Source organism: Rhododendron vialii, chromosome 9a, assembly GCF_030253575.1.
Source record: "Rhododendron vialii isolate Sample 1 chromosome 9a, ASM3025357v1".
Classification (NCBI taxonomy): Eukaryota; Viridiplantae; Streptophyta; class Magnoliopsida; order Ericales; family Ericaceae; genus Rhododendron; species Rhododendron vialii.
Genome location: NC_080565.1, coordinates 13,842,375 through 13,986,553, shown reverse-complemented (window position 1 = coordinate 13,986,553; position 144,179 = coordinate 13,842,375). Strand labels below are relative to the sequence as shown.

At 37.8% G+C, this 144,179-nt stretch overlaps 7 protein-coding genes and 1 long non-coding RNA gene across 12 annotated transcripts; 3 read left to right on the top strand and 5 right to left on the bottom strand.

Moving 5' to 3' along the window:
- Positions 1-38,267: 38,267 nt before the first annotated feature.
- On the bottom strand, positions 38,268-40,492 carry LOC131301292 (uncharacterized). The gene is made up of 2 exons (XR_009191238.1): positions 39,172-40,492; positions 38,268-39,018 (listed from the first exon to the last, which is right to left on the bottom strand). It is a non-coding gene; the product is annotated as an uncharacterized LOC131301292 (long non-coding RNA).
- A 5,947-nt stretch (positions 40,493-46,439) lies between these two features.
- On the top strand, positions 46,440-59,535 carry LOC131301291 (uncharacterized). Of its 2 annotated transcripts, none has more exons than XM_058327489.1 (12): positions 46,440-47,213; positions 51,094-51,210; positions 51,321-51,513; positions 51,933-52,099; positions 52,245-52,419; positions 53,299-53,360; positions 55,245-55,326; positions 56,722-56,779; positions 57,013-57,158; positions 57,644-57,727; positions 57,819-57,889; positions 59,086-59,535. In XM_058327489.1, the coding sequence occupies exons 1-12, from the start codon at positions 46,723-46,725 to the stop codon at positions 59,210-59,212; spliced, it is 1,773 nt and encodes a 590-aa protein (XP_058183472.1). In that variant the 5' UTR covers positions 46,440-46,722; the 3' UTR covers positions 59,213-59,535. The 2 variants fall into 2 exon arrangements, with proteins under 2 accessions (XP_058183472.1, XP_058183474.1); XM_058327491.1 differs by having other exon boundaries at positions 46,444-47,213; positions 57,013-57,137.
- A 2,418-nt stretch (positions 59,536-61,953) lies between these two features.
- Positions 61,954-62,994, bottom strand: LOC131299640 (uncharacterized). The gene has a single exon (XM_058325225.1). It carries the CDS (start codon positions 62,992-62,994, stop codon positions 61,954-61,956), a length of 1,041 nt encoding a protein of 346 aa, XP_058181208.1.
- A 7,618-nt stretch (positions 62,995-70,612) lies between these two features.
- Positions 70,613-76,126, bottom strand: LOC131301290 (BTB/POZ domain-containing protein At3g19850). Its single transcript, XM_058327488.1, is given in 4 exon segments — positions 70,613-70,907; positions 70,910-71,273; positions 74,704-75,855; positions 75,957-76,126. Coding segments are annotated over 4 exon segments (1,692 nt in total). The 5' UTR covers positions 76,020-76,126; the 3' UTR covers positions 70,613-70,794.
- Positions 76,127-81,701: 5,575 nt separating this feature from the next.
- On the bottom strand, positions 81,702-89,474 carry LOC131301286 (transcription initiation factor TFIID subunit 15). 3 transcript variants are annotated; one of them, XM_058327486.1, is made up of 9 exons: positions 89,379-89,474; positions 88,511-88,643; positions 88,023-88,387; positions 87,703-87,897; positions 84,915-84,998; positions 84,307-84,388; positions 84,105-84,231; positions 82,184-82,240; positions 81,962-82,101 (listed from the first exon to the last, which is right to left on the bottom strand). In XM_058327486.1, exons 1-8 carry the CDS (start codon positions 89,471-89,473, stop codon positions 82,212-82,214), a joined length of 1,110 nt encoding a protein of 369 aa, XP_058183469.1. In that variant the 5' UTR covers position 89,474; the 3' UTR covers positions 81,962-82,101; positions 82,184-82,211. The 3 variants fall into 3 exon arrangements, with proteins under 3 accessions (XP_058183468.1, XP_058183469.1, XP_058183470.1); XM_058327487.1 differs by having other exon boundaries at positions 82,028-82,101; positions 82,192-82,240; XM_058327485.1 differs by lacking the exon at positions 82,184-82,240 and having other exon boundaries at positions 81,702-82,101.
- A 9,856-nt stretch (positions 89,475-99,330) lies between these two features.
- LOC131301284 (uncharacterized) lies at positions 99,331-106,314 on the top strand. The gene is made up of 3 exons (XM_058327482.1): positions 99,331-100,955; positions 103,566-104,005; positions 104,575-106,314. Exons 1-3 carry the CDS (start codon positions 99,456-99,458, stop codon positions 106,052-106,054), a joined length of 3,420 nt encoding a protein of 1,139 aa, XP_058183465.1. The 5' UTR covers positions 99,331-99,455; the 3' UTR covers positions 106,055-106,314.
- Positions 106,315-106,791: 477 nt separating this feature from the next.
- Positions 106,792-126,335, bottom strand: LOC131301285 (L-ascorbate oxidase-like). 2 transcript variants are annotated; one of them, XM_058327483.1, is made up of 5 exons: positions 125,930-126,335; positions 125,237-125,329; positions 121,140-121,352; positions 111,454-111,648; positions 106,792-107,980 (listed from the first exon to the last, which is right to left on the bottom strand). In XM_058327483.1, exons 1-5 carry the CDS (start codon positions 126,233-126,235, stop codon positions 107,015-107,017), a joined length of 1,773 nt encoding a protein of 590 aa, XP_058183466.1. In that variant the 5' UTR covers positions 126,236-126,335; the 3' UTR covers positions 106,792-107,014. The 2 variants fall into 2 exon arrangements, with proteins under 2 accessions (XP_058183466.1, XP_058183467.1); XM_058327484.1 differs by lacking the exon at positions 121,140-121,352 and having other exon boundaries at positions 125,930-126,305.
- A 5,001-nt stretch (positions 126,336-131,336) lies between these two features.
- Positions 131,337-134,602, top strand: LOC131299639 (uncharacterized). Its single transcript, XM_058325224.1, has 4 exons — positions 131,337-131,441; positions 132,240-132,266; positions 133,212-134,503; positions 134,590-134,602. The coding sequence occupies exons 3-4, from the start codon at positions 133,215-133,217 to the stop codon at positions 134,600-134,602; spliced, it is 1,302 nt and encodes a 433-aa protein (XP_058181207.1). The 5' UTR covers positions 131,337-131,441; positions 132,240-132,266; positions 133,212-133,214.
- Positions 134,603-144,179: the final 9,577 nt, after the last annotated feature.

Here is a 144,179-nt window from a genome sequence, read left to right as displayed (position 1 = left end):
TGTACATCCACCACTTAATTCATTTCCTTGTCATTTTATACAATAGATGTTAAGTACTCCTATGTGCCTCACATGCACATACCCACGTACAAAATCACCCACCAAATAATTTTTTTTTCCCTTTTTGGCTTAAATACAATATTTATACAATATGGGGTGTTACAGCAAGACTTTTCCAAAAAGAACCAACTAATAAGGAATTACGGTCTAAGAGTTATTAATGTATCAAAACTTTGCTAAAATGGCAACAATATAAATTGAAGGCCTAAACGAAGGAATTAGGTTGAAAAACACCATCAATCATGGCTTAGGGTGGAGAGTATTGACCGGAGTATGAAAACAAGTCAGCCCATCAAGTTTGGGACTATTCTGAGCTCATCCAAATTTTGTCAAATTTGGTAATTGGAAATTAAACATTGTTTAGGCTTCTGAGGCTTCGCACGGTATCATGAAATTGGACTTCCATGTGTTCTACGTCAAAATTGAAATGACTCATTCAATTAATTTTTAAAATTTATTAATTTTAAAGGTAGGTATATTATTAACTATACATAAATGGTGTTATATGGGTACAGTCGCATCAGGTAGAAAGGCCACCTTACCTTTCAGAATGTAAAGGAGACCCCAATGCGTACCCTTCATGCACATCTCAACGACCGAGAGTTCGGAGAGTCGGTCTCTACAGTCCAGGCTTACAGCATGCCAACGGTTGATGTAGTCAACCACAGGTTCATCCTTCCACTGCTTTGTGTTGGTTAGCTCCGTCATACTTACAATGCGACGGGTGCTATAGAAACGATTCAAGAACTCTCGCTCCATCTGTTCCCAACTATCAATCGATTCTGGCTCTAAGTCTGTGTACCATTCAAAAGCATTTCCCTTAAGCGAATGAACGAATTGTTTGACAAGTAGATCTCCCTCCGTCCCAGCGTTGTTGCATGTTTCGACGAAGTGGGCAACGTGTTGCTTTGGGTTTCCTTTCCCGTCAAATTGTTGAAACTTAGGCGGCTGATAACCAATAGGCATCCTAAAGCAGTCAATGCGCTTTGTGTAAGGTTTTGAATACGTAAACACACTTTGTGGAGGCCCTCCGTACTGTGCTCTGATCGTGCTTGCTATCATGTCTTGGAGTTGTTGGACAGACAACGAAGCAACAGAAGTTGGTTGAGCACTTTCAATTGCCCTTATGCGATTGACCTTACGACCATCTCCTTGATTTGATGACAAAATATGATTACCATCGTCCGTTTGCTTGAGTTTCCCAGTTTGGTCACCCATCTTGAGCTTTCCAGATTGGTCAGCAATTATGACTCCTTTTGGTGTGAAACCTGGTGGATGTGAAGCATCGTGGCTAGTTCCTCCAATGTTCTGAGTCTCTAACTTGTTCATAAGCGATGCAATCTGGAGGTCTTTATCTTCCACGGTCTTGGTGAGCTTTTCAATGGCGCGCGCCATAGTAGTTAGTTGCTCCTCCACCGTTGCAGCATCAGTGGTCATTGCCTGCATAGCCATGGAGTAAGATGCGTCTGAACGAATTGGCGACTCTGAGCGCTTCGGAGAAGAAGGAGAGGATCCTGAATGCGAACCCGTGCTAGAATCTGCATCAGAAACTGAATGAGTTGGGAGAGGTGAGCTTGCAGACATAGAACTTCCAGAATTGGATGGAAGCTTTTCGGAGCGCTCTTCTTCCTTCTTTGCTGCAAGTGTGGCAACACCTTGGCACTTGCTAGGTGGCACCTTTGCTGGGTTAACTTTTGGAATAGCTCCTTGATTTGCGACGATATCGGTCGCCTTAGCTTTGCTACGCGTCGCAGGGCCAGTAGAAGTGCTACTGCTATTCTTGGCAACGGCGGCATTCTTGTTAGTGTTTTTGTTGATCGGAGCGGTTTGAATCTTCTTAGAAGCCATTTGTGAAGAACTTGACTTTGGAGAAAGAGATGAGAGGTAGAGAGGTCCCACCGGGCGTGCCAAATTTGTAACACACAAATTCGAGTCCTGCAAGAAAGAAGACGAAAAAGATGCACAAAATAATACTTTTTATTAATTTTGAATTGAGAGGGTTACAATTCTCTAATGAATGCTCTTTAAATAAAGAAAAGAACAAAATCTTCTGATTCGATCTCCGGAATTGGTGGCGTTCCAACGGCTTGAATGCTTGTTGTTGAATCGCAGAAACAATAACTTTCTTTGAATCTTCAAGTTGAATGAACTGAAGAACAAAGTTTGAAGATGACTTAAACTTTGGAGTTTGATCTTTAAAATCTCCAAGAGTTTTGGTTTGTTGAATGATTTGATGTGGTGGACTTGCAAAGAAATCGACACGGTTTTTGGTGTTTGATGATTCTCTGCAGGATGTTGAAGAATGCTTGAGTTCTTGAAGAGTGCTTGAGAGCTCTGAAGAATGCCAAGCGAAAGGTGTTCTCTCTCTCATATGAGCCTCTATTTATAGGCTCAATAAGAGAAGAGCTAAGTATGGCAAGACCTTATAATAAGATCTTTGATTGGCTTGATTTAATTTGATTGGCTTGATTGATTGACTTGATTTGATTGGATCTTGATCCCATTTCATTTCCTATGTAAGAAGATTTTATTCTTCTTTTTAAGGAATGATTTTAATTTAAAAGAGAAATAATATATTTATTATTTGACTCTTTTCTTTTATGATTTATTTGAAGCGGGCCTACACTTTTGGGCTTGTATATCTTAACCCATTTGACCAATCAAGCTAGCCCAACTCTTTAATCCGTTAGGCTAATTAAATTAGCCCAACTTACTTTGGTCTTCACTGTATCTCAAATGGATTGAGCTGTAGAAATTTGTTGGGTCCAATATTTATTCGAGTGCTTTGACCAATGTTGACTTTAATTAATTAAGACAATTTATCTCAATTGATCGGACGGCGATTAAGTCATGCCGAAATTTTAGTGTCTACAAATTTGCCCCCACTTCAAGACTCAGGTGGATGCTTGCTTGCCGGCATTTGAGAGTGAGGCTTGAAGTAGCTTGAATATCCTTATTATCTAAGTATTGTTTATGGAAGTTTGCTCATTCCATATAAATCACGGCCCATGAATGTGAAACCAGTCGGTAATGGCATTTTTTTTTTCTCTTCGGATCGAACTTGGCGAGGAGTGAATTTCATTCTCATCTTCGTCCGGCATGTGAATTTCCATAAACATAGGCTGTTCAAGACTAACTTGGGCATGTCTATTGACAGGAAAAGAACGTGATAGGAAAGTTCACTTGATTGTCTTTTGTATTCCAAGCAACAGTTAACAATAGAATGGAATTCGGTGGAATTCTCAATCTTGGGGATTTGGCTTTCAAAAGATGACAACTTTGGGAAGGGTTTGGATACCAAAACGAAAGACGGTGAATTCCTTGATTATATATATATTTTTTCAAATATATGTAAGTATTCAAGTCTCACAAGGAAAGGAATAGACCCATGGTGTATTTCTTAATTGCCAATCAACTGATTTGAGTTTCCAAAGCTGCTTAATTGTATCCAGCCTTTTTCAATAGGAGAGATTGATCCATACACCCAAAAAGGTAAGAACGTAGACCCACCACAGATTTATTTTTCTTGAGCCAAGAAAATCAAATGTTGACTTTCTGTAGCTACCAATTGTTTCTATAATCGAGGTATTCAAACAATTTCCTTAGCAGTTTGATTTCTTAGCTGCTATAAATTGTACCCTTTGGGCATACAAAACTTCACACCTTGCACCGTATTTGCACTACCTTCGCGTTTCCGTAGCCGTGCCCTATTCGTCTTCTTGCTCTTGCTTCTCAGAAGGGCTAGAAAAAAAAAACTTGGTCTTTGAGGGTAAACTCTCCACCACCTCTTCACATGTGTTAATTTATACTCTTTTAGATCATGCATGCCCGGCCAAACTGAAAAATGACTGCAGCTGTCTTTGTCTTCTTTCTCCCTTATTTTAATTTTTTTATGTGAATGTTACCATCAAATTGTCAAAAGGCAGTGAAGGGTTCTCCATGGTTTCCACGTAGAAATCTAGCAACCTCCTTAATTTATTGTTTGCTCCTAACATTTGGTGGAATCCTGTCTTTTTGTGGGAATCTTGACAGCACCATTAACGGTCATGCATGTACTGTACACGTATCTTCCAGCATCGAACCAAAATTGCCACTGAGATATTCGAGATCTGTCTCGAACTTGATTTATTTGAAGCTTGTTCACTTTTTTTTCACGGAGTATTATTATTATTATTATTATTATTATTATTATTTTTTAAAACCTTTCTCTTCTTCTTTTGGGTGAGTAAATTGCTGAATGAATGTTGTTATACCCAATGAATCCTTTTTTTTTTTTTTGTGGATATCTGTCTATTTTTTTTTTCAAGACATTATGCCTGTGCATGTTGCTACAGATTTATTCACGCTTTTGACTTTGATTGCATGAATGAGCAGTTCACGAAGCCATCCCTACATTCCTTGCTTGCTGCCCCCGCTACAAAATAACGAGGTATATTACTTTTAACAAAGTTTGCAAAGTTTGGAGAATTTGTCTTCAATCGCTTCGCTTTCCATAATTCTTTGGCATGCGTAACACTTTGACCGTTGCGGAAAATGTGCATAGTGGGCTAGTCATTGGCTGGTTATCTAAGCACTTTTCCTACCATTTGAACCATAGGTTGCTAGTTTGACTTCACGGAGAATGCACCTAGTGGGCTAGTCCTTGACTAGTTATCTAGACACTTCTCCACACCCACAGACCATAGGTGGTTAGTTTGACTTCACAGAGAATGCGCCTAGTGGGCTAGTCCTCGACTAGTTATCTAGACACTTCTCCACACCCAGAAACCATAAGTGGTTAGTTTGACTTAGCGAAGAATGCGCCTAGTGGGCTAGTCCTTGACTAGTTATCTAGACACTTCTTCATACCCACAGACCATAGGTGGTTAGTTTGACTTAGCGGAGAATGCGCCTAGTGGGCTAGTCCTTGACTAGTTATCTAGACACTTCACCACACCCATGGACCAAAGGTGGTTATGTTTAACCTTGCGGTTCAGAGGATACGCCTAGTGGGCTAGTCATTGACTAGTTATCTAGACACTTCTCCACCCCAATTGGAAAGGGTTGGATGTTTACCATCATGGAGAGTGCGCCCGGTGGGCTAGCTTTTGCCTAGTTATCCGAGCGCCTCAACGCGTCCTGTGATCGTAGGCTAATTATATCTTTCTTATAACATGAACTTTTTCTTGTAAGTTTCTTTAGTCTCTTTTCCTTTTGCACCCTATTTTGCATTATAGGCATGGCTTGCTTCAAGAGTTTCCAAGAAGGCTTCATGACTATTCTTAATGACCCTACTGATAACGCTGAGAATGGGACCACTTTGACTGTTCGTCCTGCTTTTCTTGGTGCATGGGCTCTACAGTATGAGTCTCTAGGTGACGTGCTTCACCCTCTACAGTGGGCTATCGAGACTAATTGCGAGGTTATTGGAAGCAAGTCTAATTCTCAGGCATTGCTCTTGCAGCCAGCTCATCATGATGAAGAGACAGATCAACCTACTCCGTTCTCCCTCCTTCGCCATAGGATCCAGACCGAAGAAGCAGTTTGGGGAAACACTTTTAAAGCGATCGTCGATCCTTCGTATTGCGAAGGGTATTGGGAGTGGCTTGAAGACATATTGAGTCATCATGAGCAAATGTTGAAGAAGGCGAAGATTTATGAGCCCATATATGCTTCTTTGTTTTCATACGATCGACTCGGAAGTGTCATGCGACATTTCTGTGAATTATGGAGTCCATCCACCAACACATTGCATACTGCTGTGGGAGAGATGTCCATTTCTCTTTGGGACTTGCGAGCACTTGGTGGGCTTTCAATTTCTGGTTTAATTTATGATGAGGCTGTTCCAAGTGTAGGTGAGTTAATCGGCGTCGACAAGGATAATACGTACTATCTCCCGGTGAACTGTCGCTACCTTTTCCTTGCCTACCATCGTCTTCTTACAGACTCAAAGAAAGGTGAAGTGAAGATTGATGCCTGGGTAAAGTTTTGGTTCAAAGGGAAGATTTCCTATTCCAAGTCATCGAAGAAGACTTCTCGAAACAAGACCCAGCGACCTGCCAATGTTAACAATCCTTCTGGTACCATTGGCGAAGCTCAAGTGCGAACACCTAAGCAGGAAGAGGTTCAAAGAGACACAAAAGGACGTTGCCCATCTGGCAGCTTTTCTTGCTTGTTGGTTATGCAAATTTGTTTTGCCTGTTGGGAGTTGCGAATTGATCAGACCTGGGGTTTTCAAAGTTGCTGCCATGATGGCTCGTGGTACAAGATTCTGCCTTGTCGTCCCTGTACTAGCGAGTATTTATAGAGGATTAAATGATATTTCTAAATCTTCTAATCCTGGGAAGTGTGATGCTGTTTTTCCTGTCCATTATGTTTATGCATGGCTAGGAGAGTATTTTGGCACCCATTTTAGCAGCGACGCCCAACCATCACTTCAAAAACCAAAGATGATTAGATATGGTGGCGAAAGAGTGGCTAAGCAGCTTGATGAGGCTGAAGCGCTTGACCTATTCCGAAAGTGTGATGGTTTGGTTATAGATCGCTTCGCACAACGAGAGGGCAAAAGCAAAGAATTGGTTGACGACGGTCAGCTTAGTGATTGGGAGATGGAGTACCTCATCAGCATTCGATCTGGATATCTGACATTGCGGAGTGGTTCCACTAAATTCATCGAACCATACAGCCCCCATAGATTCAGCCGACAGTTTGGCTTTACTCAGGATGTACCAGGGAAACTTAACGTTAACCTTCGTATTTGCAGCTTGAAGAATATTGTCAAGCATTTCGAGTCCCTTATTCGCGAAAAGTCTCAGAGCAAGTTGAGGTTGCCGAACCGTGGTGACCGTCGAGCCATTCCCATTACCAAGGCATATCTAGAATGGTGGTCTCATATTTACAGAGATTATTTTCGAAGCTCGGCCGAGCACTCTACGAAGGGTAAGCGTCCTGCCTCTCCCAAGCAACAAGTTGCTAAGGCCAAAAAACTTGCTACCGCTGAACCACGTACTAACCTTCGTACCACCCGAATGAATAGTGGAAACCACGACCTGGTTAGAAGTGTTGTTCCTCTGAACAAAACAACCGATGAAAGGAGCAGTTGTGAGGATCGTAATTGGCGCCACCTTAAGAAGAAATCTGGCTGTGGTATTGCTGAAAGGGCTGATGTTCCATTTAATGATATAGACAGGCTCTTTGAAGGTGTCCCAAGTAGCAGTCAACCAATTCAGGCCAATCAGGTTGAGGTAAGGAATTTTATTTTTTATTCCAACCAATATTTGCTTGTTATATCTCCAAACACCAACATTTTCCTCTTTTTTTTTTTTTTTTAGTTGTTGGAAGGTGATATTATACATAACTCTAAGGACGAAAACTTTATCCTCCTTGATGAGCAGTCAATGAGTGGAGAATCAGTTCGTGGCCCATCTTCCTTTGATTTGGCACTACGACAACGACAAAATCACGCATTTGGGGCAATCCGTCTTCCGCCTTCATCAAACCCTCCTAAGTTAGGTCCAGCTGCACCATCGACTGTTACTGCATTTGATATTGGAAGTACTATTGTTGATGCTCGTCGTGCTGCTTGTTTGATTCTGGATAACAGCATTAAGAGTATCTTACGCAAGACCCCTCTTGAGAAGCTAGCATACTTGAGGCCAAAGTTGCAAAAGATTTATGATGAGTTTTCGAAATTCCAAGTGGATTATTCTCCGCTCCAAATCCAGATAGAGAAGCACATACAGAATGCTGGCAACTATATTTTGATGAGATCCGGTTTTGCTAGTGGGATGACCTTAGAGGTGCAAGTGCAACGATTGGCAGATATAGATCAACGTCTTCTCAATGCTTTGGCTCTCGATGGCCAAAAAATGCAACGCGCTCAAGTACTCAGCTTTGAGTTAGATGGCGTTGGTTCGAAGAGAGTTAAACTGATGAAGGAGCTAGAGCTGTTAGATTTGCAGGCAAATAAGCTCAAGGAATCAATTGATGGGATTAATGTAGAGAGAGCTCAGGATCAGCATGCTATCTCAAATCTGCAAGCAGACCGAGCTACTTTAGAGGCAGCTGAGGTGATCGAGAAGAATGATATGGAAGTGGCTAATAATCTGGAGCAACTTCTGAAGTCCGAGCAAGACGAGATCCAGAATTTGGCATGGCTACCTTAATTCTTATTTTTCTTTCCTTTAGGCTTGTTTACTCTGCTGGATAAGTGTTTCATTTTCACCGCAAATCATGTCTTGCGTTTATGATGCTTAGTATAAGATGATCAATTATTATTTAAATAAAAGCTATTCTCATACTTTAAGCTGTTCATAGTTCACTCTTTTGCGGGCCAAGAGTAACAATTTTTTTTTGTTTTTGGGACTGACTGTACTCGAGAAAAATTCTCAAGTTGCCTACGTACCCTTGGAAGGGATCAAGTCAAAACGTAGTTCAAAGGTAAGATAACAAAATTATTATTATTATTTTTTTGATTGACTGTACTCAAGAAAAATTCTCAAGTTGCCTACGTACTCTTGAAAGGGATCAAGTCAAAACGTAGTTCAAAAATGATGAATCCTTTTTTTTTTTTTTTGGGCCGTACACAGTTTTAGCTCATGCGGGCCAGGAGCATCATGCAGTTTATGCTCGTGCGATTAGGAGTAGGAGGTCTCAGGGATAGTAGCGCTTCAAGAACTTTCCGTTGATTGGCCCAGTTTTGAAACCTTGTTCATTAGCTATCTTGTACGCTCCGCTGTTGTAGACTTCCACCACCACATATGGACCATCCCATTTTGACAAGAATTTGTTGCGGGTTCGACGATTAGTGATAATGGGTCTTCGCAGTGCAAGCACTAAGTCTCCAAATTTAAAGAAGCGAGGCCTAACCTTTTTGTTGAAAGCTTTAGAGATTCGAGCTTGGTAGCATTCCAATTGTTCCTGCGCTTCCAATCTCTTCTCGTCTAGTGCTTCTAACTCAGCGAGGCGGAGCTTTGCATTTTCTTCATCAGTCAAGCCTTCTTGGAGGGTTATCCTTAGTGATGGAATTTGTCGCTCTAGTGGAAGAACAGCTTCAACTCCGTACACAAGAGAGTATGGGGTCGCTTGAGTAGGGGTCCTATACGTTGTTCGGTATGCCCAAAGGGCTTCTTCAATCCTTTCATGCCAATCTCGCCTAGACTTTGCGACCACTTTCTTCAAGAGGTTGCTCAACGTTTTGTTAAATGCTTCTGCGAGCCCATTAGCCGGTGCATTATACATTGAGGAGGTTCTTTGCATGAAGTCAAACTTGTCGCAAAGCTTATCCATTAACTTATTGACGAAAGGTGTTCCATTGTCAGTAATGATGTGACGCGGCACTCCATACCGAAAGATGATATTTGACTTGATGAAATCAACAACGGTTTCCTTCTTGACTTCCTTAACAGGAATAGCTTCAGCCCATTTTGAGAAATAGTCCGTTGCAGCCAGAATGTACAAGTGGGCGGCAGAAGACTTGGTAAGTGGTCCAACTGCATCTAACCCCCATGCATCAAATGGCCACGAGGCAACTGTAGGGTGCAATGGTTCTGGTGGCTGATGGATAAAGTTTGCATGGAATTGGCAGGCTTGGCACCTTTTAGCATAATTCAAACAATCCTTTACCATAGTGGGCCAGTAGTATCCCATCCTTTTTACTCGAAAGTGAAGTTTTGGACCATATTGATGTGCCCCACAGATCCCAGAGTGGGATTCTTCCATTGCTTGTTGGGATTCTTCTTTCCCAAGACAGCGAAGAAAAACACCTTCGAATGAGCGACGAAATAAAGTATCTTTGAAAAAGATGAATCGAGGAGCTCGTCGTCTTATCTCTGCCCTATGTCGACGGTCATTTGGAAGCTTTCCATGTTGGAGGTAGTCAATCAGGGGTTGTCTCCAATCGTTGTCTTCAATGGGTAAGACTGTGATTGCATTTGCTTCTTCGAGGCGGCAGTCCAACAACTGTGGTAATATCCATTGTTCGCACACATGGACATTGACATTCTCACCTTTTTGCACTGCCAAAGTTGTTGCTAGGTTAGCTAGTGCATCTGCCATGCGATTCTCCTCTCGCGGCACATGCTCAAGTGTCACTCCTTCAAGATTTTTCAACAAGTGACTTGCATATTGAAAATATGGGACTAAGTCATCTTTCTTCACTTCATAGTCTCCGCATAGTTGGTTAATTATTAGCTTGGAGTCTCCGAAGATCTCGAGGTCTACAATCTTCATTTCATTAGCTATTTGGAGACCAAGAATCAAGGCTTGATACTCAGCGACATTGTTTGAACATTTTTCGCTAAGTATGAACGCGTAAGGTAGGACTTGCTTTTGTGGAGAGACAAAGATGACACCAGCTCCAGCCCCTTCCAATCTAGCAGCCCCGTCAAAGAACATCGTCCAGGGCTGAAGAACCTCGATAAATAGTACATCTTCATCAGGGAACTCTTCGGATATTTCCCAATCGGCTGGGATAGGATGATCCGCCAAGAAATTTGCTAATGCTTGCCCTTTAAGTGCTTTCTGTGGGACGTATATGATCTCAAATTCATTAAAGAGGAGAGACCACCTTGCTAAGTGTCCTGAGAGGATAGGTTTGGACATGACGTATTTGACCGGGTCCGCTTTGGCCACGAGATGAATTGTGTGTGCTTGAAAATAATGCCTTAACTTTTGCGAGGAGAAGACGAGTGCCAAGCACATCTTTTCAACAGGTGAATACTTGAGCTCGTTTTCAGTCAATCTTCGACTCAGGTAGTAAAGTGCTCGTTCTTTGTTCTCTTCATCATTTTGCACAAGCATTGCCCCCAGTGACTCCTCTTGGGCAGCTATGTAAAGTATTAGTGGTTTTCCAGAAATAGGAGCCCCTAAAACTGGAGCATTGAGCAAGTACGTTTTAATACTTTCAAAGGCATTTTGACAAGCGTGATCCCAAATGAAAGGTGCTTCTTTTTTCATCAGACGACTAAAAGGCTGGCAACGTCCCGCTAAGTTTGAAATGAATCGACGGATGTACGCCAAATGGCCTTGCAAGCTTCGGAGTTCCTTTATGTTTTTCGGCGTTGGCATCTTTTGTATAGCATCAATTTTGGATTGATCAACCTCAATGCCTCGATGTCGGACAATGAAACCAAGAAATTTTCCAGATGTAACTCCAAAGGCACATTTGAGTGGATTCATTTTCAAGTCGTACTTCCTCAGTCGATTGAAAACTGCTCGAAGGTCTTGCAGGTGATCCTTTATTTGTTTGGTCTTGACAACCAAGTCGTCCACATAACACTCCACGATCTTATGGAGCATATCATCAAAAATCTTTTGCATGGCGCGTTGATAAGTGGCTCCAGCATTCTTGAGGCCGAAAGGCATTACTTTGTAACAAAATATTCCTTTCGTGGTGCGAAAGGCTGTTGCTTCTTCATCTTCAGGTGCCATCCTTATTTGGTTGTATCCGGAACATCCATCCATAAAAGACAATGCCTCGTGGCCGGTAGTTGCGTTTATCATCAACTCCATGATGGGAAGAGGAAAGTCGTCTTTGGGGCATGCATCATTCAAATTTCGAAAGTCGACACATATCCGAATCTTTCCATTTTTCTTCACTACTGGGACCATGCTTGAAATCCACCGTGGGTACTTTACTTCACGTATGAACCCAGCTTCGATTAGTTTGTTAACCTCTTCTTCAATAACAGGGATCCGCTCAGGTCGGATATACCGACAAGATTGCTTTACAGGACGGGCACCGTGTCTAATCCCTAAGTGGTGAACAGCTACTCTAGGGCTTAGTCCTGGCATTTCTTTATAAGTCCAAGCAAAGACGTCTCTATACTCGAACAACAGGTCGAAGTATGCTTTTTCCTCTTCTGGGCTTAGAAGTGCACTCACAAAGATTGGTCGAGGCTCGTCGGAAGTTCCAAGGTTGAGTTCTTTGAGGTCGTCAACTGTTGGTTGTCCTCCATCTTCTAGTTCGGGAGGAGCTTCTGGAAAATCGTCATCTTCAGAATCCGATTTTGAGTGTTCCTCAACCGTCACGTGGTAGGATGTAGTGTACTCCATCTCCTCTTCTTTTTCAGCTCTTTCATGACCCTTAGGTTGCCCAGTTAGTACGATGGTGCGTCGTTTAACTTTGAGTGGACCTTCTGCATTGACTTCGAGTGATGTTATCCGCTTCATACGAGAAGGAATAGAGCTTCGAGTCGCCTCATCTTCCTTTGCAGAATCTAGCTCGATGCTTTTTCCCTTTCTCTCGAAATTGTCCTCTCTCGACAATGCGCTTTTATTCCCAAGTCGAGAAAAGATTAACTTTTTTGGCTGCAACGTTGCTCCCTCGCACTTCTCTTTTGTAACACCAAGTCTGTTGAAGACTGAGGTTTGAGATATGGGAGCTTTGATGCGATCGAAAACAGAGACTCGAGGAGCAACTTGTTCATTGTCGTCCTCTTTCACCTCTTCCACTGTGATATGCTGCGAATTTGCTTTCTTACCTTTTCCTTTGGCAGATATGCGGATGGGTTTCGGTGGTGTGAACCTAAGACCGGTCTTTGTTGGACTAACTCTATATCCTTGCTGCCTTAATTCTTCTTGTGCTTTACTAAGGCCGTGGACCTTCTCACCAGTGAGTTCAGGACTTAACTCTCCAAGTGGCGTAGGATTATTGAAGTCATAACCTGAGTTAGCCAAGAGCTTGTAAGCCTTTGGATCAAAACCGTCGGTTCTCTTTTCGGGAAGAGGGGAATGTTGAAGAGGACTTTGTGTAGACTTAACAAACCCTTTCAATGGAGGCTTGGTTGAGCTAGGCTGTCCCAAGGTCAGAAGAGGTGTTGTTAGGTCTCCCTTTAGCATTTGAAGATCTTCCTTGCACAAAGTTTGAGAGCATTTTGCTGGATTCCCTATAGTGGTGATGACCTCTTCAAACGGTGATTGTCCTTCCTTTCGTCGAGACTTTGGAATGTATCTAAAGCTCTTTTCTGCAGCTTGTGTTTCAGAAGATGAAGATCTTCCTCGTGAAGACTCAATTCTTAGTGGTTCTTCACAATTTCTTGCATTTTCTTGTGAATACGTTGTTGTGGCTTGCTTCTCTTTCTTTGAACTTCCTTGTCCCATGGAAGGAACTTCAGCTGGAATAACTTCAAGAATGGCGACGGACTCCATGTAAAACTTTGCATCTGCAAAGTGAGAATCAGCTTCAGTGAATGGCTTGTCATCTGCTACTACAGTCTTTATCCCGTCTTGATAGAACTTAAAGCATTGATGGAGTGTGGATGCAACCACTCCATTTCCATGAACCCATGGTCTCCCCAGTAGTAGATTGTAAGAGGTTTTTGCATCGATGACATGAAATAGTGTACTTGCTACAAGCTCATTGATGGTGAGGCTCAAACGAATCATTCCGATTGCGCGCTGCCCTCCTTGGTTGAAGCCTTGAATGACCAAACGACTACGGGCCAACTCATCGATTGGGATTCCGAGTTTCTTCATGATGAACTTTGGCATGATATTTACTGCGGAGCCTCCATCAATAAGAATACGACCCACCTTTTGTTCTTTGATGTACCCCGACACAAACAATGGTCGATTGTGCGGTTTTGAACCTAATTGCAAGTCTTCATCGGTAAATGTGATCGTCGCACAACAAGAAGCACAAGTAGTGGAGTTCTCCGTGGTACCAATTTTATTGATTATAGACTCGTACTCCATGGGGTCTTCTAAAACTTGAATGAGTGCGAGCCTGGCTGATTGGGAGAGTTGCGATGCTTCGCGAAGACTAAACAGTGGAGGTGCTTCGTTCAAAGTTGTAAAGAGGCCAGCCTCTTTTTTGTTCATTGTTGCTTTTAGGTCGTGGACTTGTTCGACATCGCCATCAATTTCTTCACTTGTTGAAACCATGTAGACATCTTCGACTTCGTCTTCCTTGAAATAACCCTTTGGAAAGAAATCTTGTAAAGTGATTGGGGCAAGAGGATTTTGTTTTATAGGTTCGCGAACTTCTAACACCTCTTTCTTGGCTTTCATCTTCCTTCCTCCCTTTTTCTTTGAATATTGGTGATGATTCTTCTTTTCTTGGCTTTTTGTAGGACAGACTGATTTAGCTTTGGGCTTGTTTTTGCATGACTTCTTTCGTGTCACGACAATCCATCCTTCATCAATTTCTGCACTCGGATTTTTGTCTATGCAAGAAAAAGTTGATATTTCTTGGCTTAGGACTTGAACTATCACAGGTTCTAGTGAGCCAAATTGGAGAGTTCTCGCAATTGCCCCTTTTGTCGATATTTTTATGTGCTCTCCCTTTGCTTCAGAACCAGAAGTTGGAGAATCTTACGACCCCACAACAATGGTGGTGGTATGGTTGGATTCCGCAGCTTCGTCAAGGTCTAGAAGGATTTTATTCTTGCTTGCTAGATCAATAAGCAGTTCCTTCAACACGAAGCACTTTTCAGTAGGGTGGCTTACAATCCGATGATATTGACAATACTTTAGGTCATTCACACGACCTATTTCCTCGGGACGTTTGCACTCAGGTAGTTGAATGACTTTCTTTTCAAGTAAGTCTTCTAGCATGCCAGGCACATCAGAGTCGGGGAACGGGTACTTCTTTTCTTGTAATTCCTTTAGAGTCAGACGTTTGTCTTTCTCTACAGGGCGATATTCTTTTTTGACCTCCTTTTTATTATCCCTTGCTGTGATCTTTACTGGGGTCGTATTTACCACCATCGCATCTTTGGTTGTGTTCTTGGAGGACTTGTCTCCTCTCTTCACATCCTTCTTGTCATTTGGATTTCCCAAAATAGGAGGATTGTTTCCTCCGTGAGTTGCTATGTTGATTTCCATATCGTGTGCACGTGTAGCCAACTCTTCAAAAGTCCGCGGCTTTACCCCTTGAAGAATGTAAAGGAGACCCCAATGCATACCCTTCATGCACATCTCAATGACCGAGAGTTCGGAGAGTCGGTCTCTACAGTCCAGGTTTACAGCACGCCAACGGTTGATGTAGTCAACCACAGGTTCATCCTTCCACTGCTTTGTGTTGGTTAGCTCCGTCATACTTACAATGCGACGGGTGCTATAGAAACAATTCAAGAACTCTCGCTCCATCTGTTCCCAACTATCAATCGATTCTGGCTCTAAGTCTGTGTACCATTCAAAAGCATTTCCCTTAAGCGAACGAACGAATTTTTTGACAAGTAGATCTCCCTCCGTCCAAGCGTTGTTGCATGTTTCGACGAAGTGGGCAACGTGTTGCTTTGGGTTTCCTTTCCCGTCAAATTGTTGAAACTTAGGCGGCTGATAACCAATAGGCATCCTAAAGCAGTCAATGCGCTTTGTGTAAGGTTTTGAATACGTAAACGCACTTTGTGGAGGCCCTCTGTACTGTGCTCTGATCGTGCTTGCTATCATGTCTTGGAGTTGTTGGACAGACAACGAAGCAACAGAAGTTGGTTGAGCACTTTCAATTGCCCTTATGCGATTGACCTTACGACCATCTCCTTGATTTGATGACAAAATATGATTACCATCGTCCGTTTGCTTGAGTTTCCCAGTTTGGTCACCCATCATGAGCTTTCCAGATTGGTCAGCAATTATGACTCCTTTTGGTGTGAAACCTGGTGGATGTGAAGCATCGTGGCTAGTTCCTCCAATGTTCTGAGTCTCTAACTTGTTCATAAGCGATGCAATCTGGAGGTCTTTATCTTCCACGGTCTTGGTGAGCTTTTCAATGGCGCGCGCCATAGTAGTTAGTTGCTCCTCCACCGTTGCAGCATCAATGGTCATTGCCTGCATAGCCATGGAGTAAGATGCGTCTGAACGAATTTGCGACTCTGAGCGCTTCGGAGAAGAAGGAGAGGATCCTGAATGCGAACCCGTGCTAGAATCTGCATCAGAAACTGAATGAGTTGGGAGAGGTGAGCTTGCAGACATAGAACTTCCAGAATTGGATGGAAGCTTTTCGGAGCGCTCTTCTTCCTTCTTTGCTGCAAGTGTGGCAACACCTTGGCGCTTGCTAGGTGGCACCTTTGCTGGGTTAACTTTTGGAATAGCTCCTTGATTTGCGACGATATCGGTCGCCTTAGCTTTGCTACGCGTCGCAGGGCCAGTAGAAGTGCTACTGCTATTCTTGGCAACGGCGGCATTCTTGTTAGTGTTTTTGTTGATCGGAGCGGTTTGAATCTTCTTAGAAGCCATTTGTGAAGAACTTGACTTTGGAGAAAGAGATGAGAGGTAGAGAGGTCCCACCGGGCGTGCCAAATTTGTAACACACAAATTCGAGTCCTGCAAGAAAGAAGACGAAAAAGATGCACAAAATAATACTTTTTATTAATTTTGAATTGAGAGGGTTACAATTCTCTAATGAATGCTCTTTAAATAAAGAAAAGAACAAAATCTTCTGATTCGATCTCCGGAATTGGTGGCGTTCCAACGGCTTGAATGCTTGTTGTTGAATCGCAGAAACAATAACTTTCTTTGAATCTTCAAGTTGAATGAACTGAAGAACAAAGTTTGAAGATGACTTAAACTTTGGAGTTTGATCTTTAAAATCTCCAAGAGTTTTGGTTTGTTGAATGATTTGATGTGGTGGACTTGCAAAGAAATCGACACGGTTTTTGGTGTTTGATGATTCTCTGCAGGATGTTGAAGAATGCTTGAGTTCTTGAAGAGTGCTTGAGAGCTCTGAAGAATGCCAAGTGAAAGGTGTTCTCTCTCTCATATGAGCCTCTATTTATAGGCTCAATAAGAGAAGAGCCAAGTATGGCAAGACCTTATAATAAGATCTTTGATTGGCTTGATTTAATTTGATTGGCTTGATTGATTGACTTGATTTGATTGGATCTTGATCCCATTTCATTTCCTATGTAAGAAGATTTTATTCTTCTTTTTAAGGAATGATTTTAATTTAAAAGAGAAATAATATATTTATTATTTGACTCTTTTCTTTTATGATTTATTTGAAGCGGGCCTGCACTTTTGGGCTTGTATATCTTAACCCATTTGACCAATCAAGCTAGCCCAACTCTTTAATCCGTTAGGCTAATTAAATTAGCCCAACTTACTTTGGTCTTCACTGTATCTCAAATGGATTGAGCTGTAGAAATTTGTTGGGTCCAATATTTATTCGAGTGCTTTGACCAATGTTGACTTTAATTAATTAAGACAATTTATCTCAATTGATCGGACGGCGATTAAGTCATGCCGAAATTTTAGTGTCTACAAATTTGCCCCCACTTCAAGACTCAGGTGGATGCTTGCTTGCCGGCATTTGAGAGTGAGGCTTGAAGTAGCTTGAATATCCTTATTATCTAAGTATTGTTTATGGAAGTTTGCTCATTCCATATAAATCACGGCCCATGAATGTGAAACCAGTCGGTAATGGCATTTTTTTTTTCTCTTCGGATCGAACTTGGCGAGGAGTGAATTTCATTCTCATCTTCGTCCGGCATGTGAATTTCCATAAACATAGGCTGTTCAAGACTAACTTGGGCATGTCTATTGACAGGAAAAGAACGTGATAGGAAAGTTCACTTGATTGTCTTTTGTATTCCAAGCAACAGTTAACAATAGAATGGAATTCGGTGGAATTCTCAATCTTGGGGATTTGGCTTTCAAAAGATGACAACTTTGGGAAGGGTTTGGATACCAAAACGAAAGACGGTGAATTCCTTGATTATATATATATTTTTTCAAATATATGTAAGTATTCAAGTCTCACAAGGAAAGGAATAGACCCATGGTGTATTTCTTAATTGCCAATCAACTGATTTGAGTTTCCAAAGCTGCTTAATTGTATCCAGCCTTTTTCAATAGGAGAGATTGATCCATACACCCAAAAAGGTAAGAACGTAGACCCACCACAGATTTATTTTTCTTGAGCCAAGAAAATCAAATGTTGACTTTCTGTAGCTACCAATTGTTTCTATAATCGAGGTATTCAAACAATTTCCTTAGCAGTTTGATTTCTTAGCTGCTATAAATTGTACCCTTTGGGCATACAAAACTTCACACCTTGCACCGTATTTGCACTACCTTCGCGTTTCCGTAGCCGTGCCCTATTCGTCTTCTTGCTCTTGCTTCTCAGAAGGGCTAGAAAAAAAAAACTTGGTCTTTGAGGGTAAACTCTCCACCACCTCTTCACATGTGTTAATTTATACTCTTTTAGATCATGCATGCCCGGCCAAACTGAAAAATGACTGCAGCTGTCTTTGTCTTCTTTCTCCCTTATTTTAATTTTTTTATGTGAATGTTACCATCAAATTGTCAAAAGGCAGTGAAGGGTTCTCCATGGTTTCCACGTAGAAATCTAGCAACCTCCTTAATTTATTGTTTGCTCCTAACATTTGGTGGAATCCTGTCTTTTTGTGGGAATCTTGACAGCACCATTAACGGTCATGCATGTACTGTACACGTATCTTCCAGCATCGAACCAAAATTGCCACTGAGATATTCGAGATCTGTCTCGAACTTGATTTATTTGAAGCTTGTTCACTTTTTTTTCACGGAGTATTATTATTATTATTATTATTATTATTATTATTTTTTAAAACCTTTCTCTTCTTCTTTTGGGTGAGTAAATTGCTGAATGAATGTTGTTATACCCAATGAATCCTTTTTTTTTTTTTTGTGGATATCTGTCTATTTTTTTTTTCAAGACATTATGCCTGTGCATGTTGCTACAGATTTATTCACGCTTTTGACTTTGATTGCATGAATGAGCAGTTCACGAAGCCATCCCTACATTCCTTGCTTGCTGCCCCCGCTACAAAATAACGAGGTATATTACTTTTAACAAAGTTTGCAAAGTTTGGAGAATTTGTCTTCAATCGCTTCGCTTTCCATAATTCTTTGGCATGCGTAACACTTTGACCGTTGCGGAAAATGTGCATAGTGGGCTAGTCATTGGCTGGTTATCTAAGCACTTTTCCTACCATTTGAACCATAGGTTGCTAGTTTGACTTCACGGAGAATGCACCTAGTGGGCTAGTCCTTGACTAGTTATCTAGACACTTCTCCACACCCACAGACCATAGGTGGTTAGTTTGACTTCACAGAGAATGCGCCTAGTGGGCTAGTCCTCGACTAGTTATCTAGACACTTCTCCACACCCAGAAACCATAAGTGGTTAGTTTGACTTAGCGAAGAATGCGCCTAGTGGGCTAGTCCTTGACTAGTTATCTAGACACTTCTTCATACCCACAGACCATAGGTGGTTAGTTTGACTTAGCGGAGAATGCGCCTAGTGGGCTAGTCCTTGACTAGTTATCTAGACACTTCACCACACCCATGGACCAAAGGTGGTTATGTTTAACCTTGCGGTTCAGAGGATACGCCTAGTGGGCTAGTCATTGACTAGTTATCTAGACACTTCTCCACCCCAATTGGAAAGGGTTGGATGTTTACCATCATGGAGAGTGCGCCCGGTGGGCTAGCTTTTGCCTAGTTATCCGAGCGCCTCAACGCGTCCTGTGATCGTAGGCTAATTATATCTTTCTTATAACATGAACTTTTTCTTGTAAGTTTCTTTAGTCTCTTTTCCTTTTGCACCCTATTTTGCATTATAGGCATGGCTTGCTTCAAGAGTTTCCAAGAAGGCTTCATGACTATTCTTAATGACCCTACTGATAACGCTGAGAATGGGACCACTTTGACTGTTCGTCCTGCTTTTCTTGGTGCATGGGCTCTACAGTATGAGTCTCTAGGTGACGTGCTTCACCCTCTACAGTGGGCTATCGAGACTAATTGCGAGGTTATTGGAAGCAAGTCTAATTCTCAGGCATTGCTCTTGCAGCCAGCTCATCATGATGAAGAGACAGATCAACCTACTCCGTTCTCCCTCCTTCGCCATAGGATCCAGACCGAAGAAGCAGTTTGGGGAAACACTTTTAAAGCGATCGTCGATCCTTCGTATTGCGAAGGGTATTGGGAGTGGCTTGAAGACATATTGAGTCATCATGAGCAAATGTTGAAGAAGGCGAAGATTTATGAGCCCATATATGCTTCTTTGTTTTCATACGATCGACTCGGAAGTGTCATGCGACATTTCTGTGAATTATGGAGTCCATCCACCAACACATTGCATACTGCTGTGGGAGAGATGTCCATTTCTCTTTGGGACTTGCGAGCACTTGGCGGGCTTTCAATTTCTGGTTTAATTTATGATGAGGCTGTTCCAAGTGTAGGTGAGTTAATCGGCGTCGACAAGGATAATACGTACTATCTCCCGGTGAACTGTCGCTACCTTTTCCTTGCCTACCATCGTCTTCTTACAGACTCAAAGAAAGGTGAAGTGAAGATTGATGCCTGGGTAAAGTTTTGGTTCAAAGGGAAGATTTCCTATTCCAAGTCATCGAAGAAGACTTCTCGAAACAAGACCCAGCGACCTGCCAATGTTAACAATCCTTCTGGTACCATTGGCGAAGCTCAAGTGCGAACACCTAAGCAGGAAGAGGTTCAAAGAGACACAAAAGGACGTTGCCCATCTGGCAGCTTTTCTTGCTTGTTGGTTATGCAAATTTGTTTTGCCTGTTGGGAGTTGCGAATTGATCAGACCTGGGGTTTTCAAAGTTGCTGCCATGATGGCTCGTGGTACAAGATTCTGCCTTGTCGTCCCTGTACTAGCGAGTATTTATAGAGGATTAAATGATATTTCTAAATCTTCTAATCCTGGGAAGTGTGATGCTGCTTTTCCTGTCCATTATGTTTATGCATGGCTAGGAGAGTATTTTGGCACCCATTTTAGCAGCGACGCCCAACCATCACTTCAAAAACCAAAGATGATTAGATATGGTGGCGAAAGAGTGGCTAAGCAGCTTGATGAGGCTGAAGCGCTTGACCTATTCCGAAAGTGTGATGGTTTGGTTATAGATCGCTTCGCACAACGAGAGGGCAAAAGCAAAGAATTGGTTGACGACGGTCAGCTTAGTGATTGGGAGATGGAGTACCTCATCAGCATTCGATCTGGATATCTGACATTGCGGAGTGGTTCCACTAAATTCATCGAACCATACAGCCCCCATAGATTCAGCCGACAGTTTGGCTTTACTCAGGATGTACCAGGGAAACTTAACGTTAACCTTCGTATTTGCAGCTTGAAGAATATTGTCAAGCATTTCGAGTCCCTTATTCGCGAAAAGTCTCAGAGCAAGTTGAGGTTGCCGAACCGTGGTGACCGTCGAGCCATTCCCATTACCAAGGCATATCTAGAATGGTGGTCTCATATTTACAGAGATTATTTTCGAAGCTCGGCCGAGCACTCTACGAAGGGTAAGCGTCCTGCCTCTCCCAAGCAACAAGTTGCTAAGGCCAAAAAACTTGCTACCGCTGAACCACGTACTAACCTTCGTACCACCCGAATGAATAGTGGAAACCACGACCTGGTTAGAAGTGTTGTTCCTCTGAACAAAACAACCGATGAAAGGAGCAGTTGTGAGGATCGTAATTGGCGCCACCTTAAGAAGAAATCTGGCTGTGGTATTGCTGAAAGGGCTGATGTTCCATTTAATGATATAGACAGGCTCTTTGAAGGTGTCCCAAGTAGCAGTCAACCAATTCAGGCCAATCAGGTTGAGGTAAGGAATTTTATTTTTTATTCCAACCAATATTTGCTTGTTATATCTCCAAACACCAACATTTTCCTCTTTTTTTTTTTTTTTTAGTTGTTGGAAGGTGATATTATACATAACTCTAAGGACGAAAACTTTATCCTCCTTGATGAGCAGTCAATGAGTGGAGAATCAGTTCGTGGCCCATCTTCCTTTGATTTGGCACTACGACAACGACAAAATCACGCATTTGGGGCAATCCGTCTTCCGCCTTCATCAAACCCTCCTAAGTTAGGTCCAGCTGCACCATCGACTGTTACTGCATTTGATATTGGAAGTACTATTGTTGATGCTCGTCGTGCTGCTTGTTTGATTCTGGATAACAGCATTAAGAGTATCTTACGCAAGACCCCTCTTGAGAAGCTAGCATACTTGAGGCCAAAGTTGCAAAAGATTTATGATGAGTTTTCGAAATTCCAAGTGGATTATTCTCCGCTCCAAATCCAGATAGAGAAGCACATACAGAATGCTGGCAACTATATTTTGATGAGATCCGGTTTTGCTAGTGGGATGACCTTAGAGGTGCAAGTGCAACGATTGGCAGATATAGATCAACGTCTTCTCAATGCTTTGGCTCTCGATGGCCAAAAAATGCAACGCGCTCAAGTACTCAGCTTTGAGTTAGATGGCGTTGGTTCGAAGAGAGTTAAACTGATGAAGGAGCTAGAGCTGTTAGATTTGCAGGCAAATAAGCTCAAGGAATCAATTGATGGGATTAATGTAGAGAGAGCTCAGGATCAGCATGCTATCTCAAATCTGCAAGCAGACCGAGCTACTTTAGAGGCAGCTGAGGTGATCGAGAAGAATGATATGGAAGTGGCTAATAATCTGGAGCAACTTCTGAAGTCCGAGCAAGACGAGATCCAGAATTTGGCATGGCTACCTTAATTCTTATTTTGCTTTCCTTTAGGCTTGTTTACTCTGCTGGATAAGTGTTTCATTTTCACCGCAAATCATGTCTTGCGTTTATGATGCTTAGTATAAGATGATCAATTATTATTTAAATAAAAGCTATTCTCATACTTTAAGCTGTTCATAGTTCACTCTTTTGCGGGCCAAGAGTAACAATTTTTTTTTTGTTTTTGGGACTGACTGTACTCGAGAAAAATTCTCAAGTTGCCTACGTACCCTTGGAAGGGATCAAGTCAAAACGTAGTTCAAAGGTAAGATAACAAAATTATTATTATTATTTTTTTGATTGACTGTACTCAAGAAAAATTCTCAAGTTGCCTACGTACTCTTGAAAGGGATCAAGTCAAAACGTAGTTCAAAAATGATGAATCCTTTTTTTTTTTTTTTTGGGCCGTACACAGTTTTAGCTCATGCGGGCCAGGAGCATCATGCAGTTTATGCTCGTGCGATTAGGAGTAGGAGGTCTCAGGGATAGTAGCGCTTCAAGAACTTTCCGTTGATTGGCCCAGTTTTGAAACCTTGTTCATTAGCTATCTTGTACGCTCCGCTGTTGTAGACTTCCACCACCACATATGGACCATCCCATTTTGACAAGAATTTGTTGCGGGTTCGACGATTAGTGATAATGGGTCTTCGCAGTGCAAGCACTAAGTCTCCAAATTTAAAGAAGCGAGGCCTAACCTTTTTGTCGAAAGCTTTAGAGATTCGAGCTTGGTAGCATTCCAATTGTTCCTGCGCTTCCAATCTCTTCTCGTCTAGTGCTTCTAACTCAGCGAGGCGGAGCTTTGCATTTTCTTCATCAGTCAAGCCTTCTTGGAGGGTTATCCTTAGTGATGGAATTTGTCGCTCTAGTGGAAGAACAGCTTCAACTCCGTACACAAGAGAGTATGGGGTCGCTTGAGTAGGGGTCCTATACGTTGTTCGGTATGCCCAAAGGGCTTCTTCAATCCTTTCATGCCAATCTCGCCTAGACTTTGCGACCACTTTCTTCAAGAGGTTGCTCAACGTTTTGTTAAATGCTTCTGCGAGCCCATTAGCCGGTGCATTATACATTGAGGAGGTTCTTTGCATGAAGTCAAACTTGTCGCAAAGCTTATCCATTAACTTATTGACGAAAGGTGTTCCATTGTCAGTAATGATGTGACGCGGCACTCCATACCGAAAGATGATATTTGACTTGATGAAATCAACAACGGTTTCCTTCTTGACTTCCTTAACAGGAATAGCTTCAGCCCATTTTGAGAAATAGTCCGTTGCAGCCAGAATGTACAAGTGGGCGGCAAAAGACTTGGTAAGTGGTCCAACTGCATCTAACCCCCATGCATCAAATGGCCACGAGGCAACTGTAGGGTGCAATGGTTCTGGTGGCTGATGGATAAAGTTTGCATGGAATTGGCAGGCTTGGCACCTTTTAGCATAATTCAAACAATCCTTTACCATAGTGGGCCAGTAGTATCCCATCCTTTTTACTCGAAAGTGAAGTTTTGGACCATATTGATGTGCCCCACAGATCCCAGAGTGGGATTCTTCCATTGCTTGTTGGGATTCTTCTTTCCCAAGACAGCGAAGAAAAACACCTTCGAATGAGCGACGAAATAAAGTATCTTTGAAAAAGATGAATCGAGGAGCTCGTCGTCTTATCTCTGCCCTATGTCGACGGTCATTTGGAAGCTTTCCATGTTGGAGGTAGTCAATCAGGGGTTGTCTCCAATCGTTGTCTTCAATGGGTAAGACTGTGATTGCATTTGCTTCTTCGAGGCGGCAGTCCAACAACTGTGGTAATATCCATTGTTCGCACACATGGACATTGACATTCTCACCTTTTTGCACTGCCAAAGTTGTTGCTAGGTTAGCTAGTGCATCTGCCATGCGATTCTCCTCTCGCGGCACATGCTCAAGTGTCACTCCTTCAAGATTTTTCAACAAGTGACTTGCATATTGAAAATATGGGACTAAGTCATCTTTCTTCACTTCATAGTCTCCGCATAGTTGGTTAATTATTAGCTTGGAGTCTCCGAAGATCTCGAGGTCTACAATCTTCATTTCATTAGCTATTTGGAGACCAAGAATCAAGGCTTGATACTCAGCGACATTGTTTGAACATTTTTCGCTAAGTATGAACGCGTAAGGTAGGACTTGCTTTTGTGGAGAGACAAAGATGACACCAGCTCCAGCCCCTTCCAATCTAGCAGCCCCGTCAAAGAACATCGTCCAGGGCTGAAGAACCTCGATAAATAGTACATCTTCATCAGGGAACTCTTCGGATATTTCCCAATCGGCTGGGATAGGATGATCCGCCAAGAAATTTGCTAATGCTTGCCCTTTAAGTGCTTTCTGTGGGACGTATATGATCTCAAATTCATTAAAGAGGAGAGACCACCTTGCTAAGTGTCCTGAGAGGATAGGTTTGGACATGACGTATTTGACCGGGTCCGCTTTGGCCACGAGATGAATTGTGTGTGCTTGAAAATAATGCCTTAACTTTTGCGAGGAGAAGACGAGTGCCAAGCACATCTTTTCAACAGGTGAATACTTGAGCTCGTTTTCAGTCAATCTTTGACTCAGGTAGTAAAGTGCTCGTTCTTTGTTCTCTTCATCATTTTGCACAAGCATTGCCCCCAGTGACTCCTCTTGGGCAGCTATGTAAAGTATTAGTGGTTTTCCAGAAATAGGAGCCCCTAAAACTGGAGCATTGAGCAAGTACGTTTTAATACTTTCAAAGGCATTTTGACAAGCGTGATCCCAAATGAAAGGTGCTTCTTTTTTCATCAGACGACTAAAAGGCTGGCAACGTCCCGCTAAGTTTGAAATGAATCGACGGATGTACGCCAAATGGCCTTGCAAGCTTCGGAGTTCCTTTATGTTTTTCGGCGTTGGCATCTTTTGTATAGCATCAATTTTGGATTGATCAACCTCAATGCCTCGATGTCGGACAATGAAACCAAGAAATTTTCCAGATGTAACTCCAAAGGCACATTTGAGTGGATTCATTTTCAAGTCGTACTTCCTCAGTCGATTGAAAACTGCTCGAAGGTCTTGCAGGTGATCCTTTATTTGTTTGGTCTTGACAACCAAGTCGTCCACATAACACTCCACGATCTTATGGAGCATATCATCAAAAATCTTTTGCATGGCGCGTTGATAAGTGGCTCCAGCATTCTTGAGGCCGAAAGGCATTACTTTGTAACAAAATATTCCTTTCGTGGTGCGAAAGGCTGTTGCTTCTTCATCTTCAGGTGCCATCCTTATTTGGTTGTATCCGGAACATCCATCCATAAAAGACAATGCCTCGTGGCCGGTAGTTGCGTTTATCATCAACTCCATGATGGGAAGAGGAAAGTCGTCTTTGGGGCATGCATCATTCAAATTTCGAAAGTCGACACATATCCGAATCTTTCCATTTTTCTTCACTACTGGGACCATGCTTGAAATCCACCGTGGGTACTTTACTTCACGTATGAACCCAGCTTCGATTAGTTTGTTAACCTCTTCTTCAATAACAGGGATCCGCTCAGGTCGGATATACCGACAAGATTGCTTTACAGGACGGGCACCGTGTCTAATCCCTAAGTGGTGAACAGCTACTCTAGGGCTTAGTCCTGGCATTTCTTTATAAGTCCAAGCAAAGACGTCTCTATACTCGAACAACAGGTCGAAGTATGCTTTTTCCTCTTCTGGGCTTAGAAGTGCACTCACAAAGATTGGTCGAGGCTCGTCGGAAGTTCCAAGGTTGAGTTCTTTGAGGTCGTCAACTGTTGGTTGTCCTCCATCTTCTAGTTCGGGAGGAGCTTCTGGAAAATCGTCATCTTCAGAATCCGATTTTGAGTGTTCCTCAACCGTCACGTGGTAGGATGTAGTGTACTCCATCTCCTCTTCTTTTTCAGCTCTTTCATGACCCTTAGGTTGCCCAGTTAGTACGATGGTGCGTCGTTTAACTTTGAGTGGACCTTCTGCATTGACTTCAAGTGATGTTATCCGCTTCATACGAGAAGGAATAGAGCTTCGAGTCGCCTCATCTTCCTTTGCAGAATCTAGCTCGATGCTTTTTCCCTTTCTCTCGAAATTGTCCTCTCTCGACAATGCGCTTTTATTCCCAAGTCGAGAAAAGATTAACTTTTTTGGCTGCAACGTTGCTCCCTCGCACTTCTCTTTTGTAACACCAAGTCTGTTGAAGACTGAGGTTTGAGATATGGGAGCTTTGATGCGATCGAAAACAGAGACTCGAGGAGCAACTTGTTCATTGTCGTCCTCTTTCACCTCTTCCACTGTGATATGCTGCGAATTTGCTTTCTTACCTTTTCCTTTGGCAGATATGCGGATGGGTTTCGGTGGTGTGAACCTAAGACCGGTCTTTGTTGGACTAACTCTATATCCTTGCTGCCTTAATTCTTCTTGTGCTTTACTAAGGCCGTGGACCTTCTCACCAGTGAGTTCAGGACTTAACTCTCCAAGTGGCGTAGGATTATTGAAGTCATAACCTGAGTTAGCCAAGAGCTTGTAAGCCTTTGGATCAAAACCGTCGGTTCTCTTTTCGGGAAGAGGGGAATGTTGAAGAGGACTTTGTGTAGACTTAACAAACCCTTTCAATGGAGGCTTGGTTGAGCTAGGCTGTCCCAAGGTCAGAAGAGGTGTTGTTAGGTCTCCCTTTAGCATTTGAAGATCTTCCTTGCACAAAGTTTGAGAGCATTTTGCTGGATTCCCTATAGTGGTGATGACCTCTTCAAACGGTGATTGTCCTTCCTTTCGTCGAGACTTTGGAATGTATCTAAAGCTCTTTTCTGCAGCTTGTGTTTCAGAAGATGAAGATCTTCCTCGTGAAGACTCAATTCTTAGTGGTTCTTCACAATTTCTTGCATTTTCTTGTGAATACGTTGTTGTGGCTTGCTTCTCTTTCTTTGAACTTCCTTGTCCCATGGAAGGAACTTCAGCTGGAATAACTTCAAGAATGGCGACGGACTCCATGTAAAACTTTGCATCTGCAAAGTGAGAATCAGCTTCAGTGAATGGCTTGTCATCTGCTACTACAGTCTTTATCCCGTCTTGATAGAACTTAAAGCATTGATGGAGTGTGGATGCAACCACTCCATTTCCATGAACCCATGGTCTCCCCAGTAGTAGATTGTAAGAGGTTTTTGCATCGATGACATGAAATAGTGTACTTGCTACAAGCTCATTGATGGTGAGGCTCAAACGAATCATTCCGATTGCGCGCTGCCCTCCTTGGTTGAAGCCTTGAATGACCAAACGACTACGGGCCAACTCATCGATTGGGATTCCGAGTTTCTTCATGATGAACTTTGGCATGATATTTACTGCGGAGCCTCCATCAATAAGAATACGACCCACCTTTTGTTCTTTGATGTACCCCGACACAAACAATGGTCGATTGTGCGGTTTTGAACCTAATTGCAAGTCTTCATCGGTAAATGTGATCGTCGCACAACAAGAAGCACAAGTAGTGGAGTTCTCCGTGGTACCAATTTTATTGATTATAGACTCGTACTCCATGGGGTCTTCTAAAACTTGAATGAGTGCGAGCCTGGCTGATTGGGAGAGTTGCGATGCTTCGCGAAGACTAAACAGTGGAGGTGCTTCGTTCAAAGTTGTAAAGAGGCCAGCCTCTTTTTTGTTCATTGTTGCTTTTAGGTCGTGGACTTGTTCGACATCGCCATCAATTTCTTCACTTGTTGAAACCATGTAGACATCTTCGACTTCGTCTTCCTTGAAATAACCCTTTGGAAAGAAATCTTGTAAAGTGATTGGGGCAAGAGGATTTTGTTTTATAGGTTCGCGAACTTCTAACACCTCTTTCTTGGCTTTCATCTTCCTTCCTCCCTTTTTCTTTGAATATTGGTGATGATTCTTCTTTTCTTGGCTTTTTGTAGGACAGACTGATTTAGCTTTGGGCTTGTTTTTGCATGACTTCTTTCGTGTCACGACAATCCATCCTTCATCAATTTCTGCACTCGGATTTTTGTCTATGCAAGAAAAAGTTGATATTTCTTGGCTTAGGACTTGAACTATCACAGGTTCTAGTGAGCCAAATTGGAGAGTTCTCGCAATTGCCCCTTTTGTCGATATTGTTATGTGCTCTCCCTTTGCTTCAGAACCAGAAGTTGGAGAATCTTGCGACCCCACAACAATGGTGGTGGTATGGTTGGATTCCGCAGCTTCGTCAAGGTCTAGAAGGATTTTATTCTTGCTTGCTAGATCAATAAGCAGTTCCTTCAACACGAAGCACTTTTCAGTAGGGTGGCTTACAATCCGATGATATTGACAATACTTTAGGTCATTCACACGACCTATTTCCTCGGGACGTTTGCACTCAGGTAGTTGAATGACTTTCTTTTCAAGTAAGTCTTCTAGCATGCCAGGCACATCAGAGTCGGGGAACGGGTACTTCTTTTCTTGTAATTCCTTTAGAGTCAGACGTTTGTCTTTCTCTACAGGGCGATATTCTTTTTTGACCTCCTTTTTATTATCCCTTGCTGTGATCTTTACTGGGGTCGTATTTACCACCATCGCATCTTTGGTTGTGTTCTTGGAGGACTTGTCTCCTCTCTTCACATCCTTCTTGTCATTTGGATTTCCCAAAATAGGAGGATTGTTTCCTCCGTGAGTTGCTATGTTGATTTCCATATCGTGTGCACGTGTAGCCAACTCTTCAAAAGTCCGCGGCTTTACCCCTTGAAGAATGTAAAGGAGACCCCAATGCATACCCTTCATGCACATCTCAATGACCGAGAGTTCGGAGAGTCGGTCTCTACAGTCCAGGTTTACAGCACGCCAACGGTTGATGTAGTCAACCACAGGTTCATCCTTCCACTGCTTTGTGTTGGTTAGCTCTGTCATACTTACAATGCGACGGGTGCTATAGAAACAATTCAAGAACTCTCGCTCCATCTGTTCCCAACTATCAATCGATTCTGGCTCTAAGTCTGTGTACCATTCAAAAGCATTTCCCTTAAGCGAACGAACGAATTGTTTGACAAGTAGATCTCCCTCCGTCCAAGCGTTGTTGCATGTTTCGACGAAGTGGGCAACGTGTTGCTTTGGGTTTCCTTTCCCGTCAAATTGTTGAAACTTAGGCGGCTGATAACCAATAGGCATCCTAAAGCAGTCAATGCGCTTTGTGTAAGGTTTTGAATACGTAAACGCACTTTGTGGAGGCCCTCTGTACTGTGCTCTGATCGTGCTTGCTATCATGTCTTGGAGTTGTTGGACAGACAACGAAGCAACAGAAGTTGGTTGAGCACTTTCAATTGCCCTTATGCGATTGACCTTACGACCATCTCCTTGATTTGATGACAAAATATGATTACCATCGTCCGTTTGCTTGAGTTTCCCAGTTTGGTCACCCATCATGAGCTTTCCAGATTGGTCAGCAATTATGACTCCTTTTGGTGTGAAACCTGGTGGATGTGAAACATCGTGGCTAGTTCCTCCAATGTTCTGAGTCTCTAACTTGTTCATAAGCGATGCAATCTGGAGGTCTTTATCTTCCACGGTCTTGGTTAGCTTTTCAATGGCGCGCGCCATAGTAGTTAGTTGCTCCTCCACCATTGCAGCATCAATGGTCATTGCCTGCATAGCCATGGAGTAAGATGCGTCTGAACGAATTTGCGACTCTGAGCGCTTCGGAGAAGAAGGAGAGGATCCTGAATGCGAACCCGTGCTAGAATCTGCATCAGAAACTGAATGAGTTGGGAGAGGTGAGCTTGCAGACATAGAACTTCCAGAATTGGATGGAAGCTTTTCGGAGCGCTCTTCTTCCTTCTTTGCTGCAAGTGTGGCAACACCTTGGCGCTTGCTAGGTGGCACCTTTGCTGGGTTAACTTTTGGAATAGCTCCTTGATTTGCGACGATATCGGTCGCCTTAGCTTTGCTACGCGTCGCAGGGCCAGTAGAAGTGCTACTGCTATTCTTGGCAACGGCGGCATTCTTGTTAGTGTTTTTGTTGATCGGAGCGGTTTGAATCTTCTTAGAAGCCATTTGTGAAGAACTTGACTTTGGAGAAAGAGATGAGAGGTAGAGAGGTCCCACCGGGCGTGCCAAATTTGTAACACACAAATTCGAGTCCTGCAAGAAAGAAGACGAAAAAGATGCACAAAATAATACTTTTTATTAATTTTGAATTGAGAGGGTTACAATTCTCTAATGAATGCTCTTTAAATAAAGAAAAGAACAAAATCTTCTGATTCGATCTCCGGAATTGGTGGCGTTCCAACGGCTTGAATGCTTGTTGTTGAATCGCAGAAACAATAACTTTCTTTGAATCTTCAAGTTGAATGAACTGAAGAACAAAGTTTGAAGATGACTTAAACTTTGGAGTTTGATCTTTAAAATCTCCAAGAGTTTTGGTTTGTTGAATGATTTGATGTGGTGGACTTGCAAAGAAATCGACACGGTTTTTGGTGTTTGATGATTCTCTGCAGGATGTTGAAGAATGCTTGAGTTCTTGAAGAGTGCTTGAGAGCTCTGAAGAATGCCAAGCGAAAGGTGTTCTCTCTCTCATATGAGCCTCTATTTATAGGCTCAATAAGAGAAGAGCTAAGTATGGCAAGACCTTATAATAAGATCTTTGATTAGCTTGATTTAATTTGATTGGCTTGATTGATTGACTTGATTTGATTGGATCTTGATCCCATTTCATTTCCTATGTAAGAAGATTTTATTCTTCTTTTTAAGGAATGATTTTAATTTAAAAGAGAAATAATATATTTATTATTTGACTCTTTTCTTTTATGATTTATTTGAAGCGGGCCTGCACTTTTGGGCTTGTATATCTTAACCCATTTGACCAATCAAGCTAGCCCAACTCTTTAATCCGTTAGGCTAATTAAATTAGCCCAACTTACTTTGGTCTTCACTGTATCTCAAATGGATTGAGCTGTAGAAATTTGTTGGGTCCAATATTTATTCGAGTGCTTTGACCAATCTTGACTTTAATTAATTAAGACAATTTATCTCAATTGATCGGACGGCGATTAAGTCATGCCGAAATTTTAGTGTCTACAGCGTTCTTACCCAGCTATTATGGTCACATGATTTTTGTTGATTTTTGTGTGATTGGATCCCATGGTAATTTTTTCGTGATTATTGTTATTTATTGGGTACCACGATTATTTTTCGTGGTTGTAATAATTAACGTAGCATGTGTTATTTGTTGGGTGCCACGATTATTTTTCGTGGTTGTGATAATTAATGTAGCATGTGAATTTCAATTGAGGCATAAGATCGATATTTGTATGTTTCTTTGATTGTAATAGCATTCAACGGTTATTTGGAGATCGAAGATGGTAGATACAAAAGATATAAGTTGTTTGGCTCGCAACAGATTTTTTCCAGATTCGTAGGACCTGATATCAAGGCTATTTCGACCCAGTAAGCGTTGAAATTAGAAAATATGTTCTTCACGAAAGTTGTAGATAATTGAATTTTGAATCTAACCCAATTTGAATCACTTAAATTGGAGGTTGGATGAGGAAGATATAGCCAAAATACTGAAGGTTGTGCAGTTTACGTGGGAATATGTCAAATCCGAATTTTTTTGCCTAAGCACGATTGGATTTTGGTTTCCTTGATAGATTCAAAGTATCTAAGTCTTCTACACAAGTATAGCTGAAGGATTTCAAGTTTGTAAAGATTGCTTAAAGATTTCAAGTTTGGAAGGATTCCTTGTTGCTCAAGGATTGCACCTTTGACCATAATAGCTAGATTATTTTATCTTGTGTTTCCTTATTATTTGTATTTTCATATTGTTTGCATATGTGATAGTTTACCATATTGAGACAACATGGTAATATTTGGCTTTTGACCTAGATCACATTTTTTGCAAACTCGAAAATTTGATAACCCTCACAAATTTTTAAATAATTAAGTGGGAGAGGAAATTTATTTTGAATAAATCTCATGGTCTCCATTGCTAGTTCGTAGGTGATATAATTAATTTTGTGTGTTGGTTTCAGAACCTTCCTCCCTATCGAACAAAATTAATTGTGGCATCATCGGTACAAACTTCTTAAAGGGATAGCTCTAAGATAATTGTTGTGTGGATCACTTCACCATCTGAGGAGGTTCATAACAGAACAATGGGTTATGGGGCTAGGTAATGGTATACACTTAGCTATAAATAATAGTATCCTCACCATCTGAGTCACTATTATTATTTATAGGACCGAAGCTATATTGGCTATTTAATTTTGCTTGGCACGGTATAGTGTCTACTGGATAGTAAAATTAAAAGGTTGTGCCTATCTACACGAATGATAAAGAGTATACGACCTTTCCATCGAGGCATGCTCTTCACGGAGTGTAGGGTTGTCAATGATTTTCTTTTAACATATGGTAGAGGGAACCAATATTAAAATGAAATTCAAAATTTTTATTGCCATTTATAATTGATTGTTATGTTATGTGATTCTCAGATTCAAAAATGGGCTCTTTCAATCTACTTGTCATTATTCTCAAAGTAAATAAACTTACTGGATCGAATTATATTGATTGGAAAAGAAATTTGGATGTTGTGTTAACTGCTGAGGTGCACAAATTTGTGTTGTCTGAGGTATGCCCTCCTAGACCTAATGAGAATGCCATAGAACATGAAGCAAAATTTTATAAAAATTGGTGAGTATCACTCATGTTGAAGGGACCCCAATTAGGGATCATGTTCTGAAGATGATAGCTCTTCCTAATGAACTAGAGATTTTTTGAGTTGAAATTAATGGAGAAACCAAGATCGATTTCGTTCTTAACTCACTGCAGTCTGAGAGTTTTAAGTAGTTTCACCTGAACTATTTTATGAACAACATGTATTAAATTTTGGAGAAACTTCTTAAGGATCTCCATGCAGTTGAGGGTCTAGTGAGTGTGAAAAAATCATCTGTATTACTGGCAGAGAAGGCTTCTACTTCTAAGCTGAAAGGCAAGAAGAAGCAGAACAAGTCTCATAAAAAAAGTTGTGGAGGCAGTCCATGCGCCTCAAGGTGGAGTGAAAAAAAAAAACCTAAGGGTAAGTGTTTTCACTGCAAGCATCAAGAACACTGGAAGAAGAAATGTCTATTCTATCTCAATAAAGTGAATAATCAAGATAGATCTTTTCGCTAATCGTTGAATCATGTTTAGTGGTGTTATCTACCAGTACCTAGTGTGTAGATACATGAGCCACTAATCATGTTTGTAATTTGTTGCATGGATTCCAGAAAACCAAAAGTCTAGGTGATGGAGAGATTTATCTACACATGGGTAATGCTACGAGAGTAGCAGCAGTTGTAGTAGGAAATGTTGTTATTTTAAATTTTAGTAATAATAGGAGTTTAATTTTGAGATATTGTCTTTATGTTCTCTTACGTAGAAGAAACTTGGTTTCAGTTTCTAAGTTGATTAAAGATGGATATTTGGTTTATTTTAGTAACTTTGTGTGGTTATTAAGTTAAATAAACATTTTATCTATTCTGGTTCATTGATGGATAATCTCTACTTTATTAATTCTATATTTCCTACAGTGCAACTGCATGAATTGAATAACACTAATAATATGTCATGTAAGAGAAATGAGCCTTCAAAATTGAACCAAATGTATCTTTGGCACTTACGCCTTAGTCATATTAATCTGAATAAGATTTCTAGACTAGTCAGGAATGGACCTTTAGGTTCATTGGAAGTTGAGGAACTTCTAGTCTGTAAATTCTGTTTAGAAGGTAAGATGATCAGCAAAATGTTATAGAGTCAAAGAGCCATTCATTCTTTTGTGTGGACCTATGAATGTCCAAGCAAGAGGTGGTTTTGAATATTTCATCATTTTGATTGATAATTACTCAATGTTTGGATACATTTATTTGATACATCGTAAGTCCGAATGCTTTGAGAAATTCAAGGAGTATAGGGCGTAAACAGAAAAGCGTCTGAGTAAATGTCTTAAGATACTGCGATCTGATCGTGGTGGCAAATACCTCTCGGGAGAATTTAGGGAGTACTTGTTAGCTGAAGGGATTACATCCCTGTTATCAGCACCAGGTATCCACGTCAAAATGGTTTAGTAGAAAGAAGGAATATGACCCTTATAGATATGGTGAGATCAATGATGAGTTATTCAGATTTACCAATTTTCATTTTGGAGGCATGCACTAGAAACAGTAACGTATATTCTTAACTTGGTATCATCTAAGTCAGTACCATCTGCACCCACAGAACTATGGACTGGGCGCAAACCTAGTCTGTAGCATGTTTGGGTTTGGGGTAGTCCAACACATGTGCTGAATGGGAACGCAGATAAATTGGAATCGAGGATAGAAGTTTGCTTGTTTGCGGGGTACCCTAGAGGAACGAAAGGTGGACTGTTTTATAGTCCTACGGATAAGAAGGTCATTGTTAGCCCTAATGCGCTCGGTTCTTAGAAGAGACTATGTAATAGAACACAAGCTTAGAAGCAAGATTGTTCTAAAGAAATTGAGAAGAGAGGGACCGATAAAGACTTCTTCAACACCAATGGTACAGGACATTACACTGCAAGAAAGAGTTGTTGACACATCGGTACCTCATCGTAGTAGGAGGGTTGTTGTCCCACCCAATCGGTATACGTTCTTGTGAGAATCTTATGATACAATCCCTGAAGAACAACATGGTAAACCTTGCAACTACATTAAGGAACTAGAAGATAAAGATGCGGAATTTTGACAAAAGGCTATGAAATTAGAGATGGAGTCTATGTACTCTAATCAGGTCTGGGATCTTGTAGAACCACCCGAAGGGATTAAACCCATTGGGAATGTATCTAGATAATGGAACTGGACTGATTCATAGCAAAGGGTCAAGAGCACATGTTATGTAAGCTTAAGAAGTCTATTCATGGACTCAAGCAAGCATCTGGATCTTGGAACATCCGTTTTGATCAAGCAATCAAGTTTTTTTTTTATTTTGATCAATGTCTGGATGAGTCATGTGTGTACAAGAAGCGCAATGAAAAAGTGGTGGTGTTCATGGTACTATATATAGATGATATTCTGCTAATCAAAAATGATGTGGGAATGTTGTCTTCGGTAAATGTGTGACTATCTAGCTAGTTCGATATGAAGGACTTGGGAGAAGCCGGTCACATCCTTGAGATTAAGCTTACGTGAGATCGCAAGTATAGGATGTTGGGCTTATCATAAGCTACTTATATCGATGAGATCCTTACTCGTTTTACCATGCAGGATTTCAAGAAAGGGTTCCTCCCTTTTTAGACATGGAATCAACCTATCCAAGGATCAGTGTCGTAAGACACCTGAGGAGATGGGGAAGATGAAGGCAGTTCCTTATGCCTTGGCAGTAGGAAACCTCATGTATGCTATGATGTGTACTAGACCTAATATTTGCTTTGTCGTTAACATAGTTAGTAGATTTCAGTCTAATCTAAGGCAAGAGCATTGGACTGTAGTGAAACATATACTCAAGTATCTAAAAAGAACTAGAGATCATATGTTGGTGTTCCAGTCAGATAGTCTGGTACCTCATGGGTACACAAACTCAGACTTTATGTCAGATAGGGATTCCAGAAAGTCTACCTTGGGATATGTGTTTACCTTAAGAGGGGGAGCCATAAGTTGAAGGAGTATCAAGCAATCATGCATTGATTGATTCCACCATGGAGGCCGAGTATGTGGTAGCTTTTTAAGCAGCCAAAGTGGCCGTTTGCTTAGAAACTTCTTGATGGATCTAAAAGTGATTCCTCTAGTGTAATTAGCTATTACATCTATTGTGATAATAGAGATGGAATTACTAACTTTAAGGAGCCATTGACTCATAAGAAGGAAAACACGTCGAGTGTAAGTATTACCAGATTCGATAGATCTTTCAGTGAGGTGATGTAGCTGTGTCCAAGATCGCATCAGTAAACAACCTAGTAGTTCTTTTTACATATAGCTTACAGGCTAAGACTTTTAATAGTCACGTAGAGGGAATGTGAGTGAGATGCGTGACAACATGACTTTGAGTCTGGTGGGAATTTGTTAGAAGGTTATATAAAAATTATGATTTTATATGATGGATTAATATTGTTATGTATTAATCAGTTTTATCCATTTTTGATGAGAATCTTTTATGGGCAATATTTACATAATATTATTATACTAGTGAATGCCCGTGCCTGAAGGCACGGCTCGAACGATCAGTACAAACAAATAAATAATGGACTCGCGTGCAATATATGAACCCCTACCCAACGAAACTAACTATGCAGAAAACAATAATTCAAGCATATTCAATGACTTGTTCAATTTGAAGCAGCAAATAAAGACGGTCATGGATCATGCTAAAGCCAATTCTAAACCTTATCATCTAGCATGGCAATAAAAAGGTAAAAACCATATCCTCAAGCGTGGCAACTCCACAGGCCACTGGAATAACACCCCGTCTTGCTTCCATAGATGCCAGTTGTCCTCGTTCTCATTTGCATCCCTAAATAAAATATTGTTCCAAAAAATGATAAGAGATGATCCATTTAGTTTATAACCCAACTCAAAAATCCAGCTACGTAAGAATGAAATTCAAAACCAATACAATAATTCCTCATGAAAATTAAAGAGAGCATCCAAAAAAAAAAGAATTAGACCTGTCATTCCAGTAACTTGCATATAGAAAATAATAAAAAAATATCTTCCAAAGTATGTCCATACAGCATTACACAGAAGATAGAAAATACATTAGGCATAGTATATCAACCAAATGACCATGGAGAAATCTATACAAAATATTAAACACAATTAAAACTTTGTGGTAATACCCAAACTTGGAAATGCATATTTCCTGATAAATTTGCATTACCAAGTATGTGTGCTATGTGAATGTCCAACGATATATGTTGAACACTAATCTCATACCCCTGAACGGAGTGTCGGACTTTGCATTACCAAGTATGTGTGCTATGTGAATGTCCAACGATATATGTTTAACACTGATTTCATACCCCTAAACGGAGTGTCGAACATAGGTACTTGGATATCATACGGATACATCCAACATTGCAATCAGCAAATCAACACTTAACACCAACATCAAATCTAAATGGAAATGTTTGTTAAAACCAACGGCTTGAATACTACTATTCACACTTCAAAAACTATAACATAATTCCCCTATCTAAACAAAAATCAAATACGTAACGTTCATCTAACCATTCTAGACTAACAAAGAAAGTCAAGTTGGAGACATTGAGATGGAGTGATGGACAACACCGTAGCTTTAAAATATTTCCATTGAGTCTCCTATGGACCTTTAAAATATTTCCATTGAGTCTCCTATGGTCTTCCCAATCAAATGTAATGGGATTGCATGATGTACAAATCATAAGGATGTGATATTATACAAAATGATCAAATGTCTTTGTTACTAACCCGTCCCAGTATTAGTCTCACCTCATCAATCTTGGCCCTAGAACACCTTTTTTCTCTTACTACCCCGTCCCAGTATTAGTCTCGTTCTAATTCCCATTAACCCCGTCCCGGTATTAATCTTGACCCTATAACTTCTCATTGAACTTTTATATATATGTGGTATGAAAATCCCCTTTCAATTTTGCAAGCACCTCTCCCGTCAAATATCTTATCTTAACTACATAAAAGAAAATAGGCCAAAAGAAAATGCGATATTGAAAAGTTAGTTCACTCTAATTTCCTTATGATCTCAGCAAGTAAATCATAGTAATCAGACAAACAGCCACCAATAACCCTCGAGAACAGAAAGCACGACATCGATTAATTCCTTCTATTTCCTTGTAATTTCAGCAAGCAAGCATATATACCAATCAAACAAATATCAAAACCTAACCATTAAGCACAGGGAATATTGGAGCAGAAATTGCTTAGCACCAGAGGATTCCACGAAGAGATCTAGATTAACTCTACAATTGGTGCCAACATGGACCATTGGTAAGAAAGTGCACCTCAAGAAAACTGACGGAACCCACCTGAAGATGACTCAGATGAGTTTCCAGCTGATAAAACATCATTAGCACAAAAAAAGGTGAATCTAGTGTTGTTATTTCCATTCCAGTTAGATATTAACCACTCACTAATCAAAATTAAAGACAAATATTGTGATTAACTACAACCAAGTTGTGTAAAAAGGGAGCTAGGGTTTCAAGATATGGCCTTTTTTGTGAGGGATGAGACATCGCACAACAAAAGAAGGATGGAAACTTAATCTAATTTTGCCGGAATCTCAACGGTCAACCTTAATCTCTGGTTGAGGCCGAATCCTACCAGATGTCGCCGAAAACTCAAAAAAGGTAAATTATGTAAAAGAAATTAACAGTCAGAAGCCAAAAGAAAAAATAGGAAAGCAAGAACAAAAGGAAATATCTACAACAAACTTAGATGAGTCCATGAAAGAGAGATATCACAAAATTAACTCCTTTTTTATTGGTAACATTACCAAAAAAAAAAATAAATGCCATCGATCACCATCGCAGCTCCAAATTCCAATTATGCAACAGGCTACTTCTCTATAGTGCATTCATAATCTTATCTAACCAAAGGTTCTATAATAAACCAATTAGTAAAAACCGTGATACTAACAACTAAGCAAGTCAAATGAACCAGTCATTTGGCTAAATAAAGGGAACTTCTCTGTCTATAAGTATGGGTTGGGCTTTTACCTTCTGAAAAAGAAATAGATGCTTCAAGGAATTGAAAGTTGCAAATTGCCATTGTCCGTGGTGGTGCCGCATATCGCCATTTGGAGTCCTTAACAGCAATGTTGACTCAATGCTTGAGTGAGGAGTAGAGTCGAGCGAATATTTGCAACACTTATAAGAACAGTATCCTTTAACAAAAAACCAAAAGTTACAATGTGGCTAATAAATATTTGCAGTATGTGATATGCTCCTAATTCAATATCCAACAACAGAGCAATAATTAATAAATAGCCCTTCATGACTAGTTCTTTTCTTTGGATTTTGAAGAATAACAGGAAAATTATGTCTTCTTCATAACACCACCTGAAAGAAAATTGACCATTTTTTGGATGATTGGACTTGCATCACAATATCCAGTACTTTGGTATGAAAAAACAAAGCCGATAGGATTTAAAAAACCCAAAGAGTGCAGCCACATTAAGCACACTCGATTTTAGGTTGAAAAGGAACTCAATCACATTAGTTTTCACATTAGTGATCCAACCCCATGAAGCCCACGAATGAGAACCATGACTCAGAATAGACATCAACAAAAGTTATACGCTGGCTGCCATTGACCTATTGTTGTAATATTATTTTCGCCCTCAAATCACTCAACCAACTAAAACCAGACTAAATAAAATTCCAACAGTGATAGAAAATCCAATTGCTGCCCTCAAATCACTCAACCAACTAAAATCAAACTAAATACAATTCCAACAGTGATAGAAAATCCAATTGCCTAATCTAATAGAGTTAATGGACTTCAATAGAGCCACACCCACTGCCATACCACTCGTTCCCAATTTTGGTCCTAAACCGTACCAATTATGGTTTCCCTAACACCCAAAATCCCAACTCACAATACCAACAATTGAACAACACGGGGGAAGGGAGCATGAAAGAGGATATGTCTCAACCTTAACAATTGAGCAAAGGCCTTTTGATTAAGTACAGTATAGACTAATCTGTTATTGTTCGCCCCCTTTCTTTTCTTTCTCGATACCAACCCAAGCCGAAGTCAAATGAATTATTTCACTCTATTCCTCTTTAATAATATGGTTTCTGGGTTAGGGTTCGAAAACTCTTTGATATCTTGCAGTCTCTTCCTCTTATTATATGTCATTTACTTGCCCCTAAGCATCTAACCCTTCTGTTCCAAAACTACATGTCAAATAGCAAGTCCTAAGGTTGCCCTTCGTTTCCTTTGAAGACCCATTACTCTGCAGCCACTGTTCTTTCAAACAGGATAAAAGCCAAATCCGAAACAAAATCCAAATCCAAGATTAAAAAATAGCGGTTTAGTAATTTACCTTTGATCAATTGAACTCGACAATAATGCGTCTGTGGATTTGCTCTTTCCGATTTAGGGAGATTTTGGCTTACATGAATACATAGTGGTAGTTGAGGCAGGGAGAGCGTGAGATGGAAGGTACAGAGAGAGAGAGAGCCCTGCGATTGCGCCGGTCGGTGGTGCTAGGAGAGCGATCGAAGAGAGAAAGAGAGAGTCGAGAGAGGGAGAGGAGGTTCGAGGGAGACGGGGAGCGTGAGCCGTGAGGTATGGAAATAATGGTACAGGTAGGTTTCCACAAGGTACGTTTAAGTATCAAATTTTGGAAATCGATTTAAGTAAAATTTTACCAAAATTCCATTTATGATAACCCTTGGATGGATCAAGTATTTACAAAAATCCTATTGTAGGATGAATGGTAGAGATTTATGTAGGCGTGAGGATAAATCTAGAGCGTTGGTTATCTTTTGGATTCAAACACAGCTCTGTTTTATTATATAGATATTGTGCATGTGTGTCTTTTATTTTATAAAGTAGATGATCTGATGTGTAAAATTCGGCTTACACACAAAAGATCAGATCATTAATTCTTGTGAAATATAAAATATGGTTTATAGTCTTAGATGGAACTAGACACACCATTGGTAGGACTATAGTACAATGTTTAGTAGGTCTGTCTTGACTACAGGGAACGGTCTAGTTCTAACTCATTGTGCTAGTACACTTTGTGTGTATTGAACGGGACCGCATTGAGGTAATTATTTTTATACTAACTTTATAAGACAATTGGAACCTCATGGTTATTATGAATACTTATACTCTTAATCCAAAAATAATTATTAGAAGTGTATATTTAATGTTGTTGACTTTGATTCATTAAATAGTGAGATCTTTATATGGTCAATAGTCTCGGTGAGTTGGGTAGCAACATTATGTATATGACAACTATTAATTATTGATGGAATTCACGTCCCAATAGGGATTGATGATACCCCTTGAGTAAGCTTATAAGTTTCGATTATGTCAAACCCTGCAGGTGGATATTTGTATCCGACATATCGAATAAGTTAAGCGGATAGTCTCAAGTTAAGATGTTGATTAAGTGAGAGATTGTTAGTAATTTAATTTAATTAACGGGTATCTGTAATCTTTAACGTGGAGAGATTAATAAGTATTTAATATCATGGAGCTCGTATATAATTAAGATAAGGACGGGAATGCAATTATAATTCTGTAGTGTGGTGAATTATAATTAGTGAAATAAGAAATAGAATCCTGGTGGGATTAAGTTTTCTTATTTACACTGGGAGCCCAGACTTATTACTTCTTAGGTCCCTATCGTAACCCTATATATACACGTTATGCTCTCTAGGTCAGATTGTGGTTTTTTCTATTGTTCAGTAAATAGAGGCAGACTTAGAGACAGCAAACAGATCACGAAAGAGTCCACACTTGGTTCATGTTCTAAACGTGCAGGGAATACGATAGAAGATCGTAAGGTACGATCAAGCAGTATTCGTGATTTATAGCAAAGCGTGCTATAATAAGTTCAACCAGCGTTTGTGTCGCAGGGAGTTGGGTAGAACCCTAATTCCGCTTTATAGGGTTTTACTATTTTTGTTGTCTAATCTGTACGCGTCATTATAAAGTAGATGATCTGGTGTGTAGAGTTCGGCTTACACACAAAAGATCAGATCATCAGTTCTTGTGAAATATAAGATATGGTTTATAATCTTAGATGGAACTGGACACACCATCGGTAGGACTGTTGTACAGTGTTTAGTAGGTCTGTCTTGACTACAGGGAACGGTCTAATTCTAACTCATTGTGCTAGTACACTTTGTGTCTATTGAACGGGACAGCATTGAGGTAATTGTCTTTATACTAACTTTATAAGACAATTGAAACCTCATAGTTATTATGAATACTTATACTCTTAATCCAAAAATAATTATTAGAGGTGTATATTTAATGTTGTTGACTTTGATTCATTAAAGAGTGAGATTTTTATACGGTCAATAGTCTCGGTGAGTTGGGTAGCAACATTATGTATATGACAACTATTAATTATTGATGGAATTCACGTCCTAGTAGGGATTGATGATACCCCTTAAGTAAGCTTATGAGTTTCGATTATGTCAAACCCTGAAGGTGGATATTTGTATCTGACATATCGAATAAGTTAAGCGGATAGTTTCAAGTTAAGATGTTGATTAAGTGAGAGATTGTTAGTAATTTATTTTAATTAACGGGTATCTGTAATCTTTAACGTGGGGAGATTAATAAGTATTTAATATCATGGAGCTCGTAATATAATTGAGATAATGACAGGAGTGCAATTATAATTCTGTAGTGTGGTGAATTATAATTAATGAAATAAGAAATAGAATCCTGGTGGGATTAAGTTTTCTTATTTACACTGGGAGCCTAGACTTATTACTGCTTAGGTCCCAATCGTAGCCCTATATATACACGTTATGCTCTCTAGGTCAGATTGTGGTTTTTTCTATTATTCAGTAAATAGAGGCAGACTTAGAGAGATCAAACAGATCACGAAAGAGTCCACACTTGGTTCGTGTTCTAAACGTGCAGGGAATACGATAGAAGATCGTAAGGTACGGTTGAGCAGTATTCGTGGTTTATAGCAAGGCGTACTATAACAAGTTCAACCAGCGTTTGTGTCGCAGGGAGTTGAGGTAGAACCCTAATTCTGTTTTATAGGGTTTTACTATTTTTGTTGTCTAATCTGTACGCGCCATTATAAAGTAGATGATCTGGTGTGTAGAGTTCGGCTTACACACAAAAGATCAGATTATCAGTTCTTGTGAAATATAAGATATGGTTCATAGTCTTAGATGAAACTGGACACACCATCGGTAGGACTGTAATACAATGTTTAGTAGGTCTGTCTTGACTACATGGAACAGTCTAGTTCTAACTCATTGTGCTAGTACACTTTGTGTGTATTGAACGGGACATCATTGAGGTAATTGCCTTTATACTAATTTTATAAGACAATTGGAACCTCATAGTTATTATGAATACTTATACTCTTAATCCAAAAATAATTATTAGAGGTGTATATTTAATGTTGTTGACTTTGATTCATTAAAAAGTGAAATCTTTATACGGTCAATAGTCTCGGTGAGTTGGGTAGCAACATTATGTATATGACAACTGTTAATTATTGATGGAATTCACGTCCTAGTAGGGATTGATGATACCCCTTAAGTAAGCTTATGCGTTTTGATTATGTCAAACCCTGCAGGTGGATATTTGTATCCGACATATCGAATAAGTTAAGCGGATAGCCTCAAGTTACGATGTTGATTAAGTGAGAGATTGTTAGTAATTTATTTTAATTAACAGGTATGTGTAATCTTTAACGTGGGGAGATTAATAAGTATTTAATATCATTGAGCTCGTAATATAATTGAGATAAGGACGGGAATGCAATTATAATTCTGTAGTGGGGTGAATTATAATTAGTGAAATAAGAAATAGAATCCTAGTGGGATTAAATTTTCTTATTTACACTGGGAGCCCAGACTTATTACTGCTTAAGTCCCAATCGTAGCCCTATATATACACGTTATGCTCTCTAGGTCAAATTCTGGTTTTTTCTATTATTCAGTAAATAGAGGCAGGCTTAGAGAGAGCAAAACAGATCACGAAAGAGTCCACACTTGGTTCATGTTCTAAACGTGCAGGAAATACGATAGAAGATCGTAAGGTACGATCGAGCAATATTCGTGGTTTATAGCAAGGCGTGCTATAACAAGTTCAACCAGCGTTTGTGTCGCAGGGAGTTGAGGTAGAACCCTAATTTCGCTTTATAGGGTTTTACTATTTTTTTTGTCTAATCTGTACGCGTCATTATTGGGTCTTGGGGATTCGGTTTCCCAACAGATATGACGGTAACAATATGTGAAGACATGTCTGGGGAAATGCTGGGGACACGGCAAATTGAATTCAACACTTTTTAAAAAGAATTCCAATTGAGAGTTTATTTGTTGTGGACTTTGTTCCTCTTTCGTTTGAATTGTATTGTTTGATCAAATCAAATTATGTTAGGACTAATACATCATTTCCCCTAGGTAACAATGTTATCAAATCCTTACAGGACCAACACATTCCTTTCCCTCGCTCTCTCCCATATCGCCAAGCGTATGACCGATATGTGTTGCGCCGTTCCTTCAGACACGGGCATGCACTAGTTCCCTGATAAATTCTTACCCCCTCATCTCTTCCCCCCGTTCTACGATTTTTTCGATATTATATTTGGGCTTCTCTTGAGGTGCCCAAAAATAATCCAACTGTGGAGGGGTATGGTGGAAGAAAATATCCCTCGTTATCCTCTTTCTCCATTCACCATTCCACCAACTTCTACTCTTCATTTTACCAAAAAATCATACTTTCCATTCAAACCTATCTTAAGACTTTTTATTTGGAACACTTAATTTTTTAATTATATTTTTTAATATATAAACGGTGTAAAGAAGTTGAAAAATTAAGTGTTTCAAATTTCAATCCGTTTGAATCGGTGCAAAGATCTTAGTTTTCTGATCATTTTATCATAAATGATCATAATTAAATTTTGACTCTAGGGCTCTCATTAAATAGCCCTAAGAAAATCGTAAAATCAAATATCTCTTCGGCTAATCAATGAGAGCTTTAAAGTCAAAATTTAATTATGATCATTTAGGATAAAATTATCAGAAAACTAAGATCGTCACACCGGCTCAAATGAATTGAAATTTAGAACATTTTAATTTTTTAACCATATTTTTTTGAATATATACATGGTATGAAGAGGTTGAAAAATTAAGTGTTCCAAATTTTAATCTGTTTGAACCAGTAGAAAATTTTTAGTTTTCTGATCATTTTATCCTAAATAGTCATAATTAAATTTTGACTTTAGGGCACTTGTTGAATAGCCTAAGAAAGTCGTAGAATCAAATATCTCTTAGGACTAATCAATGAAAGCCCTAGAGTCAAAATTTAATTATGATAATTTAGGATAAAATGATCAGAAAACTAAGATCTTCATACCGGCTCAAATGGATTGAAATTTGGAACACTTAATTTGTTAATCATATTTTTTTAATATATAAATTGTCTAAAGATGTTGAAAAATTAAGTATTCCAAATTTCAATCCGTTTGAACCAGTAGAAAGAATTTAATTTTTTGATTATTTTATTCTAAATGGTCATAATTAAATTTAATTATATGGCTTTCGTTGATTAGCCCTAAGAGATATTTAATTCTATGACTTTCTTAGGGCTAATTAACGAGAACCTTAGAGTCAAAATTTAATTATGACTATTTAGGATAAAATGATTAGAAAATTATGATTTTTGCACCAGTTCAAATGGATTAAAATTTGGAACACTTAATTGTTTAAAAAAACAAAATTTTATAATTTTTTAAATAATAATACTAAATTGTTAATTTGTTAGTAGAAATAAATATTAAAGCTTAAATTGTGAAAGAATAATTAAGGGACTGCACAAGAACAAAAGGGTCATTTGACAGCTTTTATATCATCCACCATTCTTTATACCCCTATTAATCCTCCATCCAAATCAAGTATTATTTAATCTCCCTTCTCTAATATCTCATTAAAACAACTTACTATTTAATCATCCTATATAAACATCACATCAATATGAGTTATCTCTTATTAATTAATTAATACTCCTATTATTTTATCCTTTTATTAACTAATACCCATAATTTTTTTTCTGCATCCAAACGAGCCTTAATAAAAAAATAAATAAATTAGAGAAGTGGTTTTGACACTGTACTTTTCTTTAAAGACAGTTCACTTTGTTTAATAGAAATTTGTTTCATAAGATAAGATAAAGAGGGTGCAGTTTGGAAGAAAAAAATGGCAAAATCACTTCCCGTAAATTACTCGTTACAGATCCTCTTTTCTGGTAAAAAAAAAGGGGAAGAAATGACGAAAATTTTGCTCATTTGTGAATTGCGACTGCAACTGAGAGGAAAGTAAAGAAGCGGCAGCAGCAGCCAGATATCCGATTTTCCACCGAAGAGAGAGAGAGAGAGAGAGAGAGAGAGTCCAGAATTTCCCCAAGGAGGTCGCGTTTTTGCGTGCCCTAAGTCCACACCATTTGATTCCCAAGTCCTTCTGGGTTTGTTCGTCTAATCCTTACTTTGAAATTAGATTGAAGTTGTATTCTTCTGTTTATATTCATCAGTAGCAGAATGATCATCTCCAATGGCGGCCCCGACCTCCCATTCTTCTTCCACAATCATCATTAGACCCTCATCATCTTCACCATTCCAATCCACCGCGACCCACCACCACCACCTCCACTCGCATCAGCTGCCGCACCACCACCAATTACCACCTCTACCGCTCTCTCTCGGACCTCCGCCGCCACCACCGATTGATCATGCTACTCTCCGGCCGGTGGCGTCGTCGCAACCTGCTTTTGGTGGGGAGCCCATGGGTGCGGCGGTGCCGCTGTCCCGAGTTCGGCTTGTAGACCTCGTGGCCTATGACGGGGCGCCTACGCTTGTTTATGCGAGGGCGATTGAGGCGCTTTCGGGTTCGTTGATGAGGCATAATGCGGCGATCATTGAGCTGGGAAGTGAAGATACTGCACTGATGAGGTGTGGGTTAGAGGCTGCCAGGTTGTATTTTAGGAGTAGGGCCCAGAATTCCGGCAAGGGGAGTCGAGGTGTCTATATTTACCGGGCAGGAAGGTATAAAACCCCTTCTTTCCTTTCTTATTATGTGTGTGCTTTTTTCTGCAGTCAATGGAAGCTACTTGGAATAGGGCCGATAAACTAGCCGAATGAGCTGAGCAGAGAGTGCTCGAGTTCAGTTTGGTAACTGTTATTTGGGAGGAAAAGTGATTTGGGTGTGAATCAACCCTCACACGGACGAGCTTTACACGTTGAGATAGCTAGAGAATATGAAAGACCAAACTACCCTCACCCAATAACAATTATAAACACAAACTCCTAACACTCGCCATCAAGCTAGGAAGTAGATATCACAGAGACCCAACTTGTTGCATGATAACATCAGCTACTTGAGCACCGGTGGACACAAACGGACTAGCTACTACACCACTATCCACCTTTTCTCAAATAAGATGGAAATCTACCTCATTGTGCTTAGTCTTCTCATGAAAAACAAGATTAGATGCAATATGGATTGCTGCTTGGTTATCGCAATATATATTCATGGGCAATTGCACACTAATACCTTTTTCTTCAAGGAAAGACTCACCCAAACAATCTCACATGTGGTGTGAGTCATAGCTCTGTATACTACTTCTGCACAAAATCTTGCAACAACAGTCAGCTTCTTGCTCTTCCAAGTGACAAGATTCCCACCAAGGAATACACAATATCCCGTAGTGGATTTTCTATTAGAAGGTCCACTTGCCCAATCTAAATCAGTGAAGGCCTCAACACATAAGTGACCGCTCACGTGGTATTTTTGGTAAAATAGACTACGTACTGTTGAGCCAAGATGCTTCACAATTCTAAAAACAGCTTCCTTGCGTGGAAGTTAAGGTACCGACATAAACTGACTCACCTCATTCACAGCAAATGAAATATCACGACTCGTAATGTTAAGGTCGTTTCGCTTACCAGCTAAGTCACGATAGTGATCAGGATTTGGTAGCAACTCCCCGTGGTCACCACAAAGTTTGACACTAGGATCCATATGTGTATCCACGGGTCTCTATCCTAGTAAACCAGTATCCTCCAAAATATCCAATACATACTTCCTCTGAGATAAACTAATTTCATTCTTCAACCTTGCAACCTCAATGCCAAAGAAATATCGCAACCAGCCTAAGTCCTTGGAATCTATGATGCACTGACACTCCTAGAGGTTGCCATATCAGCATGTCTAGACACGGGGACATGCGGGGAACACGGCTAGAAACGTGTTGGACATGCTACATGTCGTGTCCAATATTTAAATTTAATTTTTTGAGTGGGACATGGCTAGGGACATGGGGTGACACGTGGGACACGGATGGGGACACGACGGGGGTGCATCTCTATTTTTTTTTTTGGGGGTAAATATGTTATTACTTAAAAGTTTTGGGTTTAAACATATTTAAACCTATACAAAAACGTATATCAACTAATTAAAACCCTTAACGGTTTATCCTAAGAACATTGACATCTCCTCTCTCTCATGATGAAATCTCCTCTCTGCTATCTCACGATCGAAATCTGCTCTCACCCCCCTTTCTTAGTATGTTTTGTTCACATTTGCAATTTAAACTTGGAAAAAGAATTGAGAAACAAAATATATATTATATAAATAATTATACTCATGACGTACCCCCCGTCTTGTCCATATCCCTATTTTTTTAGAATTTCCGTGTTCATATCCGTGTCCATGCTACATAGCTTGGTATTAATTGACGTTGTGAAGAAGTCCTTTTACTCATCAATGCGTTTCTGATTATTACCTGGAATGACATTATCCACATAGGGTTCTGAATTCTGATTGTGATCGGAGTCAGGGTTTCACGGTTTCGCCAGTGTTTAAGGTCGTAGGTCCAAATTGTGATTTTGTTTTTTAGGGTTTTGTCAGGGTTTGATTTTGAAGGTAGGTGGTCACCGGCGAATGGTTGTTGGTCGCCAGAGTGGTGGCTAGGTTTGTCAGCTAGGATTAGGGTTAGGTTAGGCTTTGATACCATGTTATTTGAGCTTAATACATATGTTTAGAGAGTTACAAAATATGAAAGAGCAAACTAACCTCACTCAACAACAATAACAAACACAAACTCCTAACAATAACTTAATGAGCTTTAGAGCTATGCTATCAGCCAAGCCTATTGCAAACGAGCTTCACCTGAGCTCTTTCTAAAATAGCTTGAATTTTCAACTAATATAAGATTATCAAGCCTTGAACTTGTTTGTTCAAATTTGGTTTAAAAGCCTAAGCAGCTTCAAAAATAATGTTCAGTTCTGGTTTGTATTTTAGCAAACTGATCTCAAACAATCTTTTCATGAGCCAAGCAAGAACTCAAACTCAAGTAGCTTTGTTTGTTTATCAGCCCTAACTAGAAATAGGTGGTGGTTGAAATGTGGCATAGGGTTGCATGCTGTTGCTAGTTATGGGAGTTTTCACAAGTTTTGCATGCCTGTGGTTAATGGTGGAGCTAGAACTTTAAGATAGGGCACCCATAATAGTCTTTAAGGTTTTTTTGGCATAATCAACAGCAATGGCATGTTACTAAGCTTAACCATTCATTAGTATGCACACTACCTTGTCTGTGAAGGTTGGTTTTTATTTTGTGAACTATCTTATTTTGCCTTTTGCAGTGGGATAGTTTCTAAGATGTGTCAAAATGAGAATGTAATTGCACAACCTTTCTCCCTTCCTGCAAAGTCGATAGGGATATGGTGCAAAAGATTGTGTTTAATCCTATGAGCAACCTAGCATAAATGATTTAAAAGGTTAGTCAAGGAATAATGTTAAAGGAAGATCTCAATTCTCAACACTTATGCAAATGCTATCAAGGAATAAACAAAGGTTCTTGGAAAAAGGCTTGCAAGCATATGAAACCTAACTGGAGAGGAGGGAAGGTAGATAAGAAGAAGAATAAAGAAAGAGAAGGTATAAAAGAAACATATATGCTCATGCATGCATGCACACATGCACACACAGGGCACCCCCAAATGGATTTCTTCAATTTCAGTTGCACAGTAAAAAATAATTTAAAACTAGTTTATAAACATCGAATGCTTACGAAAGGAAACCTTGATAATCTGGTCACTATTTTCCCTGCTCATGTGTCATCATCTCATGTAAACATGCCTACCTTAACCATTGAGTCCTTTGTGAGGTCATGTGCACAGCTCAAGCGGATTTTGACCCATCACAACAATAATAATATTGGCGATCATAATATTTCCGATACTAGAGTGTATGAAAAAGAGGAGTCTATTGTGTGGCTTGGTCAAGATACGGGGAAACTTCTTGACTTGTTAATAGATTCTTGCAATTCCTTTTCACTGAAGTGAAGGTTCTTTTTTTTCCGCACTCTTCTGCTTTAATATTCTTAAGATGTTTGGAGTCCTTTAAGAAATCATGTTCCCACCTCATGTACCGCAGAATTTTTATGGTTTGCACGTGGAAGTGCTTAAGCCCCATTTTATGTTGGTTCTTTGGCCAGCTGAGTTGGTTATGGTTATGTAACTGGCTGCTCCTAAGAGGTAGTGGAAAATTACTGCAGTTTTTCATAGGAGACTTAATGCTGGTGTAGTTTTTGTTCTGATTGTGTTCTTGTTTTCTTCTTGCTATCTTTTACCAGGAGGAGATATCCAGCTTCTTCTCTCTCTTGTTTTTCATGCCACAAGTCTCTTTAATAGCTTCAGAATAATTGTATCTAGTAGTTGTTATTTTCTCAAAAGCAACGAGCTGCTATAGTGGGGTATTGCTATCCTTGTTCTCATCTCTTTGTTTTGTCTCGTATCTTTGTTTGCTATAGTGGGGTATTGCTACTTTTACTGTGTTATCTTTCTTTTTTTCCTATTAAAGTGGATTGCGATTCTTGTAAGACTTGTCATATGTGAACTTAAAGGTCATTAACTCTTGTGATAGGGCTTTGGAAGATTGGGATTCTTCACCCCCATGCATGGCTGATATTTTTAGATGCATGGGGAAGACAGCTCGTGCTGCTCTGTCTGCAATAGCGAGGCATCTTCGTTTGCGAACCGAGTAAGCATGGTCTTAGGGTTTTTCTACCGACGCACTCACTTCTGCATTTCTGGTCCCCAACTTAATTTTGACTTCTCATTTTTGCTTGTTCTGTAAAACAAATCCTGCAGTGTCTTTAACCATTTACTTGATGACAACCCATTGCCTGCTAATGAAGTATCCTCATCAGTGCTGGTTGCAACTTACTCCACTGTGTCCTGGCAAAATAGCAAAGGTGATGCTGGGGGAGGCAAGCCACCGCCAAGTGGAGAAGTTGAGAAGGGATTGTTGACATTGATTTCCTCTGATAGTCCTGGTCTTCAGGTGTCTTTTGCTGTTATAACTATATTTAAATAGCTTATTTTCTGGGTGAAGAAATAATGGATATCATCATGCATAAGTTTACTTTATAAATTCTCTCTCTGTCCTATTTTGTAGTCCCTTATGGGGTTTCTAACCTTGTAAGGGAACCTACATAAATGTCATTGACTCAGTTTCAAAACAGGAATTCTAAGGATTCCCTTCTGTTTTTGTTTATAATTTTAATCATAACCACCTACAAGGTTAAGTTTTGGAAACATCCCAATATGAAAATGGAGGACCAACAATAAAGGACGGAGGGAGCAATTCCTAATCCTAAATCTGGAATTATAGCTACAGAGGATAACGGTTTCAGAATTTTTGATGTTCTAAATATAACTATCTGCAAATCATGTTGGACAATCATTTTTCCTTTTCCATAGGTTTGTGATCCCAATAATCATTGGTACCTAGCAGATGGTGGATCAGCTCCTGGGGATCTTTTGCTTCTCACAGGCAAGGCTCTCAGCCATGCCACTGCTGGCCTTCGGCCTGCGGCATCATATAGGGCTTCCCCTGATTATTCTTCTAGCAGAACTAGTAGTGGAAGGTTTTGATTACCGTTTTCTTGTTTAATTTATTTTTGTTGATTGACTTGGTTCTGATGAAAAATATGTTAGTGTTCCGATTAGATTTTTGCTGGAGGCATTTTCTCGTTACTTATGAAAGCTTATTGCTTTATTCTGTTGTTTTAGGACATCATTGGCATTCAGGTTAGTACCACAGGGAAATGCTATACTAGATTGTTCTCCTATTGCGGCAGCTGGTCATGTCATTCCTCAGAGCTATGTACCGATCTCTGTTAGCCAGTTTATGGATGACCTTTCAGCTGAGGAAGATGTAATATGCAACCGCTCGGAAAGTAATAATGTAAGTCTACTTAAAAAGAACTGGCCTATGTAAAAAAATATTTGAACACTGTTAAAGTTGAAGACAAATTTAGTGCAACTGTTATCGTTTTCTAATACATGCAGCAATCTTCTAAATGCTTGGAAGGTGTAAAAACATGTCACTTGTCGGGACAAAAAGGAGGAAAATTATGGGCCATTTGGCACTGCACATTCCACTTCTGGCTCTGTTAAGTGTTAATCGGTGCAAATAAAAGATGGCATTCGAAGATAATTTGCATGTTAGACTAACAAAGGGGAAGATGAACGGAAGGTGTTTTATTTTAGTTAAAGGTGTTTTTTTATGTCAAAGAGAGGAAGATAATAAGCATTTAATACTTTTACGTTTATGTTATTTGTTAATATCTTCAGTATTAAATTCACCCGAACTGAATTAGGCTAGCTTAGTAGTTCCATGATAATGTGACGAGCTATCTTTTTGGGTCACAAGGATTATGATAAGCTTTTTGTCTCTGCATTTTTATCTTGCGGTGACATTCACTTTGGCTGTAACTGTTGATGTAGACAAGTGGTTTTTATTTAGGAAATTGTGTTGGTTGTGCTTGTGCTTGTGTGTCTCAAATTTCTGGTCTAGAGATGTATACATATATGATTGTCACGGATTTCCAGTTTATTGACATGCTCGAGTATTTTATTCTAAGACATTATTCCCGGTGGTAATCTGTTAACAAACTCTCTGTGATCTCTTTGTTAGTAGTGGTTAGTCAGTTTGTCTATCTTAATCCTTCAGTATCTAAGTATGTCTATATGGGGATTACAAAGTTTTTGACTGTTGCTTTATTGGTGTCGCTATGGTCTTACCTGCCCTTGTATAATGATAGTTCTGGATTGTGGATCACAGGTAGCTCGAGACAACTTAAATAGGGAATGGTCTTTGAGAAGCGTGCTCTCAGATCCTTTGTCGTGAGTTGAAATTTATTTTTGTATTGCTTTCGGTTCCATGTTTTTTGTTTTTTGTTCCAAAGCTACCTGGAGCAAGGTTCCAGAATGGAAGTGATTTTGTTAGGAACTGTGTAACGAATACATGATTTTGGCTCCTTGCCTTTTTCTAAAGGGAAGTCGTGGTTTTTGAAACGAGTCATTATAGTTTATGAGTTAATTGGCTTTTGCATTAAGTCCACCCTGGATTTGGTTAGCAACTTTCATTAGTATGGATGATGTGTCAAAATACCCTTCTGAAATAAATCTCTTTGTGAGGATGATGTGTCACTCATGTTGACATCTTAAGTACGTATGCCATCTATACACAACTACAAGCCAATAACCTGAAAAAAAGTGAAAGCCTAAATGTATACTCATAAAAAAAAAAAGTGTATACATTTTAGCTTTTCACTTTTTTTGGTGATTGGCTTGTATTTGTGTGTAGATGGTATATGTACTTAAGATGTCAATGCGAGCGAGATCAATATTGATGAATTATGAATTCCAACTTTCCTTTCCATTAGGTTGGTGGAGTGGGCCAATTTGGGAAGTACCGGTCAAAATACATGGCTAATGAATGCAGGAAACCCTACACATATTGGAATGTGTGTTTATTTATTTTTTAGGGCAAAGTCCACTTTGACCCCCTGTGTTATGGGCCATGTGCAGATACACCCCCTATGTTTTAAAAGTGTGCACATAACCTCCCGTGGTTTTGAAAATGTGCGGATAGACCCCCTGCTGTCATGTTTTTCATCCATATTAACGGACACAACATTAAAAGACCGATATACCCTCACCATCTCCCTTGATCCTTCTTTTTTAAATCTAACCACACCATCCCCTATACCAAAAATTGAATCCAAACCGTTGATATTGTAGAGTTTGACAAGTACTACATCTATGCCAAAATTCAAGTCAATCAAAAAATGAAAAGTTCATGGTCGAATCGATTTTGTTATGAAATTAAAATTTCCAATTTGAATTTACCACAAATTTGATCATTGGGTTATTTATGCTTGATCGAGATGAATTTTTACAGAGATACTCTATTTTTTATTTAATACATTATGAACGACTTAGATTACATTCTAGAGGCATGTAAGATACACCTCCGTTAAAATGGATGGAAAACATGACGGCAGGGGGTCTATCCCCACAATTTTAAAACCACTGGAGGTTATGTGCACACTTTTAAACCACAGGGGGTGTATCTGCACATGACCAAAACCACAAGGGGTGGAAGTGGACTTTGCCAAGCTTGGACTTTGGTGCAGTTCATGCTGGATGCCATAAGAATCACAGGATTAGGGACAGTTGGCTTCCTGCCACTTGACCTTCTGTTCATACATGAATCTTAAATTAACTGTTGTCTGGGAAAACCATCCATAGTGCAACTATAAAGTTTCTGAATTGAGCCAATTTCATTGCTTTTTGGGATAGCAACCCTATAACCTTTCTTCTTTTCAAGATTTACCTCGTACTGTCTTGGTTTTTGTGACCCTAGCTGTCACAAAACCAATTGTATAGACCCGTGCTCTGTGTTTTCTAAAGTTGTCTTACATAAGGACTACTCAAGTTGTGTCTGATTTTGGTTCGATTAGGAAATGAAGAATGGGATTTACATTGATGTTGCAACTTGCAACCATTGCTTCTGTGAGTCTGAAGTGGGCTTACACATGCCTTAGCTTCTGAAAGAATTACATCCTTGGATTGTGGAAACTCGTTTCTTATAAACTTAGTAGACTTGTTTGTGCTCAATTCTCAACATTTGTCAATGTCTTTTATCTTCTTAACTAAGTATCTCAGGTTCTAATAAGAACTGAATTATGTTTCCGTCATTCTCTTTTTGTTGTACTCATTCAGTGGTGCATTCCTTGACGATGCCATGGTTGTTTCATGTGGACATTCATTTGGTGGCGGTATGCTGAAGAAGGTCATAGAGACGGTAGGCAGTGGTTTCTTGAGCAATTCATTTTGGAAGTTCTAGATGTTACTTCCTTGAAAGTTGCATTTTGCAGGTTTTGTTAACATTCAGTTTTCATAATGGCATTAACGGCTTCAGATATTGATAAATTAGTCTCCATAGATTTAGAAAAGATTATCTGTACAAGCTTTAGTGTGATCCTTAAAAGCTATATTGCGGTACATCATGTTTGCACAAAGCTGTGTCTTTTATGTTTGGACTGGTAATACAAGTAGTAAAATGTTGCACATCCTTACATTCATAAAATATGGGGGATTTGCAATGCAATTCATGTATGGACGTAATATCATAGATTTATAGCAAAATTGACACAATATTGCTGATTTATTGGAAAGTATTGTGATATATCTATTGATAGACTTCTCATTAATGAAACAAAGATATATTGCGGATTATCTTGCAATATATTTTGACTACTGTATTTTTCTTAAAATACCATCCTGCAATAACTTGTGAAACCTCAACCTCCATCAATCCTTATAGGTAGTGGTTATGGCTATAGTACGGCAAGCACATTGCCTAAATGTTTGTTGTCTTGGATAGTGCCCCTGCATCAAGATAGCAGATCTGGTTACCGTCCTTCTATAGGGGTCTTAGCTAAGAGTACTTTTGAGTCTATAATCTTGTGTTAAGCAGGAAGCCGTTGGGTTTCTCAACCAGGTCTATAATGTTAAATCAGCGAAATGCTCTGTTTTTGTCTACATGAGCAAATGAAACTTGTTACCAAATCTGTGTTATGCTACGTACACTGACAAACTAATCTACCCCCATCAGAGGAAAAAGATTGAAGAAAGAGGAAAGATGAAGAAGAAAGAAATGACAATTCACTTTCATGTGTTTTTGGAAGTTGTTTAGTGAGTACTATCCATATGGTTGAAACTTTTGATGAGATTTTGTGAATCATATGTTGGATGGGCAGATTACTTTGAGCGAGTTGACCTTCAACATTTAATGCTTCCTAGAGGTGAGGAAATTAATGTTAGTTCCCAGATGCGTCTGTGGAACTGACTCTAGGCCAAACCGTAGCGATATAAGGTAACTTACAGTTGAGAAAGGGGAATTTTGTAAAGGATTTGGCTCTGTTACAGGTAAGCCACCTATTGGGTGTTATTGGTTTTTTTTCTTAAGAAATTTGAGAAATGGAGCCCACTTAATTCTATCAAATAAGAGACTCGTTTTAGAATTGTTGTCAGAAATTGGCTACTTGATATTAATAGTATCTTGCATCTAAATTACGTGAGACACGTGATGATAAATCCCTTCATGTTTTGTTTATATAGATCTCTTTGATACTTCCATAAAGAATGATGAGTTGTCTGGTGTAATGGAAACTAAATTTATATGTCTGCATGACAGTCAAGGTGCGCTCTGTGCAGTGCAGAAATCGAGGGCAGTTCTTTGATCCCTAATCATGGTACATTTCAGGGTTTTGTTTTTCCACGGTTTTGCTGATTGTAATACTCAATAGAATGGCAAGATGGTTAGAATTTCAACACTCATTTCACAGATATCTACACATTCACAGACTTCAATATACTCTTTACTATCAATGCTCTATTTTCAGCATTTTCCTTTTTTAAATCCATTTCTCACTGTTTTGTATATTTAGCCTGTTCATCCAACCCTCAAAAATGATATTGTCCACAGCTCTGAGAGCTGCCGCTGCAACTGTGAAGCATGAGGATGAGAGGAGACTTTTTCACAATGCAGCTCTTCGAAAACGTCGCAAAGAAATGGTTGACCGCATGGATACAGCGAAGACACAAAACAGAGTACATTATTCATATAAATGCGTATAGCTTTACTTTCTCATCCATGAACAATAAGCAAACAACTTTGCTCAGTCATAAATTGTGTTCTCATCCATGAACTATAAGTAATCTCTCATCTTTCTGATATTTCGAAAGCTAATAATCTACATTTCGGGATAATAAGCTGAAGGGATAATCTCTCCTTGTTACATATGGAGGATGTTAAGCTTGACCCTTGATTTGCATTCAAGGCATTGATTCTTAGAACTTTTTCAATTAATGTTTTGGACATAACTCTTGTCAAACATTGCATGCAATCATTGGAATTTTGCAAGAAATAGAAGCATTTGAAGCAAATCAAGTTATTACATCAATACAGTCAAATGTGTTGTATTTTGCCGCGGGCCGCATGGGGTGGAGTCGGTGGGGGCATAAAAGTGTTTTCATAAGAGAAACAGTCAAACCCATAATAGTATAACTAATTTGGTCATAGAACTACTTTTGATGAGACAAAAAATGTTATTCAGGACAATGGGGATACTGGTGGTGATGATGGGGTACAGAAAGGGGTGCAGTATCCCTTTGCAGTGAATGAGAAAGTGGTAATCAAGGTGAGTTATCTATCTTTCCTACTCGCAACCATATACACTTGGTGTAGTTCTTGTTGACATGGAGGAAGTGCTAAATAACTCTGTTGTGCAGGGAAATAGGAGAACACCGGATAAATTTGTTGGAAAGGAAGCAATAATAACTTCACAATGTCTTAATGGCTGGTAAGTTGTCCTTCAACTCAAATAGATGTTTAACTTTTTGAGGTTCAGAAGTTTTAGAGGTGATTTTATTGGGTTGGTGAATCTTTTCTTTTCTTTTGCCACTTTCTAGGTAGCATCATAGGTCATCATGTCTTTCTCCGCATTTCCGCATTCTTTTGGCGTCTTTTGGATCTTCCCTGAATAAATTAGATCTCTCCCATTTACTGGTGCCTTAAATGTGAATATTGTTGGGCGATTACCCCTATCGACGCTGGATTGGTGGTGCCACAAAATGGAATATGCTACAGACCTATGAAGCTTGGACACCTCGCTGAAGGTCATGAATGGCGGATCGTGTTAGACACTTGTCGGGCTCCAACGCTCTCAGGACATATTTCTGAGTATTCCGACACTCAAATCAGCAGTGTCCTATTTTTTCTTGAATTTTTAGAATTGGACGCACTGGACTCTGGAGATAGGTACTGTATAACAGGCTTGGGACACCCTAATGGACACTCACGGGACAGGTCAAGGGGTGTCAAACGTAATAGTAGGTTCTAGTTAAGGCTTAGGATATTCTTCTTTCAATATGGTAGATTTTGGTTGGGAGATTATAAACACCTGTGAATAATGAAATTCTTTTTGTTGCAATGCTTTTCTAATTAATGGACTAACATTTGTGATTATAGTATGCGTTTTTTTTTTGTTAAAATGAAAGTTAACTTTTTTATATTTTCATTTTAGCATCCTGTATAGGATGAAAATACATTGAAATATATTGGCTTTGAGTCCTGACTCCCCGATTTGTCGTGCCTTCCATTGAAATTTATGTGTCACAGCGTCGGTGTCATGTTCATTTCGTATCGCATTTCCATACTAGTGCTAGATAGGCGTCAACACTATGTTCAACTCTTACATTTTCATCCCTGAACCAACTCCATCAAGGCAGACTAATCGGTTCATGTTGAGACCATTAAGGCCAAATCAGTTCTCTGAGAGTTCTTCTCTCAGTGAAGATAAATCAATGAGATCTACAATGAACACATAATTTTGAGGGAAATGATTGAAAATAAAACCTCAATGCTTCCCCTTGCCTCATCTGTTATTGCCAATTCTATGCTATGCCTAAAATCTTATTGTTCTTAGAAAATGGTTCCCAAGTCTACCTCCGTTGGACTTTCTCGTAATACTCCGTTATTTTTTCCCCATTTTTCCAGGTATTTGCTTAAGATTATGGGTACTGGGGAGAGTGTTCGCCTGCAATACCGCTCCCTTCAGAAAATTCTCAGCTCCCAAGCTGTTGACGATAGGCGTTTGCCTCAACCAAATCAAGAAAACGGCTGATCAGATATTGCACGAACCCCCCAGCTTTCCACTTTCCTCTTTAGGGTATATTTAGTGAACCTTAACCTTGTCAGTTCTTGTTTGAAATGAGATGTGGCTTTCTTGTTGTTTGTAAATATACTTGGCCACTAAGGGAGTAGGTTGTTTGTAACCACTACATGTTTTTGGACAGTTTAGTGTAAGAATAGAAGAGAGAGGTTTGCCAGCTTCATGTCCACATTTGTGCTTTTGTTAAAGCACAAGCCATGACACTGACATACATATATCTAACAGATTGAATGCAAGTATATGAAGGTTTTAACCATGCAATATGCCTGTTCAAATATATATATATATATATATATATATATATATATATATATATATATATATTGAACGGTTCAAGGGACACTCTAAAAAAACACCAATAATCTCAATCTCATAGTTCCCGATCAAATTTTTATAATCCGAACCGTTCAATGTGTGCAGAATGTGATTTTAAGGGTGCCCGCGAGAAATTAGCAAAAAAAATCACCGGGAAAGGTTTGATTTAAACAGTTTTTATTTGAACCGTTCAATAAAAAACTGTTCGAAATTGTTCGGATCAAGCCCTTTCCGGTCTTTTTTTTTGCTGATTTTTCCCAAGTACCTTTAAAATCACGTTCTGATCACATTGAGCGGCTCAGATCATCAAAATTTGATCGGAAACTATGAGGTGTTTTTATAACATGCAATGTGTGAGCTTTGTCAATTCTGATCGACATGGCTTTTGGATTGTTTACCCCGTAATGGGTAGTGTTTAGTTTCACATTTTGCATATTGTGGGGTATATCGTCGTCTGGAAATGTGGAAATTGCAGTTTCTAGATTCTCATATTCATACCATTTGAATTCCTGCAATTGCGATTGTTGTTGATCATGTGGAGCATCAGACATTTCTACTGATAAATTGGACGTGAAATTAACTGTTTCGTAGCAGATTGTTAGTGCATTTTTCCAGGAATGTTTACATGTTCATGAACTGGGAAGGCTACACTTCTGCAAATACATGTTTACAACACGAACTGGAGGGATTCATATACATGTAAAACCCTCGGGTTTTTTTCCGATATTACCTCGAGTTTTTTTTTCCCCCTTATCTCTCAAATTATGCACATTTTCTTTACTTAGTCCTTAAACTATCAATTTGACGATTTCATTGCCTCGATTATCATACCGTTACTTACTTAGTCAAATAGGTAACGGAAGTTAGGAATTTGGACGGGAAATGTCATGTAAGGCTTGTTTGGGATCCTGTAGAGTAGATATTTGATTATGAGAGGGTTAGAGATAAAAATTAATTATGATCCTTTAAAATAAAATGATCAGAAATATAAGTCCTTTGCACTGGTTTCAACAGATTGAAAATTGGAGTATTTAATTTTTTAACCATATTTTTTAGTATATGAACCTAAAAAAATTAAGTGCTCGAATTTTCAATCCGTTTAGAACGGTTCGGATATATTATTTTTCTAATCATATTATTCTAAAGAGTCATAATTAATATTTATCTCTAGGACTATCATAATTAAATATATGCTTTTTATTTGGGACTTTTTATAGCAGATACTTGATTATGAGAGCTCTAGGAAAAAAAATCAACTATAACCTTTTAGCATAAAATGATTAGAAAAATAAGTTCTTCGCATTGGTTCACACTAATTGAAAATTGGATCGCTTAATTTTTAACCATATTTTTAATATAGAAACAGTCTAAATTCTATATAAAGAATTCAGTCTTTTTAAAAAAAAATATGTATATGTTAGTCTCTATAAAATGCCACAAAAGATTCTAATATATGAACATTGTCAAAAAATTAAGTGCTCAAATTTTCAATTTGTTTGAACCAGTGCGAATATTTTATTTTTCTGATCATTTTATTCTAAAGAGTTATAATTAATTTTTACTCCCTCCGTTCCAATTTAATTGTCCTTTTTAAAAGTTTGTGCCACTTTTTAATTGATTATATATTGTAATTTATAATGTTTTAGGTGATTTCGGAAATATTGTATTATAGAATTAATTGAGATCTATCAAGCAATATTCATATTCGATATTGAATTCATTACGGATTTAAAAATATAACTAGTTTTTTTAGCCAGTTAGAATAGAACGATGGACAATTAAATTGGGATGAACGGAGTATCCCTAAGGGTCTCATAATCAAGTATTTGTTTTACAGGGTCCAAACAGTGCCTTACCTAATATTTTCCATCCAAATTTCTAATTTTCGTTATTTATTAGACTAAGTAGGTAACGGTATGATAATTGAGAGGATGAAATCATCAAATTAATATTTTAGGAACTAATTAAAAAAATGTGCATAATTTAGGAGATAAAAAGAAGAAAAAAAACTCTATTACCTCTTATGACTTTCACGCATAAGAGGGACATCCTGCTGAACCACTAATCCCCAAACAATAATGTTGGGGACACCCTGCTCAACCATTCTCCCTTATTGTTTGGGGGACACCCTGCTCAACCATTCTCCCAATCACTTCCTCGAGAGGGAGTAGTAGTTGGGGGAATCAATAGCCAAAACTCAAACCCAATTTACAGAAATTCAAACTAGACGTGAGTGAGCTCAGTCAGTCCCTTGCTACTCGACTATTTCCATAAGAGAACACATTACGGATTTCGCATAGGACCTTTTAAGTTGGAATTTCATTTTTCCTTTTTTTCATTAACTAAATAAACAAAAAACACAAAACATAAAAAAAACTTCACATTGGCTGCTTACATTTGAGTTTCTTTCTTATCACAACTTTCATCGCCTTTTCTATACTCCTCTCTAACATACCATTCCTACTACACAAAACCCTACGAAACGTGCCGTTGACACCGTCAGCCAAACGGTCCAAACCGTCAGAGAACCTCCCCATCGCAGCTTCCACCTCCTTCACGGCGTTCACCAACTCCTTGACGACATTTTCTCCCCCATCCTGGTCTTCTTTGACTTTGATCCCTTTGTTGATGACGTCACGCAGCACCCTCACGCGCTCCTCCACGTCCCTGACCTCAGCCGGAACTCCGACCGCCGATCCGATCTCTCTCAATGACTCGGCCCACACAAACTCCGCCGGAACCCCGATCGCCGCCGCATCCTCCCCGCTCAGGGCCGCCGCGGCGACTCCTGCGAAGAACGCCGTCACGACACCGACGGCGCAGATCGTGCGGCGAACAACCTCCCCCGCGCTCGAGATCTTGCCACGTGACGGAACCAGATCTTCGATCGAAGACTCCGGTACCTTCGAATCAATTAGAGTCCTCCGTTTCCTCGACGGCTTGTTCTCCCGATCAGAGAGCAAGTCCCTGGCCCTCCGGAGTCTCTCCGACGCCGGTAACCGGTAGCCGTCGACGGAAAACTCTAAAAGTTGAAGAACGAAGTTGATGACGAGGTGGCGGTGGCGTAACCGTTCGATCTCGTGAGAAATGGAATTGCAAGCGTTGAGGATCTTGAGGCTCCCGTCCAAGTAAGACGGCGACGTTTTTGAGTCGTGGGGAGAAGGTCTGAGGTTGGCGATGAGGGCGTGCGCTTCGGCGTGAGTGGCGGAAAGGAAATCGACGGCCTGAGAGAGCCAGGAGAGGCTGAAGTTGAACGACGGCGTATCGGGGGAGTTTGGGGTCAAGGGTTTCAGACGGCGGAGGAGGTTGTCGTCGAAGGAACGAGCGATGAGATCGAAGTTGTTGGGGAGAGAGCGTTTCATTGAGGATCGGAACGGGGTGAACGAGGGGAAGTGAGATCTCTGTTGCGCGATATACATGGTGCTAGTAATTTGAATATTTTCCAGGAAAGTGATCGGGGAATTGGATTCTCCGAGAAAATGAAGGGACGGTAGGGTAGATTAATTAGTATAGGTTGTTTGCGGCGTGGAGATTATATATGGATGGAGTTTGCGCGCGCGGGTACGATAAGTCTGTCTGTCTGTCTGTCTCTCTCTACTCTCTCTCTAGGAATGCAATGCAAGACGCGGTTCCGACAAGACGGAAGTGCGAAGATGCTTCGTTGCGTTGTATCGTATGGGTGTGTTGTGACCCTCGGTTAGGTTTTGATGATCACTTGGTTTTGAAAAGCAAAGAAAATAATAATAGTATTTCATTAATAACAGAATATTATTACAAGAAAAACAAAAGGAAATACTACGTAGTAGATAAAGACAACCTTAAGAAATCACAAACTGTAATTGACAAAGTACCAAGCTACTAAAAATTTCTACCACAATATTTTCATATGAATCTACCACACCCCCAAAATATTAAATTTTTCTTGTGATAACCCGAATTTTTGCCCTTCAAATGTGAATGGTATAGTATTTTTCAAATTCTATTTTGAAAACTTTGCCGCCGTGGTTAATCTTGAAATTATTTTTTTAACCAATGATAAATTTTTGATATTTTTTCAGAACGAAGTCCGAACAGCTCGATCGATTGGGACCTCGAATACACAGAATATCTTCTATTTTGAAGTTTCGGTGGCAACACCGCTGTTCTTTATTTCCGTTGGTGGACTGATCCAAATTTTCATTTGCATCAATTCAAAGGATAAAGAAAACAAATAAGGGACTTACTTATTCCCTTGGAGACAATAAAAAAGATGTATTGGTTGGTGAGGTGTATTGTGTAGAGCAGTGGCAGTGTAACGCCCCTAATTTTGGGAACGTTAAATAGACATTTTCATTGAAAAACTAAATAGAGTCTGGCTCAATATTACATCATGAACTTAACAAAAGTACTTTTATTCAACAAAACAAAGGGGAATTATGGTTTCTATCTACTGCTCCGCTTGTTCCTCCATCCTGGCCAGCTCCTCGGCTCCAAAAGCTTCCAAGGTATAGAATTCACCATGTTCATCTACAAGATCTGACACATTATATCGGCGTCGCTACCAATATAATATGTCAGGGTCACCAAAGGGTAACACCATGAGCTACAAAAGCTCAATAGAATAACCCATACCCACTAACCCTAAACTTACAAACAGTAGGTCACAAGTTAATGATTTCCATGCATTTTTAACAAAATAGCTAACAATGATACATCTGCATTCACTATTCAACTAACGTTGGTGTCTATGATTTCTGAGTTTCTCCTACCTGACATCTCGTAGACCGTGTCATTGGTTTCACCTTTCATTAACCAAATCAACATTTCCAAAATCGTTTTAACACATCCAACCTCGGTTCCGCCGTTCCAGTCTCCCGAGTATCCTCACAATGGTTCCGCCGCACCGGGTTTCCATTGGCACACTTTACATTAGCTCCTCTCCGCGGATAACCAAGCCACACTCCCAACCTCGGTTCCGCCATTCCGGTCTCCCGAGTATCCTCACAATGGTTCTACCGCACCGGGTTCCCATTGGCACACAAAACACACTCCACACAATGGGCTACCACGTCCGGCCACATTGCGGTTTCCAAAACGTTTCTCGTTTCCAAAACACGCCTTATTCATTAACCACACCCTAGGTGCCATGTTTCTACTTTCTCGATTTCTGTATCTCGTTCTCATGCAATGACTCCGCGGTAGGAAAAGCCACATACGTAATCACAAATCATTCGTTTAAATCTTGAAACTAAACTAGTAAGATCATCCGACTCTATATTACTAATCATACTCAAATCATCACTTAAAGCATAACGCCACATGTACGGACGCCTTTGGAGTGAAAATCACTTATGCTTTATAACAAGGCAAGTAATACAAATAATTCATAATACATGCTCATAATCATTCTAAAGATCAAAATACGAATACTTCTATTCAACGATAAAGTCTTATCTTTTGAAAAACCGTTCTTTCTTCCTTTGTGGGAAATTCAATACAACATATGTTTACTAGAGTAAAAGTTGATTATTCCAACATGCTCATACTTCCATTAGCGAAAATAAGTTTACTAACTATCATGCATTTCAAACCTTATAGGTGATAGATAACCTTATATACTTAAAGATAGAGTATAAGAAGATTCTACGTTATACTTTCCAACATACGTTTCTATGTTATACGTTGAGTTTAGTGGACAAAGGGACTCTACCTTTCTTCTTGGCAATAGTGACGACTACGAAATGTTAGTTGACGGTCGGGCGGAATAACTTCCTACAGTAAGCTTCCGATAGCTTCGAAAGAGAAAGGTTTCTCTCGAAACTAGTTTGTGACTAAAACTACTACACTTTATGGATCGAAATGGTGGTTTGGGATGAGTTTCTTGAAAATCTTAGGAAGAACTCAAGAACACTCAAAAACAAAGTAAGAACAAAGTAAAAACACAAGGATTTTCTAGAGAGAAGTTGGAGGATTGGAAGGTGTGAGTTGAATGGTGAGTGTGGGGTGCTATTTATAGCAAAATTTGGCTCTCCCTCTCCCCTCCTTAGCCGGCCCTCTCTCTTCCCTTTTCTCCCATGATTTTGCTCCATGAACTTGTCAAATCAAGTCTTTAACCAAAATCCTAGCCTTTCCTCACTTGTCTTTCCTATTTTAGGCCATACCTTAGGTTATAATGAAGGGTTTTTGACTTGTCTAGTCCTAGGAAAGGCTTGCTTGTAAGAAAGAACAAAATCAAAGGCTAGAGTTATGTTTAAAGAAGCCTAGAATGGGTTGTCATGTAGCAAATAGGCTTAAGGCTAATAGGTAGCTTGTGCAAGTATCCAAAACACATGCACACACTCCACCTCTCCCTCTCACTCTCAGCCTCTCTCTCTCCCTCTCTCTCTAGAAAAGTAACCCTAGAATAATTAGGCTTAAGGCTATAACTTTAGGTTTGCATGCATGGCATGGCTAATGTTGCTTCTTTTGGAAGCTAAATGATGACCATGACTTGTCTTGTCAAAGTTATACACACATTGGTAAGTCAAATGTTCTATTGTCCAAGGGATAAGAATTTTCTTAGCATTTATTAACCAATGGATAAAAAAATAAAGAAGGTAGGGATGGGCTTGAATGACTAGTTATGGGATATAATAATTATCTCTAATGGCCTAATTGCTCAATTAGGGTTAGGAGGGTTCATAAGGTTCAAAGATGGTTAAAAAGGTTCAATTAGGGTTAGGAAAATGTAATTAGGTGAATTGGTAGTCCGATTCCTCCAACTAGTCGGTTAAAAATGAATTCTACTTGTCATGTAAGACTTCTAGTCAAGAAATATAATTTTTAAGGGTTTACATCTAATTATGACGGATTATATAAATTTAAAAGAAATTTTAGAAGCAATAATAAGTAATTAAAAGAAATTGCAATAAATAACGAAATTTTCATTTATTAAAATTCCGAGTCGTTACAGGCAGAGCCAGGATTTTGACTCAAGGGAGCCCAAAGTAATAGGCATATATTTTTTATCGGAATGTATACTTATAATATCATTTTTTTAAATACATTACATTTGTATATTGAAATGATTCTAGCCTAATACAATTAAAATATACCAATCATTTTGTTTTTTTCTTTAGGTAACTTCACCAATAACGTGATTATTTTTTATTTATGAAAAAAATTGAGAAATAAGAATGTAAAATAACCGATTTTTTATCGAATCAAACCAAAATTATTAAGATTATAAATAGTTATACACGAATAATTATCAATAACATTCAAATTAAGTATATACAAAATAAAAAATTTTAAACTCAAGGGCTCAAAGGCTGTCCAAGGGGCCGGGGCCACCCCGGGCCCTAAGGTAGCTCTGCCACTAATGTAGAGGTGGGGCATTTCTATTGAATTTTGCACTAATTCTGTCTTCACCTTCTTGCTACAAACTCTCTCTTTCAACACTCCCTCTCCTTCCTCTCCTACTTTTCTCTTTCTTCTTTGGCTAAAATAATTAGCCCGACCCACCGCGCCATCGCTAGTTGCCCTCACACAGCTGCTGTTGGAGCCGGTTTTGAAACCCCCCCCCCCCCCCCCCCACACTCTCTCTCTCTCTCTCTCGGCCACCACCACCTCTTACCAAAAACAGGTTCTAACGTAAACTATTAGAATTAATATGTGTGCTAGCTTGGGTTCATGCTACAAAGGTGAGTTACGAATATACTTTGATTACATGCTTTATTATATATTTAGTCAGGGTCTCATAAGGGATTTTTTATTTTAGTAAAGTGCGGATCTCCTCTTTTTCGATCAAATTTCGATGATCCAAACCGTTCAATATGTTTAGAACATGATTTTAAGGGTCCCACAAGAAATTAACAAAAAAAATGATAGAAAAGTGCTTCATTCGAGCAGTTTTTCATTGAACTATTCAACTTTTTGAGTTTTTTAGCCATAAGATCAAAATATGTTTTCAGGGACAAAACTACCCAAGGGTACACTACAAACGTAGGGTACCCTATAGTTGTAAGGTACCTTAGGATTTAGATACTTTCATAGCATTTTTGGAAGCACTTTCCTATTATAGGATTTTAGTAGTTTAGGAAATTTCATAGAGCACTTTAAGGTTTTAGACACTTTCATATATAGAGCACCCTAAGATTTTAGGCACTTTTATATGGCACATTTGTCATTATATTTGATTGCAAAAGTCGTTTGTACGTCCTTGAACTCAAAAAAACTGTAAATACGAGGGATTCTTGGCTATATCTCCCTTAAACTTTATTATGAATTTCCCAACGTCGCAGCAGCCATTCCACCTACCCTTCCCTATCCGCCGTCCAAAACCCCGACCAAAACCATAACCCTTTCTCCACCTTTCCCGTGCCTGATTATTCCTCCTCCCTCGCTGCCGCTCTTGCTGCTCCGATTGAACCTTCGTATGAAGGTCTTCCACTTCGGATTGGCTGTAGTCTCCATCCACTCTCAAATCCTCGTAAGTGTGTTGACCCATTGCCCTTCCTCGCCTGGCCCCAGTCGGAGGGACCCGAGTCGCGGTACGTAGGAGTAGCAGCGGTCCCTCTAGAAAATCATCTGGGCCTTGTCTTTGTCCAATTCGGCATCCTTTGGCTTGAATTCATGGCCTTCGGTATCCATATATATGTATTTTGTATGTGTTTTTGTATATGTTATTGTATCTATTTCTCTTGCTAGAGAAGCAAGTCTTGAAAACCCAAAACTGTGTTAATCTCTCTATCTCGGGGAGAGAGAGAGAGAGAGAGAGAGAGAGAGAGAGAGAGAGAGAGAGAGAGAGAGAGAGAGAGAGAGAGAGAGAGAGAGATCCTATGTACGACAGATTTGAAGAAACATCCTACTAGATTTTCTAAACCCAATTTTCATGGTAGCTTTGAATACGTGGTGTAATTGATTTTGTTCCGAAATATTATCATGTTTGTAACCCATTGCTAACCTATTTTTATCATGTTTGTAACATATTGTTCAGGTTTGTGATACTCTATGTTTTAAAATTTATCATGTTCATCAAAATGTTCGTAGGTAGCAAATTCACCATGTTTGCCGAAATGTTCATATAGACAAATTTGTCAGGTTAGTCAAAACTATCATTAATGTATTTTGCAATATTTAACCATGTGTGGATATAAACTTTGGTGTTGTTTCACTAAATTTTTTCTAAAAGTTATAGTTTTGTCCTTATTTGAATTTTTTTAGCGTTTGTTCATTTTGTTCCAATTTTTTTTTACTTTCGTCTCGTCGAGACGAATCGGAAAAGTAAAAAAATTTACTTTTACCCAAATATTTTGAACAATGACCACTTTTAAGTAGAAAAAGTAAAAAAAAAAAAAAAGAAAAAAGTTTACTTAAAAGTGGTCATTGTTTAAAATATTTGAGTAAAAGTAATTTTTTTTACTTTTCCGATTCACCTCAATGAGATGAATCAAAAAGTCAAAAAAAATTGGCGCAAAACGAACAAACGCGAAAAAAATTCAAATAAAGACAAAAGTGAAAAAAGTTGTTAGTTGTTTGTCAACATTTTCATATTCCATAAATTTATCATGTTTGTATTTAGTTTTGAGAGTTTAGGGGAAGATTAGGAAAGAAAAAGAATTCCAAAGATTAGGTGAAAGAAAGGTTTGAAAGATTGGAAAGAGAATTGGGATAATTAAAAAAGATAAGGAGATAGAAAGATTTGAAAGATTAGGAGAGAGAGAGAGAGTAATTTAGGATTTATTTGAAGTTGAAGATGAAAAGATAATGTTTTAAACCCATTAAAGATGAGGACGTGTGTGTGTATATAGAGGAGAACCCCTATTTAAGTATCTAGGGCTATATAGATGAGGACTTAAGTTTTTAAACTGTCTGTCTGTGTGTCTGTCTAAGTTTTTAAACTGTCATTACTAATAATAATGATACTTTGATCCCCACAAAATGATCCACAATTAATATTCTCCAGATAAAATCATTGATCATGTAAGAGCAATGATCTATCTAAAGTACAAGAGTGATTAGTTAGAAGGCTTCATTCTGAATGATCTTTAAAACGAATCTTTTCTTTTGTTTTTGTGTCTTCGGTTTATTTTTTTAAACTGTCATTACTAATAATGTTTTTTTTTTTTTTTTTGTGTCTTCGGTTTTTTTTGGGAGGAACCCGTCCAGTTTCCCTTTCAACCAGTGTGGTCCAGTTTTGGACCATTTGTTGGTCTTTCCTGGATCTACAAAAATGATCAACCGTTCATGTTTTAGAGCTCGTCGAGAACATTGATCACGTCAAAAATTATGTTGATTGAAAATCGTTTGATATGATATTGAAATGCATTGATCTTCAAATAATTGTGTCAAATAGGTTACAATCCAGTATTGCATACTTTTTTATTACAAACTTAATGCATTTGGAAATCGTATTAAATAATATCCGGTCAACGTAATTTTTGGCAAGGTCAATGAGCTCTAAAAATGAACAGTTTCGATCATTGTTGTGAGCTCAGGAAGGACCCAGAAAAGATCCAAAACTAAACCGGACTGGTTGGTCCAAAACTGGACGGGATCCTCCCCTGTTTTTGTCCCCTTGATGGGCTATAAGTTGGCTTGGTGTGATTATAGGCATATGTTCGTGTAATGTTATTGAAATGCTTCTATTCTTCCACCGCTTAGTAATAAAAAAATATATATATATAAGTAGAGAAAATGAAGATACTCACCATTTTCCTTTGGTGTTCACAACTTAAAAGTAATTGGGAGTAGGCTTTTGCGCCTCCTAAATAGTGGGTTTATTCAAAGAGATACAGTATTTCTAAATACATTACATAAGAAAATCATGTATTCTCCGAAAAAAAGAAAGTGAAAACGCAAGGCAATAACTCGACTAGATAACACAGTCCAATAAAAAATTCAGGGCTCCTGAAACAATGTTCTCCATCATCTTCTAATAGAAAAGAGCTTTGTCGGGTAGTTGAAATAAATGAATAAGAGTGGTGGATAAATCAATAGTACTAATACTGTATGAGAATTTTTGTAGTGGTCCTCAAATAATCCTTGTAATGCAAATACGCAATGAAACAACTTGCATTTTGTGGACTATAAAAATTTGAGTGTTCACATAAAAATAAAATAAAATAAAAAGTACAACATTATCACCTTATCAAAAAAGTACAATCAAATCACAACTCTAACTACAAAAATAAAAACAAACAATAGAAAACCAATCTTTTACAGTTTAAAAAAAAAGAGAGGAGGGGGGGAGAGAGAGATCAGCAGAGTCTGGGGAGTCCTCTGTAATTATAAGAAACACGAGGAGGGTCAGTAGTAGTATTCTTGACAATCCTAGTCATCTTACCCTTCATCTCTCTACACTCTCTCTCACAACTCTCCACTGCATCCTCTGCAGATTTCGTTTCATATCTTCTTCTTTCTTATTATCCTCCTCCTCCCCTTCTTCTAGGTAGGAATTTACCCTTTTGTACACCACCTCCTCATGGATACTGTTGCTAATCAATGGCGAGACTGTAGGAGTAGTTTCGTAGTAGTAGTAATTTTGATCAAAATCTGTTTTCGTGGGGGGTAAATTGGTAATTATAAGGGGGTGCTGGGAAGCCAGTGCTTGCACGGCGATCCGAGGAGGAATTCTGGGGTTTCTGGCGAGGTCTTTACATGCTTCCAGGCTTAGCTTCTCGTAATTAAGACATCTGCATATTCTTGATCTCTCGTCTAGTGAAAGTGTTGGGTGAGACTGCAAATACCGAGATTCAGAAATTACTACTAATATATGTACAGAGACAGATTGGGAAAGATGACATTAACCCGGCTCGTTGGACGGGCAAATAAGGTTTTGGGGTAAATAAAAAGGATCCGGGGGCTCTGCTGGCCGGGGGCACAGTAGCCCCTGCCCAGCATGGTAAACGGCACCGTTTGGTTTAAAAAACAAATTCCTATCCATCAACTTGCAATCCTATGGAGCAGAAATGTGATTATGAGAGCTTTAGAGACAAAATTTGATTATGTCTCTTTAGAATAATTTGATTAGAATAATAAGATCTTCACACCCGTACAAACGGATTAAAAATTAAAGTATTTAATTTTTTAACTATATTTTTTAATATATAAACCGTCTCAAAAAAATTAAGTATGTAAATTTTCATTTCATTTGAATCGGTGCAAAGATCTTATTTGAATCGGTGCAAAGATCTTGTTAATATGATCAGAATAACAAGATTTTTGCACCGATTCAATTTTCACACTTAATTTTTTTAGACTGTTTATATATTAAAAAATTAAGTACTTTAATTTTTAATCCGTTTGTATGGGTGTAAAGATCTTATTATTCTGATCATATTATTCTAAAAAGACATAATCAAATTTTGTCTCTAAAGCTCTCATAATCACATTTCTGCTCCATAAGATTGCAAGTTGATGGTTAGGGATTTTTTTTTAAAACTAAACAGTGTCGTTTACCATGCTGGGTAGGGGCTACTATGCCCTGGGCATCAGAGCCCCGGATCCAAATAACAAGGATAAGAGCTGGATACAGTTAAGATTCTAGGGGTGTGGACGGGTCGGTTTTGACCCGAACCCCGACTATGTCAGGTAGAACATTTTGGGATCCGTAAATCGAACCGCACAGGTGGTAGAATTGTCCGCAAGCCCGATTCCTTACTTTGGGTCAGATTGGTTGGGTCGGGTCCGACCTCCACGGGTAAGGAACTCATCAATTTGAACCCCAAACCAAAATCTGATTTTTAACAAAAAGTAAATCCGCACCCGTCCTAACCACATGTTCAATCAAAAATCCTTCGGGTCGGGTCCGCGGAATTTTTGCACACCCCTAGTTAAGAATGACAAACTAAATGACAAGAGTGGTTTTTTTTTTGGATAAGGAATGAGAAGAGTTTTGTTTGATAGTTAAAATAAATTCATAACAGTGGCGGAAATAATGTGATAATTTACGTAGTTGTCCTCATATAATCCTTGTAAGGATAAGGAGAATACAAAAGAGTTCACCGAGGTTTGAGGGGCACGCCAGTAATTGTGCCTGCCCGGATAAGCTAACGAAGGTGGTGGGTGGATGGGTGAGTTTAGCTAATTCACCCGACATGCAGTCTGGTGTAAAAGGTTAAACCTAACATCGGATAAAAGTGAACCCGGATTAGCTAATCCTCCCAAGGCCCGTTCCCCTCTTCTTCGCCCACCGAACGGTAAAGGAACCTACTACAAATGGAATTTGGCTTCACTCGGTTGGGTTGAAAAACGCCGTTCGTGTAATTTTGGCTATTCAAAAATATTTTTTAATAGCTCAGATTTGTTAAATATTTTTATTGGAATGAGTGGATTCTACCTAGAAAGACTCGATTCTTCCCGTGAAGAATTTTTTGAAAATTTGAACCATATATTGGTTGTCGAGATGAACAACTGAGATGCAACTGCAGAGACTTCTCTACAATCTAACTACGAAGGAGCTAGATTCTTACAAATAATACTATATATTTATTATTTAAGACAATGACTATTATAGATATATAATTAAACGATTTAGTTTTTCTTAAAAATTTTAAGATTACTCGTCTCAATAAGAAAAATTACGAAAATATAAATAAATTAGGAACTGATGTTGAAAAAAATCATCCTAAAGACAGAGAAAGATTGTCATTACCAAATGTTTTTCGTATGATGATTTGCTGGATTGCGTTATGGATGGAGTATGTCTTTTTTTACTTTTTTTTTTTTTTTAAATTCCTTCTAAAAGTGGCGTGGAGGTTTATTAATAATGAAAAAGAATTACTCTAATTAGTCTAATATTTGCATCATGTTGGGTCAATGTTTTATTTTGAATGAGGTCAACTTTGAATAAAGTAAATAAAACATGTACTAATAGGTTTCTTTTCTTCCAATAATGGTACTATACTAGTAGATGAGATTCCATGTATTATTAGATTATTTATATTTTGGAGGGGAAGAAAGAATGTAATCAAGAATGAACGATTAATTTTTACGGTTGGATGAAAGAGTTAAATAACCTCAAAGCCCTGCACTCGATAACAACAACAACAACATAATGTTCTTGACGAGTTCTAAAAAACCTAAACAATTTCGATCATTGAAATAGTTACAATTCGATCTGTTTAAGAACTCAATAAGATCCGTTCTCTTTCACAGACTTGCATATCGTATACTACGTACTCACATGTGGTGGACCGATGTAATAACCGTAGTAATATTATTGAATGTTATTCTGAAGTAAGTATTTGATTATATCAGACCTTGTTGCGGTCAGAATGGCATAAACAAAACCTTCCAAAAGCACAGCTGAAAAGGGAAAGAGCAAGGGAGAGAGATGTATACATATATACAAGAAGGAAAGTATGAAATTATTTTATTTTATGAAGTTCTACGATATGGGTGTGTGGTACTTTTGAATTACCAACTTACTACTTATTTAAGATGGTTTTCGTCCCAGTACTAGCTAGAAACAACCTCAAACAGCAGCTTCTCACCAATTTTAAAAAGAAAAATTCTAAATATATTCACCTAAAAAGTTGTAACAAACACTAAAAAATCCTCTAGCGTGACTCGTAAGTCCAAGCTGGAATTTGTTGTCATTTATTTACAGGGGTTTCGATGAAAATCCTATTAGGAAATCAATCTTGATATAAAAAATACTCCCTACTATATATATATATATATATATATATATATATATATATATATATATATATATATATAGTTAAAAAATAACCTCGTGATACATCATACATATCATTAGCTCTACTGATCGACTCCGGCCTTTTTCACTAAAATGAAATAACGTTGACGGAAAATACAATAAAATGGTTGATGTGACCCATTTATTGTCTGTTAAAATCATTTCTTAGTTGTTAAAAAATTTCCTAAAATTCCATCGCGGTCACGTTCTCAATGAGTCAGTGATAGAATTAAATTCTTTGTAGAAATCTACAGCAATACAAGAAAAAAAATGCATCAGAGATCCTCCTTTGTAACAATCTTTGGGCGTACCGTGTGCACACAGTGTATGAAGTGATTTTCTACCGCAGCATTATGCGAGGAACTCTAAACAAGAGAATCATTAATTAAACATGATCCTGCGATTGACCAAGTAATCATCGGTACAGAGGAAGAATTAAGCAGCTGGAATTTCGAAGAATCACCTGGAGATAGGTATCAATAGCTCTGTAAACTCCATCAAAGCAATCCCTAGCAAAATCAGGCAAACTCTCAGCAACTCCAAGAAACTTTGCAATCTTCAAATTGTGATCAGGTGCTATCTCCCCCAAGTACTTGTCAACCAACCTCCCCACCTTCTTCATCTTCACCACTTCCTTATTATTATTATTCTCATGGACAAAAACCCTAATTAACCTCACCACAAGATTCACATCATAGACCACACCCCCTCCCCCAACCCCACAAGAAGAAGAAACCAACAAGTCATCAAGTGTGGCTTCATCAAGTGTCCCACCAATCAACCTCTCAAGCCCAAACCTGCACTCTCTACTCAGCCCAAAACCAGAAACAACCCTCAGAACTGAAAGCAGCCCTCTGCATGTAAATGAGGATTTTCCCATCCTAATCACCCCATGGACAGCTGTATCTGCAATATTCCCAAAATACCCATCACCAGAACTTGATGATTTCTTCTTGGTTTTCTTAACCGGTGATGATTTCAGGTAGTGGAGGAGGAATCTTGTGAGGACCAGGCTGTTGTTGTCACTCCCATAGCCCCCTAGTGTCTTGACTAAGCTTTCTATGATTTGTGGGGGTAAAATGGTCAAGTCATTAAACCACCATGTTTTCTTGCTTGAGTTTGAGTTTGATCTGGTGATACCAGATGCAGGGGTATCTGGGGAAGATGAAGAAGAAGATGATGAAGTGATCAAATTTACATCAGAGTTTTGAGCAATTTTGGCTAAGAGAGAATTCATGATCTTTTGAATGAGATCAGATGGGGAAGATTCCGCATAGGAAAAGAACGATTCACAGCTCTTGAGGCAAGTGATTACGTCATTCCAAGACCAATAAAACATGCCTTGGAGAAAATCCTCTGTTTTCTCAAAGAGGTTTGGGGAGGCTCCATTTTTCTGCGTCATTCCAAGAAACAGAGCACTGCAATGGAGGAGAGCTACATTTGATACCGTGATTGTGATTCTTCCACGGTTGTAACAGAATCTTGATGCCAGTTCGAACCCGTACGGGCCTCCGGGGAAATCGACTATTTCGATGCCCGAATTCCTGATCTGGATTCTTCTCTTTTCTTGCTTTATGATCCTCCTCAACTTTCCCGAGAATTTCGAAATGATGTCCTAAGAAAATTAGAAGTGAGAGTCAATTGGGTGTTGGTTGAATTGAAGGAGTGAGTGTAAATAAAGTGATCAATGGAATTGGAATAATAGTTATTGCTTACCTCATTCACAAAGAATGTGTGATGACTATTTACATGGACTTGCAAATCACAGAGCTCTGCCATGTCTCTCAGGTTGTTTCACATACATTGAAATGAAACACCAGAAAAAAAAAAGAAAAGAAAAGGGAAAGAAACACTCTCTCTGTTTGTTTTCGTATTATTAGTACAAAACAAACAAAGAAAACTGTTCAATGTTATTTACTAGTTTCTCTCTAATATACTATATGTGTACTGTATTCTTCTGTGGACTGAGGGGCCGTGCTGTGCCCTTGAGTGAGGGACAGCATGGTGCTGTCCCGGCCTTGCAGGGCCTCCTTCGATCTCGTTCTGATAATCGGAAACGTTCACTTCGTAGAGCTCGTCGAGTAGACCAGATCAATAAAATCACAAAAATGGTTGTGGTGTGGTAAAAAGTTTAAGTATGTACTACGTATAGCATTATTGTTAGTAAAATCACGTCAACACTACAGGTGATAGTCACCGTTTCACACAAGATCCTTTCTAAGGATTTATTCCCAACAAAATCACAGCCGTGCTTTTCTATTTTTTTCCCCGCAGACAAATTGGAGGTGCCCGCGCAGGACACGGGCTATTAACAGCATAAATTTAATGTTTTGTTTAGATTAGTATAAACCAACAACAAAAAAAAAAAAAATTGAATAAGGACAACAACAAAAAAAAAAAAAGCTATTAGACCAAAATAAGCCTAAATAAAGTTAACATTTTCTTGACATATTTTCACAGTTAGTAAACATTTTTAAAGTTTGACTTATTATTTTGACTCTAATATCTTTTCAACTTCCCTCTTTAGTAGTATTAGATTTTGTTTACTCGGCGAAGGTCAAGTTTGTTAATTGTAGTTAGTAAGTTTTCAATTCCTCTAAAATGCTTATGACTATATGAGTATTGAATATTAGTATATGATGTCTACGACTTGACAATCATTTCATTAGCTACCATTATTAACAAAACTTACTTTTCCTGCCAAACCATGCCCTATTGTTTTTAATACTACTAGTATTATTTTTGGGTAAAGTTCATTTTGACCCCATGTGGTTATCGCCATGTGCGAATACTCCCCTCATGGTTCAAAATTGACCACATAACCTACCTGTGATTTTGAAAATGTGCACATAGACCCCCTACCGTCATATTTTCCATCCATATTAACGGACACAACATTAAAAGACCGATATACCCTCATCATGTCTCTTGATTCTTCTTCTCTTTTAAATCTAACCACGCCATCCCTTATACCAAAAATTGAATCCAAACAATTGATATTGTAAATTTTGACAAGTACTACATCTATACCAAAATTCAAGTCAATCAAAAAATGAAAAGCTTATGGTCGAATCGATTTTGTTATGAAATTAAAATTTCAAATTTGAATTTACTAAAAATTAGATCACTGGGTTATTGATGCCTGATCGTGATGATTTTTTACAGAGATACTCTATTCTTTATTTAATACATTATGAACGACTCAGATTGCATTCTAGAGGCGTGTGAGATACACCTCCGTTAATATTGATGGAAAACATGACAGCATGGGGTCTATCCGCACATTTTCAAAACCACATATAAGTTATGTGGTCAGTTTTGAACCTTGAGGGGATATCCGCACATGACGATAACCACATAGGATGAAAGTGGACTTTGCCATTATTTTTCTGTTGATGCACGTAACAATAGTTGTCAACTATCATCTTCATCCATAGAAAAACGATAGATGAGCGTCACATGGTTGAGACTTGAGATCAATCAAGAGTCCATCAACGGGGTGGAATTTATAAAATTTTGCTTTATCGCCTTCCAAAAAGAAATACTACTCCACAACTAGTCGTTGGTCAGTCAGGATGGAGTGGCTTATCATCCCGAGATCTCATGTTCGACTTCTTTGTATTGCGAAAAGTCCTTGGGCCACCTCATGCGTAAAAACCCTTTGGGTTAGCAAAGGCTGGTGGGGGCTGGAGAAATTAGTCTTGTAGTGCGCGTAAACTTGCCCGAAAACCACTCTTCGTTACCCAAAAAAAAACTTGTAGTTGAAAAAGGTTCTTTAACTATTCTCCTCTTAATCATCAAAAGGGGATGTTTTTGGAAAGTTATGGAAAATAGGCAGAAAAAAGGAAGAGGAGAGAGAGAGAGAGAGTCGGTACAGAGAATGCAAAAGAAAATTTTGGAAGCGAATTTTGTCTCCTGAAAGTATATGGGTACATACATTCATGTACATACGCACTTTAGATCCGTCTCGTATAAAAACTCAACTCAATCCGATATCGATAAAGACATTTACGAAACATTCAATTTTGCTTTAGAATTCAAGCCTGAATTCTGTAGCAAAAGTGGATGTTTTGTAAACGTTTTTACCGAAGTTGGATTGAGTTAACTTTTTACAGAGTTCGTGAACAAATTATTTTAAACAAAATAAGCGACTTGAATCTATTTTTGTAAGACTTGAGACGAGTCTAGAGTGCGTATATACATAGTGTATGTCTATAGCTGCACTCTTTTGTCTGATGCTGGTGGACACACCCTCTCTGAGAAGTCAAGAAGGCTTTGCTTCCAATGAACAGGTACTCCTTTGTCATGTATCCAACCTCCCAAATTCCCTTTCCTTTGTTCTCATGCGGTACATGTGAATCCAGGGGGCCCCGCTTCAACAATTGGGTAGGCTTCTCATCTTGGGAATGGATATAGGAGAGAGAGAGATGGAGCTAGCATCTCCACTTGCAATGTTTTTTTGTGCTAATTTGACATACAAGAATGAAAAACAAATAAGTTTACGTACATTCTTATCGATCACTTATCTCTCATAATGTGTAGGGCCGACTTTACAATTAAATGTGTGGAATCGACACATATGTGAAAGATGAGTAGTCGGGGAGTGGTCGATAGGAGTGTACGTAGGAGTTGGATTCATGGCAATCCCTTGTTGGAAACCGCACCATGAAGTTCTCATTTTTCTGGCACAAGTCACGTTATTGGTCAAAAATGTTCATTTTATGGAGCTTGTTGAGAACAATAACCATGTTTAAAATCATAAAGATCATATTTCGGTTAATACATGTTTGTAACATTTATCATTCTAAAATAGGTTCTGCCACGCTGAATTAAATCCATCAAATTTATGATAGATAAATTCATTTTGAATACATATTGATGAACATCCGATTTTTCATAATTTTTGACACTGCTAAAATTCTTCTTTTTCTTTTTGGGTAAATCAATTTGAAATAGAAAAAAAAAAAAAAAAACTAACCAAATATATAGTCTACAAAGGGTATACCCTAGGAGAAAAGAAAAGAAATGTTAATATTCTCAACGAACTCTATAAAATATTAAAATGAACATTTTCGATCATTAATGCGACCCTTGCTTTTGAGAATCCAACTCCAAGGAAAAAAAAATTCTATTATTTTTCACACTGGCGGTTCTATGTAGAGCATACATGCTATGGTCAACTAAATATCCTAACAAATTTTTTTTTGCTTAGAATACATGTAAAAATTATGGGATGTTTTTCTTAGAACACCAAACTCAAATAACACCCAATTCAAAAGTCTTAAACACCAAACTCAAATATAAAATGAACACCCAATCCAAAATCAATTGAACATTCAATCACAACCCCATTACAGCTTATCAATCTAGGTAATTCATATTTTAACACTTAACACATTACCTCAAATAAAGCTCATAATCATAATGAAAAAAAATGAGAAAAGAAAGAGAAAAAAGAGAGAATGTATTGGTATAAGTATTATCTCGTCATCTTTATTGTTGATAGTCTATATGTGTTAACTTCGCCTTCATGACAATAACTACTGTAATTTTTTTTAAATCTCTAGTTAGCTTTAAAAAATACTGACAAAGCTTGAAAAAAATTTAACTACATTGCAAACCCCATTAATTAGGATGATATTCCTTTGAATTTAAGATTACGATAGAAATTTTCATCATGTCATCCTAAAGAACTACATATTTTCGAGGTCAGTCTAAACACATTCGCTACAATTTCTTTCAAAAGGGTTCTAGTAGATTAATACGCTGGTTAAACGTTGGCATAAAATATGAAAACTCATCTAGGATAACTGTAAAATTTTGCCTCTGTCTACTATGCAATACGACAACTGTCAAAAAAATAAAATTTTTGTTAAAAGTTAGTACTCCCTCCATCCCTAAATAAATGTTCGGCCCACAAACCTAAGCCTTTAAAAACATGCAATTTTTTCATTAAAAAATTCAAACTTTGTTCACAATTTGAAAGAACTCATTAATATCTATTGATTTGTGAAAAATTAATTTTTTTAACAAAACAAATGCATCTTTTTAGAAGCCTAAGTTTGCGGTCTAGACATTTATTTAAGGACAGAGGTAGTATATATTTTTAAGTTCTTATTTTGCCTCGTAGTTTATTTTTTTAGAATATAAGTTATATTTTTTAACCGCACTATGTATACCACTATATGAGATTTTGTACATGTATTATTGATTAATAGATCAGCTAGTAGAATTAAGGTAATTTATGAACACCATATTATAAATTTTTGGAGTCGCCATTGATTAAAGAAATCAAAAAGTTTACAAACACAATTTTAAAACATAACTCTGAACACAACTACGTCCATAGCCTTTCGATGCATTTGGACCCATATACATCAAACAACTCTTGTATTCGGAGTTGTGTTTTAAAGTTGCGTTTGTAGCATTGTTCCAAAGAATGCCATCCATGAGCCCACCCTTGGGTTGGCCAGTGGTAAAGGTGGACCTGGGCCTGCAACATGACAGAGTTCAATTCCCTTCGGAGGCACTCGGGATTTAAGTGAGAGGATGTGGCGGTGAATTGTTGTGCTAGTTCCCTAGTAGATTTACATTGCATGGGTCGGGTCAATGTGGTCCTGTCATGCGGTGGTTCTTATGTTACCAATATAAAATATACTCCATAGAAATTCATTTCTACACTCCTCTAATTGATTCAAGCACTTATTTTTTGTCCCTGCATGTATACACTTTTAACCAATTTTAGGGACTCTTCATAAATTCACCTGTTAAAAGACAAGAAGAAGAAGAAAAAAAGAGTGCCTCAATTAGGGTGTAGAAATCAATTTCCATACTCCACGACAGAATTTGTTGAAAAAAATAATATAGCTCCCGTAAATTCAAGCCCAAATACACCACACATTTTTAATTTAACCAAATCAACTTGAACCCGGAGCCACTTCAAGCTGTTGTTTTGTGCCGAGTACCATTTTCCAAAAAGATAAAAAGAGTACATGAGAAACATTTCTAAAAGCTGCAAAATCAGAGCCAGACTAAATGGTTACGTAGGAGTTTCTGCAACATACAAAAACCTCAAAACGGGAAATCCCAACAGACAGGAATAGGCATCGCTACGGAAAATAGTGGGAAAATAATTTCAGACCTTGGCCACCAGAAAGTGATTAATAGAATATCTCAAGGAAATCTGCCACCAGTACCGGACCAAAGGGAATAAAGAAAAAAAACAAAAAAACAAAAAGAAAGCAAACGCCACCGGAGATCATCATTTCCGCAAGCAGATCACCGTCTGCTTAATCAAAAGGTTAAACGATAAAAGGAAGAGCAATCACCGAAATCCCAACCTGCATCCTTTAAACTAATTGGATAGAGAAAAATTAACTACCCATTCCAGAAAAGAAAAACCAGAGCTTCTTCACAACACACACGCACAACCCCACCCCCCCGCCAAGACTGCAATCCCCATTTCCCCAATTCAGCTCCAATAACAAGAAACCTCAAATGACATCAATCAAAGTATCCCGAAAAATCAAGCACATAACATAAAAATACAAAAAGGAATCTGATAATCCTGAGCAACGCAATCTTAGGTTCAATACAAGTGCCACCTTCCTACTAAACTGATGCAGTTTTCTGCAACTTCCACACCTTTTTCAGTAACGATACCTGCTCCTGTCCTGATCACGGTCTCTGTCTCGCCCATAGTCTCTCTCACGATCGTAGTCATACTCTCTTTCTCGATTTTTCCTGCTATCCCTGTCTCGACTTCTGCTGCGGGGCCTATCTCTATAATCTCGTTCTCGATTCCTGCTGCTTTCAATTCCCCTGTCTCTGCTTCTTTCTCTTCCATCTCTGTCACTCCCCCCTGAAACAATATCCATGTCCGCTACTCAAACCCAAAGCCCATAAAAAAGGGTTCAATAAACATAGTGGCCTCATTACGTTACGTTACTACATGTTCCAAAAAACTTCACATCAGAACGTGCCTATTCTGAAAGACAAACCTGTTTAAAACATAACCAAAACAACCATTTCAGAGATTTGACAAGACCACAAAGATATTTTCACCGTATCACCAAGACTTGAAAGAAAAAATAATTCAAAACCAAATACCCCAGCCCAATTTAACACTTCTTTGTGGTTACCAAAAAAACTTCTGCATGCCATTTAGCCAGCAAACACTAGGAATAAAACAGTCTAACAGACTCATCAGCAACCAGTGCCCCCCCATCTGCCGAGTAACTACAACACAATATACTTCATTTTTAAACAGAAAGACATGTTGGATCTGGTTTCTAGTCAAGGGAATGGAATTGACAATGGAATGGAATTGAGGTTGGAATGGAATTGGAGGAAATGAGATTAGAATATCCTTTCCATTCCCAAGTTTGGTTGTACTTACAAATAGCCATTCTCATCTGAAATGGAATGGTGAGACAATAGTAGTTTTTGGAGAGAAAATAGTAATTTTGGTGTGGCAATAGTAATTTTTGGAGTGGCAATAGTAACTTTTGGAGTGGCAATGTGGCAATAGTGAATTTTGGAGTGGCAAATAAATGGAATGACAATTCCTTAGTTTTTTTTAGTGGAATGACAATTCCTTTACTAAGGTAAATAATAATTCCATTTGGAATGATCATTCCATCATTTAATGGTGAACCAAACATCGGAGTAAGTATTCATTCCAACATTGATTCCATTGAACCAAGCATACCCAAAGGGGCGGAGCCAGGATTATCAAACGGTGGGGTCAAATACCTAAGCAATATTTGGAGAAATGACAACACTTGTAATTTTAGTGAGTTCTGTGGGGCAATTTTTTAATATCTGCGGGGCCAATTCGTAAAGAAAAATTTAAATCTATACCATATTAGAAAATTTTCGCAAGTGAGCGGGGTCAAGTGAACCCCACTTACCCCAATGTGGCTCCACCCAGACAATCATGATGAAGGGAACTAAAGGTACGTTTGGTTCGATGGAATGGAATTGAGATTGGATGAAATGAGATTGGAATATCCATTCTCATTCCCAAGTTTGGTTGTGCTCAGGAATAGCCATTCTCATCCGCAACGGAATGGTGTGGCAATAGTAATTTTTGGAGTGGCAATAGTAATTTTTGGAGCGGCAATAGTAAATTTTGGTGTGGCAAAGAAATGGAATGGCAATTCCTTTGTTGTTTTAGTGGAATGACAATTCCTTTACTAAGGTGAATAGTGATTCCATTTAGAATGATCATTCCATCATTTAATCGTGTACCAAACATAGGAATAAGTATGCCATTCGAATGACCATTCAATTCCGACTTTGATTCCATTGAACCAAACATACCCTAAGTGTCTCTAACATTTAACATCTTCACAAATCATGTGGTGTGATCTAATGCAAAGATGTCAAATCCTCTGATGCATGAAGCTTATTACTTAAATCTAGTCCTCGAGGTTTCATGCAGCCACCAATCCATCAACAACAACATGACATGCAAGACTAATCTCCTGTAATTTCAGGTGGATTCATTATTAGCAGCACATGCTAAGTTAAGCAGTAGTAACTATACCCGAGAAGCTGATTTCACAAAAGGGTGCAATTTACTAATAAGTAATAACAGGATGAACTCTCTCTGTGTTGTAGTGTCCATGTGCTGAGTGTAATATAGACAAACCAATGTTGTGACCATGCCAATCATAAACCCTCAAACAAAACTAGAACCGCATCAGTAATACCTTAGTTAGGAAATTAAAACAAGGCAAATCATGCACAGTGCCATAAAAACATGGTCCAAGCCATAGGTGTTCCTTTAACGAAGAAATTTGCCAAAACCTTTGACAACTACCAAATTCCTTACAAATAATAAGCAACCATTAGGAATACCTAGCTCCTCAACCTCCCATCCTGCACGCCCAACTCCAGGAAGCACCTGACCAGCTTCAGGTTGTTGTGTTTTAGCTCGAAATTTCTTCTTGAGATTGCCAAACTCATCATATAGTTCACCATCATCCTAGGATTTGATGGAAATATTAAGTCTCGAACAATTAAATCAAGGTAATATACTCTTACTTCAATTTGATCTTACTGCTTCAGCCTCTCGTCTACGTCGTCTAGTTTCCTCTATTTCTTCTTCATCAAGTTCTTTGTAACCACCTGCCCGACCTCCTCTATGTAACAAGAAAAAACTGTATCAGTAACTTTTATCCTCACTACTTGTAATTTCAACACTAAGACTGGAGACTTCCATGAGATGTCTTAATGCACGATATTTGTAGCAGAACTCAATGAAGTATTACAGACATAAACAAAAAAAAAAAATTACAGATCATGATTGAAGTCAAAGCACTGGCAAACTGAATAGTACTTTTGGAATTTTTCTCATCCTTTAAAATGGCACTTTTACAACTTAAAGCACTAAAATCATCCATTTACAAAGACATAAAAGTTCATACTCCGTAAAAGTTAGAAACACCACAATATTTTCAAATTCTGAAGGAGCATGTTTAAGTCCAAATAACACTACATTCCATCCATATTAGCCAACACTGGTAACATTAAAAAACATTCTTTTTATGTTGTTACAAAGTGGTAAGTTTCTCAACACAAGTAGATTATTTCAGCAAAATAATAAGATTTTTAGGACAAACATGTACGACACCATTACCCTGCGATATCATAGCAATCACATAGTACCTCACACCACCCTCATTGGTACCAGGTTTGTTGGTGTTACATATGTTGCATTTTAAGCGCTTTGCCCAGTTGATATTTCCACACCTGCAGCAACAAACCAAAAGGATAAGAAGAAACATTAACGACAACGAATTGAATCAGGTTGTCTATTGTAACCAGTTCTGTACGAATCAGCAGGAGCACAGAATTCATCTAGATACAAGAGGAAATAAAACTCAGTTTCGCATGTTATGTATACACCAAATAATAGATTTGCCAATCCAAAAATTAACGAAGAACAACAATGGTATCTCTAACAAAATACCATTCAAATAGCAGAAAGGATTATGCGAGATGAGAGGTCAATTATAATATCTGCTTCGATTTCATAGCGATATAACTATGTTGAGCGCATAATAACCTACGCCAAATTGCATGATCTAGAAACAGTGCTGAACCCAGGATAAGAAGATTCATTGAAATACAACGAAAAATGGAGTATAAACTTCCTATGAATAAACAATATTACCCTAGAAGGGGAAAAATAACTCAGCAGTTTTATCATAAATCATGTCACTAAAAATGGCAAATATGAAAGGTTTCCCTCTCCGGTACCGAGCTTCCATGTCCGAACTACAAATGTCGAGAAAAGGGAGCGGTACCCCTCCGTCCTGCGTCCTTCACATATTTAGTCAAAGAACACATAATGAGGTTGAAGAACTTTGCCAACATCAATCCGCTTAAGTTCATAGAAGCCTGGAGATCCCAGTCCAAACATAATTCACCTCTCTTTTTCCCTTTTCTTGGGATTGTAAATGTAATTTCATTAGCAACGGTACAAGCCTACAAAAAAGACAATTCGCCTCTTTATTTTTTATTAACTGAAAAAGCAATACAGCTCCAAAGGGGAGTCACCCCTGTAAATCAGAGAGACGCGAAAGTTTTAGCACTCCTACGAAGTTCACCAATAAAAGGAAGAGTCCCAGCGCTTCCCCTTTCAACAAAAATAGATTGACTGGAGTTTTAAGGTCAGCCTTATGAGAGCCAGCCATCCCAAATCTTCGAAGTTACATCGGTTACTCTCTAAACACACCTCATGAAACACCAGAGCCACCATCCATTCCTTCGCGACCCTCTTCAAAATACACCAATGAGCCCAATCAACAAAAGCTAAAGCATCCAGGCGGCATAACCTAACTTGTGCATTAAAAAAGAGTAGATAACAAAAGCCATTAAACTAAAAGGCACGCAACAGATTACCAATAAACTCATGTTGATTAAACATTCAAAACCAATTAGGCAAAAGAAGAACCCATTTCCCAAATGACCAATGTTAGTCAAACATTTAAAACCATCGTAAGGGAGCAAAAAAGGATAATTTGCTTGGAACTGCCATTATTTCTAAATAGACTTCAACAACAGAACAGGATAAATGATTTTTGACGGTGGAAATTCCTCCTTAATCCATCAATCTCACCCCTTACCCCATCGACCTTCGTCTGTGTAACTGCTTACATAACTTCCAACTGCCTCTAGCTCCCAACATTGAATGCCTTGGACAAAACGAAGCTCCATACCACTCCAGACTCTCAAAACCTTAAACAATCTGACACCAGATGCAGGACTATAATGCTACCCAAAATGACAGACATCATGCCGAAATGTCAGGCTTCCTCACACCACACATTGCGCCAAAAATCTCACCATACTACACCTCCAACAAAAAACTGTACATGCTCTATAAAATCAGCCCAATCCTGCCGAATGGCTTTCTAAAAGCCTCTGCAAGGTTAACTCAAGTCATGTTATGTTGAAGCTAAAGCAATGATTATCTTTTTAATAGAACTGAAGTTCACCTTGGGCACCACATTAATCAAGATGAGGCGTCAGGGGCATTTCTATCTACTTCCCAACCACCATCACTCTTTCCCGAAAGCTAAACTTCTTACATCATAGGGAGATTAGTTATCAATCTAAGAATCATGGACACTTAAAATTACATGGAGAGTGTAATGATTGATAACTTCAGTGCATGAAATAACTATCTGCCTCAAAGTATCAAATGTGAAACCAGGCAATAGAAAAGTAAACAGTGGCAGTATAAGTTTCCATCCACGTTTCTAATATACGTAGGACACCTTGAAGATGCTCCCAAAAGGTGGCAAAAAAGAAAAGGAGCTTTGCCATCAGCAAGCATGGAACCACTCTCTCTCTCTCTCTCTCTCTCTCTCTCTCTCTCTCTCTCTCTCTCTCTCTCTCTCTCTCTCTCTCTCTCTTTTCACGCTTATGTACTCCGTGTGCAAGCCTTAGGTTCTCAACTATGAACCACAGGTAGTTCAAAATGGTTGCCCTACGAGTACCCGTACAGGTCTATACAGCTGGATGCGTATCCAGTTTATGAATAACGTACCATGTTTGCCATTAATTATTCTGATTATGGCTCAGTATTTAGGTTTTATCTCGCTCTGTACTTGATTCTTGATGTTTGATATTAACAACAAATGTTTTTTCCTAATCTTAAGTTACCTCTCTTTTTGAGGTATCGCGTCAATTGGTCTTCTCTTTACTCCTTATTTCCCATACTTGTTACTACATCTCGCCATTTGCAACGGAACCATTTAAAGAACCCAAAAAAAAGAACGCCTACGAAAAAAATTCAAATGAGTGGAAATAGGACATCCATTTATGGAGAAGACCAAGCCCAACTTAGGCAACATTAAGCAAAGGAAAAGAAAACACAGCTACCAAAAATCATCAAAATACAGTTGCCAAAAAATATAAATCTTAAAGACAAAAATAATAGCCTTACATGGGACAAGGCCAATCATTTGGACCAAAAAGACCAGCTGGAGCACCAGGTGCTCGGCCAGGCCCACTTGAGTCATGGCTACCACGGCCCCTTCCACGACCACCAGCACCTGCACCGCTGCCAAAGCCACCAGAAGGTCGAGCACTTCCACAACGATTGCATACGCCACGAAACGCGAAGTTTACATTTGTACAACTGCTACCAATATGAAGCATCAGGAAGATATATTCATAGTGTGTGTAAACTGAAATATAACATAACAGCCCAGAAAAAGGAGGACAGAGTAAGAAGGAGCTGCTCACCAATATCATATCACAGACCTTGTATTTGGACACTGCCAGTCTCCTTCTTGTTGCCATGCCTTCCCTGAAGCATCCCCCCGACCTCTACCTCTTCCACCAATTTCATTCAAATCCCTGGCACTTTCCTCAGGTCCACCAAAATCGCTCTCCAGACTCGGATCTGCAACATGATTTACCGAGCTATACGAGTGATCATCTTTGCTCTTTGATTCTGCTATAAAAACTCCTATAGTCATTCCATGAAAATCCTTGTTGTTGAACCATTCAACAGCAGCTAGTGCAGCATGTGGATCCTCATATGTCACTGTAGCATCTCCCTTTGGCTCATCTGTGACCTTGTCTCGGTATAACCATACTTTGGGTCGCCCAGTTCGTTTGTCTTTCTATTAGAAGTCACATTTAACGACAAATATGTCAGCAGCTGCTAAATATTGCAAGATGGCATTAATAACTGCAAAGCCACATAGGAGGGACAAATTCAAAGAATAACCTGTCAAGATACATACCTTTAGCAACCCAATTGTGCCAAAGTACTCCGCCAGCATATCTTCATCGGTCCCAGGGGGCAAGTTACATATGTAGACAGACCCATTTGAAGGGGCTCCTTTTCCTGAATAGCTTGCCATCATGCTTAATTTACTGTAATTTCAGAAGACAACTCTAGCACTGAGCTCTATGTAAGTTCGTAAATGTCTAGCTCAACAAACTTCAGAACCTTAAACTAATTGGAAAGGAATACAAATTCCAAAACTTCAAATACCGAAAAAACTAATATAAAACAAACGAACTGCCGCATGTTGCTCCAACGATTAAAACCAACAATGGTAATGAACAGAGATTGCCAGTCCCACAAGACACCGGCTCAACCAAGATCAACCCACCAAGAGTATGGAGTAGTTTTTTGGTTCAGTTAAAGATACTGGGAAGGGTGGAATAGAATGGAATGAAGAAGGAATAATCACTCTCCTATTTCCATGTTTCGCTGCTTATAGAAATCAGTAAATTAATGAACTCTCACTCCGATTCCTGCCTTCGGTATGTCGGAGTGAGGCCCAGAATGGAATATAACTTACACAAAATTGACCAAAGCAGCCAGATAGAAAAAAGTTGTATGAAAATTTGGACGGAATTTCCTTGCTATCCCAATTGGAGCAAACCCCAAAATTGTGAGACAGGCATAACATACATGGATCCTCCGGTCAAGATAAAAGACCACTCTCCTATCAGCATGGAAAAGAATAAATCTTTCGCGAACCGAAGCTGATTCGCACTCGCGTCATTACACTCTGACTGAAAATAGCAATCTCAAATTTGTGAACACTTCGTGTAGGAGAAATTGCAACGGAGATTAGGGTTCGGAGAGAGAGAGCATACCTGGTGTGGGCGGCGGCGAAACCGGCTCCACGGAGAAACGATAGGGAGAGAGGGGCGGCGTGGAGAGAGAGAGAGAGAGATTGATCGGGTTTCATCTGAAATTCGCGAATGAGTAGGGTGATGTGCTATTGGGACAGTTTGGTCTGGAAAACTACACATTGACCCTCTAATTATATCTCAGTGGCACTTAACACCATGAGTTAGAAACTGCTACTCGTTTAATGCCGTTAACGGGAAACCGACTTGCCTGTTTCTTTTTAATGCCGTTAATTAACACCCTGAGTAATTTTTTGGGATAAATTAACAAAATCATCCCCAACGTTTCTAAAATTATAAATTGTCCGCTCACTTTTAGGAAATTACAAAATACCCTTTGTCTCAAAACAAATTAGGCCATATTCCGTTAAGGGTTTTTAAAAAATAAGTACTTATTTGCACCATTATTTTTAAGTTTGAAATTTTCAAATAAGTACTTATATTTTAAGAACACTTAACGAAACACAACCTTATTCACTTATTGTGATATAGCCATTAGTAAATTCGATGGAATCTATTTGACACCATTAAATTATAGTGGGCTAACATATCTTTTTTTAGCTTGAGAAAGGTTTTTTTTCATTCTTTCACAAGCTGATAATGTACTTTGAACCCATAGTAACCTCCAAATCACAAAAATAGAAAATTGAGACTTGGAAAAACATTTTTGAATTTTATGGTTTCTAATGAAATAGTTACAACGCTAGGGTAATCTATCTTTACCCTATAAGAGGAAAGTGCACCCTAAAATCTTATGAAACTGTCTAAATCCAAAGGTACTCTAAAATAGACTTGAGACCTTACAAAATAAATAGGGGGACTTGTGGGCTCAGCATCTCCAATCCTTACCCATTTTTTCATCCAAATTTGGATAGAAATTTGAGTTAGAAACTTGATTTGGGTAAGGCATCTCCAATGTTAAACCCATATTTTTACCCAAATCTACTATTGAATGACACACTTGTAATTAATAAGAGTGAAAAGAAGGTTTGAAAAAAAAGGGTATAGATTTGAGTCTCTCCAAATTTGGGTGAGAAAATGAGTAGAATTCTTTTGGGCAAATTGTCAATCTTTCTGTCACGACCCAAATCCAGCTGATTTGAATATCGTGACCTGCCAGTGAGTTTGTCTCACCCAAGGCCTCTATTGACTCTTTATTAAAAGAAATAACCATGACATTTACAGAAGCCTTCTTTAATAATCAACGATCACTTAGAGTGATTTATTCATTATGCTAAAATCAACATAGGCTACATTCTTTTTTTATTCATTACATAACCATATCACCAGCATAATAATATTAATACTCGGCCCGTCTCTCTAATCTTGATTACCTGAAAAGAAAGATTTCAATAACATAAGCCACTGCTTGTGTGAGATTATGAATTATCAGAGTTACATGAGCTACCATGGAATTCTTTTTATCAAAGAGAAATAGGAACCATAACTTCAGTTTTTTATGACTTGAACTGTAACCAAAATCACAACTTCAGTTTTTCATGGCTTAAACTGTAACCAACATCATAAACAAGTTCGTATATAATATAACATGCTGTAAACATAATACGATATACCATCCAACGATTACCGCCAGTAATGAGGGAGCGACCCCCAACATAACATGATGAATTGATCAATTCAGTTGGACACCTGGCTGTGCCCCTTTTTCTATTCTGTCCTTATAACACCATTCCGACTAGTATCTTTAACGTCCCCTAGATTCAGGGACATCGTTCGGATGTATCGATAATACCTTTTTCTATAAACTGTTCAAAACATCATAATTCCATGGTATATTTGATACAAAAGAACTTTATTGTTAAATAACCATAATTTAAAAACATAAACTTTACAAAAATTCATGTAACAAGGATAATTCATAACTCATCTCTTTGATTCCGAAATTAATGGTATGATATATTGAATCGTGCTAGTCCTCCTGACAATTCCCTTCCTCTTTCTTTCTTTCTTTTTTTTTTTTTCCTCTCATTCTCTTTATAGTAGAAGGTCCTTTCTTAATTAACTTCATATGGAATAATTCTAAGAATATTCTTTTATACTCAAGCATATTCCTTTCTTAATTAACCTTATATGGAATAATTTTAAGGATATTCTTTTATACCTAAGTATATTCCTAAAATAATAAAAATCTAGAGGTTTGATGCCGAGAATATTCTTTTGATGCTTGGGATAAAATCTAGAGATACCTAGAATATTCTTTATCCGGATTATTCTTCTTAAACCTCACATCATTACGTCTCGCGATTGACTTGTGCCTCAAATTTGATGCCGCGATGCGCCTTTTGGGATAATATCTGAAAATCTTTTTTAAAAAAACATACATAGGAAATGAAAATTAATAAGCTTCAAGTCATATATATTTCCTAAATCTTAACGGTAAACAGTTCGCTAAATGTTAACTTCTTACTATCTTATTTTTTCCCTTTTTATCATCTTATTTGTATTTTTAAAAATCGGGATGTTACATCCTCCCCACCTTAAGAAGTTTGGCCCTCCAAACTTGGTTAAACTTAGGAGTTGAATATAGTGCGATCATACCTTATTCAAAAAGCTCTAGGTATCGTGTTCTCATGTCATCCTCTTTTTCCCACGTGGCTTCTCCACCGGAATGGTTATCCCACCAGACTTTAACAAGTGGAATTATTTTATTTCTTAGTTGTTTTTCTTGACGATCCATGAACCTAACTGGTCGCTCTTCATAAGTGAGGTCCTGCTTAGTTCTATTGGCGGTGAGGGTAATATGTGCGATGGGTCTGATACATAGGGCTTTAGCATTGATACGTGGAAAACGTCATGGATGTTGGCGAGCTTAGGAGTCAAGGCCAATCGGTAAGCTACCGGTCCTACCTTTTCTAGGATCTCAAATGGTCCAACGTATCTGGGGTTTAATTTTCCTTTCTTTCCGAACTGTAATACCCCTTTCATGGGTGAAATTTTTAGAAACATCCAATCTCCTTCTTGATATTCCACCTCTCTATTTTTTTTCATGGTTTATGTAATCCTCAAGGAGCCACTACTAGCTTACAGTTGGCCCAAGAGCATCCGTAGTGGAATAACCAAAAGTCAATAATCAAAAGTTGTCACATTATCTTTTGGTTATTCCATTTAAAGGGTTACTAAGGTTAACAATGTAGAGGTCCAAACAATCAAAATTGAATAATCAAAACTTGTCACATCATCTTTTCAACTTATAAAAATCTACAAATTGTGTAACGCCCCGAATTTTAGGTACGTTAAAAAGACAATTATATTGAAAACCTCAAAATAGAGTCTGGCTCTTATTGCAATAAAACTCCCACAAGAGTTCAATATTTACACAAATGGAGGGGGATTCTAGGGTTCCTAACTACAGCTCCTTAGCTCCTCCATTCTTGCCAGCTCCTCAGCTCCAAAAGCCTCCACGGTGATCTGCTTACCCTGATCATCTACAAAATCTGACACATTATACCGGCGTCGCCACCCATATAATATGTCAGGGTCACCAAAAAGGCAACACCGTGAGCTACAAAGCTCAGCAGAGTAATCCCATACCCGCTAACCCATACTTATAAACAACAGGAAATAACACATCGATTTCCACATGATACATATATACGCAGCTAACAATGACACATCCACATTCGTTAATCAACTATCGTTGGTGTCCAAGAGTTTCGTGTTTCTCCTGCGCGACTCATCGTAGACCGTGTCAACATATTCATTTACAAAACAATCTTTCAAACACCATTTGTTTAACACAAAACATTTGCATTGGCTCCGTACCGCGGATAACCAAGCTACACACCCAACCTCGGTTCCGCCGTTCCGGACTCCCGAGTATCCTCACAATGGTTCCGCCGTCCCTGGCTCCCATTGGCACACAAAAATATTTGCATTGGCTCCGTAACGCGGATAACCAAGCTACACACCCAACCTCGGTTCCGCCGTTCCGGACTCCCGAGTATCCTCACAATGGTTCCGCCGTCCCGGGTTCCCATTGGCACACAAAAAATATTTGCATTGGCTCCGTACCACGGATAACCAAGCTATACCTCACCATGGTTCCGCCGCTCCGGGTTCCCAATTGGGGGTTTTCGAAATCTAAAAACATCGGTTCCGCCGCTCCGGGTTCCCGAGTATCCCCACAATGATTCCGCCGCTCCGGGTTCTTATTGGGTTTTTCAACACACACAAAACCTCGGTTCCGCCGCTCCGGGTTTCCGAGTATCCACAATGATTCCGCCGCTCCGGGTTCTCATGGGGTTTTTCAACACACACCACACAATGGGCCACCACGTCCGGCCACATTGCGATTTTCGAAAATTCAAAACCTTTTCAAAACACATCTTTTACACATGCACACAACTCACATAATGCCACCCGAAATCGGTCATTATGCTGTTTCAAAAATATTTCCTTCCTCGAAAAACATTTCTTTTCATTACTCACACCCTATGTGTCATGTTTCTACTTTCTCGATTCTCGTGTCTCGTTACATGCAAAGACTCCGCGGTATGACAAAAGTAAGCATGAAACATTCTAACGAGATCATCTAATTCTATAATACTTATCATGCTCAATCACTACTTATAGCATAACGCCACATATGCGGACGCCTTTGGAGTGTATCACTTATGCTTTATTCAAAGCACAACGCCACATGTACGGACGTCTTTGGAGTGAAATCACTTATGCTTTATCACATACCACAAGTAATACAAGCAACTTATATATACATACTCATAATCATCTTAAAGATCGAAATACAATATTTCTAAACAAACGATAAGTACGTAAATAAAGATAACCTACTTTATACTTAAGTAAGTAAATAGGAAGTAAGTAAATGGGAAGTAAGTAATGATTTCCTTACATATACGTTGAGTTAGGGAACAAGGGGTTCTACATATACGTAGGGAAGTGAGTAGAGGTATTCTACCTTACTTCTTGGCGGTAGTCGGCTACGGAAGGTACGTCGGCTATCGGAAAGTACGTCGGTGGTCAGGCGGAGTAACTTCCTATGGTACGCCTTCGGGAGCTTCGAAAGAGAAAGATTTCTCTCGAAACTTCTACTTGACTAATACTACTACTACTTTTGGATCGAGGGGTGGTCGAGTGGCGGTCTAGTGGCGGCCTAGGATGAGTTTTTTGAAGAACTCAAGAACTACTCAAGAACATGAAGAACAAAAGAGAGAACAAAGAAAGAACACAATTTTTTCTAGAGAGAGAAGTTGCTAGGTTAAGGTGTGAGTTGAATGAGAAGCATGGGGTGCTATTTATAGGCAAAACTCTTGGCTCTCTCCCCTCTCACAAGGCCGGCCCTCTCTCTCTAAATCCTCCATGGATTTGCTCCATCAACTCACATCAAAGCATGTCAAGTTTGATTGAAAGCTTGATGGGTTAGGGTATTAGGCTTGCATGGCTAAGAATTGTACCAAAGATTGGATTAAGGAAGATTTGTTTGGAAAGGAGGAGACAAGGGTACAAGATTTGGTTTTAAACAAAGCATGGAGGTACAAATAGGGAGTTAAGTTTGGTTAGGGGAAAGATTCTCCCATGGACTTGAAAGATGTAGAAAGATCAAGAAAGTACAATCCCATCTTCCTCTCTCTCTCCTCCTCTCTCTCTCTCTCTCTCTCTCTCTCTCTCTCCTAGTACACTACACACACACACACATATATATAAATGCAAGAAAGAATAAGAAAGGTACAAAGGTAAAAGATTCACAAAATCAAATACCCATTAAAGAAATCCAATTGGGTACAAAACCCCAATACAAAATAATATTAAGGTTACTTTGGAAAATTTAGGGTTTAAAGGCTACTAAGGCTAATAAGTACTTTAATAACAAAATATGGGCACTTCATCACATGGGCAATAAGGAAAAATGACTAGTTTAATAAGCCCATGTACTTGGTGAAAGAATAACTCTATTACCCAATGGATAATAAATACCCTAACTTTTATTATCCAATGGACAATAATAACTAGGGAACTTTTATAGTAAAATAATCAAGGAGTACTTTTAAGCATGTGACAAAAGCCCTATATTAAATATAGGTGTGGTACCAAGTACCCCAATTAAATAAAAAGACTAGGATTCTCCCCATTAAAATAATAATAAAGTACAAGTCAAATCAACTTTATTGGAAGGTTCCTTAGTCACATCGGTACTTTATTTTGGTCAAAAGGCTTTATTACCCAATGGTTACTAACTTCCCTAGCAGTTATTATCCAATGGATAATAGTTTCCCTTGCAAATAACCATTGGACAAAAGAGTACAAGTACCTTTTATTAAAATAAAATTTTGAAAAGACCACATGTACTTTTATAATAAAAAGTTTATTATCCAATGGACAAAAATTACCCTTGTGGTTATTAACCAATGGATAATGAAGGGGTGGGAGAATCCCCAATAAACAAAGAATAAATGTACTTTGCACATGTTTATAAACCCATTAAAATACTATATCCTTGTACTTATCAAAATATTTTAAAGGAAAGCCTATTGTCCAATGGATAAAAATTACCCTAACCATTATGGACCAATGGGTAAAAGCAAAAGGTTCAAAAGTTTCAAAAGGTCCAAAAGGTTCATCTTGTAACTAGGTAAGTCGGTTGCTTGGTTCCTCCAAGTAGTCGGTTGAAAACTAACTAAATTGGTCACGTAGGTTTTCTAGTCGAGACCAAAATCTATTTACAACGAAATTTACAAGAAAACATATAGCCACTCAAAAGGAAATAAGTAAATTAAATAAAATTCAAATTTTTAACGAAATTTTTATAGACCAAAATTCAGGGTCGTTACAAATTGTGACATAAAAAATAATTTTTTTAAAAATAGTATTCAAACTAATAAAAACAAGTTATTAGAAAAAGAGAAAATAGTTTTTTGCAAACTTTGATTTAAAAAAATTTTTTTCGGGAAAAAGTAAAAAAAATGTTTTTGAAAAAAAAAGTTTTCTTTTTATAAAAAGAACAATTTTTAAAAAAAAGATTTAATAAAAACAACTGTTTTGAAATAAATTATTTTTTAAAACAGTTTTAATAAAAAAATCACAAAAAAAAAGTTTTGAAATAAACAGTTTTTGCAAAAAAATAAAAACTGTTTTTAGTGGTATTTTTCTTAGAAACATGTGGAAAATGGAAGAGATAGAATGTTTTTGTGTAATGATGTGTGCTTGATTGAGGAAATATGGGGATAACTAAATTTGGTTATTGACAAAAGGTTGCTAGTTTTAATTATCCAAGAGTCAAAATTTGATGAGTTGATAAGATATTGCTAAGTTTGGTTATACCAATGTGAGCTATTTTTTGAGTAAATGTTGCTAATTTTAGCAATCTTTTAATTTTAATTATACCACTCCAACAATTATGCCAATAATTACATATCCGATTTGACTTACAAAACGAATATGCAAGCATACGCTTCATGCTTGTTTGAGTAATAGCAATGAGGTTTCCAAATATCATGTTAAGAATAGCTAAATTTTTTAGAAGAAGATGCCATTTGTTTGATGAGAAATAAAAGGGAATATTGAAAATTCGAGCGGCGTTGAAGCAACTACTATCGATATGCTCTAAGGACTTTTATTTTTTATGTTCTTCTTTTAATTATGTTAAGATTGTAAAGGTCTCTAGACTTATGGCTAAAACAGCTCATAATAGAGTTCGGGCTGCTTTAATTTTTGGATGTAATTAGTTTGGTATTTAATGCTATGATCTTGTTCGTCTAAAAAAAAATGGGTAGGCAAATGGGTATGAGATTAGAGATGAATTTTTAGGTTTTTTACTCAAATTTTAGGTATGGATAATAAAATGAGTAAGGATTTGACGTATAACAAGTGGAGGTCCAATTTCATGATACCGTGCCAAGCCTCAGAAGCTTAAAAGATGTTTAATTTCCAATTACCAGATTTGGCAAAATTCGGACGAGCTCGAAATAGTCCCAAACTTGATGGGCTGACTTATTTTCGCGTTCCGATCAATACTCTCCATCCTAAGTCATGATTGATGGTGTTTTTCAGCCTAATTTCTTCGTTTAGGCCTTCAATTTACATTTTTTGCCATTTTAAGAAGCTTTGATACGTTAATAACTCTTAGACCATAATTTCTAATTAGTTGGTTCTTTTTGGATAAGTCTTGTTTTTATTTCCTGTTTTCAATTTTAGGAAAAGCCCCAAATTTTAGGACTTTTTATTTTTTGGCTTATTGTTATTAGGGTTTCGGGTTACGTCTTATAAAAGGCTGTAAACCTAATGTTTGCCTCAGTTTTATCAATAGTATTTAAGAGTTTCTCTTTTTTCTTTGTGCGCAAGATTTGCTCGTGATTATTAGTTGTTTATCTCGTTTGGACTAGTACGCTAACTAGTTTTTATGTACCAGAAAAAACTAGTCCCTTGTGAATTCCGATGAGCCAAATTTAGTGAATCATTAGGCATTACTCATAGATTAGTCAACTAGCCAATGTTAATTAACCACCAAGACTGTTGATATTCAAATTTGCTAATTGTGTCATATTGATGGATTGAAATAGATAAATCAAATGATTAAATAATTAAACAAATTAGTCATTTTATTTTAGCTAATTGTATTAATCTTCACTAATTACCACCAACATTATTGTTAACAACCACATTTGCTAAATACGTGATCTTAATCAAACTGAGCCATTTGCAAACTGTTCGAGGCTTGGCTGGGCAAGAGTTCGTTCGAGTTCGATTCGTCTGCTAAACGAACTGAACCTGAACCTCAATTCTAGGCTCGTTTCGTAAATGAGCCGAACTTGAGCTTAATGGCATTCGGCTCGGTTAGGTTCGTGAACCTATACTTAAATTTAATTAATAATTCAATAGGGGTCTATTTGTAAATGTAAAAAAATTTAAGGTTGTATATATAATTCAATACTTATTTTTCTCCCAAATTCTACACGATTAATGAGAGAGTTTGGGTTCGCTTGAATTTAATGAGCCGAGCTGAACCAAACCTGAGTCTTGATGAGCTCAATTTGAGCTTAGATTTGGCTTAGCTCGATTCATTTGAGTTTAACGAGCCAAACTCAAGCCAAGATGTTCAAGTTCGAATCGAACCCGAGCCGAACTCGAGCCAGACTATTACCTTAACGAACCCAACCGAGCCGAACCTGAGCCTTGAAAAATTTTAACGAGCCGAACTCGAGCCAAGTTATTCAGGTTTGAATCGAACTCGAGCCGAACTCATACCTTAACGAACCTGAGCCGAATTTAATAGGGTTCGGTTCGTTTACAGCCCTAAGCACAATAGGGTTACAAATATTTATATATTTCCTTTTTAGCATAACTAATTCTCGATTTTCAACTTTTAAGTGAATGTAAGACTAATTTTTTATTGGGTTTATCACAATTTTAACTTGGCACCGTCAAAGCGATAATATGATGCACCCAACGCCATCTAATTTTCTCGGTTCATCATTCATTAGAGCTTCCCGTTTAGGTTCTGTTTGGAACTTAAAGAAAGAAAAGGAAAAGAAAGAAAAATTAATTTTTTTTCCCTCCTATTGTTTAGTTGAAAAAGAAAATGAGAAGAAAATAAGCAATTTTAAATTTTGTGAATAGTAAATTTTCCTTCTTATTTTCCTCCTACTTTAATTTCTTTTCCTTTCCTTTCCTTTCCTTGGGTACCAAACAAATTCTTTATTTTATTTTCCTTTCCTTTCCTTTCCTTTCTGTTTGCCTTGCCTTTCCTTTCCTTTCTATTCCAAACAGAAAGGAAAGGAAAGGAAAATAAAAGAGAAAGAAAATGAGAGGAAAATATAAGGGAAAATTTATTGTTCACTGCACTCAAAATCTTTATTTTCTTCTTTCTTTCTCTGCAACCAAACAATAGGAGGAAAAATTCTTTCATTTTCCTTTTTTTTTACTGAGTTCCAAACATAGCCTTAGTCTTCACTCTTCACCAGGCTCCGAGTAACCAACTGCTATTTCCAGTCCTTTCATTCCGTCTGATCGCGAGACGGCGACGATGATAATAATCCGTAAAATCACCATCACCACTTGAGGAAAATGGAAAAACCGCCGCCCTTAAAGCCTCTCTCTCCCCAAGAATGGGAAACCCTAATCGACGACTTCCAGCACGGCGGCGCCCGCCGCAACCGGTGGACCTCCTCCCACTACGGTGGCCTCTCTCTCCTCTCCCTCTCTCTTTCCACCCTCCTCCGCAAGGACTTCCCCCTCAACCCCAAGCTCCACCTCCTCGTCTTCCTCGAACACTACTTTTCCGACTACGCCATCCTCGACTCGGACCTCGCTGCGGCCGAGCACCTCCTCACTCGCCTCGTCGACACCCTCCGAACCCTAACCCTAACCCCCGCCGACGCCTCCTTCCCGTCGCCTCTCAAGGAGCAAATGATGGTACTCACTTCTTCTGTTTTCATTACCCTGAGAATAGACGGCGAATTGGTGCATTATAATTATATAAGGCAGCTAGAGAGCTTGGTTGAGTTGTTGTTGACCGTCGCGAACCGGCCCAACCACGGGCCGGACAGGCAGACCCGGGCCGTGTCGTGCGAGTGCTTGAGGGAATTGGAGAAGGCTTACCCTTGTTTGTTGTCCGAAATCGCTGGACATTTGTGGGGGTTGTGCCAGAGTGAAAGGACTCATGCTTCCCAGAGCTATGTGTTGTTGTTAACTACTGTGATCCATGGTATTGTTTTGTGTAAGGCTAATGTTTCGATTCTTAATACTTCAATCCCGTTGGTTCCGTTTAATATACCGCAGTTTTTGATCACGGAAAAGGGTGGTAGTGGGTTTAATAAGGAGATTTCTGGGTCTAGTTATAAGGAACAAAGGAGGGCTATGTCATTTTTGCTAGAATGCCCTCAACTTTTGAATTCATGTGGGTTGATAGAGTTCTTGTCTTTGATTCTTCCGGTGGCGGTGGCTCTTGAATTGCAGGCGTCCCTTTTGAAGGTGCAGTTTGCTGGGTTGCTTTATACCTATGATCCTTTACTGAGCCACTGGTTTCTATTGATATATAAGCGTTTTTTAGATGCTTTTAATGGGCATGAGGGAGAAATTGCCCGCCGCCTTATGTTGATTTCAAAAGAATCCCAGCATTATTTGGTTTTCCGATTGCTTGCTCTTCACTGGTTATTGGGTTTCATTGGGTGGTTATCAAATGAGAAAAAGAAAGCAGTTCTTTATGCTGGTTTGAGGTTTTATCCTGCTGTATTTGATCCCCTTGCACTGAAGTCGTTGAAGCTCGATGTGCTTGCTTATGGTTCAATATTTTTACTCGGTAACGACTCTAGAACTGGGAATGAAGAAGGTATAGAGAAGGGTCAGGATGACTATGATGCAGGTTCAGGATTATCTGTGGTGAAGCTATTTGAAGATGGTCTGGTTTCGGTATCAGCATTCAAATGGTTACCGCCATGGAGCTCTGAAACCGCGGTGGCATTCCGCACCTTCCACAAATTTTTGATAGGTGCGTCGTCTCATTCTGACACTGACCCTTCTTCCACGGTAGTTCTAATGGAGTCTACCATCTTTCACACTTTACAGGTACATACTAGTTTTCTTCATGCATTCTTTTCTCGTTTCACTTATGATGGGTGATAGTAAGAGGCAAAACATTCACGAGCTCTATATAGGCCACCAATTTAGCTCTTTGACGTACAACTGTACGAGTAATGTCTATGGAAAATCAATACTGTTGATGTAACTATGTATTTAGCAGAAGGAAAGTTGAATAAAACTGAAGTCTAGTTTCGCTATGGCATGTCTTTTGTTTTGTTGTAAGCAAGGAAAGCAAAAACTTGACAATTGCTCCAGCCTTCTGGGGCTCCAAACAATGCTCATAAATAGTAACCGGGTGCTGTTTATGTGATCTAAATGCGAGTTGTTTGCAGGATGAGGAAACTGTTGAAACACATAGACCGCTAGGCTTTTAAAGATCTATCAATCCAGACAATTGAAGGCAAGAAAGAACTTGGAAAGTTGGAAATCCTCCTACTAGCCCTTAGGCATGGCTCCTCACATTTGAATTAGACAACTAATCCTGAACTATCTTCAAGCTAGTGGAAATTCTTTGGGAAATGTACTCTCTTGAATTTGGAAGTCAAAGACTACATAGCAGAAGATTCCGCATTAAGAACTTGCCAATTTACGAGCCATCTAAACCAACTGATAATGAGATATTGTCTATTACCAATAACATAGCAGGACTTCAAGATTCACCTGAGTTAAGTCTACCTTTGTCCAATTCCTCAGACTGTGTTGTGGTATTAACATAATGATATTGTTTCCTAGGACCTAAACAAACACATGTAAGACTGAACATGCAACAAACTAAACTGTAAAATGCATATAATACAGCTAGGGTCAAATTAAACCAGATAATGGGAGGTCCCAAGTGGCTGCTACTTGAGATCCCATCAATATTAGTTTAGATTTGTATTTTATTTTTTCATGGGATGTTATTGCAATTGGCATGCACATTTTGCAGTAATGAGGTGTTAGGCAATTTTTTCTACTTCCCCATGGTGTCCAATGGATGTAACTGTCAGTACATAGGACCTTGCTCGGTTGTGGGATTTGGATTTTGGATTCTAATCATTATCGTAATTCTCTTTCCACTCTTTACCCCTATCTTCAATCATTACTCTCATTTTTCTCTCTATCTCTCTCCAATCATTACCCCTATTTCCAATCATTACTCTATTTCTCTCTACACTCATTACCTGCAAATCCAAATCCAAAATCCCAAAACGAACAGGCTAGGTGACTTAGTAAGATCAATATCTCCTTTGGATCTTGACTATGTAGTGGAGAAGTGGCTGTCTGCTGTTGTAAAACTATATGGCAAGGAACAAATGATTGTAGATTTTTGATGCTTGTTAGAGTGAGGGGTTGTTTCAAATGGCATAAGAATGTAACAGTTCCTTTAGTTACCACATTTTATACAATGGTCCCATATTCCAAATAAAATTTAGAAACTGCCAGCTGAAGAAGAGAAATGTTACTCGAATAGTGGATAAGTACCTTAAGGATATTTGCTTTTTTATCTTCTTGAAGTGCTCCTTCTGCACGACCCATAACAGTTGCTGTGAAATTTTGGATGGAGAAGGGATGTTATTAGGGGAACAAATTGGAGGGAAACTATCAAATTCTATTTTCCAGTGTACCTGCTTTTCACAGGTTGTGCATTTTTCTTTAGTCTCCTTGTCACAAATGTTCCATTTTGATGTCCTGGGAACTTGTGTGCATTTATTTGTTGACTAGGAAGCGATTATGATTACTGTATGTCTATGGTTGACTCTCATATCAAATGGAACTTAGTGAATGTACGCTGCTATGACTTAGTAAGTTTACAGCGTCTACTTGAAGTCCATGATTTGTAGTGGATCTTATCCTAGGACCGGATAGTGGATTGTGGCATTTAACTCTCTGTATAATGGTGCAGAAGTATGTCAAAATAAGGTTAACACAGCCATCCTTATGATTCTGAATTTCTGACACAATACTGATTTCACAATTATATGGATCATTTTGGCAATCTGGGATCATGGGACAATTTAGCAGTTCATATTGCAAATTGATGAGCGTGTATTTATCCCATTCCCAATCTATTGCCATCAAACATAGATAATATCTATTGATCGTGGAGCAAAATGTTGTCGCACATGCTCAACTTTGTGCATTACCAAGAAAGCAAATATGATGCATACACGCAGTACTACATCATGGGACTTAAGAAGTGTTTCACTTTTTTCCTCTTCCCCGCTCTCCCCCAGGAAGAGCTGATTTCGCTTAGCAATCATATTAAGTAGTCACACCCCCCTGTCTCCTCCTAATACTCTCCTGTCCCCTCCATTGGAGGAGTCGATTTCACCGAGCAGTCAATTTTCTAGCTTTGTATATGGGGGCTTTCTCAGTGCAATGATTGAAGATAGTGAACTACAGCTATTTCTTTCTCATTTACCCTAGTAGTTTGTGTTTGTGTCATTACTGTGGAAGGTGACTGATAAAAAATGTTGCTGCTTGATGGAACCAGACCTTTCATTTTCTTTCTTTTCAATCAGACCTTCTCATTTTCATTTCTTGATTTCTCCCTGTTTTTTCCCCGGTGATATTCTACATGAAATTTTCTTTCATCTTTGTACTGTTCCACAGACAATGTTAGTGGAGCTGACATTAGGGTTCAAGGGATTGGTTCCAGTTGTCGTTGCTTTCATTGACCGCTTGTTTGGCTGTCATAAGCATTGCTGGTTGGGAGAGCGCCTGCTTCAGACCTTTGACGAGCTTTTGTTTCCAAAGGTCAAGATAGATTATCGGTTGTCATATTACTTCCCAATATTTGATAGAATTGCCCAGAATGAGACGGTTCCTCCTGGTGGACTGCTAGAGGTGCTCCTCCAGTTCATGATATTCCTTGTTCAGAATCATGGGCCAGACACAGGATTGAAGTCTTGGTCCAAGGGAAGTAAAGTTCTTGGCATTTGTCGAACCCTGCTGATGCACCACCATAGCTCTAGATTGTTCATTGGACTATCTCATCTCCTTTCCTTCACTTGCCTTTATTTTCCTGATCTGGAAGTTCGTGATGTTGCGAGGTATAACTAAGTTCTTTTTCTCTCTCTTTTTCTTGTAAGTTTTTTTCTTTTTGGGCAAGAAGTATAGTTGAACAGAAAACCATTAGGCTCTGTTTGTTTGGATGGAGGCACAGTGTGAATGTGATTCCGGAGCCCCATGATTCGTATGTTTAGAACAGGCTAGAATAGGGATTCTCTGAAAGCAAAGGTGTGGAATAGCGTTAGCTAACAATAAGATTTTTGAATAATCCTGATGAACTCACTAACCCTGAATCACATTCCCGAATAATGTAGGAATCTGTCTTCCTTCCTTCCCCATGGTAATATAAGATTTCGGGTCAAATCCATAGAAAAGGAAAAAGCTGACTCTACTAAGTTTTAATAAATGTTTCTGGGAAAAGATTTCTGAATTATCCAAACATGTGAATGAGATTACCTCAGGCATTAGATTACCAGGCATTTGATTCCTGGTATATCAGATTCCTAATCCCACTCAAGATTATGGGCATCCAACCATAGCTGATCAATTTACCCATCATTAACACATTGTTGATATTATTATCATACTCAGAGAAATGTTCATTTTGCAGGATGTACCTGCGAATGTTGACCTGTATTCCAGGAAAGAAGCTCAGGTACATTTTGAACAGTGGAGACCAACTCCCTGGGATCGCACCATCTCCCCAGTCGAGCTTGTACTTCAATGTACAACCTCCACCCTCTGACAATCATAAAAAATCTAGGGCAATTTCGTCCTACATCCACCTTGAGCGGGTGATACCACTCCTAGTAAAACAGTCTTGGTCTTTGTCTTTATCCACTCTAGGGAGTGGTGTTGCAAACACTGCTTATCTAGAGGGCATCACAGACAGTGAACCCTCCTCAGTGGAGCCAAGGGAGGTTGATGGAAACACTAATAACCAAATTCACTCGGAAGTGGAAAGGGTTGACCGTCCACATGAGCCGTTACGTGTTATGGATTCAAAGATATCTGAGATAATTAGAATCTTGAGGCAGCATTTTTCCACTATACCTGATTTAAGACACATGCCAGGGCTCAAGATTAGGATACCTTGTAATTTGAGGTTTAAAACAGAACCATTCAATCGCATATGGGGAGTTGATCTGGCTGATAAGAATTTTGATGGACTAGATTCACTTCCTGCTTTATATGCAACTGTGCTTAAGTTTTCTTCTTCAGCACCATATGGATTAATACCATCCAATCACATACCTTTCCTTCTTGGGGAGCCTCCTGAAATAGACTATTCCGTGAGCAATGGGGTTTCATTAGATATTGTTCCTATAGAAGATGGTTCCAGAAAAGAAGAAAGCTACAAGGCTCCTGTTACGCTTGAATTGGAACCACGGGAACCTGTGCCTGGTCTTGTTGATGTTTCCATTGAAGCAAATACGGAAAATGGCCAAATCATCCGTGGGCAAGTGCAGAGTATCACTGTTGGAATTGAAGACATGTTTCTAAGGGCTCTTGTTCCCCCAGACATTTTAGAAGATGCAATGCCTGGTTATTATCTAGACTTGTTTAATGCTCTCTGGGAGGCCTGCGGTTCTTCTACCTACACTGGGCATGAGGCCTTTCTACTGAAAGGAGGCAAAAGGGCTGCAGCAATTAGTGGGACCCGATCAGTGAAGCTGCTTGAGGTTCCTGTCACCGCTTTGATCTGGGCAGTTGAGCACTACTTGGCACCTTTTGTGGTCGGCGTTCTTGGTGGACCCCTCATTGATGTCGTGAAAAATGGGGGTATCATTAAGGATGTCATATGGAAGGACGTGGCTTCGGAGTCTACGTTTGGTGATGCTATTTCTGATACTAATTTTGATCGGGGCCCACTTCGTCTGAAGTACTTAGAAGACGAGGGCGAAAGAGAGAATCAGGTCAGCAAGAAAAACATGGGTTGCTTTCTTATTTTGGTATTCCTCCCACCTAGGTACCATTTACTTTTCCAAATGGAGGTATGTGATGTTTCTACTCTAGTTCGCATTAGAACCGATCACTGGCCATGCCTTGCTTACATTGATGATTATCTGGAAGCTTTGTTTTCTGATTAGGAGATATATTTGTTTAATTCTTTTGTTTCTTCTCAACAGTTTGTTCGGTTACTGCTGATATGTTGTCTGGTTGTTTCTGTTTGTACCTGTTTCCCATAGTTTTCCCCCATGGGAATTACATTTTGACACTCAAGAATTGTGTACATACTCTGAAAGTATTAGCACTCTTTATCATGTTTTCTGTTGCTGTATCAGAACCTCCAGAAATGTACTTTCCCATGGCATTTCCTTCATAAATTTGAATGCTTTGTAAGGCAAAATCTGTAATTTGTAGGGTTTTTTTTTCCCGGTACATCGGAAATTCATTGTAGTTACTTTCTGCTAACCGTTGCAGTGTTTTATTGCATTCTTAATCTGTCTGATTCACTAGATCAAAGACCTTCAAGAGAGTGGACCTTTTGATTTTATTTTCGTGCCTTGCTCGACTTTGATAATAATTTGGCTAATGCGTAAGACTTCATTTGTTCTGTGCTAATATGCAAGTTTTTCATGCTTCTCAAGTTGTAACTTTTAATTAACGTTTATTCAATGGCACCATGAATAAATGTGATTTTCTTTTCCCGATTGTTGAGTTTGGCCCTTGAACTCTTTAGCACTCGCTATTCATCATTCTGCACCTATGATCATAAACCTGATCGCCGAATGGCCTCTGGCATGTATACCGAAAAGCTGATGTGGCCAGCCAGTGAGATGGCTGATATTTATTTATCCACATCATGCATGAAAGTCGGTAAACATAAATAAGGGAGATATATTGTCTCACTAGAATTACTCCAGTATTTATACAGCACTCTCTACTTTAGTCCCCATGGCACACAAATCTCTATGTAGATATAGATGTGTGTAGTTCACTTAAGATGATGCCAATGAGGTACATAGCTGCCAATAGGTATAAGATAGAATTTTAGAACTAGTTATAGATGGATTTAGATAGTCTCATGCATCAATCGTGGACATGAATCATGGTTTGCCGTTGCCACCCATGAACATCTTCCCTGTCAAACCACAAGTGAGAGCGTCATGTGGTACCTTTCCAACAAGGTGGACTCCTTCAGCAAAAACTACCCCCATACCCATATGCAAATGAGGCTCGATATGACAGTGAAATGCCCACGCTCCCGGATTATCAGCCACAAACCTCAACGCCGTCCACCCATAAGGGAATATCACTGCAGTGTTCCGGAACGGTGGGTTTCTCAAGTTGAAGTTATTTTCCTTCTGATTGGAAAACCTCCCTTCTCCATATCCCAACACCCAGAAATCATGCCCATGGAGGTGCCACGGGTGGATCTCGCTAGTTTTTTCCGCCAAAGCGTTAGCATTTTGAAGTATCACATCCACAGTGGTATTGAAATCTAGCATGTAGACCCCGCTTCCATAACTCGAGTTCTGATTCGTCGCTGGATTCATCACGTCATAATCCATTGGGAAGTTTTCCGGTGGTTTCTCCCCATCAAAGGCATTGTTTATGCTGTATTTAAGGGCACCCAAGTATGGAGTGGATGGTAGGACCAAGGAGAGGTTGTTGATGGCCCACTTGGTGTACCCGTCAATGTAGTTTTGGGTGTTGAGGAGGGCGATACGGCGGTGAGTGGTGGTGGGTGGCTGAGGGGTGCCCATGAGGGCTAGGATTTTGGTGGTGAATAGTTTGCTATGGGTGTAGTTGTTCCAGAGAGGGGCGACTGGCGGCGGCCTTGTTGGAATAAGGGAGGTTTTGGGGTGGTGGAGGTAGTGTAGTATGGTGAGGCCTTGAGGGGTCTGGGGTTTCCTCCCTCTTACACTGATTGAAACCCAGTAGTTTTGTGAAGGGTCTTGGTCAGTAGTGAGTAAAACTGAATAGCTTTCGCCGGAGTAAATGTCCATGTCTTCCACCGCAAACGGCTGGACGTAGTTTCCGTCAGCTTCAACCACCACCATCTTGTGATTCTGCATGTTCAGACATTGACCAAGGGTTAAAACCGAGTAACATTATGTGAAGTTTTAGAATGAAAATCACGGACGTGCCTTCAAATTCATAGATCGAATCAGTCAAGAAGTTCCCAAATGGTACTGGTCTAACGGTACCGACCTTTGCTGATGCTTTTTTTCTTTTGATAATTGAGGGTGTCTAGTTCGTTTTCGCTAATGCCATTTAAGGTTGTGTTTGATTTCCCCCCATTTCTTGTTATGTATGTAAAGATTCCCAATTAACACTGAAAGGGTACTGAAAGTTCAAGTTCCAAATTTAAATGGGTGTAAGATGTTTCAAACGTGGTAAAGGAATTCCTGATTATTATTTTTTTCCAACTGTCAGGGGCGTCCTTTGTTTTCCCCCCTCTAATTTATGTTCCTCGTGGTTAATTTGCCCTTCAGTAAATGCACTCTTTTGCACTACTAGTTTAAAAAAAAAAAAAAAAGGAAATTATCTTTTACAACATAGGAGGAGGTATCCCTACCCAAACGAGGTGAGACTAGTCCACTTATTACCGGCCGCAGGGAACCAACACTTACAGAAAGTAGTGAGAAACAATTAGGAGGGGACAACTGGATGCGCCTATAAAACTACTCATGGACTTCACCTTCCAACTGAATTATTTTTTGTCAATCGTTACAGATCATTTACACTACATATAAAGTACAAAACACAAACCCAAGACATAACATTAATTGTGAGGGTTCATGAGACAACTAAACCCAACAACTCAACTAATAGTACATCAAATAAACCTATTATAGGATAAAAATAAAGAAAGAAATGAAAAGCCAATGAAAGGAATAACACCTATAGGCAGATGGAGAGATTCGAACTTCTGATCTCTTGTTGCAAGAGTTCTAATTAACTAAACTAGCCCCATTGGTTATTTTCCAACTGGTTGATTTACCCTGAGAATTGAACTCATACCGCTAGAGTGGGAGCAAACCCCAGTTAGTGGAGACAACCTTATACATTTCTAGTGCATTGAATTTTTCTATGGTACACAAATCACTTTTTGATGTATGGTATCTAAAAAGTCACTTAATAGATAACATTTCTAGTGCATTGAATTTTTCTATGGTACACAAATCTCTTTTTCGTGCATGGTATCTAAAAAGTCACTTTAATAGTAAGTATACCACATTGAGTGATAAGTATTTTTGATGTATAATACTTATCACCCGATGTGAAATACTTATCAATTCATATGAAATACTTTCACACTGAGTGAAAAATATTTCATATGGAGTGGTAAGCATTTCACTTTAGTAGTTGTAAGTACTTACCTCATCTTATGAAATATTTACCACTCAATGTGTAATATTTACTACTAAAGTGACCTTTTGGGTACCATAAATTGTACTAATTTTTTGTGTGTACCATGACCTCTAGTGCATTAGTTAAGTAGTGTATTTGTGTAAGAAGGAAACTATTACTCCAGATATTTTGCAACCAATGAAGTGGGTGGAAAATTGCATTTAGGGCTCATTCGGCTAAATTAGTTATTTGGCTTATTTTTTTGTTCTTATTCATTTTTTTTTTTGCATTTGCTAGTTTTTGGTCGATTTTTTAAAGTTTTTTGCTTTGTCATGACGAGAGGAATTTAAAAAGTAAAAAATTACGATCAAAATCTAATTTTTTTGAATAAAGACGAAAATAAGCCAATGATTCAATTTTTTTGTCTTTATTAAAAAAATTAGATTACGATAGTAATTTTTTACTTTTTAGATTCCTCTCATCATGACAAAGTAACAATTTTCAAAAAATCGACAAAAAACTAAAAAATACAAAAAAATTTAAATAAAAACAAATAAATAAGCCAAATAATTTATTTAACTGAATGAGACCTTAGTGCTGTGGTTAAGTAATTGTACCCAAAAGTTGTGAGGCCATCTCCACTAAAAGAGAACTAGTGGGCATATTAGTTCAGAAATTAGGTCGGCTAGTTGATATTAATGTTTTGTTTGTCTCCAATAATGTAGTAATTAACTTCTTGTTAAAATGTGTAAGAAGTCCAAAACTATTACTCCGTACAGTAGTAAGTCAGAACATAATTGTGAAAGGTGCAGAAATTACACCTAATTGGGCTCCATTCCTTAGATATGTAGCACTTGTAAAGTAAAGTCAGGACGTGCACTTCTCTCTATTCTCTCTGGAGCCTCTCTTTCTCTCTCCTTTTTTTTTTTTTTTTATTATCTGCTTTCTTTCTCCTTTCTCGCTGGGACCAAAAGAAAGGGGAATTGGGTTTCAGTGGGGGGTGGGGTAAAAATTTATTTTTCTGATCATTTTATCTTAAATGGTTATAATAAATTTTCGGCTCTAAAGCCTTTTAATAGCCACCCTAAGAAAGCACTGAAACTAAATAAAGAGTCTTATGATACTCGTTGAAAGGCCTTAGAACAAAAAATTTATTACGATCATTTAGTATAAAATGATAAAAAAAAAGATCTTCGCACCAGTTCAACAAGACTGAAATTTGGAGCACTTAATTTTTTAATCATATTTTTTAACCCTGTTTGTTTTGAGATTTTGAATTTATAGGTAATGAGTGTAAAAAGAAATTAAGTAATGATTGCAAATAAAAATAATAATTAGAGAGAAATAAAGAAAAAAATGAGAATAATAATTAAAAAAAATAAAATAATAATTAAAATCCAAAATCTAAAATTCTTAAACGAACGGAATCTCAAGTTTTCCCTTCCAGTGAAAAAATAGTACCCGGTGGAAATGCTCTAGTTGTTTGGGAAAGAAAATCGGGGTCAGTTTTGTCATTTAGGCAAAAGATCAATCACTATACACAAAGGCAGCGAGGTGATATTATATTGATGCTCCACAATAAATTGTGTCAGAAAGTAGGCGCGTATTGGTCATCATTGAATGCCCGCTGGGTGGTTTTCAGAATTTGGCCCGTTTCAGAAATTTTTAAAAAAAATAAGCAGCTTATTTCATATTTTCAAATTCAAAAAATAATGTAAATGAAAAATAATTTTTAACTTTTTTTGCATCGTATAAAAGATATCAATGGAATCTTTCAAACAAGATCTATAATACATATTTTTAAATTTTAATAAACATCTTATTTTTAAACTTAAAATTACTTTTTTAAAAAATAAAGATTTTTTTTTCTTGAACCCACCCTTTGCCAATTTATAAAGCATATTTATGCCTCTATCTCTATAGGAGTATCTCAAAACGCGTGCAAATATTCTGTTCAGCCAGCATAGCATGATGACTTGACTTGCTTTTATGGTGCACGCGAATCTACTTTATGGTGCACTCTCAATCTGAACCAGAGGATCAGCACATGGGAATCTACAGTTCTTTTTACGAGATAAGGGAATTCTACACTACTCCGTACTTTTTACGAGTGAAATATGTAACTAAATTCATGGATGAGAGAGAGAGAGAGAGAGAGAGAGAGAGAGAGAGTTTTTTTGGTACGTACCCCAATTGCCAAGTTGAGCGAAGCGAGAGCGGTAGTACTAGCCAACCTTAGCCTGTACGTCTTTTTCGGCATAACGCGGAGGATCTCAGGTGCGCATTGTTCTGTTCCGTTAAACTTGCATTGGGTGGACGAAGTATTGGTAAAATGCGCCGCTAGGGAACAATTGTACTGACCTCTACCATTCATCAGCAAACTCTGAAAGAAAGCAATTCTGCATCCCATCAGAAAGATAAAAGTATAATACTCTGGTTGTGGAATATTATCTTTGTCTTAAAATATATGTTCGGTCCGTAAAATGAGAACTAAAAAATAATGTATTTCTTTCAAGAAAAAAATTAAATTTTTTTCATAAACTGAAAGAAGTCATTGATATTTAATGAATTGTTGAAATTTTTTAAAATTTTTCTTGTAAAAATTGAATTATTTTTACGTTCTTGTTTTGCAGACTGGACAAATATAATGGGATGGAAGGAGTATAATGTATACTAGTACCGAATATTGTGCATTATTGATGCTTTGGATTTTGAATGAGGGAAAATTTCATATAAGCATTTGACCTTTCACGCAAATCACACATGAACATTGAATCTTAACAAAACATCACATAAACACCTGACGTATTAAAAAATTCTTCAATTAAACCCCTACTGTTAACCTCCATAAAAAAACTGACGGAAAACATGTTTCTCTCTCTAATTTTGTTACCCACACTGATTTTTTTTCATATATCTTGCACAATTTTTTTTTGTAGGGTCTATTTTTGAGTACCACACAAATTATCCGATCTGTAGGGTCTATTTTTTGGTCCCATATATTTTTTCAAGCGCTATTGCAAAAAATCAGCTCCATAAAATAAATGTAAGTGTATGATCCAATCGTACAACTTTTCATACATAATTCTGGATTAAAATTTTGAATAAAAAGTTGTAAGATTGAATCAAACACTTACATTTACCCCGTTGAACTGATTTTTTTAAAGGGTCATGCAAATTTTTTTTAAAACTAATGAAATGATCGGATTATTTTTAAGGACCCAAAAGTAAGCCCCAAAAAAAATCTATCTAATACTAATTTGTGTGGGTACATTGGGTAGTACTGTTACTTGCTCTGGCAAAAAAAAATTAAAAAAAAATAACTTTGCACTATGCGGAAAAGAAAAAAGGAAAATAATAACGCAGAAGAAAATATTTGTATTATAAATTTTTTTTGTGGGGATCTAAAAATGAACTAATCCGCTCATTAATCTTTATTTATTTGTTTTTTTGCATGACTCTATAAAAAATCAGTCCAATGGGGTAAATTAAGTGTTAGATCGAATTTTATAACTTTTCATACAGAATTTTAATCCGAAATTTTGAATAAGAAGTTGTACGATTGGATCATATACTTACATTTATCCGATGGAGTTGATTTTTTGTAAGGGTTCTCAAAAAAATATTTTTGATATAATCAATGGATCGGATAATATGTATGAGACTCAAAAATGGGCCCCACAAAAAAAAGTGTAGAATCTGTGAAAAAAAGTCAGTGCGGATAGCAAAATTGGAGAGAGGAAAATATTTTCCGTTTGTTTTTGACGGAGATTGACGGTAGGGGTTTAATAGATGAGTTCTTTAATACATTAGGTATTTATGTGATATTTCGTTAAGATCGGGTGTCCATGTGTGATTTGTGTGAAATATTAGGTGCCAATATGAAATTTTCCCTTTGAATGATATAATGCGCGCATAAATTAAATTGGATTTCGTCTCCTAGTCCATTTCTTAAGTGCTAGTGATTTTCACATTCCTCTATTTATCATTGGTATTTTTGTCCTCTTTATTACTCCTATGAATTTACTATGTTACCATTGTTTTTTGGGCCGAGTGAGCTAACTCTTGATCAACTGAGATTTTCGGCCGAATCCCCGTCCCGTCACTTTTAGATATATATGTAACGATCCTGATTTTTGGTAAATAAAAATTTCGTTAAAAATTTGAATTTTATTTTTATTACCTGGATTTGCTTTTAAAATTATTATTTTATTTCTAATAATCCGTCATAATTAGACTTGAGACTTATAAAATTATATCTTTTCGCACCAAACAATCTATCATTTTCTAAAGACAAGTATGCTTATAGAAGCACTTGTTTATTTTCCTAATAAGTAAAATAAAATCTTTAAATTATATTTTTTGGCTAGAAATCCTACTTGACAAGTAGAATTAGCTTCCAACTAATTGGTTAAAGAAATCTAGTTACCAGTTAATCTAGTTACATTCTCATAACCTTAGATTGACCTTTTGACCATCTTTGAGCATTGTGAATCTTTCCAACCCTAGACTAGAAAATCATTATATCTTCCAAGTGTACTTTTATTTTTATTTTATTTTAGTTTTTTATTTCTTCTCTTTTTTTACCCTTGGGTCAATAATTACTAGAAAATTTTTTATTCATTGGGTAATAAAAGCAAGTCAATTCCCTAGATTTTCTAAGTACTTATATATCTAGATATATGTACCTTATAAGGTATTTTACTAAATTTTCTAGGTACACAAATAACCTTATATATAGGTACATATACCTTATAAGTTATTTTTCCTAGACTTGCTAAGTACACCTATATATTTATATATAGGATTATGTACCTCATAGCCATTATTATATTTCTGGGGAATCCTAGACCATACTCCTAACCTTTGCCCATTGAACAATAAATATTAGGAGAATTTTTACCACATGGATAATAGAAAACCTAGACTTGCCATTGACCTCGAAAGATATTGTACTAAGATTTTTAGGTACACATATATGGTTATATATAGATATGAGTACTTCTTAGCTTAATTTATTTCTAAGAATCTTGACCATATCTTCTCTAGATTGACACTTGAAAACCTTACTCTTTCCTAGATTGGATCACATAGTACTTAAATATACTTAGATATGCATAGTTATATATATAGGTACCTTGTACTAGTGAGAGATAGAGTGTAACGCCTCGAATTTTGGGTACGTTAATAAAGCATTTTATTATATAAATAGAGAGAGTCTGGCTCAAATTTACATCATAATTCTCACAAGAGTATATTTATTCAACAAGGGAGGGAACTAGGGTTTCTAACTACTGCCTTGCCCATTCTTCCATCCTAGCAAGCACCTCGGCTCCAAAAGCCTCCAAAGTGTATAGATCACTCTGTTCATCTATGAGGTCTAACACATTATACCGGCGTCGCCACCAATATAATATGTCTGGGTCACCAAAAAGGTAACACCATGAGTTACAACGCTCAATAGGATAATCTTTACCCACTAACCCTTGACTTACGAACAATAGATCATAAAACTGACAATTTTCAAATAGATCATGCATACATAACAAAACGGTTAATAATGACACATTCACAATCAATATTCAACTAGCGTTGGTGTTCAAGATTCTCTGAGTTTTTCCTACGCGACTCGTCGTAGACTGTGTCACCATTTTCCATTTCTCATATACCATATTATCATTTCCAAAATCGTTTTTACACACCCAACCTCGGTTCCGCCGTTCCGGTCTTCCGAGTATTTTCATAATGGTTCCGCCGCATCGGGTTCCCATTGGCACACAATTGCATTAGCTCCTCTCCGCGGATAACCAAGCCATTCATCACCATGGTTCCACCGCTCCGGGTTCCCATGGGAACGCATATAACCTCACAATAATTTCGCTGATCCGGATTTTCATTGAAACACACACAAACCTCACAATGATTCCGCTATTCCGGATTTCCATTGGAACATACACACACATTCCCACAATGGGCAAGTCCGGTCACATTGGGGTTTCAAAACTTTTTCTCCTTTTCAAAACATGTATTGTCATTAACACACTCTAGGTGTTATGTTTTTAACTTTCTTGATTTCTGTGTCTCGTTTTCATGCATAGACTCCGCGGTAGGACTTTTCACGTATACATAAATCATTCATTATAATCTTGAAACTAAACTAGCAAGATCATCCAGCTCTATGTTATTTAGCATGCTCAAATTACAACTTAAAGCATAACGCCACATGTACGGACGCCTTTGGAGTGAAAATCACTTATGCTTTATCACACCACAAGTAATACAAGCAATTCATGTATGCATGCTCATATCCATCTTAAAGATCAAAATACGAATACTTCTATCAACGATAAGTCTTATCTTTCGAAAGCCGTTCTTTCTTCCTTTTTGGCAAGTTCTAAACAATATATGTTTATTGAAGCAAAAGTCAATTATTCAACATGTTCATACCACCATTAGCAACACGAGTTTACTAACTATCATTCATTCCAAACATTACAAGCAATAGATAATCTTATATACTTAGAGAAAATGGTTAAGGATATTCTACATATACTTAGAGATAGGGGATAAGATGATTCTACTTTCTAACATACAGTTCTATACGTAGAGTTGGTGAACAAGGAATCCTACCTTACTTCTTGGCGGTTGGTCAGTTTTTGAGAATAGATTGTCGGTTTTGCGAATCGGCGACGTAACGGCTCCAAAGTGCTTCGAAAGGAAGAGAGATGGATTTTCTCTTCCTAGAAACATCTTTGCTAACTAAACTAGGCTACTTTAAAGATCTAGGGGTGGTTTTTGGAGGTGGTTTGGTGGTAGCTCTCAAGAACTTCAAGAAAACTTAAGAAACTAGAACTTTGGACCTTGGAAAGCTTAGAAATTCTAGAGAGAAGTTGGAGCAAGGAGTGAATGTGTGAGTTTAAGCTTGAATGAGCTTGCTATTTATAGGCCAAGCATGCCTTCTCTCTCCCTCTCACCCGAATCTCCCTCTCTCTCCTTATCTCATTTTTTATTCAACTTGTTATGCTTTCTTTGAAAGATCAAGATCTAGTTCTAGGCTTACATGGCTAGATTTAGTATCTTGGATTTGATTTTGGAAGATTTGATGGAGAAAGAGTGATGGTTCAAAGATTGTGTGAATATGTAAATATATAAGGACAATGAAAGTATGTAGGAAGATCATGTCACGGTACCCTCCAAATCTCTCCCATATCTTTCCAAATCTCTCTCCAATCTCTCCCTCATTCTCTCTCTCGGCCTCCCTCTCTGTCTCTCCTCTTGGCTCTCTCTCTCTCTCTCTCTCTCTCTCTCTCTCTTATATATATATATATATATATATATATATATATATATATATATATATAGACACACACACACACACACACACACTCTTCTATGTACAAGTAATAAATATAAGAATGTACTTAAGATATAATATAATCTTTTAAGATTTCCTAGGCCAAGATTTTTCTAATAAACAAATCTATTAAACACATGTTCTTATTATACTATTATATATATATATATATATATATACACACACACACACACACATACACACACATGTCCAAGTATATATATAATAGTACTATAAAATCTAGTAAGATTTCCAAGAATCTAATAAAAAATTATAAGATCAAAATCCTTTATTAAAATAGTTCAATTTGGCACATGTTTCATTATAATACTAGATTATGTACTTAGAAAATCTAGGGTATTAAATCTACAAGATACATAGACATATATATAAGTATATCATCACATGAGAAATATAGAAAATGATTTATTTAAATAACCTTAGTGCTTGATGGCAAGACTAATACTGTTATCCAATGGGTAATAATTTTTCTAGCGGTTAATGATCAATGGATAAAAGGGTGAGGTACTATATACACTAGAATAATACCATATGTCATTTAGGCATGTGTATATATACCTATATATAACTATATATTTGTACTTAACAGTCTAGCATAGATATCTTTCTAATGGAAAGTCTATTGTCCAATGGATAAAAGTTTTCTTAACTTTTATCGTCCAATGAGTAAAGATCCAAGATGACAAGTATGACTTAATTGACTAGTCCTAGGTCCAAAAGGTTTCATTAGGGTTTGAAAGGTTCAAAAGGTTCAAGGAGGTTCAAAAGGCTTATTTAGGGTTAGGAGAAAGTAACTAGATGAATTGGTAATTAAGTTATTCTAACTAAATGGTTAGAATCTAACTATACTTGCCAAGTAGAATCTCTAGCCAATAAATATAATTTTAAAAGACTAAAATCTAATTATGACGGGTTATTAGAATTAAAAGGGAGTTTTTGGAAGCAAATCCTAGTATTAAAATAAAATTCAAATTTTTAACAAAATTTTTACTTACTAAAAATCAGGGTCGTTACACAGAGAGATGTGAGAGATTTGGAGAGTGCATTGACATGATTTTCTTACATCCTTACAACCCAATCTTTGAACCATCACTTCTTCTTCCATCAAATCTTCCTAAAAATTTAACCCAAGTATAAAATCTAGTCTTTCAAGGTCATATCTTTCATAATTGCCCTTTTACCTATTGGACAATAATTGCTAATTTTTTTTTATTCCTTGGATAATAGCCAAGAATTTTGCTATAAATAGCACCTCATTTTCACCATTCAACTCACACATTCAATTCTTCAACTTCTCTCTCTAGAAAATCTTGTATTCTTGCCTTGTTCTTACTTTGTTCTTAGTGTTCTTGAGGTTCTTCTTGAGTTCTTCAAAAAACTCATCCTAGGCCGCTACTAAACCACCACTTGACCACCCTTTCGATCCAAAAAGTTTAAGTAGTTTGGTCAAGAACTAGTTTCGAGAGAAATCTTTCTCTTTCGAAGCTACCGGAAGCTCACCGTAGGAAGTTACTCCGTCCGACGTACTTACTTTTTTCATAGCCGTACCTACCACCAAGAAGAACTGTAGAACACCTCTACTTACCTACTCTACGTATATTGTATGTTGTTTGCATATCGAAATGTATGAAAGTATTCGTATTTTGATCTTAATGATGGTTATGAGCATGTATATATGATTACTTGGATTACCTGTTTGATGTGTGATAAAGTATAAGTGGTATCCACTCCAAAGACGTCCGTACATGTGGCGTTATGTTTTAAGTTGTGATATGAGCATGATAGAATAATATAGAGTTTGATGATCTTGCTAGTTTAGTTTCAAAATTATAATGAATGATTTATGATTACGTATGAGAAAAGTCATGCCGTGGAGTCTTTGCATGAAAACGAGATACGAATATTGAAAAAGTAGAAACATGGCACCTAGGGTGTGTTAATGGTAAGATATGTTTTGAAACCGCAATGTGACCGGACGTGGTAGCCCATTGTATGTAAGAAAACCCGCAATGTGACCGGACTTGGTAGCCATTTTGTGGATTTGCGAAAACCGCAACATGGCTGGACTTGGTAGCCCGTTGTGTGAATGAAAACTCGCAATGTGGCCGGACTAGGTAGCCCATTGTGAATATTGCCAATGGGGCCGGACGTGGTAGCCTCATTGGTAATATGACTTGGTTATCCGCGGAGACGAGCAAATACAAAGTTTTGTGTGCCAATTGGAACCCGGTGCGGCGGAACTATTGTGAGGATACTCGGAAGACCGGAACGGCGGAATCGAGGTTGAGTGTGTTAAAACGATTTTGAAAATGTTGATTTGGTAAATGAAAGGTGAAACCAGTGACACGGTCTACGAAATGACGCGTAGGAGAAACTCAGAAATCATGGACACCAACGACTGTTGAATAGCGAATGTGGCTGTTTCATTGTTAACTGTTTCAGTTAGATATGTATGTACTATTTTGAAATCGTTAATTTTGTGATCTACTGCTTGTAAGTTAAGGGTTAGTGGGTATGAATTATTCTATTGAGCTCTCGTAGCTCATGGTGTTACCTTTGGTGACCCTGACATATTATACTAGTGGCGACGTTGGTATAATGTGTCAAACTTTGTAGATGATCAAGGTGAATTATACACCTTGGAGGCCTTTGGAGCTGTAGAACTGGCTAGGATAGAGGAGCAGGCGGAACTGTAGTTAGGAACCCTAGTTTCCCTCCCTTTTGTAATGAAAGTACTCTTATGGAGGTTATGATGTAATAATGAGCCATACTCTATTTAGATTTTCAATGAAATTTCCTATTTAACGTTCCCTAAATTCGGGGCGTTGCAATATAACTGTGATATTATCCGATAAAATGTAAAGTACGTCTTTGCGTAATGTTTGAAGTCTTTCTCACTAACTTAAAAATTAATTGAGATATTTAAATTAGCATAAACAAATTAAATATTGTACATAAAATGCTTTATTTTTCTTAACAGAAATGATAAATTCTTTAAAAGAGACCAATAATTTGGACAGGAGGAAATAGTAGTAAAAATGAGACTGCAAAAATTTATTTTGTTATTAAAAATTAGATCGACTTGGTCAAAAGGATAAAGATATGCCAACTAACCCTAACTATATGATTATGGCAAATTTAAAAGTGAAACCAGGCTGGGAATTTTTTTAAGTATTCTCTTTTCGTCACGTTTCGTTTGTTCTGTCCCTAGCAATCATGCTCTCTGATTATGTCAATAAAAAACTATTTTTTTCCTGTTTATAAATGTTATACCAATAAAATATTCCAATTGTTTTCACTAATAATAAAATATCTAAATTATCATTTATACAATCCTCCTAATATCATTTGGAGAAGAATAAATTAGGAGATACAAATTTAATGTAATAATCATATGTTCTGGACTAACTTTGTCTTTGGTGATTGTTTTTTGAGTTTTTTACATAAGCGCCAAACTGGAACTTGTGAGCTCGTATTTAAAATAAAATTATGATTTCTTGTGATTTAACTCATATTTTCCGTGATCTATATTGTGCGGGTTATAGCCATCCTAAAAAATTTGTTTGGTGGCTCGGAGTTGCAAAAAAAACAAAAAACATAAAGCATGAAAAAAAAAGGAAATTATTTTTACACTCTCATTTTATCTATTGACACTTTTTTTTTTCTCCATCTTTTTTTCACACGAAATTATTATCAGATTGTCCTTCATATGGAAAATTTGAGTCAAGAGGTAATGGTAATTTAGTAATTTTACGTGAATAACAAAACAAAGACGGGAGTGCCAATAAATACTATAAAAAGAGTGTGTAAAAATCATGTTAAAAAAATGGGAAAGATTACAATACACACTCCTTTATTTGGATTTGTATCATATGCACTCTCAAAATGTTACGAGTATGAATTATAGAAAAAATGTTACGAATCGTATTGCTAAAAAGTTACGAATCATATAAAGGTTACGAGATATACCAAACTGTTATAAATCATAATGAAAATGTTACGAATCGTACTATTGAAACGTTTGGAATTCTAGAACAAAAGTTACGAAACACGCTAAAATATTATGAATAAACTATAAAATATGTGCATATAATACACTCTTTTAACAAATGTGTATTGTAGTACTACTAGTATCCAAAAAAGGGGAGGTTGGGTAGTACTCCGTAGTAGGGGTGTGCACGGGTCGGGTAACAACATTTTATGCTCGAAACCGAGCCGAACAGGTGGTAAGAACCGTCCGCGAGTCCGATTCTTTTGGTCGGGTCGGGTCCGACAAAAAACCGAATTAATCTTTATGAATTGGTCGGATTTAGTCGGGTCGAGTAAGAAACGCACCAATCCGAGCCCCGAACTGAAATCTAATTTTTAACAAAAAATGAATCCGTACTTGTCTGAACCACATATTGAATCCCGCCCGAAACCCTTCGGTTCAGTTCGGGTCGGGTTCGCGGGTGGACGGATTTTTTGCATAGGCCTACTCCGTAGTAATAAGAGATTACCTGTGGTTCACCGGGCCAACGCATTGGTTTGGAGGAGAGGCCAAGCTCTTGTTCATGAGCACTTTGGTGCCACCAGTCACTCAGTAATAGGTTGAACTCTCCATCATAATGGAATGGCTCCTTCTCTCCTTCTGCCACGTCTACTATAAGGGACCCATATAACCCTGCTGATCTTTGCATCCCGTAGTGTCCATGGTAAAAATATGTTCCCGCCTGCACCATAGATAAATAACACCCATTCAACCACATGACCGGTCAACCATATGTTTTTTTAAAAATAAATATGAGTCGAAAATAAATTGTACTATGGTAAGTGAAAATCTGAAATCTCTCTCGATCATGTGGTTAGAAATGTTAAAATAATTTGATATTTTTATATTCCGATAATGTACTCGAATTCTATAAAATGAAATGATTCCAATTGTTATGATATTTCAATGGCCATTTTGAGGTGCACGGTAAACCTGTAGTACGTTTGTTTGTTTTGGAGTCGATTTTTAATAAATTTTCTCTATCTCTCTATCTACTCATTACTCTAAAAAACTTCCATTAAAATCCAAACCGAACATGACTGAAAGTCACCTCCGAGAGATTATGGGTCTCATTGTGACAAGTGAATCAATTCTCAGGAAGCATGGAATATAATTTTCATTATATACTGCCATTACCATAGCTTTTCTGAGTTAATGGGAAAAAACTCAATAGTTACTTGGGTCCGTTTCTACTAACAAAAAAATACTAAAAACTTAACGCATTTTACTAATTGGTTTCTATTAACAAAAAAGTTCTTACCTACTCAACAAATTTTTTACTCACAAATCCAACAAAAACTTTTTAACTACCGAAAATAATTTGACATTTCTCAACAACGTAACTTATTCACTATTGGAAACACTTAAAAACTTTTCAACAACAAATAAAAATCTACAAAATTTTCACGACCGAAAACACCTCTTAATATGCAGTTCTGTTCGGTTTATACTTTCTACGTTCATGTTTAACGAAACAAAAAGGATCGAAAACTATTTTATAAACAAATTAGTGGTAAAACAGTACTCCACTATTTTATGGAGAAGATCTTCTTCGATCTAGTGGCGGGAGATTCAAAGATCAAAGAGCAAGCAACCGCCAGCCGCCAGGTCTTAGCTCTTCAGGCTTAATTGCTTGACTGTGACTCTAACCGGAACCGGTCTTACCTTAAAAACATTCTGTTAGACATGTGATTGTTTCGTAAAATTTTCTCGCAACAGTGGTTATCAAACAAGTTTCCAAGTGTTTTTTTTAGCTGAAAGTGTGTTCACACAGACCTTTTTAAAACAAATCGTGTATAGATCATGATGTGGGGCTTACTTCGGATTTCACACAAATCATTCGAACCGTTCATTAAATGTAAAATATTTTTTTAAGAGCTTCAACTTAAAATCAGCTTAATCCGATATCTATAAGTGGTCGATCTAATCATCTAACTTTTCATTATCCTGAAATCTGGATAAAAAGTTAGATGATAGGATCGAACATCTATATGTATTGGATTTAGCTGATTTTTTTGCAAGGATCATTGAAACAATATTTTGCATTTAATGAACGGATCAGATTGTTTGTTTGTGACCCGTAGCGGGCCTCACATCGTGATCTATGCACGATCTGTTTTAAAAAGGTCTGTGTGGATAGCAGCTCTCTTTTTTCAGGGGCGAACTACATTGAGGGGGAGTAGCATGGGTCACCACGGTTTCATAAATAACAGTAATTTATGCTTATGGATTAGGCAATTATCGGTACTCAAATGACTTGATTTTCCACTTAAATGATGAAAAACAACGATTTAAAAGATGAAGGGTACCGATTGTATCTTTTAAAAAGACTAGGAGAGTTGAATCAAGTATTTATTACTGTAGTTTTTAACAAAAACGAAGATCATCACTATACTGCACTCATTTTACACTTATCTCATCTCTCCATATTTTTACAAAAAATAATTGATAATACTAGTGGACTCCCATTAAAGCAACACCACTCCCAAATCAAAATTATAGTTCCACTACTGTTTTTTTTTTTTTGAAATAATAATGTAAAGGGAAAATATGTTAGTAGTTTGCATGCTATTTTGAGTGTTTGGACAAAATATCCCAACTGAGCCAAAAGAAAAAGAAAAAGAAAAAGAAAAAGAAAAAGAAAAAGAAAAGAAAAGACGTTCCAAAAAAAAAAAAATACTCCTATCATTTCCTGCAACTTTCCTAGAAGTGGAAACGGCTGTACTGAGAAAAAGACTGGGAAGCTGTAATAATGCTTTTCCAAAATTAACATGAAAATGATTTTGACACTTCACATTTAGTCATTGACACTTTATTTTTTGTCTTTATCCTATGTGAAATTATCGAATTACCATTTTTTTTTTGTTAGTGTTCATCCACTTTCTCACACGTAGAAGGATATTTTTGTAATTCTAAATAGAAAAAAAAAGAGTACCAATAGCTAAAAATAAAATGCCAAAATCAATTTCCATTAACAAATGAAACTGATCAGACCCTACATGTTTCGATTTCAGACTAAGAAAAAGCATCTTTCTCAAAAAAAGGATTAAGAAAAGCATCTCCTTTTTTTTTCTTTTCTGAAAAGGAAGAAAAAGCATCTGAGATTGGTAAAAGTTTATAATAGGAGTATTTTCTTTTTGCCAATAAGATTGTTAAATATATATGTACTACTACTGTTGACTCATATACTAGATTGGAATAAGGGTTTTTGTGGGCTTAGCTCTCATAAAGTATTAGAGCTAAGATGGGAGAAATATTGGGTGAGGTTTCTATTTTCTGGTGAGGGCCTGTCCCTCATTGAGACATATTTTTCTGACTTTTGGCTCTTGAGGGCCATGTCCTCTTGAGAATTCTGCTTTGCCTTAGTTGGTAACTTGCCAACAGCTGGGATTCTTGTTTGAGTTTGGAGTGGGGTTAGGTGCAACATAATTGAGATCTTTCTCTTTGGTATGATGCCTATTGCTCTTTATTCGGTTAATCTTTATCCAATCTTTCCATTTTTTATTTAGATTACAGAATCCTAAAATTTGTATGAAAAATAGGAATATTGGATCAAGCTAGCACCCACACTTATTCAATTGATCGAGTTGATTTTTCAAGAGTCACTCGATAGTTTTTTAAAAAAAAATTATTGAACGACTCGGATTTTTCGTACGAGACTTGAAGTGGACCTTGCATGCTGGTCAGTTGCCACCGTTGGTGGCCATAGAAGGGTTGCTTTTTTTTTTTTTTTTTTTTAATATCCAATAAAATCCTATTCTATATACACTATCCTAAGGGAAAGAGGGGTGGGGTGCATGTGATTTGAACTTTCGTAAAATGAAATGCCCATTACAATTGAGCTAGCTTGGAGGCAACTTCCCGAAAACTCTTTATGAAGATATGCCATTATAGCCTTTTGTACGTTATTATTTTTGTCTTATTTAAAGAAAATACTCCGTTGGTTCAATTCGGTATACAGAATTAACTCAAAAATGAGGTTAAGCACCGAAAGAAATCAGTTTGCGTATGCTCTAAAATTTTTGAAGTCTAAAAACTTCAAACATTTCTAAAGCACATATTTCGTGAAAATGTACAATCATTTCAAGCTTCTTAACAAGGGTCCAGGATAACCACGAGTAGTTGGCCCGTCGCCTGTCGGTCAAAATCTAAAACTTAGAGATTTGCTCTATCTTAGGTCTAAGTTTCTCAAATTAAATTTTTTTTAAGCGCTATTAACTCTTGTGACGAGGTTAGTCCAGACTGGACTTTGATCCGACTTAATTAATTGGATCCGCTGCTATGGATTAGTCGAGATTTACATGAGATGTCCCGAACATCCTGAATTTTGAAGAAGAAAAAAATGCCCTCGGCACTCATAACAAATTAAAAGACCGTACCAAAAATCAGAGATGTGGGTGGCTAGGAAATATTTGAAACTAGATTTGTATTGTTAGTTTTTTATGTTCTTGTTCTGTGTCATATATAGTTGATAAATTAGTTAAAACTTAAAACGAAGAGAGAGAGAGAGAGAGAGAGAGAGAGAGAGAGAGAGAGAGAGAGAGAGAGAGAGTAGGGTGATTTTACCTTGTCAACTTTAAATCTATAGAGGAAGGTTTCTCCAGGGTTAATAACACACTGTGAGATGGATGCAGTTCCATCAGCCCATGGTGTCCCTTGCTGGAAAAAAACACTCACAACAAGATCAAGAAAAACAAACAAAAAACTAATTCAACAATACTCCTATAAAGAAGAAAAAGAAATGATTGAATATAAACGATAGAAACTACTTTCATACTTTGAAGTGACTTTGGAAAATCTTTGAAGTAATTTAGAGAGAGAGAGAGAGAGAGAGAGAGAGAGAGAGAGAGAGAGAGAGACTGATATATGAAAAAAGTTAGTTAACAGGGACGAGAAAGAAATGATTCAGCATAATACAAACTACTTCCATATTTTGACGTAATTTAGAGAGAGAGAGAGAGAGAGAGAGAGAGAGAGAGAGAGAGAGAGAGAGAGAGAGAGAGAGAGATAAGAAAAAAGTTAGTTAACAGGGACGAGAAAGAAATGATTCAACATGATACAAACTACTTCCATATTTTGACGTAATTTAGAGAGAGAGAGAGAGAGACTGATATATGAAGAAGTTAGAGAATTTTTTTTTCCATATAATGCGGTATCCAACTGAATGAACCGATTAATCAAATAGCAGCAGCTACGTACTAACTAGTTTAATGAATCTGTATGATATGTATATGGTATTACGGAGTACTTATAGATAACCTGTCTGATTCCGTGCCAATGAATGACAACTCCTTCGGTGGGGAGCTTGTTGGTGAGTTCAACATGGACGGTATCTCCTGCGCGAGCGCGGATGGTGGGGCCCGGAAACTGGCCGTTGATCCCCATCACCATGTGCTCGTTGCAGTCCGGTGACCAGTACATATACTCCACTTCCCATTTGAAATGCCTTGTCTTTGAACCCAAAGCCATGTCTGAGTACTGAATCAAACAGCACCACCAAATGATCAAAAGACCAGCCCTAGAAGAAGAAGAAGAAGGAGGAGGAGAAGAAGGCCTTAAACCCATGGTTCTTCTCCAATTAGGATATTTGATTCTGGGTATATAGTTCTAGTGGTTGAAGAGATAATTAATATTACATACAGTAATATATAAGAGTGGTGAGACATTTATAGTTGTGCTAAAGTGGAGTACCCTAGCTAGTTGTACTGGAATCAGAACACACACACATTTTTGTTAGCACTCTTAAAATCACATTCTGCACATATTAAACAATTTGGATCATAAAAATTTGATCGGAAACTATGAGATTGAGATTTAGGGTGTTTATATATATATATATATATCTCGGGGCGGTTCCGGGGACACCTAAAAAAATACCTCATAGTTTCAGATCAAATTTTTATGATCCGAGCCGCTCAATGTGATCAGAACGTGATTTTAAGGGGACTCTCGAGATATTAGCAAAAAAAATGACCGGAACGGGCTTGATCAAAACATTTTCGAACAGTTTTTTATTGAACGGTTCAAATAAAAACTGCTCAAATCAAGCCTTTTTGGTCATTTTTTTTGCTGATTTCTCGCAAGCACCCTTAAAATCACATTTTGCACATATTGAATGGTTCGGATCATAAAAATTCGATTGTAAACTATGAGATTGAGATTTTGGGTATTTTTTTGGGTATCTTCGGAACCGCCCCTTATATATATATATGTGTGTATATATATATATATATATATATATATATATATATATATATATATATATATATATTCAAGTGTGGTTCTTCAGCCAGTTCCTCAATGACTTCGTTATCTAAATTTTTAGACATAATCAATCAAGAAGAACATGAGTATCAAGATTTAAATATAGAATTAGAAAATTGAAATATACCCAAAATATCAGTAAAAAAATTTACAAAATAAGTTTTTTAGAAGAAACTTTTAGAACTGATCATGTAGCAAAAACTGTAGAACAGATCGGTTTATGCTATTACAAAACAAGAAGAAATATGCACACTTCTTAGTAAAGAATTAGTCAAACGACACTTCGAAAGAAAATATAGCTATATTCATGTAGAATTAGTACAAATAGCTATTAAACCCCTTACAAGAAAATGACTAAATTCTTCAATCTTATTATCTTTAAGTGACAGTAGATTCATAGTCTATAGTGATAGTCTGTTAGGATTAATGGAGTAAAGCTTACATAATGGTACAGTTTATTTTAACCGTTACCCTGATTTACCTCTTAGTCTAAAAGACAAGAATATTTTGAAAGTCTTAACTTTAAATATTCAAACTGCTGGAGCAATTACTCAAATGCTCGAAGGAAGTCAATCAATTACTTTAATTTACCGTATTTATTATAAATGTATGAAAATTAATTTAAATATTCATGCTTTAGTCAAAAGTCCAAAAGATAAAACTGTACTCATACAAAGTAGTACTAACGCTAATAACAAGTACTAAAAACTATTTCATGGAGTGATATCCAGTTACTAGCCAGTTGGCTTAGTGAAAATGAAAGTTACCCCTAAAAAATGTAAAATGATACGATTGATCTAGAATATATTCAACAATACTTAGATGGTTCAGTTAGGATAAGTTTTGAACAACAAAGAGTAAATCCTCTTCTTAGAATTAAAGAACCAAGCAGGTCAAATAATTCAATTGCTTTGCCTAGACAAGATAGAAATTTACTTGATCCTAGAGTTAACCTAAAAGGTGTTGAAATAAGTTCACACATCAGTAAACCTTGTTATTCTACACAGGCAAAATTTGAAAAAGACACATCCCAAGGGTCTCCAACTCAAACTGATTTTGAAGAAGGTACATCAACCCTTGTTGATCCGTCTCTATGTGTCATACTTAAAGATTTTAATATAGATATTGACAAATTATTTCTCGAATTTAAGTCAAAAGAAAATAAGCAAAAAAGAAAAGAATATGCTAGTAAATATATACTTGTCAACAATATAAACTAATAGCTCATTGGGAAAAATTTATGGAAGACACAAGAGCTGAAGTCTATTTTTTCGATTACCTATAAAATACTATAAAAAAGTCAACACTATTACAAAAATGAAATGGAAAAAGTCGGATAACACTATCATAACTTCTAGTCATCCTCCTTTAGATTCAATAATTATTGATTACAAAGGTTCATCTATAACAGTATCTTCATTCAAACTACCAAATGAGAGAGCTGAGTGCAAACAAATAGTTGAACAAATTAATTACACTAATCAATGTCTCAAGACTATAAGTAAACATTTGGATAAAATAGAAACTAAAATTGAGGAAGGATCATCTAGCAGCATCCCCTCGTTTAGTAAAAATATAGAAAAATCCCTTATACACATTCGTGAAAAAAGATCAAGAATTAGTATAAATCAGAATCAAAATATTCAAAAAATACAAACAAAGTTAGTTATTAAGTCGGAACCAGAAGCACTACAAGTTACCACAATTACAAAAAAATTATGATAGTAGTACTTCTAATCAAAATTCACTCACTTCTTCTAATGAAGAAATTTTCCAACTACAAAGACAATTCTCTGGCTAAGGGATAAATCGTATTTTTAACCCCTCAACAAATCCTACCAGTCTCACCAAAAATTAGTATTCTAGGCCAACCCCCTCGACCTATAGTATAAAGAAAATAATTTAACTAATCAATTTACTGTTTCCTCAAATAAATTATATGAGTGGAATATTGATGATTTAAGTGAACGCTAAATATTAGAAAAGCTAAATCACATATCAATGGTTGCCAATAGTAACTTGAGTAACACTGACCTTAATCAACCACAAATTGTTGATTTATTAACTTCTTGGTTTATTTGAATGTTAAAAGCATGGTGGGATAAATACCTCACCAATGAGTCACGTGAACAGATAAATATACTGTCCAAATTGATAAGAATGATCTCCTAATTTTTGATAGTAATATTGGCATGGGAGCACCAGATGGGGTTAACACTCTTATCTATAACATAATTAAACATTTTATTGAAAAACCTAGTAACATTACTTCTAGCATACATGAGGATCAGCTAAGTAATTTGCATTGTTCAATACTAAACGATTTTAGATGGTACAAAGATTTTTTACATCTAGAGTTATGCTTAGAGATGATTGTACAAAGTCATTTTGGAAAGAAAAATTTATTAACGGGCTCTCTAATTTATTTTTCCACAAAATTAAAGATGTTCTCAGTCAACCTACAGGAGTAATTGAATACGATAAGTTAACATATGGTGACATTATTAGTATCATTCAAAAAGAATAATTAAGAATGTGTATTGATATGAAAATTAGTAAACAAGCCCAAAAAAATAAAAATAAAGCCAAGTATGAGTTAGAAAAAATTTGTGAACAATACGGTCTACCTCCAGCAGCACCATCACGAAGAAAACATAAACATCATTAGAAAGTTGAGAACAAAAGTAAAAATCACAAGTATTCTAGGAATAGTAAATCACAATCCTCCAAAGATAAATATTACAAAAAACCTAAAAGTCAAAAGAATAGAAAGAAAAAATACGACCAGTGATGTAAAGTATGACAAAAGTAATATTACATGTCACAACTGTGGTAAAAAAGGATATTACAAAAATGAATGTAAAATCAAAGCAAAAATCAGTTAACTTAATATATCTGATACTGATAAACAACAGATTTTAGAAATTTTTAGAATAGAAAATCTAAGTAATTCAGACGATGGAGAATAAATTATTAAATCTTCAGAATACCATTCTCTTAATGATAGTCCAAGTCACGATCAAATTGAGATTGGATGTATTGATAACTGCTGCAAAAAAATAAATGTACATACCAAAGAATTACCAGAAGAAGAATTATTAATTGATCTAATTAGTAGAACAGATGATTCCGAGTTAAAACAATAATATGTTAAAAAACTCAAACAACTTATAGTACAACAAGGTAAAAAACTCCAATATAATAAACCAATAGTTAGTCTTAATGCTACTAGAGAACGATTTAGTAAAATTCATAAAGAAATTACTTTACAAGATTTGTAACAAGAGATAGATCTTATTAAAAAAGAAATCATAAAAATCAAAGACCAACTACCAAAACCAAGCAAAAGGTTTGTTAAATTTAAAATGGATAGTCCATCTTCAGACGAATCTTTAGAAGATAATGAAACCAATAATCAAGAATAATATTCTGGTTAAGAAAAAGATATTGATCACCCAAATAGTGATCCAGAAAGTAACAGATTAAATATAATAAATAAGATAAATATACAAAAATAGCATGTTAATGTCAAATTAATAATAGAAAATTATAAAATTGAAGTCATTGCTCTTATCGATACAAGAGTAGATCTAAATTGCATCCAAGAAAGAATAATATCAAGTCAATATTTTCAAAAAATAACTGAACGGTTGAGTTCTGCAAATGGTAGTAAAATGCGAATTAGATATAAATTACATGAAGTTAGTGTTTGTCAAAATAAAGTTTGTTTTAAAACCTCATTTATTTTAGTCCAAAACTTAACTGACAAAGTAATCCTAGGAATACCCTTTATTTACTTACTTTATCCATTCACAGCCACTAGTGATAAAATTACCACTACCACTACATCTTTTGGTCAAAAAATAAATTTTAAATTTTTATCAATACTAGAACAACATGAATTAAGTCAATTAAGAAATTGTTTCATTTATCCTACTAATGATTTATTTGATTGTCTTACAGATGTCTCAAAATTAACAGAAAGTCATTTACGTACTTTGGAAAAATCATCCTGCCAGTGATTCTTGATAGAGCAAGCATAAAGTTTAGGAAGCTAAGTTACTTAGACAACATTGATGAAACCCAGCAATGTCTCCTAGATAACCTCTGGAATACGCGTGGGGATAATCGCAGATTTCTAGATAGCCTAAATAGTTTGAGTATTTATTTTAACCCATTCCTAGCCAGCAGTAGTTAATATACTAACTTCCCTGTAATACCCCTAATCTTTAATTATGTTTTAAGTTAATTATGTGATGTGTTTTGGGCTTAATTAGCTAACTAAATGAAATTGGAACATAAGTGGTTATAGGTCACACCAACACAGGATAGTTTTTCCTGTAATCTGTTAAAATGAAAACGTGTAATGTTTTCCCCCATCCTCATCACACGTAGAGAGAGAGAGAGAGAGAGAGAAAGAGGAGAGAACCGTTCGGGAGAAGGAAAAAGAAGAAGAAGGAGAAAATCTTGGAGATTTCTTCCTAGACTTGAATTGAAGCTTAATTTGGTAAGTACATGCCTAGATGAGTAAAATTTCTTGTTCTTCATGTTCAATTTTTGCTAGAAGTGCTGAATCTAGTGGGTTTAGGGTAGAGATTGGAGCTTGTGTTGGAACCCATGAACCCTGTTTAAATTCCCAGAAATTGACATGTTTAAAGTTGGTGTAATTCATGAATTTGGTATATTTGAGGCAGCCCATGAATATGCTCTGGTTTGCTCATGTTTTTGCGAAGTTTCTGTATGATTTTTTGATGTGAATTTTAGAGTTTTACCTCAGAAATTCGTATAGCTTGTGGGTAGGCTATTTAGAGCTCCAACAGAATTGAATCTGCCTTGTTCTTGAGGAATTTTTCTCACCATCTTCCCGACCTTAATATTTTTTGATATTTTTACTGAAGATGCCTGTATGTGTCTACTTTACTGTGTAAAATTTTCAGAACCTAATTCACAATGTGGAAGAAGTTAAAATTCGTTAACCGACCTGCTGTTGTGGTTTCTGCTGTGCTGACAGCATCGTCGCACTTTACGGGAACGGCTATAAATTTGGGCTCGGGCGATGAAATTGCGATCCGATTTCTGATTTTGAAACTAGACTCATAGACCTAAAAAAAATGCATGAAGATTGTGTCTTATTTATTCTTGTGCTAAGTCAGATTTTAGGTTAAAGGTTATGACCCTGCAGATTCTGTGATTAATTTTTAAGGCTAGCTATCTAATTTCATATTCTTACCATAGGACCTTATGTTCATTTAAAATAGGCTTGCTTGACATCCTCTAATCATGTTTTGTTGCCTAATTGTCTTAGGAGGTTCGGGTGACACGTGGATACGAGGTGAGTGATTAATACCCAAAACACATGGTTTGTTATAAGCTTTACGCTTCAATGATGTTTTATAATTTGATATGAACTCCATGGAATATCAATGGAAGGTGGACATGTTTTATATCTATTAATGGCATCCTCCCACGTCCCAGCTTGCTAGGGGACACGTGCTAAAAGGCTAGCAAGGCATGGCTATTAAATCGGATAACGAGAGACGTCTTAACTTATCCACTACCGGGGACGCCTGGTAGACATGAAATGAATAGAGGATGTGCATTACTATGCTATGTTGCTATGAGAAATGATTCGTTTTTTTTTTAAATGGTTTTATCATTGTCCATGGAAAGCATGTGAATTGCGTATTAATCATTCATACGAGCTTTGGCTTATGAATTTTCCCACCTTTCAGGCAACGGGACGTAGAGTGGTGGCGTGCAACTCTTCTTTTGGTCACACTAAGTAGATGTTGGCTTGTAGATAGGGAGTTGTTTTTGGTGAGCATTTTTGTATGTAATATGCACAGCTCTGGGTGGTTTGCAATGTAGGGATCCTTGTAAAGACTTTTGGTTTGGCATATGTAATAAAATAGAATTTGCTTCCGCTTGTCGTTAATTAAGTCCCTTTAGTCATTTGCTAATGAGGTGTTTAACTTTAATATGGCCTTAGTGATGTGATCACTGGCGCCTTGTTGTGACTAGAGCCTTTAGGGGCGGGCTAGGGTCGTGACAAAGTTTTTGGTATCAGAGCAACATGCTAGGAAAATGAGATGCACGGTTAGCAATGACTCACGCACGTACCCTCAGAGCTTAGGAAATTGAATCTATGTGTGCTAAGTGAGTTATATCAAATGCTTTGCTACATGACTTTCTAATGTGTTGCTATATGACTAGACATGCATAATCTATATTACTGTTATATCATCTATACAATGTGGATTTTCTTTCTCTTGAATAGCAAATGGAGCATAGAGATGAGCTAGAGGCAGCACAGCCGCCACCAATGGATAGAATGGAAAGAATGGAACGGTTACTAGAGGGGGTGTTGGGTGTGATGAACCACCAAGTGCATAATCAACCGCCGCCACCGCCCGCGGTAGTTATTGCGCAGCCTGTGGCAGAAATGAGTATCAAGGACTTTCAAAAGATGAAGCCTCCTATTTTTGAAGGTGGAATTGACCCGTTGAAGGCTGACAACTGGATTTTGGGCATGGAGAAAATATTTGCTGTGGCTCAGGCACAATGTCCGGCGATGCACAAGGTTGTTCTTGCTACCTATAACTTCGAGGGAGAGGCGTACAGATGGTGGCTAATACAGAGGGAAAGAGAGCCAAATATGACCTGGGTACGATTCAAAGAGGTATTTTATGAAAAGTATTTTCCACAGACACTTAAGGATGCTAAGGTCAATGAATTTATCAACTGGACGCAGGGTCCTACTATGTCAGTGTCAGAATATGACAGAATCTTCACAGATTTAAGTCGGTTTGCACCACATATGGTTGATACAGATGCTCGTAGGGCAAGGAGGTTTGAGGAAGGACTAAAGGATGGGCTACGTGAGCCGATCAAACTTCTTAGGTTGCCAACTTATGCTGATATACTAAATGTGGCTTTGTTGTCCGAAGAAGATCGGGCTAAAAGCAAAGCTAAGGCAGAAGGGCAGAAAAGGCAGACTACTTTCGTGCCAGTCAGGAATCAGGTAGTCGGGGGTTCTTTTAAAAGGCAAAACACAGGTACATCGGGGTGGAGTCAAGGTGGAAGCAGTAATAGCAATAATAGTGGCTCTCGACCATGTCCTAAATGTGGAAGAGCGCATAGAGGTCAGTGCTACAGGGATACAGGGGCATGCTTTAGGTGTGGGCAAATAGGGCACTTGATGAAAGATTGTCCGGCCATGACGAAGCCAAATGTGAGAACACCAACTGCTACCACTAGTTCAGCACAGAGCTCAGGTACGAAACCGGATATGGGAAAGAAACAAGGCAAGGTCTTTGCTTTGGTTCCGGGAGACTCTCAAAATGCAAATTCAGTGGTGTCAGGTACACTTCAAATTTGTGGGCATTCAGCTTATGTGCTTATTGATTCGGGATCTACTCATTCTTTTGTTTCTATGCAATTTGCTGCTAAGTTAACTAGACCACTTGAACCACTTGACCACGAATTGCATGTGTCACAACCTATGGGTGGTAATATTGCATGTTCTACTGCTTATAAGGCTTGTGATATTTTAGTTGGAAGTGCGCATTTGTTAGTTGATTTAATTCCTTTAAATATGGGTCATTTTGATGCTATATTGGGAATGGACTGGTTGACCTCCAACTTTGCCACCATAGATTGTATTGCTAAGACAGTAATGATTCAGATACTAAATGGGGTTGATGTTACTTTTGAGGGGAAAGCAGTGGTTTCACCGCCTTACCTTATATCTGCTATGCGGGCTCGTAAATTGATTGGTAAAGGGTGTCAGGGTTATTTGTGTTCTATTCTTACTACTGAATCTGGTGTTACTACTTTGCAAGATATTCCTGTTGTGAATGAGTTTCCTGATGTATTTCCGGAAGATTTGCCTGGTTCATTGATTGACAGGGAGATAGAGTTTGTTATTGACCTTATTCCGGGGACTCAACCGATTTCTAAGACTCCATATCGAATGGCACCATTGGAGTTGAAGGAACTAAAAATCCAATTGCAGGAACTACTTGACAAGGGGTTTATTAAACCAAGTATCTCACCTTGGGGAGCACCGGTCTTATTTGTGAAGAAGAAAGACGGTACAATGAGGCTTTGCATTGATTATCGGGAGTTGAATAAAGTGACTATCAAGAACAGGTATCCACTTCCGAGGATTGATGATTTGTTCGATCAACTACAAGGAGCGATGGTGTTTTCTAAAATTGATCTTCGATCGGGCTACCATCAGTTAAAAGTAAAGGTAGAGGATGTTGAAAAAACAGCATTCAGAACGAGGTATGGACACTATGAATTTTTGGTTATGCCTTTCGGAGTTACTAATGCACCTGCAGCTTTTATGGATTTAATGAATAGAGTGTTCAAGTATTATCTAGATGAATTTGTTGTTGTGTTCATTGACGATATACTTGTGTACTCTAAGACTCCAGAACAGCATGCCGAGCACTTGAGGATGGTTCTACAAACACTACGGGAAAATAAGTTGTTTGGCAAACTGAAGAAATGTGAGTTCTGGCTATCTAGTGTTGCATTTCTTGGACATGTGATCAGTGGGGATGGCATTACAGTTGATCCACAGAAGATTGAGGCAATAATGAGTTGGCCAAGACCAACTACAGTGACAGAAGTTCGCAGCTTCTTAGGATTGGCTGGATACTATCGGAAGTTTGTAAAGGATTTCTCTAAAATTTCAGGACCATTGACTGAATTGACACGGAAAGAAGTTCCATTTGTGTGGACTAAGGAGAGAGAAAGTTGTTTCTTAGAATTGAAGGAACGGCTAGTTACAGCACCGATTTTGACTTTGCCATCGGGGACCGAGGGATTTGTGATTTTCAGCGATGCTTCACATCAAGGTTTGGGCTGTGTTTTGATGCAGCACGGAAAAGTGATCGCTTATGCTTCACGCCAGCTGAAACTGCATGAAAAGAATTATCCCACACATGATTTGGAGTTAGCGGCAGTGATCTTTGCTTTGAAATTGTGGCGACACTATTTGTATGGGGCGTCATGTGAGATTTATACGGACCATAAGAGCTTGAAATATCTCTTCACGCAAAAGGAGTTGAACTTGAGGCAGAGAAGGTGGCTTGAATTGATGAAAGACTATGATTTGATGATTCAGTATCATCCAGGTAAAGCTAATGTGGTTGCGGATGCTTTGAGCCGAAAATCATCGGGTGAGTTATGTTGTTTGCTCACTTCTCAGCAAAACTTAATTAGGGAAATGGAAAAGCTGGAATTGGAGGTTTCCGTTCATGGCACCAATGCTATATTAGCTGCTTTTACTGTTCAACCTATGTTATATGAAACCGTTATACAAAGACAGCTGGATGATGAATTTTTGAAGGACATTATCGAGGCATGGGAAACTAAGCCTAAGGAGGATTTCTCTTTTAGAGATGGTGTGCTGAGATTTCGAAATAGGGTTTGTGTACCTGATGTACCAGAAATTCGAAGACAAATCTTGGAGGAGGCTCATAAATCCAGATTTGCAGTGCATCCTGGAAGCACCAAAATGTACCGAGATCTTAGGGAAGTGTATTGGTGGCCAGGTATGAAAAGGGAGGTAGCTAAATTTGTTTCGCAATGTCTGACGTGTCAACGAGTTAAAGCTGAGCATAAGAATCCAGCAGGGTTGCTTCAATCCTTGCCTATACCGGAATGGAAATGGGAGCATATCACGATGGACTTTGTTGTAGGATTGCCGCGTACACAGAAAGGAAACAATGCAATATGGGTAATTGTGGACCGCTTAACAAAATCTGCTCACTTCTTGCCTATGAATGTCTCATTTACCTTGGATCAATTGGCTGAGTTGTATATTAAGGAAATTATACGACTACATGGTACGCCAGTGTCTATTGTGTCAGACAGGGATTCGAGGTTCACTTCTAATTTCTGGAGGAGTTTGCAAAAGGCTATGGGCACAGAATTGAAATTCAGTACGGCATTCCATCCACAAACCGACGGTCAATCTGAGAGGGTTATACAGGTTTTGGAGGATATGTTACGAGCTTGTGTTTTGGATTTTCAGGGAAGTTGGGAGAAACATTTGTCATTGGCAGAATTTGCATATAACAATAGTTATCAGGCGAGTATAGGTGTGGCACCGTACGAAGCACTATATGGGAGGAAATGTCGATCGCCGATATGCTGGACCGAAGTGGGGGAGAGGAGACTTGAGGGGCCAGCAATTGCCGATGAAACTACTGAAAGAATTCGAATAATCCAAGAAAGATTGAAAGCGGCACAAAGTCGGCAAAAGAGTTACGCAGATTCAAAGAGGAGACCGTTGAGGTTTGAAGTCGGGGACTTCGTATTTTTGAAAGCGTCGCCAATGAAGGGGAAAAAGCGGTTTGGAAAGGCGGGAAAGCTACAACCGAGATATGTTGGACCATTTGAAGTTCTAAATAAAGTTGGTGAGGTGAGTTATCGGTTAGCGTTACCGCCAGAGTTATCCTATGTTCACCCTGTTTTCCATGTGTCCATGTTACGTCGATGTTTGCCTAACTCCGATGAAAGGTTGCTTGTGACAACACCTATTGAACTTCAGGGAGACTTGAGTTATGAGGTAACACCGGAAAGGATCATTGGCCGAAAGGACAAAGTTCTTAGAAACAAAGTGATACCATTAGTGAAAGTATGGTGGGATAATCAGCGAGGAGGAGAAGCGTCATGGGAAACCGAAGAAGATATGCTGAAGAAGTATCCGTATCTCTTCCCAATACAAGGTAAGTCAAGTTTGAGGACAAACTTCTATAAGTGGGGGAGAGTGTAATACCCCTAATCTTTAATTATGTTTTAAGTTAATTATGTGATGTGTTTTGGGCTTAATTAGCTAACTAAATGAAATTGGAACATAAGTGGTTATAGGTCACACCAACACAGGATAGTTTTTCCTGTAATCTGTTAAAATGAAAACGTGTAATGTTTTCCCCCATCCTCATCACACGTAGAGAGAGAGAGAGAGAGAGAGAAAGAGGAGAGAACCGTTCGGGAGAAGGAAAAAGAAGAAGAAGGAGAAAATCTTGGAGATTTCTTCCTAGACTTGAATTGAAGCTTAATTTGGTAAGTACATGCCTAGATGAGTAAAATTTCTTGTTCTTCATGTTCAATTTTTGCTAGAAGTGCTGAATCTAGTGGGTTTAGGGTAGAGATTGGAGCTTGTGTTGGAACCCATGAACCCTGTTTAAATTCCCAGAAATTGACATGTTTAAAGTTGGTGTAATTCATGAATTTGGTATATTTGAGGCAGCCCATGAATATGCTCTGGTTTGCTCATGTTTTTGTGAAGTTTCTGTATGATTTTTTGATGTGAATTTTAGAGTTTTACCTCAGAAATTCGTATAGCTTGTGGGTAGGCTATTTAGAGCTCCAACAGAATTGAATCTGCCTTGTTCTTGAGGAATTTTTCTCACCATCTTCCCGACCTTAATATTTTTTGATATTTTTACTGAAGATGCCTGTATGTGTCTACTTTACTGTGTAAAATTTTCAGAACCTAATTCACAATGTGGAAGAAGTTAAAATTCGTTAACCGACCTGCTGTTGTGGTTTCTGCTGTGCTGACAGCATCGTCGCACTTTACGGGAACGGCTATAATTTTGGGCTCGGGCGATGAAATTGCGATCCGATTTCTGATTTTGAAACTAGACTCATAGACCTAAAAAAAATGCATGAAGATTGTGTCTTATTTATTCTTGTGCTAAGTCAGATTTTAGGTTAAAGGTTATGACCCTGCAGATTCTGTGATTAATTTTTAAGGCTAGCTATCTAATTTCATATTCTTACCATAGGACCTTATGTTCATTTAAAATAGGCTTGCTTGACATCCTCTAATCATGTTTTGTTGCCTAATTGTCTTAGGAGGTTCGGGTGACACGTGGATACGAGGTGAGTGATTAATACCCAAAACACATGGTTTGTTATAAGCTTTACGCTTCAATGATGTTTTATAATTTGATATGAACTCCATGGAATATCAATGGAAGGTGGACATGTTTTATATCTATTAATGGCATCCTCCCACGTCCCAGCTTGCTAGGGGACACGTGCTAAAAGGCTAGCAAGGCATGGCTATTAAATCGGATAACGAGAGACGTCTTAACTTATCCACTACCGGGGACGCCTGGTAGACATGAAATGAATAGAGGATGTGCATTACTATGCTATGTTGCTATGAGAAATGATTCGTTTTTTTTTTAAATGGTTTTATCATTGTCCATGGAAAGCATGTGAATTGCGTATTAATCATTCATACGAGCTTTGGCTTATGAATTTTCCCACCTTTCAGGCAACGGGACGTAGAGTGGTGGCGTGCAACTCTTCTTTTGGTCACACTAAGTAGATGTTGGCTTGTAGATAGGGAGTTGTTTTTGGTGAGCATTTTTGTATGTAATATGCACAGCTCTGGGTGGTTTGCAATGTAGGGATCCTTGTAAAGACTTTTGGTTTGGCATATGTAATAAAATAGAATTTGCTTCCGCTTGTCGTTAATTAAGTCCCTTTAGTCATTTGCTAATGAGGTGTTTAACTTTAATATGGCCTTAGTGATGTGATCACTGGCGCCTTGTTGTGACTAGAGCCTTTAGGGGCGGGCTAGGGTCGTGACATTCCCTTCTTGTAAGCATTGTGAAACAATGGTTCGCAATTTCATAAATTTAAATTACAGTTATCACTATCAAATGAATGAGAATAACTAGCTCAGAGCAGAAGTCATTATATTACAGCACCAGTCAAAAAGAGTAAAAAAAACCTCTTTTACCTCACTGATAAAAGTAGAGAAGCAGTCATCCCTGGATGATGGTGAAAGCATGCGTGTGCTTGAAACCTTTCAAAAGAATGCTTCCAAAACCCTAGCTTTACCAAAATGCTTATCCCTCTTTCTTGATTCACTACCATCAAAAATAGTAAGCCATATTCAACATCTAGCCAGACAGGATGGTCACCATTTTCAAGAATTTCTATTTGAAACCCTTACTAAAATAGCCAGTCAACTACCTTTAGAATTATCCATCACTTGGGAAACCCACTATTATAAAAATCAAGACAGAGTCAGTTGCCCTAAAACTAATCCATTATGCAAAGAAATGCCATTAGAAAGAATGGATTGCCCGTGTCAGTTAATCTTTAGTGTCCCCAAAGCCTGTATTGACATGTAGTATTTTCAAGACCTTGTTCTTTTATATAAGGGGAAGATTATCCAAGTCAGCCCAATGACCCTACTAGATTATGGGTTCCTTAGGCAGATAATCTTCACTTTTTCGGAACAAACTGATCGAGTTATCCGAAAATTGGCAGTATGTGTCAACAATCTCTTTGCAAAATATGGTGCACTGAGATGCCAAGTCTTGATTAGAAGTAAAATGCCAGAATGGACAAATACAGGGAATGTGATACTAGCACAGCACATCATGTATCTCTCAGAAAATTGGCCATTCAGTAGGGTCCATCCACCAATTGAACTTATTCAAGATGAATGTCCCAGGCTGTATTGTAAGATGATTAGAGCACAGATCAGACATCACAGAGCCGAGTCAATTGCTAGTAATCTTGGGGATAATGATTATTTCCTTGAGAGCATTTACAAATTAATTTGTGAAGATCCCATTCAAAAAATCAGGTCCACTGAGCATATTCAAGAAGTTCCATTCATTTTTTATACCAAGTTTCAAAAACTAGTCACAGAATACCAAAGTCACCAACTTGAAAATCGAGAAGACGAGGAGTCTGACCAAGAGATCACCAGTGAAGATAATGGGCAAAATTATTGGGATAACCTGACATGTGAAGAGTTACAAAACATCGACAACATAATGGAAGGGTAATATCCTAGTCAAAAGCTGGTCATTATGGCAAGAGCACTATTTTTGGCACTACCGAAAATATCCTACTTTTGGTCATATCAGCACCGAAAATGGAGACAGTCAGCATCTTCAAGCGACAACAAGAATCTGCTTTAGTCATATCTCCACCGAAAGAAAAGAGTCACAAACTTTAGTCACATCACTGATTCACACAGCATTTGTAAATCTCAGGTCCTTATTCTATAAAAGGAATCGAGAATGATGAAGTCAAGTCAAGTGGGGTTAAGTGAAGTCAATTAGAGTCAGTTATAGAGGCTGTTTACAAGCAGAGCTTCTATAACTGACTTGACTTGACTTCATCATTCTCGGTTCCTTTTATAGAGTAAGGATTTGAGATTTACAAATGCTGTGTGACTCAGCGATGTGACTAAAGTTTGTGACTTTTTTCTTTCAGTGGAAATATGACTAAAGCAGATTCTTGCTGTTGCTTGAAGATACTGATTGTCTCCACTTTCGGTGCTGATATGACCAAAAGTAGGATATTTTCAGCAGTGCCAAAAATAGTGCTAAAATATAGTGCTCTTGCCATTATGACCAGCTTTTAACTAGGATATTACCCTTCCATCATGTTGTCGATGTTTTGTAACTCTTCACATGTCAAATTATCCCAATAATTTTGCCCATTATCTTCGTTGGTGATCTCTTGGTTAGACTCCTAATCTTCTCGGTCTTCAAGTTGGTGACTTTGGTATTCTGTGACTAGTTTTTGAAACTTGGTATAAAAAATGAATGGAAATTCTTGAATATGCTCAGTGGACTTGATTTTCTGGATGGGGTCTTCACAAATTAATTTGTATATGCTCTCAAGGAAATAATTATTATTCCTGAGATTACTTGCAATTGACTCGACTCTGTGATGTCTGATCTGTGCTCTAATCATCTTGGAACACGGCCAGAGACATTCATCTTGAATAAGTTCAATTCGTGGATGGACCCTACTGAATGACCAATTTGCTGGGAGATATATGATATGCTGTGCTAGTATTACAATCCTTGTATTTGTCCATTATGATATTTTACTTGTAATCAAGACTTGGCATCTCAGTGCACCATATTTTGCAAAGAGATTGTTGACACATACTGCCAATTTTTGGGTAACTTGGTCAGTTTGTTCCGAAAAAGTGAAGACTATCTGCCTAAGGAACCCATAATCTAGTAGGGTCATTGGGTTGACTTGGATAATCTTCCCCTTATATAAAAGAATAAGGTCTTGAAAATACTACATGTCAATACAAGCTTTGGGGACACTAAAGATTAACTGACACGGGCAATTCATTCTTTTTAATGGTATTTCTTGGCATAATGGATTAGTTTTAGGGCAACTGACTCTGTCTTGGTCTTTATAATAGTGGGTTTCCAAAGTGAGGGATAATCCTAAAGGTAGTTGACTGGCTATTTTAGTAAGGGTTTCAAATAGAAATTCTTGAAAATGGTGACCATCCTGTCTGGCTAGATGTTAAATATGGCTTACTATTTCTGATGGTAGTGAACCAGGAATGAGGGATAAGGATTTTGGTAAAACTAGGGTTTTGGAGGTCTTCTTTTGAAAGGTTTCAAACACACGCATGCTTTCACCATCATCCAGTAGGGATATGACTGCCTTTTCTCTACTTTTACCAGTGAGGTAAAAGAGGTATTTTTTACTCTTTTTGACTAGTGCTGTAATATAACGACTTATGCTCGAAGCTGGTTATTCTCATTCATTTGATGGTGATAACTGTAATTTAAATCTATGAAATTGCGAGCCATTTTTTCACAATGCTCACAAGAAGAGAAGTTAGTATATTAACTACTGCTGGCTAGGGATGGGTTAAAGGAAACTCCACCCAAAGAGTTAGGAAAAATAACTCCACTAGTCTGCTTATTCTTATTTTCTTGATCAAAATAAATACTCAAACTATTTAGGCTATCAAGAAATCTGCGATTATCCCCATGCATGTTCTAAAGGCTATCTTGGAGACATTGCTGGGTTTCATCAATTCTATCTACATAACTTAGCTTCCTAAACTTTATGCTTGCTCCATCAAGAATCACTGGTAGGATGATTTTCCCAAAATGAATAACTTTCTGTTGATTTTGAGATATCTGTAAGACAATCAAATAAATCATTAGTATGGTAAATGGAACAATTTCTTAATTGACTTAATTCACGTTGTTCTGGTGTTGATAAAAATTCAAAATTTATTTTTTGACCAAAAGATGTAGTGGTAATTTTATCACTAGTGGCTGTGAACAGATAAAGTAAGTAAATAAAGGGTATTTCTAGGATTACTTTGTCAGTTAAGTTTTGAACTAAAACAAATGAGGTTTTAAAACAAACTTTATTTTGACAATCACTAATTTCAGGTAATTTATATCTAATTTGCATTTTACTACCATTTGCAGAATTCAATCGTTTAGTTATTTTTTGATAATATTGACTTGGTATTATTCATTCTTGGATGCAATTTAGATCTACTCTTGTATCGATAAGAGTAGTGACTTCAATTTTAAAATTTTCTATTCTTAATTTGACATTAACATGCCATTTTTGTATATTTATCTGATTTATTATGTTTAATCTGTTACCTCCTTGATCACTATTTGGGTGATCAATATCTTTTTATTGACCATAATATATATTGTTCTTGATTATTGGTTTCATTATCTTCTAAGGATTCATCTGAAAATGGACTGTCCATTTTAAATTTAACAAATCTTTTGCTTGGTTTTAGAAGTTGGTCTTTGATTTTTGTGATTTATTTTTTAGTAAGATCTATCTCTTGCTGCAGATCCTGTAAAGTAATTTCTTTATGAAATTTACTAAATCGTCCTATAGTAGCATTAAGACTTACTATTGGTTTATTATATTTGGATTTTTTACCTTGTTGTACTAGGAGTTGTTTGAGTTTTTTAACATATTGTTGTTTTAACTCTGAATCATCTACTCTACTGATTAGATCAATTAATAATTCTTCTTCTGGTAATTCTTTGGTAAGTACATTTATTTTTTTGTAGCAGTTATCAATACATCCAATCTCAATTTGATCGTGACTTGAATTATCACTAAGAGAATGATATTCTGAAGATTTAATAATTTCTTCTCCATCGTCCGAATTACTTAGATTTTCTATCGTAAATTTTTTTAAAATCTGTTATTTATCAGTATAAGATATATTAAGTTGACTGATTTTTGCTTTGACTTTACATTCATTTTTGTAATGTCCTTTTTTACCACAGTTGTGACATGTAATGTTACTTTTGTCATACTTTACATCACTGGTCGTATTTTTCTTTTTATTCTTTTGACTTTTAGGTTTTTTGTAATATTTATCTTTAGAGGAATGTGGTTTACTATTCCTAGAATACTTGTGATTTTTTTTTTG

Coding starts and splice junctions, on each gene's coding strand:
- LOC131301291 (XM_058327489.1), top strand. CDS start 46,723: ATGGCGGCCCCGACCTCCCATTCTTCTTCCACAATCATCATTAGACCC. Junction 52,100..52,244: donor AGCAGAACTAGTAGTGGAAG/GTTTTGATTACC, acceptor CTGTTGTTTTAG/GACATCATTGGCATTCAGGT. Junction 57,890..59,085: donor TCACAATGTCTTAATGGCTG/GTAAGTTGTCCT, acceptor CCATTTTTCCAG/GTATTTGCTTAAGATTATGG.
- LOC131299640 (XM_058325225.1), bottom strand. CDS start 62,994: ATGTATATCGCGCAACAGAGATCTCACTTCCCCTCGTTCACCCCGTTC.
- LOC131301286 (XM_058327485.1), bottom strand. CDS start 89,473: ATGAAACCCGATCAATCTCTCTCTCTCTCTCTCCACGCCGCCCCTCTC. Junction 88,644..89,378: donor TTCGCCGCCGCCCACACCAG/GTATGCTCTCTC, acceptor CTGAAATTACAG/TAAATTAAGCATGATGGCAA. Junction 84,999..87,702: donor AATGATTGGCCTTGTCCCAT/GTAAGGCTATTA, acceptor TTGTTGCTGCAG/GTGTGGAAATATCAACTGGG.
- LOC131301284 (XM_058327482.1), top strand. CDS start 99,456: ATGGAAAAACCGCCGCCCTTAAAGCCTCTCTCTCCCCAAGAATGGGAA. Junction 100,956..103,565: donor CCATCTTTCACACTTTACAG/GTACATACTAGT, acceptor ACTGTTCCACAG/ACAATGTTAGTGGAGCTGAC. Junction 104,006..104,574: donor GAAGTTCGTGATGTTGCGAG/GTATAACTAAGT, acceptor TTCATTTTGCAG/GATGTACCTGCGAATGTTGA.
- LOC131301285 (XM_058327483.1), bottom strand. CDS start 126,235: ATGGGTTTAAGGCCTTCTTCTCCTCCTCCTTCTTCTTCTTCTTCTAGG. Junction 125,330..125,929: donor ATTGGCACGGAATCAGACAG/GTTATCTATAAG, acceptor GTTTTTTTCCAG/CAAGGGACACCATGGGCTGA. Junction 121,353..125,236: donor ATAGATTTAAAGTTGACAAG/GTAAAATCACCC, acceptor TCTATGGTGCAG/GCGGGAACATATTTTTACCA.
- LOC131299639 (XM_058325224.1), top strand. CDS start 133,215: ATGGAGCATAGAGATGAGCTAGAGGCAGCACAGCCGCCACCAATGGAT.